The sequence below is a fragment of the Pelophylax lessonae genome, assembly GCF_965119305.1.
Source record: "Pelophylax lessonae genome assembly, chromosome: 2".
Lineage (NCBI taxonomy): Eukaryota > Metazoa > Chordata > Amphibia > Anura > Ranidae > Pelophylax > Pelophylax lessonae.
In genome coordinates, this window is record NC_138769.1 from 685,470,589 (window position 1) to 685,592,484 (window position 121,896).

The following is a 121,896-nucleotide window of genomic DNA, read 5'->3' on the forward strand; positions in this document are numbered from 1 at the left end:
CAACCCCCTCTTTCTTCTTTGCCTATATATATATATATATATATATATATATATATATATATATATATATATATATATATATCCCAAGCTTTGAACATCTCATGGAGCACTGGTCAATCCATCATCCAAAAATGTAAATAGTATGGCAAAGCTGCAAATTTACCAAGACATGGCCGTCCACCTAAACCAGCCTTTCTCAACCTTTTAAACACAGAGGAACCCTTAAAAAATAAATTTCTGGTCTCGGGGAACCCCTGCTAAAAATTAAAAATCTAGAACTCATGACACATTAGTGTGACAGTCAGTGGGAAGAATGCTCCTTACTCTTGTCATCATTGGGAAGAATTACCCCCTTACAGATAGCTAAAAGGAACAATGGTGTCATTGTAAACTTATCTGAGAGGCAGAAATTCCCCATTTCTCAAGGAACCCCTAGCAAGCAACCTTAAGAGGAACCCTAGGGTTCCACGGAACTCTAGAAACCCCAATCTAAACTGACAGGCCGGGCAAAGAGAGCATTAATCACAGAAGCAGCCAAGAGGCCCATGGTAACTCTGGAGGGGCTGCAGAGATCCACACCTCAGGTGTTAGAATCTTTCCACAGGACAATTATTAGTTGTGCACTCCACAAATCTGGCCTTTATGGAAGAGGGGCAAAAAGAAAGCCATAAAAAGTCCTGTTTGCAGTTTGTGAGAAGCCATGTGGGGGACACAGCAAACATGTGGAAGAAGATGCTCTGGTCAGATGAGACCAAAATTCATTTTTTAGCCTAAAAGCAAAATGCTATGTGTGGCGGAAAACTAACATTGCACATCACCCTGAGCACACCATCCCCACCGTGAAACACGGTGGTGGCAGCATCATGTTGTGGGGATGCTTTTCTTCAGCAGGGACAAGGAAGCTGGTCAGAGTTGATGGGAAGATGGACGGAGCCAAATACAGGGCAATCTGAGAAGAAAACCTGTTAAGAGTCTGCAAAAGACTTGGGACCGGGGTGGAGGTTCACCTTCCAGCATGACAATGACCTTAAACACACAACCAGAGCTACAATGGAAAGGTTTAGATCAAATCATATTCATGTGTTAGAATAGCCCAGTCCAAATCCAGACATAAATCCTATTGAGAATCTGTGGCAAGACTTGAAAATTGCTGTTCACAGACGCTCTTCATCCAATCTTACAGAGCTTGAGCTATTTTGCAAAGAAGAATGGACAAAAATGTCACTCTCTAGATGTGCAAAGCTGGTAGGGGCATCCCCAAAAAGACTGCAGCTGTAATTGCAGGGAGAGGTTGTTCTACAAAGCATTGACTCGGGGGGCTGAATACAAATGCACACCATACTTTTTACATATTTAGTTGTAAAAAAGTTTGAAAAACATTTATCAAATTTTCCTTTTACTTCACAATTTGTGCCACTTTGTGTTGGTCTATCACATAAAATCCCAATAAAATACAATTACGTTTTTGGTTGACAAAATGTAGAACATTTCAAGGGGTATGAGTTATTTTCATTGTAATGTATGATCAGTTAGAATAATGACGACAGGCATGTCCCATTGCTACCAAAGCCACCTTTGTTCCACTCAATCTCATGGACAAGCTGGGTGCCAAAGCCCAAAAAGCCCCCTCTCGCTCCACTCATCACTCAAACTGTAGAAGATGGAATGAACACCGACGGCCTTTCAAACTTCGAAATGGTTTTATTAGACAAGTAGATAGACTGCTCGCAAAACCTTCTACCTCCAGCCACACCCTTGCCAGAGTTTAATCTTGGAGACCATGAAGATCTTCTAGAGTTTGAGAATCTATGATCAAAATTTAAAACATTATATTCATTTCAACATCGCAGTTCCATTATTTCTATCCTTCTCCTATTAAAGTAGTTGCAAATGTAATTAATTTTTGTTAAATAAACAGGTTTATACTTATTTTCTCTGTGCAATGGAAACCCCAAACCTCTTCTTCTTGGGTCCCCCGTTGGCACTCGTGTCTCCTCCCCTCCACTGAATGCCCCCATAGAAAGCTGCTTTCTATGGGGGGCGCTTGTGCAGGCTCGCTCCTCGGTCTTGCTGTCTGTGTCTATTGACAGAACTTGGCCCTGCCCCCTCATCATTGACTTTGATCAGCAAAGCCAGTGAGACCAGAAAGTGAAGGGAGAGAAGAGCTGCAGACGTGCACAGCGGTGGATCGAATGAGGCCTAAGGTAAGAGTAAGGGGGAGGGGGGAAATGCTGATGCCTAAACATTTTTTACCTTAATGCAAGGAATGGTAAAAAAATGTTTTGGCTTTATAATCACTTTACTTTGAAAAATTGTTGAAGTTTGTGAACTTACATAGTGAAGATCCCTACACATTTACTTCCTTGAATTATGCGACACGTAGTCACTATGCCCTGTGGGTAGGCACTGCTGTGCCACACATTTCACAGAGCCTGCCTTCTGAACTACAGAGGTGGTGATGGGAGAATTTTCAGGAGGCGGAGTCAGTGCAGCAATCACTGCTTGCATGCAGACTAATGACATAATCTTAACCTCTTGCCGACCGCCGCAAGTAAATTTACTGCGGCGGTCAGCACCGGCCAGGCAGAGTGACGTTAATTAATGTCACTAGCCTGAGCCGCTCTGGTGCGCGCGCGCGCGCTCCCGAGGTCCCGCCGATGACTCGATTGGGGTCAGAACCGATCAGTCATCAGGTCCAGGCCAATCATTTTTGGTCTGGACCTGTTGATCGGTCCTGCCCAATCAGATCACCCTCTAAGCCTGTGAAATGTAAACACAGGCTTAGAGGAGATGTGCCCTCCCTCACAACGGTCTTTTTGGATCCAGCGTGAGAGGAGAGCACATCTAATTGTAAGTACAGCACAAAGCACGTACATACACACTTAGATAGGCACATTTCACCCCCGATCGCCCCCCCGATTAACCCCTACAGTCCCTGACACAACACACACTGTATACAGCATATAGCATTTACCTATATACCTGTATACGTGTGATTTGTGGTCAGGTGTAGCGCTTGCGACCCCCCCTTTTCCACTCAAATTACCCCCCCTAATAAAGATTTAACCCACTGATCCCCCCTGCCCCCCCCTGATCACCGCCGTTAACCCCTACACTCTCTGTCACATCAGCACTAATACAAACGCAATATACGGTGTTTTTGTATTTTTGTATTAGTGTCATTGTGATCAGAATTAGCGCAGGCGACTAAGTTTCTGTCCCAAGAAGGTTTAGGGTCCCCCCCACCCGCCCAATAAAGATTTAAGCCCCTGACCCCCCCCTGATCACCCCTACACCCCCTGCCATAACACACACCGTATACAGTATATAGCATTTTGCTATATACCCGTATAAGTGTGATTTGTGGTCAGGTGTAGCGCTTGCGACCCCCCCTTTTCCACTTAAATTACCCGCCACCCCCCCCAAATAAAGATTTAAACCCCTGATCCCCCCTGACCCCCACCTGATCACCGCTAGTTAACCCCTACACCCTCTGTCACATCAGCACTAATACAAACGTAATATACAGTGTTTTTGTATTTTTGTATTAGTGTCATTGTGATCAGAATTAGCGCAGGCGACTAAGTTTGTGTCCCAAGGAGGTTTAGGGTCCCCCCCACCCGCCCAATAAAGATTTAACCCCTGATCCCCCCCTGATCACCCCTACACCCCCTGCCACAACACACTGTATATAGTATATAGCATTTTCTATATACCCATATAAGTGTGACTTGTGACCAGGTTTAGCGCTTGCCACCGTTCCTTTTATCCTTAGGATACCCGCCAGCCCCTTCCAATAAAGATTTAAACCCCTGATCCCCCCCCTGATCACATCCCGTTAACCCCTACACCCTCTGTCACATTGCACACTAATACACACATAATATACTGTTTTTACTGTATTTTGTATTAGTGTCATTGTGACTTGAGGTTGCGCTCGCGAGTTAGTTTCTTTCCCAAAGGGGGTTTAGGGTCCCCGCCACCCCCCCCCCAGATCCCCGGAGCATAGTTAGAAGTAACCCCTTGATTACCACACACACACGCACGCACGCACATACACTTCCATTACTAGTATAGTGTTTGAACAGATCAATATCTGATCTGATCAGAACTATACTAGCGCCCCCATAGTTTAGGGTTCCCAAAACGCGGTGTTTGCACGATCAGTACTGATTCCGGCCAGCACCTGCGTTTAACCCTTTCACCCAGGTAAGTGTAGTAATCAATAGATTACTGTCACTTACAAAAAACACAAGACACAAAACCGCTGTGTTAGCAGAGTCAGGCCTGATCCCTGCTAGCATTAGCAGTTTTTTTTTGTAGCGCTTGAAATAATCTTCGACAACCAGGTGCTTTTATTACCTGTGAGTCGCATCACTGTACGGGTAAATTTAGTTACCAAAATGTCTAAACGTTCGTACAATGATGAAGAGCTTATCAGTTATATGCTGACCGAGTCATCTGATAGCGAAGGGGAAGCTACAATGACCGAATTAGTGTCAGTATATGAACCTGATGACGGCAGCGGCTCCCTGACAGATAGCTCCGACGACAGATGGGTCCCTGTTAGACCCAGGCGTACCCGACCCCATTCTGAAGTTGTTGAGATGCAGGAATCGCAGGGTGCTCGTATGGAGCAGAGTGTGGGTACTAGTGCCGCTCATTTTTCTGGCGACCTGGCAAGCGCCAGCGGCCTAGTAGACCCTGGACCTAGTACAACCAGCACTGCAGTAGCACCTGGTGACGTGACGAGTCCCCTAAGTGCAGTTGAAGTTGGTGCGGTGGCTAGCACAAGTAGTGGCCCGCAGCCACCGCGTATTCGAAGACAGGCCCGTAGAGCCCATAGTGCCCTCCCTGATGTGCTGGCATATCCCAATTGGCAACCCACTGATTCTACAGCGCCAGTACTTCCCCCATTCACCGCCCAACCTGGAATCCACGTGGAGACAGCTGGTTTTACGCCCCTGAACTTTTTTGAGCTGTTCTTCACGGAAGATCTTTACAGATCTATTGTGGATCAATCAAATTTATATGCTCAACAATTTATCGCCGCCAACCCAAATTCGCACCTTGCCAGACCATTCGGCTGGAATCCTATAACGGTTTCCGAATTTAAGATCTTTCTGGGCCTTTCCCTCCACATGGGCATAACTAAACAGAGTGAATTGCGGCTATATTGGTCCACTAGCCCAGCTCACCATATGCGCATGTACTCTGCCTCCATGTCCAGGGGGAGATACGAGCAAATTCTGCGATTTATGCATTTCAGCGACAATGAACTCTGTCGTCCTCGGGGAGACCCTGAATACGATCGTCTCCACAAAATTCGGCCCCTCATAGACCACTTCAATCAGCGGTTTGCAGCCTTGTTTACCCCCGAACAAGTTGTCTGCGTTGACGAGTCCCTGATTAAATTTACTGGCCGCCTTGCTATGAAACAGTACCTCCCCAGCAAGCGTGCCAAGTACGGGGTCAAGCTGTACAAGCTCTGTGACAGGGCCACAGGCTATACAGTTAGTTTCCGGGTCTATGAGGGAAAAGATAGCTGTGTGGAGCCCCCCAACTGCCCAGACTACATAGGGAGCAGCGGTAAGATCGTTTGGGACTTGGTGTCACCCTTATCCGGAAAGGGGTACCATTTGTACGTGGACAACTTTTATACAAGCGTGCCACTATTTAGTCACCTGCTCGAATTACAAATTGGCGCATGTGGCACCGTGCGACGTAATCGCCGGGGCTTCCCCCAACGGCTTGTAAATTCCCGTCTTAGTCGGGGGGCGAGAGCCTGCTTGAAAACGGACAAATTGCTTGCGGTGAAGTGGAAGGATACACGGGATGTTTATGTTCTGACCTCCCTTCACGCAGACACGACAGTCCAAATCCCTACGGCAACTGGCGTTGTGGAGAAACCCCTCTGTGTCCACGAATATAACCTTAACATGGGAGGGGTGGACCTTAACGACCAGCTTTTGGCGCCGTATTTAGTTGCCCGTAAAGCCAGACGCTGGTACAAAAAAGTGTCTGTTTATCTTTACCAATTGGCTATGCTGAACGCCTTTGTCCTATACAGGGCGTCAGGACGAACTGGATCCTTCCAGGAATTCCAGGAAGCGGTCATCCTTGCCTACCTGTACCCAGGAGGCATGCCTGCCCAACTTCCCCTTCCAGATGCAGTGAGCCGGCTGCATGAGAGGCATTTTCCTTATGCCATCCCGTGTACCCCTACCCAAAGATACCCCCAAAAAAGATGTCGTGTCTGTAGCAAGCACGGAGGTAGGAGTGACACCCGCTATTATTGTCCCAAATATTCTGACCAACCTGGTCTCTGCATCGGGGAATGTTTCGAGCGCTACCATACACTAGTGGAGTATTAGCGTAGGGTACAGCACGACACAGTGTAGGGCACACAAACACAGGGTCTCGAAGGATGTTGGATGTCCATCGACATTTTGAGAGACCCAAGCTGGAAGAGAAGATCGCAGAAGATCGCAGTCCCAAATCAAGAAACAGAAAGAAAAATAAAAGGATCCAAAAACTGTTGTTGTCAGTCATTTTATATGTCCTTCTACTCCTTCCTACTATACTTTTTTCAATGTCCTTTGTTTGTTTTTTCATTCTTTTGTGACCTGTTTCTCTTGCAGGTACTCGTCGGCTACCACGCATTGATTTTATATATTCTGACACAAACAGTGTTTGCGCTCAGCATATATGGATACCTTTGCTGATAGCAGCTGTGGTGATTTTCTGATTTCAGCACTGCAGTTAAAATCTTATTTTGGTATACGTGGATAGTGCCGTGTATACCCATCATTAAATTCAGTGGGTGGTTGTTTGGGCGGTTAATGATGAGAATCCAAAAACTTTTGTTGTGTCAGTCATTTTATATGTCCTACTCTTCCTAATGTACTTTTTTTAATGTACTTTTTTTTTCATTCTTTTGTGACCTGTTTCTCTTGCAGGTACTCGTCGGCTACCACGCATTGATTTTATATATTCTGACACAAACAGCGTTTGCGCTCAGCATATATGGATACCTTTGCTGATAGCAGCTGTGGTGATTTTCTGATTTCAGCACTGCAGTTAAAATCCTATTTTGGTATACGTGGATAGTGTCGTGTATACCCATCATTAAATTCAGTGGGTGGTTGTTTGGGCGGTTAATGATGAGTAATACTACGCATTATTCCTGTGCTGATTTCTGATAGGTTCTCTTTTTTTCCGTTCAGCCCACAGGCTGCATGAAAAAAAAAAAACCTATATGCCAAACAAGGACCAGCAATGTACTCGTACGTTGCTGGACTTTGAGTGGTTATACCAGGATGATGCCTGCAGATTTAGGCATCATCTTGGTATCGTTTTTTACAGCCAGCGGTCGGCTTACATGTAAAAGCAATCCTAGCAGGTAATTGGCCGCTAGACTGCTTTTACATGCAGTGGGAGGAGCCTCCCCCCCCCCCCACCGCCGCCTTCTGCAGCCTTCCGTGGTTTTTCTCGGGCTCTCCTGTCCCACCGGTTAACCCGAGAGTGCAGCCGGGGGTTCAATTGTCTAACCATAGAGCTAATTGGAGATGAGAATGGCTCCAATCATCTCTATGGCCTAAGATGCCGGAGGCTACGAGCATTTTATGACTTCTGTTTCGCCAGAAATAAGCAGGGCCATTGGGAAATTGGGAAAGTATTTTATCACACCAATTTTGGTGTGGTCAGATGCGTTAAGGTCAGAGGAGAGATCTGGAGTCTAAAAGACCCCAATTTTTTTAAAAAAGAGTACCTGTCACCACAGATTGCTATCATAGGGGATATTTAAATTCACTGTGATAACAATAAAAATGATTTAAAAAAAAAAATTAAAGGAAAGGTGTCAAAATAACATAAAAAAGCAAAAGAAAAAAAAAAAAAATTGAGCCCCCCCCTTTCCCCCGGTGCTTGCGCGCAATGGCGCACTCAAGCGGTGGTCTAGTGTCATATGTAAACCGCAATTGCAGCATGCATGTGAGGTATCGCCGCGATCGCCAGATCGAGTGCAGTAATTCTTGCAGTAGACCTCCTCTGTAAGTCTAAAGTGGTAACCTGTAGAGACTTTTAAAGGTTTTTAAAAATTGTACGTATGTTTTTGCCGCTGCGCAGGCATGCGCAATTTTTAAAGCATGTCATGTTAGGTGTCTATGAACTCGGCATAAGATCATCTTTTATATTTTACCAAAAAAATTGGAATTATATAGAGTATTTGTGCAATAAATTAAAAAAAATGTATTTTTTTTGCAAAAATTGCGTTTGGAAAATCTGTGCGCAAATACCGTGTGACAAAAAAATTTGCAACATCCACCATTTTATTCTATAGGGCCTCTGCTTTAAAAAAATATATAATGTTTGGGGGTTCAAAATATTTTTTCATGTAAACAAAAACTCACAGAAAAGGCTTGGTTTTCAAGTGGTTAGAAGAGTGGATGATGTGTGGCTAAGATTGAGCATAAAATGCCGGGACAGTTCAAACACCCCCCAAATGACCCCTTTTTGAAAAGTAGACACCCAAAGCTTTTTTCTGAGAGGCATGGTGAGTCCATGGAGTATTTTATATTTTGCCACAATTTTCGGGAAAATTATTGTTTTTTTTTTTTTTTTTGTTTTTTTACAGAAAGTTGTCACTAAATGATATATTGCTCATGCATGCCATGGGAATATGTGAAATGACACCCCAAAATACATTCTTTTGCTTCTCCTGAGTACAGGGATACCACATGTGTGAGACTTTTTGGGAGCCTAGCTGTGTACGCGACCCCGACAACCAGTCCACATCTTCAGGTTTTCTAATGGCGTAAATTGCTGATTTTACCCCTGACTACCTGTCACAGTTTCAGAGGCCCTGAAATTTCAAGATAGCACAAACCCCCCCCAAATGACCCCATTTTGCAAAGTAGACACTCCAAGCTACTGGCTGAGAAGCATGGCGAGTCCACAGAATAGTTTATATTTTGCCACAAGTTTCGGGAAAAAAATTTTTTTTTTTTTTTTTTTTTACACAAAGTTGTCAGTAAATGATATATTGCTCACACATGCCATGGGTATATGTGAAATGACACCCCAAAATACATTCTGCTGCTTCTCCTGAGTACAATGATACCCCATGTGTGAGACTTTTTGCCAGTCTAGCCGCGTACAGGACCCGGAAAACCAATGCGCACCTTTTGGCTTTCCAAGGGCGTAAATTGTTGATCTCACTCCTTACTACCTATCACACTTTTGAAGTCCATAAAAAGCCAAGATGGCACAAAACCCCCCCCCCAAATTACCCCATTTTGCAAAGTAGACACTCCAATCTATTTGCTGAGAGGCATGGTGAGTATTTTGCAGCTCTCATTTTTTTTGGAAAATGAAGAAAAAACAGGAAAATGCATTTTTTTCCCTCTTTTTTCAATTTCCAAAGCTTTGTGACAAAAAGTGAGATCTGCAAAACACTCAACATGCCTCTCTGCAAATAGCTCAGGGTGTCTACTTTCCGAAAAGGGGTCATTTGGGGGGGGGGGGGGGGGTTGTGCTGTCTTGGCATTTCATGGCCTCCAAAACTGTGATAGGTAGCCAGGAGTGAAATCAACAATTTACGCCCTTGGAAAGCCTGAAAGTGGGGACTGGTTTTCGGGGTCCTGTACTCGGCTAGACTGCAAAAAAGTCTCACACATGGGGTATCCCTGTACTCAGGAGAAGCAGCAGAATATATTTTGGGGTGTCAGTTCACATATACCCATGGCATGTGTGAGCAATATATCATTTAATGACAACTTTGTGTAAAAAAAAAAATATATATATATATATATATATTTCCCGGAACTTGTGGCAAAATATAAAATATTCCATGGACTCACCATGCCTCTCAGCAAATATCTTGGTGTGTCTACTTTCCAAAATGGGGTAATTTGGGGGGGTTTTGTGCTATCTTGGAATTTTAGGGCCTCCGAAACTGTGATAGGTAGTCAGGAGTGAAATCAACAATTTACGCCCTTGGAAAGCCTGAAAGCGGGGACTGGTTTTCGGGGACCTGTACTCGGCTAGACTGCAAAAAAGTCTCACACATGGGGTATCCCTGTACTCAGGAGAAGCAGCAGAATGTATTTTTGGGTGTCAGTTCACATATACCCATGGCATGTGTGAGCAATATATCATTTACTGACAACTTTGTGTAAAATATATATATATAAATATATATATATATTTCCCGGAACTTGTGGCAAAATATAAAATATTCCATGGACTCACCATGCCTCTCAGCAAATAGCTTGGGGTGTCTACTTTCCAAAATGGGGTCATTTGGGGGGGTTTTGTGCTATCTTGGAATTTTAGGGCCTCCGAAATTGTGACAGGTAGTGCAGAGATGACATGAACAATTTACGCCATTAGAAAACCTGAGAGTGTTGATTGGCTTTTGCGGTCCTGTACACAGCTAGGCTCCCAAAAAGTCTCACACATGGGGTATCCCCATACTCAGGAGAAGCAGCAGAATGTATTTTGGGGTGTCATTCCACATATACCCATGTCATGTGTGAGAAATTTATCTTTTAGTGACAACGTTGTGTAAAAAAAAATAATTAAAAAAAAAAATTGTAATTTTCCCAAAACTTGTGGCAAAATATAAAATATTCCATGGACTCACCATGCCTCTCAGCAAACAGCTTGGGGTGTCTACTTTCCAAAATGGGGTTATTTGGGGGGGGTTTTGTGGTATCTTGACATTTCAGGGCCTCCTAAACCGTTAGAGGTAGTGAGAAAATGCAATGAAAAATGTACGCCCTTTGAAATTCTGATGGTGGTGATTTGTTTTTGGGGACCCCTACACAGCTAGGCTCCCAAGAAGTCCCACATATGTGGTATCCCTGTACTCAGGAGAAGCAGCAGAATATATTTTGGGATGTAATTACACATATACCCATGGCATGTGTGAGCAATATATCATTTCATTGACAACTTTGTGTAAAAAAAAAAAATATTTTTTTTTTAGTCATTTTTCAAACACCTGTGACAAAAAAATGAAATATTCAATGAGCTCAACATGCCTGTCAGGACATTCCTTAGGATGTCTACTTTCCAAAAAGTGGTAGTTTGGGGGGGTTTTGTACTGCCCCGTCATTTTAGCACTTCATGAAATGAGATAGGCAGTCAGAAATTAAAGCTGCGTAAATTTCACTATTTACACCATAGTTTGTAGACGCTATAACTTTTGCGCAAACCAATAAAAATACGCTCATTGATTTTTTTTTTGTCAAAGACATGTAGCTAAATATATTTTGGCAAAAAAAAATGACATGAATTGAGTATATTGGATATTTTTTAAAAGACAAATTTGAAAATGTCATTTTTTTGCAAAATTTTCGCTCTTTTTTTATTAATATCGCAAAAAATAAAAAGCGCAGAGGCGATCAAATACCACCAAAAGAAAGCTCTGTTTGTGGGAAAAAAAGGACGTAAATTTCGTTTAGGTACAGCATTGCATGACCGAGCAATTATCAGTTAAAGTCACGAAGTGCCAAGTTGAAAAAAGGGGTCTGGTCTTTAAGCTGCAAAATCCTCCGGTAGGAAAGTGGTTAACCTAGACAAATTCTTGCCTGAAACCTAAAGATTGCCTTTTTAAAGAGCATATAAAGGGTGTCCAAAAATGCAGTGTTTTAACCACTTTAAGACCGGAAGGACTTGCCCTCTTAATGACCAGGCCACTTTTTTAACTTCGCACTGCGTGAATTTAACTGATGATTGCTCGGTCGTGCGACGCTGTACCCAAACAAAATTGATGTCCTTTTTTCCCACAAATAGAGCTTTCTTTTGGTGGTATTTGATCACCTGTGCGATTTTTATTTTTTGCTCTATAAACAAAAAAATAGCGACAACTCTGAAAAAAAATCAATATTTTTCACATTCTGCTATATAACATTACCAAAAAAAATTAAAAATCTAATTTTTTAACATTTTAGGCCAATTTGTTTTCAGCTACATATTTTTGGTAAAAAAAAATTGCAATATACATATTTTGATTGGTTTGCGCCAAAGTTATCGCGTCTACTAACTACGGGAAAGATTTATGTCATTTTTATTGTTTTTTTTTTTTACTACTAATGGCGGCGATTTGCGATTTTTTGCAGGACTGCGACATTGCGGCAGACAGATAGGACCCCTAACTGACATTTCTGACACTTTTGGGGGGGACCAGTGACATTACTACAGTAATCAGTGCTAAAAATATGCTCTGTTACTGTAATAACACTGGCAGGGAAGGGGTTAACATTGTGGGTGATCAAGGTGTTAAATGTGAGCCTAGGGGAGTGATTCTAACTGTATGGGGGCGTGGCTTGTGAAATGACCATAGAGACCTGTGTTCCTATATAGAAGGATCACAGAGGCTCTATGATCATTCCAGGGAGAAGAACGGTCAGCTGTGTTTACAACAGCTGACCATTCTCTCTCAGTGGGGAACGATTGCGGGTGTCAGGTGGCAATCGGAGCCGCCTGCCCGCTGCATCGGCTTCCCTGCTGAAGAGTGGGGGCGGAAGCGGGCCGAAGGCGGCGCATGCTCGTCCCCTAGCCTCCTGCTCGCGACCAACGTACAGTTACGGCAGGCGGTCGTAAAGCAGTTAAGGAAAAAAACAAAAACGTATTTTGGAACCTGACTTCCAATGCTTTTATCAACAGAAAAGCATAGAATCTACCACCACTGACTATTTCTGAGAGAATGCATAGTGCCTAGCTATATTGAATGTCCTGTTTCCAGTATGAACTCTAAAGGGATATTTCTTCCTCCATATCTGGTTATTTGATATGGAGCATTGATAAGCAGCACATATCACGGAAATTTATGTCCTAAAGTTTTTTTCTTTTTTCAGTTATGCAATCTCAACAGACTGGAAATTCCGGCTTTTCTTAATTATCTTCATCCTATTTCTATATTGACACACAGGGAGAAAATAATCTGCCATCTTACTTCTTAAAAGGTGGCACATACAGTAGTAGAGATAATAGAAGTTCTGTACCAAATGAAAAAATTCACCCTTGAGCAGGCACAGCCACACACTGATTAAAATCTGGCTGATCCCCGCAGAACTGGTCACATTTCAAACAGTGTATGATTAGCTTTATTCTAGGGGCAGAGGATTAAGGAGTAAACACTTACAGTACTTCTCAGTCCAATAGGGTGTCCCACGGCTGCTCTGTAAACTGCAACCGTCTCCATTACACTCTGGTAGGGATGACTGAATACGATAGGTCCATGACCTATGAAACTTGGGCTTCAACAGCAAAGCCATTATTCAGTGACTGAAGCAGGATAATTCTCCAGCTGATCCAGAAGGGCCAATGGAGAATATGCCTGGAGTTTGTTTAAAGTGGTTCTATGTGCAGATTTTTTACCTTCATGCATTCTATGCATGAAGGTAAAAAAACCTTCTGCGCGTAGTAGCCTCCCTAATACTAACCTGAGCCCCATTGCGATCCAGCGATGTCCCTCATTGGCTGAGAGATCAGCGGGCGCCATTGGCACCCACTGCTGTCAAATACAGCCAGTGAGCCTATGAGCAAAGAGAATGAAGAGCGAACCTGCATGGATGCCCCCATAACAACCAATTTGGAGTGGCCAGGAGCTCCAGCGGGGGGAACCAAGAAGAGGAGAATTGGGGCTGCTCTGTGCAAAACCACTGCACAGAACAGGTAAGTATAACATGTTTGTTATTTTTAGAAAAAAAACCCTTGCCTTTAATATCACTTTAAATATTTTGCCCTCCTGAGTGAGTTTGATGCAATAAAAATCACCAGAATGCCCACCATCTTGATCCTGTGGAGCAGATGATGGAAAAGCTGGAAAGGCATTATTCAGGTGGAACTGATTCCACCGAGTCACCAGAGTGTCCTCTGTGAAGGCCTGAGGGTCCCTGGAACTGGAAATATACCCGTCCAATTTTTTGTTGAATTTGGATGCCAGAGGTGCCATGTCCACTATCCCCTTTCTGTATCAAAGGGCTTGGAACAGTTCTAGATGGAGAGCCCATTCCTCTGGATCCAGACACTGACTAATGAGAAAGTCCACCTGCCAAATTTCCACCTATAGCACATGGATGATATCAATGTACAAATACTGTACTGGCGACCCTAGCATAAGGAACAAACTATTCAGAGCAAGGAGATACAATAAGACACGTGGCCACTCACTAAAACTTGAGGAAAGGCGGTTTAACCTTAAAGTGCGTAAGGGGTTCTTCACTGTAAGAGCGGTAAGGATGTGGAATTCTCTTCCGCAAGCAGTCGTATCAGCGGGGAGCATTGATAGTTTCAAAAAACTATTGGATGGACACCTTAAAGACCACAACATACAGGGGTATACAATGTACGGTTAAAAGCAAACACACACACACACATCATAGGTTGAACTGGATGGACTGATGTCTTTTTTCAGCCTCACTAACTATGTAACTATGTAACTATGATGCTAATCCGGGCTGGAACATGAAAATCTGCCCAAGAGGGGAATCAAGCTCAGTTTCTTTTGAGTGGCATGACTAGTGCAAGTCATAGATGCACCTTTGTCTGACTGGATTTTAGACAGGTGACTAGTGATGTCGCGAACCTAAAAGAACATCGGCAAATGTCCGCGAACCGGCGAACCGGGCGAACCGCCATAGACTTTAATAGGCAGGCGAATTTTAAAACCCACAGGGACTCTTTCTGGCCACAATAGTAATGCAAAAGTTGTTTCAAGGGGACAAACACCTGGACTGTGGCATGCCGGAGAGGGATCACACAAAAAAAAGTTCTTAAAAATTGTAATTTTTTGATAGAGAGCCAATTATTGGAAAAATTTAAAAAAAAATAAAAATAAGAAAATTCTTTGGATTTAGCATCTGGGGGGGGGTCTAAAAAGTGTACCTGTGAAGTTTCAGCTCTGTAGCATGTCCAGAACCAGAAAAAAAAATAGAATTAGGGTTAGGGCTAGGGTTAGGGTTAGGGCTAGGGTTAGGTTTAGGGCTAGGGTTAGGTTTAGGGTTTGGGTTATTTTTATGGCTAGGCTTAGAGGGTTAGGGTTAAGGTTAGAGGGTTAGGGTTATGGTTAGAGGGTTAGGGTTAGGTTTAGTGTTAGGGGCTAGGGTTAGGGTTACGGTGAGATACTTAGGGTTAGAGTTAGTAGCCCTACCCCTAACCCTAATTCTATTTTTTTTCTGGTTCTGGACATGCTACAGAGCTGAAACTTCACAGGTACACTTTTTAGACCCCCCAGACAATAAATCCAAAGAAATTTTTTTTTTTTTTTTTTTTTTCAATAATTGGCTCTCTATCAAAAATGACAATTTTTAAGAACTTTTTTTGTGTGAAGTTTCAGCTCTGTAGCATGTCCAGAACCAGAAACAAAAGATAATTTTTCAGTAGAGCAGGGACACCTGGACTGTGGCATGCTGGAGGGGGATCCATGGCAAAACGCCCATGGAAAATTACGTAGTTGACGCAGAGTCGGGTTTTGATCCATAAAGGGCATAAATCACCTAACATTCCTAAATTGTTTGGAATAACGTGCTTTAAAACATCCAGTGTGTGAATACGATCAGGTATGATGTTTTATCGGTCAAGTAGTGTAAGGGTTACGCCCGCTTCACAGTGACAGACCAAACTCTGACAGACCAAACTCCCCGTTTAACAACAGTCAGTCAGTCAGTCCATTTGCACAACCGCAAACTCCACATTTGCACAAGGTTGGATACCAAGCTAGCCATGTCCCGTTCCTTGTCCTCACTGACATTATTGAAGGTCTCTTCCTCCACCCAGCCACGTACAACACCAAGGGTCCCCGAAAGGTGACAACAAGCCCCCTGGGACGCCTGCTGTGGCTGGTATTCCACCTCCTCAAAGCCACCTTCCTCCTCTGACTTCTCTTCTTCAGACTCCTCTCTCTGCGTTGCCACAGGTCCAGCAATTGACAATGACAAGGCTGCTTCTGGTGGTGATGGGGACCACAACTCTTCCTCTTCATGCTCATCTACAGCCTGATCCAGTACTCTTCGCAGGGCACGCTCCAGAAAAAACGCATATGGGATGAGGTCGATGATGTTGCCTTGGGTTCGACTGACCACCAGGGTTGTCACCTCCGCAAAAGGACGCATGAGCCTACAGCCATTGTTCATGAGCATTCAGTAACGCGGCCAAAAAATACCCAGCTCCGCAGAAAGAATGAAAGAAAATGAATGTTTTTTCTATGAAAAATTATCCTGCGGATCGCTTTTGGTCTGTACACAATGAAGCAACGACCTTATCATCTGGGGTGTGCCAACACAATCCTAGAGGTGATCGCTTCATTGTGATACGCAAGCCCCTTCACCACGACAAGGTAACGATCACGAAGGGGAATTGACACATGTATGTGCCTTTTTTTTTGTTTTTTGTTTTTTTGCAGCCACAGTGTAGCACCAGAGGCCAGAAAAATTAGGCATGTACACAGGCATGAAAAAGCAGGTATTGTTGCAGCCGCTGCTGTAGCAGCGGCCTGAAAAATTGAGGTTTTAAGGCAGAAAGTGCACTAAAACATTGCGGCTTGAACCGTAGTTGGTGGCGGAGACGTCACGTAAGTCATCCGGCATGCAGAGAATGATTATATACAGCAGCGTGTGGATCATTTTTAGGCCAAGGCATCTCAGTCATCACTAGGCCTTTTTTAGTCAAATGCATCCCCCACTGTCAGTCCCTTCGGGATCCATGCCTCATTCATCTTAATAAACGTGAGGTAATCAAGACTTTTTTGACCTAGGCGACTTCTCTTCTCAGTGACAATACCTCCTGCTGCGCTGAAGTGTCTGACAGCACACTTGAAGCGGGGCAGGCCAGAAGTTCAATGGCAAATTGGGATAGCTCAGGCCACAGGTCAAGCCTGCACACCCAGTAGTCAAGGGGTTCATCGCTCCTCAGAGTGTCGATATCTGCAGTTAAGGCAAGGTAGTCTGCTACCTGTCGGTCGAGTCGTTCTCTGAGGGTGGACCCCGAAGGGCTGTGGCGATGGATAGGACTAAAAAAGCTCCGCATGTCCTCCATCAACAAGACGTCTCTAAAGCGTCCTGTCCTTGCCGGCGTGGTTGTGGTGGTAGGAGGAGGATTACTTTCACCTCTTCCCCTGTTGGATTCCCCTTGTGCTGTGACATCACCCTTATATGCTGTGTAAAGCATACTTTTTAACTTATTTTGTAGCTGCTGCATCCTTTGCGACTGCCGGTAATTGGGTAACATATCACAGACTTTCTGCTTATACCGGGGGTCTAGTAGCGTGGCCACCCAGTACAGGTCGTTCTCCTTCAGCCTTTTTATACGAGGGTCCCTCAACAGGCATGACAGCATGAAAGACCCCATTTGCACAAGGTTGGATGCCGAGCTACTCATGTCCAATTCCTCGTCCTCACTGATGTCATTGAAGGTGTGTTCTTCCCCCCAGCCACGTACAACACCACGGGTACCAGATAGGTGACAACAAGCACCCTGGGATGCCTGCTGTGGTTGGTGTTCCTCCTCCTCAAAGCCACATTCCTCCTCTGACTCCTCTTCCTCACACTCCTCTTCCAGTGTTGCCGCAGGTCCAGCAATCGATGGTAAGGCTGTTTCTGGTGGTGGTGATGGTGACCACAACTCTTCCTCTTCCTCTTCACGCTCATCTACGGCCTGATCCAGCACTCTTCGCAGGGCACGCTCCAGGAAAAAAACATATGGGATGATGTCGCTGATGGTGCCTTCGGTGCCACTCACTAGGTTTGTCACCTCCTCAAAAGGACGCATGAGCCTACAGGCATTGCGCATGAGCGTCCAGTAACGTGGCAAAAAAATACCCAGCTCCGCAGAGGCTGTCCTAGCACCCCGGTCATACAAATACTCGTTGACCGCTTTTTCTTGTTGGAGCAGGCGGTCGAACATTAGCAGTGTTGAATTCCAACGTGTCGGGCTGTCGCAAATCAAGCGCCTCACTGGCATGTTGTTTCGCCGCTGAATATCTGCAAAGTGCGCCATGGCCGTGTAGGAACGCCTGAAATGGCCACACACCTTCCTGGCCTGCTTGAGGACGTCCTGTAAGCCTGGGTACTTCTGCACAAAACGTTGCACAATCAGATTCAACACATGTGCCATGCACGGCACATGTGTCAACTTGCCCAAATTCAATGCCGCCAACAAATTGCTGCCGTTGTCACACACCACTTTGCCGATCTCCAGTTGGTGCGGGGTCAGCCACTGATCCACCTGTGCGTTCAGGGCGGACAGTAGTGCTGGTCTGGTGTGACTCTCTGCTTTCAGGCAAGTAAACCCCAAGACAGCGTGACACTGTCGTATCCGGCATTCCATGCTTGGCAGCCGCCAGCAGGTTTACCCAATGCGCAGTGTAAGTTATATACCTGCCCTGACCGTGCTTTGCAGACCAGCTATCAGTGGTCAGATGGACCCTTGCCCCAACATTGTGTGCCAGACGGGACATGATTTCCTTTTCCACAATAGAGTACAGGTTGGGGATTGCCTTTTGTGAAAAATAATTTCGGCCGGGTACCTTCCACTGCGGTGTCCCAATAGCGAAAAATTTTGTGAAGGCCTCAGACTCCACCAGCTTGTATGGTAAAAGCTGGCGGGCTAAGAGTTCCGACAAGCCAGCTGTCAGACGCCGGGCAAGGGAGTGACTCTGTGAGATTGGCTTCTTACGCTCAAACATTTCCTTGACAGACACCTGACTGTGGGCAGGTGAGCAGGAACTGCTGAAGGTGAGAGGCGGAGGGGCGGGTTGTTGATAGGGGGCATGGAGGACAGCAGTGGTTGACGTGGCTGAAGATGCTGGACCAGGAGGAGGATGGTGGCTTTCAGTTTGTGTGCTGCTTTTACTCATGTGTTGATCCCATAGGCGTTTGTGATGTGAGATCATGTGCCTTCGCAAAGCAGTTGTACCTAGGTGGGTGTTGGACTTCCCACGACTCAGTTTCTTTTGGCACAGGTTACAAATGGCATCGCTGATATCAGAGGCAGACACACAAAAAAAATGCCACACTGCTGAGCTTTGCAAGGACGGCATTCTGGTGGTGGCAACAGCTTGCGTTGATTGGCGTGCTGTCTGGCTGACCCCGGGTGCCGAATCTACATGCTGTCTGACTGCACCACTAGCTCCTTGTGATGACCTCCCCCTGCTTCCAACTCGTCTCCTCCTCCTCTCTGTCTCCCCATCTGAACTTTCCCCCTCTTCTTCTGCTCTTCGAGCAGGCACCCAGGTGACATCCACAGACACATCGTCATCATCAGCCGCTTCACTTGACAACTCAGCAAAGGCAGCAGCAGCAGGTACAACATCATCATCATCACAATGTACGTCCATGTGTATAATGCTGCCTGACTGAGACATATCCCCGTTATCTACATCCTCTGGCACTAATAGTTGCGCATCACTTATTTCTTCCAACTGATGTGAAAATAACTCCTCTGATGGATCAAGTGAAGCGGCTGTGGTGCTAGTGTTGGTGGTGGTGCCGGCGGGCTGGCGAGTGGTAAATTGAGAGGTGCCCGAAGCTGAGCTGGAGGAGGATGGTACATTAAGGTTCCGAGCGGAAGCTGTAGACGATTGGGTGTCCTGTGTAAGCCAGTCAACTATGGCCTCAGAATTTTTTGAGTTCAGGGTCTGTGGTGGCCTCTGAACACTGGGCATTATTCTAGGGCCTAAGGAAATCACAGCACCACGACCACGACGGCCCTTGCGGGGTGGCCTGCCTCTGCCTGTCATTTTTTTTAATGTGTTGTTACTGTTGTACTATGAGTGCAAGCTGCTGTGCCACCTTATATATCAGTGGTGGGTGGGCAGTGGCACAGTACACTCTCTGTGGACCTGACAGCAGTCACTGGCACCCAGGCAACTGCAATTTAAAAAATATATATATATTTTTTTACTTTGCAAGCTGCTGTGCCACCTTATATATCAGTGGTGGGTGGGTGGGCAGTGGCACAGTACACTCTGTGTGGACCTGACAGCAGTCACTGGCACCCAGACAACTGCAATTTAAAAAAATATATATATATTTTTACTTTGCAAGCTGCTGTGCCACCTTATATATCAGTGGTGGGTGGGCAGTGGCACAGTACACTCTCTGTGGACCTGACAGCAGTCACTGGCACCCAGGCAACTGCAATTTAAAAAAAAATATATATTTTTTTTTACTTTGCAAGCTGCTGTGCCACCTTATATATCAGTGGTGGGTGGGCACACAGTGGCACTGCAGTGGGCACAGTACACTCTGTGGACCTGACAGTCACTGGCAGCCCAGGCAACTGCAATAATAAAAAAATATTTTTTTTTTTTTCAATTTATTGCAACAAGATGCTGTGCCACCGTATATATATCAGTGGTGGGCAGTGCACTGCAGTGGGTACAGTGCACTCTGTGGACCTGACACAGCACTCACTGCAATTATGACAGAGGAAAAAAATATATATTTTTTAAAATGCCAGGTACTGTGCCTGTGCCACCCGAAATGAGTGTGGTGTGCACACAGTACAGTCTGTGGTAGGTCTGTGGCCTCTCACACACAGCGGGCAGGCAACTGCAGTCACAGTGTACAATATATATATATATACATATATATATATATATATATATATAGAAAAAACTCTATTACCTTACCAGCCCTTAAAAGGGCTTTTGGGGACGCTAAATATATATATATGTATATATATAAATAAAAAAAAAAAAACCTCAATTACCAGCCCTTAAAAGGGCTTTTGGGGACACTAGATAGATATATATATATATATATATATATATATATATATATATATATATACAAGAAGAAACAACTCAATTACCAGCCCTTAAAAGGGCTTTTGGGGACGCTAGATATATATATATATATATATATATATATATAAAAAATTACACAAATACCAGCCCTTAGAAGGGCTTTTTGGGGTGCTGTCCTTACAGCAGTAGTGGACCAAGAACACTGCAAGACCAGGAACACTGACTAACTGTCCCTAGCCTAACAGCAGCAGCAGCAGCTCTCTCCCTACTCTCACTACACACACTGCTTCAGAATGATCTAAGATGGATGCTGCCCTTGCTTATTTATAGGAGGTGGGAGGGTGTGGGAGGGAGGTATGCTGATTGGCTGGAAATGTGTCTGCTGACTGTGAGGTTCAGGGTCAAAGTTTGCCTCAATGATGTATTATGGGGGGCGGACCGAACATCGCATATGTTCGCCCGCAGCAGCGAACGCGAACATGCGAAGTTCGCCGGCGAACAGTTCTATACATCTCTACAGGTGACCCAGAAAATAGGGGGTCCAGCGCTGAAGGAACGACTGAAATGCTCTGAGCTCCAGGATGTTGATGGACATCCACCTGTAGAACTTTAAAAAGGTATGGACCGAGGACCAGGTGGCAGCCTTACAGAGCTGGGCAACAGAGGCTTGATGTGGGCATGCCAAAGAAACACCCACCGAGCCAACAGAGTGAGCATACAAAAGCGCAGGACAAAAGTTGTCCTTTAGACTGTAAGCTCTGGAGAGAAGTTGTCTTATCCATCTAGCGATGACGGACTTTGAAATAGGATGTCCCTTGCAAGATCCACATGGTAGAATGAATAGGGGTGTTTTTCTTTTATGGTAGAGGCTGTAGTTTTGAATTAGACTTTGATAGCTCAGACTACATCCAGGCAGTAAAGAGCACTTTTTTTTTTTTTTTTTTTTTTGGTGCTTTGGACCAGGGCACAAAGTGTGAAGGACTATTTCTTCATTAAGGTGCAAGACGAGAGGATGACCTTGGATGGTAAAACCACACTGTCCTTGTAAAGAATGAGGAATGGCTCCTTAAAAGAGAGAGCCACGACTTCACATAAACACTCGACAGACATTCTAGCAAACAAGGCCACTTTGCAGGAGAGATAATCTAAGGGGATTTCCCTGATGGATTCAAAGGGTGACTTCTGCAGGGCACAAAGAACGAGATTAGTACCTAAAGAAGCACACGATGCTGTAAGGAAAGCCTGATCTGAGAAACACAATGCATGGTCTTTAGAAGGTAGAGTGAGGCCAGTAAGTGTAGCTCCTAACTTCATTTTTTGTTAACTTCAGAGCCTCTTTAAAACAAATTTCTTTCTCACTGGAGTGTGGACAACTGAGAACCCTAGAGTGTTTTTCTATCCCTGAAATTATCAGCTTTACTTACTTCAAGGCTGCATAACTCTTTGAAACACCTTGGTGACTAAGGTAGTCCACAGCCATGTCTTTTTGCACCCTGATCTTGTCTCCAAGAGGCAATAACTTACCTTGCAAAATTTTGGAATTGAAAGTTATTTGTTTAGGGATGTTGTTAGGTTCAGGATGAATACCCATTTTGTTGGAACCACTGACTCATCCAGAGGTACTGGCTCAACTACTCCCTAGGACAACAGATGGTTCAAGGCATTCTGCAAAGCTGACTGTCCTAAGAAAGATGAGATAATCTGTGACTCAGAGGCAGGCAAACTGTAACAGGCATTCCCCCCACTCTTAGGGGGCCCCTTCATTAGGAAGAAGTCTTTGGAGAACACTTGGTGAGTATTGTGGATTAAAAACCAAAAATAAGATTGAGTGTTGTGTGACCATTCAACAAAACAAACATTTTGCTTGAACTCTTGCCGCAGCTCCCTTTCACTTGGTTTCTGTCGTTATTACAGCTCAGGGTATTGCCCTACAGAGTAGGGACGGAAATGGGGTAAGTATGTCAGAGATAGATTACACAGCAACCCAGGTGCAGACCATCCTGTAGAGAAGTCTTTGTGGCAAAAGGACATTTTGAAATGCATTAGTGCCTTAAAAGGGTCTAGGAGGAAGTGGCAGTAAAGTGTGCGACCCGTAGTGTGATGCAACACCTTGTCATCCACCTACAACTAAGCTCTAAAGCCCCGTACACACGTACCGATCGTCGGCATACAAATGTTCGTCTTTTCTCCCCGGGATGTCGGTGTCTGTTGAAAAGTGCAAAGACAGCACAAGGACAGCACAAGAATTTTGTCTGCAGACTTCAGCTGACTGCAGAAGTGATGTCATGTAATGGTTAACTTTCCCTGTGTTTTTAATTTTCTGAGCATGCCCAGTCTTGCAAATCTGCGGTCTGTCGGCCGAATTCTGTACTGACAGGCGAACAATCGTCCGTTCTGGTGTCCGCAGACAAAAATTTTCATGTTTGCACGAAAGACTTTTGTCCGCGGATTGTGCGCAGACATCTGTCGGAGGCACCATACTAACACGCGTACAATCGGCAGATCTTTCGTCCGCCGACGTTTGTATGCCGACGATCGGTACGTGTGTACGGGCCTTTAGTGGTTGAATTTTAGCACCAAGTTTTAAGAGGTTACAGAGTAAACAAGAGTCCTGGTTGCCTGACAGTTATGGGGATGGGCAAATCATATCGGCCGGCTTTTAGCATATGCATTTGCCGGGCTAGTGCGTCTTACCTGCAGCAGGGTTTACTTTATTTTCAGCTGGTGATTCTCTGATCACTAAAAGCTATCTGAGCAGCTGATAAGCCACTGGATTGCTTCTAGAAGCAGCGGGAGATCACTTTTAGAAGCAGCACCCCCCTCTCTTTTTTTTTTTTTTTTTAATTATTTATCAATATTTTAATTATTACAAAATTCAATAAAAACCTTGAATAGTACACACTCCATGCTTCTGTATAATACGGAAAAAAAAACAAGTACAATTAATTTTCCAAAATTCCTTTTCTTCCCTCCCCCCCCCTTCATCTCTTAATTTTCTTTTTCTCCTTCATTCCTTTTAGTGTATTCTCTAGTTTTTTTTTAACTCATTCCAGCATTCCCATAAGGTTTCCCATTTCTTCCTGTCCTCCTCTCCCTCTATACACAAAAATTCCATATTTTTAGTAGAATTTTTTTAAACCATATTTCTATTTTTGGAGGATATTCTTTCTGCCAGTATAAGGGTATCAAACTTTTGGCGGCGTTCATGAGATGTGGAATCAGAGAGCTTTTGTATTTTTTAATCAAGCATTTTATCCCATGAAACAGACAAAACCACGGATCAAAAGGTATCTCTAAATTTGTAATCTTTTTTGTTAGTGTGGCTACCTCCTTCCAGTATTTCTTAATTTTCAGGCAGGTCCACCATAAATGTGCCATGGTGCCCTCTACTTCACACCCCCTCCAACACTTTTTAGAATTCCCCGTCTGAAATTTAGCTATTTTATCTGGGATATTATACCTAGAAATACATTTATAGTTCATTTCTACTGTATTGGTATCTGTTGCAGAACTATGCAGGGGCGTAACTACAGGGGTTGCAATCGCAACCGGGCAACATGCTCAAGGGGGCCCATGTGGCTCCCCTGTACACCTGAATAGGAGGGGCGGGGGGGGGGGGGGCAGCATGTAGAGAAATCACTGTCCTCCTTTTTCCTTCTGTAGCTGCAGGAGGAAAATGGAGGAGATTAGTTCCTCTGTACGCTGCCCTTTGTACACTTCTTCTATCCAGTATACTTGTGTTCTGCTGTCTCTGGTGTCTCTGGGCCCGTGTACTCCCCTGGTCCCCCCCCTTCAGAATTCTCCCTTCCCTCACCGTAATAAAGGGCCCCGCAACTAGAGTAAAGGGCGCCAGGGGTCCATTCATGGTTTCTTGCACCGGGGCCCTGAAGTTTCTAGTTACGCCTCTGGAACTATGGATTAATTTCATGCTTTTTTCTAAGTGAAAATCTATCCCTTGTGGCCCTAATTCTTTTTTCCATCTCCCACTGAAAGGTGCTGTTGTCTGTTCCATCCCCTTTGCTAATATTTTATATATATTTGATATTTTGTTCCCATGTCCCTCTGATACACATATTTGCTCAAAGGGTAGAAGCTCTTTTTCTGATCTTATTGGTTGTGGTAGTGTCATTACGAAGTGCTTTAGCTTGCTATATCGCCATTCATCTATTTTCCCAAATCTTTTTTTAAATCTACAATAGTGTGCATTTTGCCTTTCTCCACTATATCCTTTAACCGTGTGTCTTCCCTCCCCAACCAATTCCCTTGGATATTGTCCATTCCTGGTGGAAAAAAATAAAGTGTTTATTATAGCTATCAATGGTGAATTAAATTTCATTTTTTCTTTTTTACAAATAAAATCCAAAATTCTAAGTGCATGCCGTGTTATAATGTGTATTTTATTATTTCATTTTCTGTATTGTGGTGGTATCCCATAGGATTTTTCCTAATTGTGTGTTACTCATAGTGTTTTCCATATTAACCCAACTTTTTTCAGTTTTTATCTTTCCCCATTCCATCACCCGTGCTAATATTGAAGCATAATATTTTTTGAAATCCGATACTGCTAGACCCCCATTTGTCTTACTTCTAGTTAGTACTTCATATTGTATCCTAGGCTTTTTGTTTTTCCATATAAATCCTGTCATTAGGGTTTTTAGAGTCCTAAAATATATCTGAGGTATTGGTAATGGTAACATTTGATATTTGTACATCACTTTTGGTAGGATGGTCATCTTGATGATATTTATCCTTCCAATCCACGAAAGGACCCTAGGTGCTAGTTTATTAATTTCTGCTCTGATTTCATTTAAGAAAGGGATATAGTTTATCTTGTATAAATGTTCAGGGGATGGAGTCAATTTAATTCCTAGATAATTTAGAGCCGAAGCACCCCCCTCTCTTAACAACGAGACCCAGAAACCATCGAGGTTAGGAGGCCCCCAAAATGTCTCTCCTCACCCCTATGATCTAGAAGGCCTGGAGCCACGTCATGACATCACTTCCAGTTTAGGGCAGATGTAAACAAATTTGATACTTCTTGTGGAGAGCAATAAGAGTGATAAAAAAAAAAAAATAAAAAAAAAAGGGATAGCGTAAAATATATATTTTTCTATAAAATAAATGATTAAAAAAAAGCACCCCCGCACACACATATGTAAATAGTGTCTGCACAATGCGGGAGGCATTGCTGCAAGCGCTATAGTGAGAGTAATAATTCAAGCTCTAGACCTCCTCTAGAACTCTAACCTAATAACCTGTAAAAAAAATATGAAAGCGTTACCTAGGGAAATTTTTAAGTATGGTAGTTTGTCACTATTCCACGAGCGTGCGCAATTTTGAAGTGTGACATCAGTTTACGAAGCATAATCTTTTACATTTTACCAAAAAATTGGGTTATAGATTGTGGTTTATGCATTAAAATTCAATAAAGTGTATTTTTTCCAAAAAAATTGCGCTTGAAAAACTGCTAGGGTCTCTGCTAAAAAATATATATATATATATATATAAATATATGTTTAGGGGTTCTAAGTAATTTTCTAGCAAAATACTGATTTGAACAAAGTGTCAAGAGGGGAAAAAAGACACCCAGCGATTAATAAAAATGCGGGCCTAAATTGCAAAGGATATGCTAACATCTCTGGATCTGGAAAGCACTGAAGCGAAAAGTTGCTACTTAAAAAAGGTAGATTAAATATTAAATTAGGGGAGCTGAGAAAAGACATCCACCCTCCTGGTACACTGAGGAATAATGGCAGAAGGAGGGATTAACCCAATGTTGGATATATTTCCATCTAAAAAATGAACTGCATGTTTACACATGTTGCAGATCACATGTGGAGCCTTATGAAAACCTTATTTCCATGGGACCAGCTCCCTTCCCCATCTCACTACTTGGGCGGAGCGACGCACTGACGTCACTGATTCAGAGTCCCAAAAGGATGGGTTAATGTGTGTGCCAGCCTACGCGCACACAATTTTAGGCGTTCAACGTCTATATTGTAAGTGCAATTTATTATTTTTATCTGAACAATAAAAAGTTTACAAGTTACACTATGTGCCACTTTCTGTATTTTGGGTAAACATCCATGAAACTGAGCTGAGGAGTGTGATGAGTCGTGTTGGAAGACCCTTGTTGACCTTTTGTAATGAGAGGTCCATAAGATCCGGTAAGGGAGTTTTTCATTCATTGGTGGCAGTGTTCACATACAGGATCACGCTTCAAGGTGGGGGGTGGTGGTGACTTGCCTGGAATATATCACATTTGCCGGACTTGTATGTTAGAAACACTTTATTTGCTTTGCATTTTTATGTATGATTTAGCGCAACCTAAATAATGGGATTTTTGACTTACTGTAAAATCCATTTTCTCTTTAGTTCATGATGGACACAGCGCCTGATATGTATAACCATTGGGATGTCCCAAAGCAGTGTTAAACATGAGGGGTGGGAACAATGAAAAAAAACTTCCTAAGGCTAAACATTAGCCAACCAGGCAACAGGAGCTCAAACAACTGGAGCCCAACTGAAAAAAAAACAATATACCCCAAATAGGATCAGGTGCTCTTAAACAGTCGCCTGCAAAACCTTGCGGCCAAAGGAAGGATCCGCAGATGCCAACACATGCACTTTATAAAACTTTGTAAAAGTGTGCACCGATGACCAGGTGGCCACCTTGCAAACCTGCATCACTGATGTCTAATGACTGAAGGCCCAGGAGGCACCAAGCGCCCTAGTAGAGTGCGCCTTGACAGGGAAAGGAGGAACCTGACCCCTGATGGAAAAGACCTGAACCGTCTGTCTGATCCATTTGGAAATGGTCGCAGAGGAAGCGGACAACTCTTTTCGAGGTCCGTCCGTGAGCACAAATAAGAGTCTGACTTCCTGAAAGACTCTGTAGCTGCTAGGTACACCCTAGTTGCCCAGACCGCATCCAAGGCATGCAAGGAAATTTCCTTCAGATGTTTAGACCTGGGACACAGGGAAGGGAAAACAAGGTCTTCATTCAAATGAAAGTCAGAGAGAACCTTTGGAAGGAAAGACAGAAAGGGGCAAAGAACCACCTTTTCCCTGTGAATCACCAAGATAGGGTGAACGACAGGATAACGCCGCCAGTTGCAACACCCTGCGTGCAGAGGTGATATCCACCAAAAAGGGCACCTTCTGGGACAGTGTAAGCTGGGGAATCTCCTGAACATTTTCAAAGGGAGACTTCTATGGAGCTGAACGCACCAAATTGAGATCCCAAGGCGGCAACGGAGGCCGCACTGGAGGGATTAAATGTCAGACACCCTGTCCACACTGGAGGGACCAAATGTCCACACCGGATGGACCAAATGTCGGACACCCTGAAGAAAGGTACGCACCAGAGAGTGTGTGGCCAAAGGTCGTTGGAAAAAGACCACCAAAGCAGACATCTGGCCCTTGGTGGTACTCAGGACCAACTTCTGTTCAACCCCCTGTTGAAGGAAGGTTAAGATCCGAGCTTGCGAGGAGGAGCAAGGTTGAACCCCAAGAGACTCACACCACGCAGTGTACGTCTTCCACGTACGATGGTAGATCTTCCTAGAAGTAGATTTCCTACCTTTTAACAGTGTAGGAATCAACCAATCAGATAAACCTATATCCTTCAGCACCTGGCGTTCAACAGCCAAGCCGTCAAAGCCAGCGACTGTAAAGCAGGTTTGAGTAAAAAAAAACCCTTAAAAAAACATTCCGAAGTTGAAACCGCGACAATCACCCCTTAAAGGAACAGGACTTGTACCGCCCCAAACAGGCTCTGTAAGCAGTCTGGGCACAGGCACAAGTTGGAGTGAAAAAACCTTGTCGGGGGAACAACAGTGAAACTCGATCTTGTAGCCAGACTGAATGACTTTGTGGACCCACTTGTCTCGAACCAGGGAAGTCCACAGGTCCGGAAACAAGTGAAGACGTCCCCACCCCCAATATGGGTGAGGGCGCACCTTCATGCTGAAGGAGCCTTATCCACGGGTCTGGAGAAGCATGATCTTGGCTTGCCAGACCACGTTCATTTGGATCCTCCTGAAGAGGCCGTGAAAGGCTTCGAGCCCTTGTCAGTCGACCCTGAGGAAAGAAAAAACTTCTTATGGAGCTGAGAAGGAAGTCCAAAGCCTACGACGAGATTCCTTGCTCTTATTAGCCTGTGGAAGGGAATGCTCTCCCCCCCGTGAGACTTTTAAGGATATCATCCAGGGTATTCCCAAACAGTCGATCTCCTTGGAAAGGAGAATCAGTCAAGGCCTTTTTTGAAGTCTGATCTGCAGACCAGCACTTGAGCCAAAAGAGACGCCGAAGGACCACTGCCAAAACAAAGAGGCGAGCCATCAGGGGAGCCGCATCCAAGGAGGCATCACAGATAAACTGAAGCCCCTGGATAGGCTGGTCCGCCAGCTCCGCAAAGGCAGGTGGGAGCTGTTCCCCCTCCAGGTCATGGCGTAAGAGCTTAGCCCACTCGGTCAGCATTTGCGACACTAGGGAAATTATGACTAATGGCCTCACTGCCGAACCAGCCAGAATGTACATATTGCGGGCCACAGCCTCTGCCTTCCGGTCAGCCGGATCCTTAAAGGCAGGGGACTCTTCAACTGGGATCATGGTTGCCTTGTTCAATCTGGAAACCAGAGGGTCCACCACCGGGGCACAGTCCACTTCTTAAGAAGGGACTTCTCATAGGGGTAACATCTAGCAAAGCGCTAAGGAACCCCATGGGGATGCTTCGTTCATCCCCACTCTTCTGCGACAATTCTGTCAAAATCAGCAGGGAAAGGAAACACCTTTACCGCTCTGGATGGCTTGTGTGTGCCAAAGGGTACCTGCGCCTCAGTTGCAGCTTCACCTGTGTCCTCCATCTTTAGGGTCCTCATCAGAGATGGAGAGCACCCCACCAGACTCACCACCCGCAGAAAAAAGCGCCTGCAGCCACCAGGATAATGCATTACACATGCAGCGATCAGAAAGTAAAATCATCCAGGAGTCAGCACCAGGGGATGAGGAGGGGCTCCTATCCCCATAATCCCCGCTCAAAGGGCTCCACTGTCATAGCCGCCACTATTCATCATGGCAAACCACAAGAAAATGGCAGCCGGATTACACATACATGGCCGAAGTGCATAGGAATACACAGGCTACAACAAAACGGCGGCCCTGCACAGCAACACGAGGCATACAGGCACACAGGAGGGAGACCAGGCCTCAGGGACAGATCCAGGTAGGATGGGGGGGCCCTGGCAGGTGTCCCCACCAGGTACAAATCCCCCCACACAGTTGATCGTCCAGTCACCAGCGGCGCACCCCCGGCCCCCATCGCTAGTAAGCGCCCTGCCCCCACCCCAGGAAAAAAGTGGCCAGACCACCCAAACAGCCCCAACATATGCGGAAGGGGGGTGGGCAGGTGAGGGACTCGACAAGGGGGGGTGCCTGTGGGAAGGAGGGAAACCCGGGGGTTTAAATATCCCAAGGAGGGGCCCACATCCACCCCAAAACCCTCCAGGGGGAGAGGGGGGGGGCAACTACTTACCATACCAGGAACCAGACGGGCACTGCTCCAGACAGAACCCTTCTCCATCTAAATGGGGGGCTGTCGGCCAGGAGGAACCCCGCAACTCGGGCCGAGACCTGGTCGTATATGCGACCTCGCGAGGCATTTAACTTGCAGTCCAGCCCCCGTCCAGTGGGGCTATGTCGCAGCCGACCTAGCGAGAAGCTGAGGTCTGCGTGCGCTCGCTGGCCAGGGTGGGGTGACCACTGGATCTAGATTATCCAGCCCATCACCCAGTCGGGCAGTTGATTGTAGATCTCACAGGAAAAATCCAGGAGAAAAAATTTCTATCTAAAAAGAAAAAAATTTGCCAGGACCAAAGATCCCAGCAAGGAACTAGGTCCTTACCCCTGACTAGGCAGAAAAAAAAAAAAAAAAAAAAACCTGAGTGGTTTTAACAGAGAGAGAGGGGGAGTATACCCCCTGGGACTGCCCATGGGGGTAGCCAGAATTATTTTCTGCCTAGTGCCCTACACCTGCAGGGGGCAGTATAACTCAATGTTTATGAATACCAGGAACTGTGTCCGTCAATGAACGAAAGAGAAAAGTATTTTTGCATTTGAACGGTGACGATATTACACAGATTAGTTGCAGCTTGCACTTTTTGTTTACCTCTGTTTATCACATTTAGTGGGTTTTTTTCTTGTTTGATCCATCTCACTACTGGTCTGAGTTAGAAAATCCATATGGGCTAATCTTCATACCCACAAAAAGTGAAAAGGGGTGGGCCTGAGCAAACAGACGTTGGTCCAAATTTGCAAAAAAGAGTTCCCCATGTGTCTGGGCTCCTAGGTCACTCTACATACTATAACTATCAACATCTGTTTGGTGTGGGGGGGGGGGGGGGGGGGGGGGAAGAGGGGGGGTGCACATACAAAAAATAACAAAAAAACAGGCAGGTGATGAAAACACCCCCCACCATCAGCTAAAGAGCAGCAGCTGACAGAACACACAACTTTACAAGACAGCAAAAGTTCAAAAACCTCTAGATTTGTTAATCTTCATGTAAAAATAAGATCCACGTGCTAAAATCATTACACAAACACGCAAAGTAGTAAAATATAGAAAAAAATATACACGTTTATTTGAAATAAACAATGCAGAAAACCGGTTTGTTGTTTTCTAGAAATAAGAGTTCATGCAACCCCACTGGTGTCCATGTTTGGGAAGGTTCTAACAAGGTATCAGGGCTGCCATTAGCAATTCCATCTTATAGACAAAATTCCGGCCTTCCATTTTGTTCCATTGAACTTCTTTAAAAGGTCCACGTAGGTGCTGCCACTTGTTATCCTGTAACACATCACTCTTCGAGAGCTCCTTACACTGACAGCGGGGAAACTGAACCATCACCTTGCAGCCACTCTCAGGCCCATTTCTCACTGTGTGGAGAGTACACAAAGCAGTCAGAGATGACATATCCACGTGTGTTTAAAAAGTACATTTCAACTAAAATAATGTAATCAGCCATTTTGCTTATTTAGGCATTGTTCTTGCATAAAAAAACCCTATAAATCTGCAGGATTAAAATACGGTCACTCCCTTGCTGTAGTCTACCACTTGCTGCTCTACACAATCCCTCTGAAATTTCCTGACACTTTTCTCTGTTCCTTGTTATATGGAATCTTATTGTGAAGATGCCCCAACAGTTATCTGCTTTACAGAATCTACTGTGGAAATGTCCTGACACTTTCCAACCCTCACTGCTCTACAGAATCCTCTGGGGTCTGTCCTTCCACACACAATTCAACAAAAGTCTGGAGCCACTTAGCCCTTCCAAAGTATAAAATCAACTTTACTGTTCAGTACAAACAGGATAAGGGGGTAAAGTGTCGTGATTGTGCTTAACAATCAAACAGGATTTTTTACTTACCTGAAATAACCTTTTGAGTACATCACAAGACACAGGTATAGATTATTTCTTGAACCACGAGTTATGTTCCACCCTCTAAGTGAATGGACACTGGCAAATTGCAAAGATGAAATCCAGCCCTGCGTAGCCCATCCTATGGCTAAATAACCTCAGTTTTGTAGGCAAGCAACATAGGAGTGCACATAAACATACAGGGAAAGGTCCTGTAATATGATACAATAAAAGGGTTCTACAGGTAAGCCAAAACCCCTGCTTTATTTTTAATCACAGGGGAAAAAAATAGTTTAATTCTAAGATCAGGGCATTCAAAAGTAATCCCATGGCTCAAGAAAAAAGCCCCAAACAAGGCAAGAAAAGGCCCATTTACATGACTGCCTGGAGGACCTTTGGATCAAAATCGGTGCCTGCCAAAGCCTGAACATCCACCTCAAGACTTGTCAAATATGTGAAAAAAACAGGTGGCAGGCTATAGACCTAGAAAATTGAGGTCTGATGCTAAAAAGCCAAAGAAGAGCCAACACTTCTAGTAGAGTATGCTTTCACAGGAAAAGGAGGAACCTTCCCCTTCAGGTTGTAAGCCTCAATGCTGAGTTTCTGAATGCACCTAGCAATGGTGGAACGGGAACCAGCCTGCCCTTAGCAAAAACCATCAGGTAGCACAAACAGGCAAAGAGAGTGACTAATAAAAGCTTTAGCCATGAGGTAGACTTGCACAGCCCTAGCCACATCCAAGGTGTAGAATGCAATCTCCTTAAGATGCCTAGGAGCAGGACAAAAGGATGTCAAAACCATGTCTTGGTTATAGTTGAAGGCCTAGACCACCTTGGGTAAGGAAGAGGCTCTAGACTTCAAAAACTATTTTGGCCTTTAGAAGTAAAGGAAAGGTTTCTCACAGGATAAAGCCATCAACTCGAAAACCCTTCTAATCATGGTAATGGCCACAAGACAGGTAACCTCATGAGAAAGCAAGAAAGATTCAAATGGCAGTCTATTGAAGGTCAGACAAAACTAGACTGAGGTCACACAAAGTCAACTGAGAATGTATAGCTGGCACACATTTTGGATCATAGCTCACACCAAAAAATGGGCAAGCAACTTCTAAAAAGAGTACAGCCAAAACCAAAAATCTTGTTTTGGCATGCCCAGACCTCAGAGCATCCTCTCTGTATAAGGCTCTATCATAAAGGACCAGGCTTGTTTTGAAGCTTTCCAAGACGCTGAACTGGTTACCTTTGGCAGCAACAATTTAAAATGTTTGCAGGCCATCTCGGAGAATTCTCAATTTAGTCTTCCAGGCCTGGCAGAGATCTTAGCATCTTCATGTGAGGGCATCCAAATCTATCCAAAGCAGATGACACTGCCTCCCCTGACTGTTCTTTTTAAGCTTCTTCCTCTGAACAGTGAAGGGGCAGTAGAAGAAAGTCACAGAATTCCTGCAGAGGTGGTGTCCTGGAGTGTTTGTGTCCTCCTTGCCTCATATCCTTCTGTATAAGTGCCAACTGTTAAAAAATAGTGGATATGGCAGAGGAAGCTTCCTCCTTAGACATTAGGAGGTAGGTGCTACTGATAGAATATGGAAGATCCCTGAAACAGACTTGGACACCAAGCCATGTTGGAGACCCACACTGGCTGAGCTTGTGGAAGGAGGCCCATCCCCGATGCCAGGAATACTCAACGCTCCTCAAACCCATGAAGCTCATCCCCCATTTGTAATGTCGATAACTGCAAGCTGTCCAATGGGTACACCATCTGTTTAGGACTAATACTGGAAGCAGCGGTGAGGGAGAGGCCTCACGATTTTCCACCACCTGACAAACTTAGGTCCCAAGGCACGCATTAGCTGCCTGTGCTGGTATGTGGAGGGAGCTCTCCTAAGTATGTCCAATGGGGCCAGAATCTTAAAATAGAAAGAATGATCCTGGGAAGGCATTGCATGAGCAATGCAGCCTGGAGGCAGACCACACACACAGAGAGTATGGGACCGCTCATGAAGGGACAGAGATCCCACAGGCAAAAAGGCACCGATGTCAATTTGAGGGTGGAACCCAACCGCTCAGCTCCTCCCCAGTAGAAGAGGGGGACCACCCACACTTGCCACTCCCCTATGCCTGTTCAGTGCACAGCACATAGGGACCCAACATGAGGGCAAGCTACAATGCAGGGTTACCCACATGGGTCAGAAGAAACAGGGCTCAAGCGCAATGAACCACAATCCAGGTAAACATCTTCCAGCAAGAGAGATCCATCGCCTACAGACAAAAGCAATATGCAGAGGCATGCTGGGTGTGGGAGAGTTTATGCAGGGCTGGGTGCCAAATCACCAGGAGGTGGAGCATAACCCAACGATTAAAGAAATAACCAATTCCTGTGTCCTGTGATGTAGGATGAGTTTGGTTTTACCCTTAGGATGTGGCCTGTGGTTCAAGAACTTTGCTCTACAAAATCCTACTTTGAAGATGCTCTGACACATTCCTTTCCTCTACAGAATTCTATTGTGAAGATGCCCCAGCACTTTTCACCCACTGCTCTACAGAATCCTTCTGTGAATATGCCCTGACGCCACATTATTCTTCTACATAATCCTACTGTGAAGGACTACTCTACAAAATGCTGCTGTACACTTCCGGACCATTTCCTTCCCTCACTGCTCTATGCAATCCTTCCCTAGAGTTCCTGACACTTTCTTCCCTTTGCTTATCCCTTTGTACCTCCATATATTATGTTTGTCAGACAGACTAAAGAGAAGGAAATCAATAGAAGAACTTCACAGTGGTAGTGGTAATGTGTTCGATATGACTAGAGATCCTTTATCCACAACTAGAACAGTACTTGATTTTTAAATACTTACCACTGCTACTATACTGTAGTTCTAGCCACAATTTAAAATAGAAAAAGATAGCACAATTTGTTACAAGGCGGCAGTAAATCAATGACAGCAACTCTCCTGGTTCCTACACCCTGACCCGTAATAGGGAAGTCAAGCGACCGGCCCATCGTGGGATTAGAGGGGCAATGCTGTTGTGCAAAGCAGTTTCAAATTGTAAAATCTGCACCTAAACAATAAGGGTAAAAAAGCATGAAGGCTAAGCACCTTTTTGCACTGAAGTTAAAAAAAGCTGAGCACTGCGCTAATACAAATCATTATGGGATGCCACTCAGCCATTCTACTTTAGCACTGTCGAAATGCTTATTTAGTAGACTCAGCATTAGATAAATGTGTATCTGTATCCTGATAATGCACAAGCACTCTGGATTTCCCTGGAGATTAGGCAGTCTGATCAGTTCCTGAATCTCCTTTATTTGTACAGAACAGGATTCAGTCAGATAATACTGAACTGCACAGCATTCTAATACCGGCCCCCGTCCACATAAACTGCTCAGCTACAAGGAATTCTTTTCTGTACAAAAACAACGGAAAGCAGCCAAGTACTCTAGTTTAACCATTTGACCATCGGAAAGGCTTTACCTCCTTCATGACCAGGGAATTTTTTGCACTATTATTTTAACTGGCAATTGCTTCGTAATGCAACACTATACGTAAAATTATATTATTTTTTTTTTTCAGACAAATAGAACTTTCTTTTGGTGGTATTTCACTGTTTTTTTTAATTTTTATTATTATTATTATATAAACGGAAAAAAAAAAAACCTGATATATTCTGTTATCGGTTATAAAACATATCCAATAAAATCTAATTTCTAGATAAATGTAGGCCAAAATGTATTCTGCTACATGTCTTTGGAAAAAAAAAAAAAAAACTGTGTTTTTTTCTGGACACTAGTATAGTTCTGATTGTGATCAAGATACTGATCCATACAGACACTATTACTAGTAATGGCGGAGATCAGCTACTTATAGTGTGACTGTGATAGTGTGGCAGGCAATCTGGCACTAACACTGGCTGGGATGGACACTGACATCGCTAGTGACACCAATAGTGATAATACTGTACTATTATTATACAGGATTTATATAGCGCCAACAGTTTATGCAGCGCTTTACAACTTGGGGGTAGACAGTACAAATACAATACACCTTAATATAGGAGGAATCAGAAGGCTCTGGTCATTAGAGCTTACAATCTAAGAATATATAATATTACTGTACACTGACACTGTACTAATGGGACTAGCTGGATGACCAGAGTGATCAGGAGAGCAATCAAGGCGTTAACAGTGTGCCTAAAAAGTGTATGCAAGTGTATGTGTGCTGCTTTTACTTACAAATAATCTGGCTGGAGTCTGTCCTTGCTTTCTGTTCTCAACAGTAACTGGAAGCAGAGAAAAATCCAGCCAGATCTGTGTGTGGTGTTTACCAACACAAAGATTTCTGTGCTGTGATTGGCCACAGCTGATCAGCAGGTATACAGCCAAAATGACTGGCTGTAACCTGCTGGCAAACTTGTGGTGTGTCAATTTACAGCACAGGTCAGCAGGGGGCCAGGAAGTACACTGCCATGTACAGGTACGTCGCAGTGCCTGTGGTTGCCGCCCACCAGCAGTAAAATGTATTGCTGGGGGTCGGCAAGTGGTTAAAATTCTGCAGCAGCATGGCCAGTTTGATGTATGAACTATATAGAACATATTTTGCTTCATATAGCTTTTTTGTTCATGACTCCTCCAAAATTAGTCCAGTTTGGCTAAAGGTAGGTAGGTGGTTAGGTCTGAACTTTTTTTTCTACTGGATAGAGCTTGGCAATGATTTTCGGAGGTGTGAACATTTTTTCCCAGATTGAGCCAATCATGAAATCGCCCATTCTATTTATTCATGAACAGGGAAGTCTTTTTGTACCCAAAAGGGCCCTGGCAAGACAGCGGAGATTCAATTGCAACAATGCAGAGGCTAAACATTACCAAAACAGCCCTAAAATTCATATTTCTGTTTTAGGTGGACATATATTCCGTGACTAACATCCTATATCTTTTGTGACTTTACATTTAAAATCTATGCACCTAATATTCCAGCTACATATACTAAAAAAAAAAATGGGTTACAACCCACTATATTTTTCCTATACCCTAATTTCACATCTCTGCGTTTTTGCGGCCCACGTTTGTGCAGGCACGTCAGCCTACTCACTTGAATAAGCTACCGTGCCTGCATTGTTCATAGAAAAAAGCTGCATGCACCTTTTTTAAAACGAGGCCTGCAGGCAAATCGAATGGTTCCCGCAAACGCGCTGGGTTTTTACATGTGTGGGGGTGCCCGCTGCAACTCCTGCACCCGCAGTCACACACATAGATGTGAACCTAGCCTGAAGCAAAGCTTGGTGTAGTTAAACATAAAAACAGTTAGTGAATATTGATATACCTGAAACAGAGTAGTCGCCATTAGGTGAGGCCACTGTTATAGATGAGGCATTCCCAATGCTCTCTACTGGCCCCAGACCTACGTGGTTACTAAAGCTTAGCACATGCCATCCCATTACTTTGGCCAGCTGCTGGACAGCAAGGACCTGGTGCTGAGACATCTGAAACAACAGAAGCATACCATGTTAGACCTGTTACCTGTTCTCTCAAAACATTCTCTACCTGCAGCATTGAAGACCTGTCCTACAGCATTAAAGTACATCTTTTTTACCTGAAGCAATATGAAGTAGAATTTTTTTTAAACCTAAAATACAGGGACAAAATAAAATCCTTACCCCAGCAGTGGGTCCCTCAATCCAAGTGTTAACTTATCTCTTTGCCTAGATGGTGATGGATAAGATGATATACTCCCCTTATTCCTCGTTCTTTGGGCAGTCGGTGCTCTCCTCAGTTGTCCGATGCCCCAGAATCTGGGTGGGTCCTTTGTGTCCTCCTGTACAACACAGGACTAATGGTCTTGCATTGTGCAGGGCGACGACCGATAGCTGTGACTGGTTTGGAAGTGAAATGAAGAGGCTTTGGAGGACTGGTCGCACAAAGAGGAAAAAAAACCTGCGGGAGCCCGGAGTAAGGCAAGTATATGACCCTATTCATCATCTCTTAGACAAAATGAGAAGTTAACCCTTGCAGTGGAGAGGGGGACCTACTGCAAAAGTAACACTTTTTGTATCTCTGGAGTTCAGCTTTAAAAACAGCAGCAGAAACTGGTACCATGGTTTTTCTGCTTGACTTATGTCAAGTTAAACAATAATTCATGCTCTGCATTCATACCATGAACCAAAAATGTAGGTGCACCTATATTTAATTGCCAACTTAAAACCCCTTTATTTTCCAGGCATCACAATGTGCTGCACCAATGTTGGAGTTTCACTGCTGCATCAATCCCCTTGCCCTCTTCCAACATCTTCAGAAATCTCCTACAGAGTTTTTGACGATTTCGGTCAGGTATTTGAAACGATTTCTGTTATTTTAACTTAAAAGCTTCTTAAGCAAGGGCAGGTTATCAGGTTAACATTCAAGTATATATTCCCTTGAACCATTAGGCAAGACCAAATGTGTTCTTCCAGCTGGAATGGACTTTTCAATCCTATAAAATGTATTCTGGAGCTCTAATACACAATAAATAGTTTGAGTCAATATTTACTAAATAAAAAACAAAAAAAAGGATCCAACTCTAGCTAGTCCTCCCACCCCTTTATCCCTTTATGTATACCAAGTTGTCCTCTACAGTCCGGTCACATGACACCAGTGGTCCTCTTATCCAGTAGTGGGTGGCCCTAAATGCTGCAGAGAACAGGGGGGTGGGGGTACATAATTTATCCCCGATCACTACAGAATTCTCTTGGGAGTCAAAGGTGGTCTTTAATGCCGTGAGTGCATGGCAAGTGGGTTGAATGGCACTTTGGAAAAGTCTGTGTGCAAGAGCACAGAGAGGAGTCAAATATTATAGTGGGAGAGGTTTTGTTTATTTAGGCAATGATTGGGCTTTTTTTTTTTTATAAAAGCTGAAGTTGTGCTTTAACCATGACTATCCCAAGTCATTCATTCATTTGGAATATCAACAAGTAGCACCTGTGAGAGGAGGAAGTCTTGCAGCTCTTGTTCCTGATGAGACAGCGTGATGACCCTTCCATCTCTGTGTACAACTCTGATCTGATCCACCCCAATATTGAGCTGCAACTGAATGGACCTGAAGGAAAAATCATATTGAAAAAGAATTTAGCCATCATGAAATTAAACCAAATAAACCATTTTATAATCATCGTCCATGACATAATATAGATGAATGGAACAGCTTGTGGTCATTTTTTACTTCTTGCATACACAATGCATATACATAGAACTTTAGATATACTTGGTAAGATTAAAAAGGGAACAGGTAATTTGTTTTGCACTTTGCATAGGATATCAGCAAGACGGAGTGCATGATCTTCAGTCAATTGACACGTGTTTGACTTACCCGTAAAATCCTTTTCTTGGAGTACATCACAGGACGGGGGGCGGAGCCAAGCACGGCATGTGAGAAGACACGCTTCTCTGAGCTCCCGTGACTGATCCACACACCGATCCTCTCCCCAGAGCCCACTGCACTGAAATACCCACCGCACACATCACTATACTGTAAGGATGACAAGATCCAAGGAGGATGATGGAGTGGCCCCAGACTCCCAACATGGTGCCGCCGCCTTGCCACCGCGGACACCACGTGGGGCGGACAAGCACAAGGAGATGGAAGCTGGCGCTTCTAAATACAAGGGAGCCAAGACAGCAGGTAGAGATGGCCCCAGAGACATGCTTTACTATGCTCAAAAGCTGCCTTTGTCCTGTGTCCACTCTGATAGCCTGGAAGATGAGGCTGCTCAGTACATCACAGAACAGTGGATTGGCTCATTCTAAGACTAATGGATTATACTGTACCTTTGAGTAATTGCACACTAGCAAAGCACAGCTGAAAACCAATCCCTGTACAACCCTTCTCAAGTGACTCCGTGACGAAATGCATAGGGGTGGGGCGACGTAACGGCGCTACACAGCGGTAACTGTATACTGAGAGCAGATTAACAATGGGAGTTTGCACTGTCATAATACTGTGAATATATGCTTTGGGCCATGGAGCACCTGTGAAATAGGGAGTGTGGTTTTATAAAGCTGCAGAATGGAATGTGGAGATTGGAGAGTGAATTTTAAAGATCAAGTGTGTTTATGGGCAGGAGGAAGGTGTAATTTAAAGGAGACGGTGACATCATGGACAATATCAGGAGTGGTGACACCAAGTGGCCTGATCTGAGGGACAAAAAGCATATGTTGACCCTACATACGGTAGTAATGTTATTAAAACCAGGTGAGAGCACAACTAGTGGAGGCGACTCATTGCATACAGCATGATTGGTGGAGAATATTGAAAGAAGAGGTTTAATGCTAAAAAGGGAAACTAGCAGAAAAATCTGAAGGTATTCTGGGAAAGGTAAGGGTTTTCAGCTTTGCCTGTGTCTGATTACCTGGAGGTGCAACAAAACCCACTGATCCAAGAAATAGCCAATCCTGTACCCGGTGATGTATGATTAAAAAAAAAAAGCACAACCACTGGGAAAGATTTACTAAAACTGAAGTGTGTAAAATCTGGTGCAGCTGTGCATAGAAACCAATCCGCTTCCAGGTTTTATTGACAAAGCTTAACTAAACAAGCTGAAGTTAGAAGCGGATTGGCTACCATGCACAGCGGCACCAGATTTTGGACTCTCCAGTTTTAGTAAATCAACCCCCAGCTGTGGCCAAAAGTTTTGAGAATGACACAAATATTTTTCACAAAGTCTGCTGCTTCAGTGTTTTTAGATCTTTTTGTCAGATGTTACTAGTGCATGCCAGAGCACAAACCAAGCCATGAAGTCCAAGAAATTATCTGTCTACCTCCGAGACAGTATTGTATTGAGTTACAGATCTGGGGAAGGGTACAGAGAAATGTCTGCAGCATTAAAAGGTCACGATGAGGACAGTGGCCTCCATCATCCGTAAATGGAAGAAGTTTGGAACCACCAGGACTATTCCTTGAGCAGACCGCCCAGCCAAACCGAGTGATCAGGGAGGTGACCAAGAACCTGATAGTCACTCTGACAGAGCTCCAGCATTTCTCTGTGGAGAGGGGAGAACCTTTAAGAAAAACCATCATCTCTGCATCACTCCACCAATCAGGCCTATATGGACAGGAGCCACTCCTCAGTAAAAGATACATGACAGACCACCTGGAATTTGCCAAAAGGCACAAGGAGGACTCTCAGACCATGAGAAACAAAATTCTCTGGTCTGAGGAAACAAAGATTGAACTTTTTGTCCTGAATGGCAAGCGTCATGTGTGGATGAAACAAAGCACCGCTCATCACCCGGCCAAAACCATCCGTACAGTGAAGCATGGTGGCAGCGTCATGCTGTGGGGATGTTTTTCAGCCGCAGGAACTGGAAGACTAGTCAGGATCGAGGAAAAGATGAATGCAGCAATGTACAGAGACATCCTTGTTGAAAACCTGCTCCAGAGCACTCTGGACCTCAGACTGGGGCAAAGGTTAATCTTCCAAAAGGGCAACAACCATAAGCACACCAAGATAACAAAGGAGTGGCTACGGGACAACTGTGAATGTCCTCGAGTGGCCCAGCCAGAGCACAGACTTGAATGCGATTGAACATCTCTGGAGAGATCTGATAACGGCTGTGCACTGACGCTTCCCATCCAACCTGATGGAGCTTGAGAGGTCCCGCAAAGAATGAGAGAAACTGCCCAAAAATAGGTGTGCCGAGCTTGTAGCATCATACTCAAAAAGACTTGAGGCTGTAATTGGTGCCAAATGTGCTTCCATAAAGTGTTAGGCAAAGGCTGTGAATACTTATGTACAGTGCCTTGCGAAAGTATTCGGCCCCCTTGAACTTTGCGACCTTTTGCCAAATTTCAGGCTTCAAACAAAGATATAAAAATAATTTTTTGTGAAGAACCAACAACAAGAGGGACACAATCATGACGTGGAACGAAATTTATTGGATATTTCAAACTTTGTTAAATAAAAAACTGAAAAATTGGGAGTGCAAAATTATTCAGCCCCTTTACTTTCAGTGCAGCAAACTCTCTCCAGAAGTTCAGTGAGGATCTCTGAATGATCCAATGTTGACCTAAATGACTAATGATGATAAATAGAATCCACCTGTGTGTAATCAAGTCTCCGTATAAATGCACCTGCACTGTGATAGTCTCAGAGGTCCGTTTAAAGCGCAGAGAGCATCACGAAGAACAAGGAACACACCAGGCAGGTCCGATATACTGTTGTGTTGAAGTTTAAAGCCGGATTTGGATACAAAAAGATTTCCCAAGCTTTAAACATCCCAAGGAGCACTGTGCAAGCGATAATATTGAAATGGAAGGAGTATCAGACCACTGCAAATCTACGCAGACCTGGCCATCCCTCTAAACTTTCAGCTCATACAAGGAGAAGACTGATCAGAGATGCAGCCAAGAGGCCCATGATCACTCTGGATAAACTGCAGAGATCTACAGCTGAGGTGGGAGACTGTCCATAGGACAACAATCAGTCGTATACTGCACAAATCTAGCCTTTATGGAAGAGTGGCAAGAAGAAATCCATTTCTTAAAGATATCCATAAAAAGTGTTGTTTAACGTTTGCCATAAGCCACCTGGGAGACACACCAAACATGTGGAAGAAGGTGCTCTGGTCAGAGGAAACCAAAATCGAACATTTTGGCAACAATGCAAAACATTATGTTTGGTGTAAAAGCAGCACAGCTCATCACCCTGAACACACCATCCCCACTGTCAAACATGGTGGTGGCAGCATCATGGTTTGGGCCTGCTTTTCTTCAGCAGGGACAGGGAAGATGGTTAAAATTGATGGGAAGATGGATGGAGCCAAATACAGGACCATTCTGGAAGAAAACCTGATGGAGTCTGCAAAAGACCTGAGACTGGGACGGAGATTTGTCTTCCAACAAGACAATGATCCAAAACATAAAGCAAAATCTACAATGGAATGGTTCACAAATAAACATATCCAGGTGTTTGACTTGGCCATTCTAAGTCCAGACCTGAATCCAATCGAGAATCTGTGGAAAGAACTGAAAACTGCTGTTCACAAACGCTCTCCATCCAACCTCACTGAGCTCGAGTTGTTTTGCAAGGAGGAATGGGCAAAAATGTCAGTCTCTTGATGTGCAAAACTGATAGAGACATACCCCAAGCGACTTACAGCTGTATTCGCAGCAAAAGTTGGCGCTACAAAGTATTAACTTAAGGGGGCTGATAATAATTTTGCACGCCCAATTTTTCAGTTTTTTTATTTGTTAAAAAAGTTTGAAACATCCAATAAATTTCGTTCCACTTCATGATTGTGTCCCACTTCTTGTTGATTCTTCACAAAAAATTAGTTTTATATCTTTATGTTTGAAGCCTGAAATGTGGCAAAAGGTTGCAAAGTTCAAGGGGGCCAAAAACTTTCACAAGGCACTGCATATGGGATTTTTTTTTTGATTTTTTGTTTAATACATTTGCAAAGATTTAAAAAAAACTTCTTTCACGTGGTCATTATGGGGAATGGCTTTTAGAATCTTGAGGAAAATAATACATTTTATCCATTTTGGAATAATGTTTTAACTTAACAAAAATGTGGAAAAAGTGGAGCGCTGTGAATACTTTCCGGATGCACTGTATATGGTCTCTGAAAGCTTTACTGTTGGCATTACACAGGACTGAGGGTAGCCCTCACCTTTTCATCTTCAGGCAAGGTTTTTTCTGGATGTCCCAATCAAAAAGGGGATTTGGCAGAGGAAATTACGTTACGGCAGTCCTCCGCAGTCCAATCCCTGTACCTTTTGCAACATATGAGTCTGTTCCTGTTTTTCCTGGAGAGAAGTGGCTTCTTTGCTGCCCTTCTTGACACTAGGCCATCCTCCAAAAGTCTTCTCCTCACTGTGCATGCAGATGTACTCACACCTGTCTGCTGACATTCCTGAGCAAGCTCTGCACTGGCGGTGCTCCGATCCCGCAGCTGAACCAACTGTAGGAGACGGTCCTGGCGCTTGCTGGACTTTCATGGGCGCACTGAAGCCTTCTTCACAAATGCCATGGAAATGCTTTTTATGGGATTAAGTTCCTTTTTGTGGCAAAGAGGGACTTTGCAATTCATTGCAATTCATCTGATCACTCTTCATAACATTCTGGAGTATATGCAAATTGCAATCATAACCCCTGAGGCAGCAGACTTTGTGAAAATGAATATTTGTGTCATTCCCAAAACTTTTGGCCACGGCTGTAGTGCTGCACAGAAGAGGGTTTTCAGGGTACTGAGGAAACATTGCTGCCCCCGTGTGCACCCTCTGCATAATTACAAGTTAAACACACAACCTCATTGAACAAGTTCATCATGGTACTACTATTAAGGATCCTGTCATTTTGTAGTTTTGCCTTCTTTGTTTTTTTTATTACCCGTTTTACCCCAGCTCCAGCAGCCAATTTGAAAATGTTCTCTGTATTTCCTCAAAACTTATTTTTCAACCTAGAATGTGCAGTTCGAAATTCTGCAAATACAAGAGCAAGGGCCTATGTTGGAGACCGTGCATTACTTTATCACGACAAAGCACTCTAAAGATCACACCAGGAGCAGTGTGAATATAGGATAAATGGTGCATGTGCAGGTGATAACCACAAAAGAAAAAAAAAAAGAAAAAATGGGCAGAATCCCAGGAACAGAACAGCTTTGAGAGAGTAAAAAGGTATATAGAAAGGGTAAGTGCAGAATTCATACAGATGAGACCAAGTGCATAAAGATCAAATTTCAATCTAGAAGAGAGCCCATATACTGCATTCTGCTCCTTACCAATCTAAAGGGAAAGACTGTTCTGCGCCCTACAAGAACTCAATCACAGATCTTAGGAGAGCAAATTTTTCTCTGTATGCGACATTTCATGGTCAGGTGATGAATAAAGGGCTACAACCCAGAGCCAGGTCATCTAAAAGCCAATCTAAGGAGAATCCTCGGCCCAACAGAAGTCCCAAGGGCCCCTGCTACAATCTTAGCTCTTACAGCAAACCAGGGATAGCACAACTAGTCAAGGCTCTGCAACTCACTTCACAAAAGCAGGGGTTTATGGCGGCATCCAAGTCAAACTTTTGGGACTTTTAATTTCACAGATACAAAAAGGGACGCTAGCGTGGTGGTGGTACACGCAATAATAAGTGGCAAGTGTGTTCTATTATTGATAGGTGGCGCACATGTAATCACTAATTATTTTTGTGCCCTTCTGGCGCAGCACGTTTTTTGATTTTCATGTCGCAGGCCAGTCCAGAGACCGTTAATCAAGATGGCAGACAACAGAGTTAGTGCATGCATGTAACAGCGTGTGGTGATGAAGTTTCTTGTGAACGAAAAATTTGGAACAATTGTGTCTGCAGGTAACTTAAAAGCAAGCGTTTTCTGGGACAAACATGGCGTTATTCATTTGGATTTTGTACGCTGTGGTGCTATGTCAACAGTCAATATTACTGTCGCGTTCTAAATGATGTGCGATGCGTCTTAGGAAAAAAAGACCTTGTTTGATCACTGAGGACGTCCTGTTTCTCCAAGACAACGCACAAGCTCATACGGCTCATCGCTCTGTGTGCACATTACATCAACTTGGCTGGAAGGTATCGCCACATCCCCCTTACAGCCTACACCTCACTCCAAGTAATTTCCACCTGTTTGGACACCTAAAAGAGTTCCTCGGAGGTCAGCATTTTAGCACAGATGACTAAGTGAAGCAGGCTGACCTAGGATGGTTCAGGCATACTGACAAATCTTTTTATGTCAAAGCTTTTCAGCCATTAAACGCTGATATAAGTGTAAAAATGTAGCAGCGGAATATGTTGAAAAATAAATGCAGTTTCCACACCTTGAAAATTGTTCTTTTATTATATAAACTCAAACCTCCTGGTTTGACTTAAACGCCTATCGTACTTGTAGGCAGTTAGTATCTGATGGCAGTACAGAGTGCAAATGAGGTGGCTCCTATTGCAACTCTCATCAATGTCAAAGAAAAAAAAGGATTCCCAATGTTTAGGGCAGAGATCTTCAAACTACGGCCCTCCAGCTGTTGCGGAACTACACACCCCATGAGGCATTGTAAAACTCTGACTAGGCATGATGGGAATTATAGTTCCTAAACAACTGGAGGGCCATAGTTTGAAGACCCCTGGCTTAGGGGAACAACAACTAACATTGGTTCTAACCTTTACCCAATCTGTTCAAAACTGATAGAAAACGTTTGGGCTGGAGTTGTGCTTTAATCAAAAACTGCTAATGCTGTGTGAAGCTCTGAACCTAGCAAAAGATTTGTTTTCTTTTCGCAAGTTTTAGTATGCAGTGGCAGAACTGGCTACTCATAATGAAATCTTAGTCTGTCAGCAAATTTGTTCACTTGTAATTGGCACATTCAGTGAATTAGGCCAGGATTCAATCAGTCTCCTGGCTCAGGTTTCCAAGCTTCTATAGGCTCCTTGGGGAATAATGCATTCATGAAAGTATCACTGAATTTGAAGCTTACTGTCACTAAAATAAAAACTCACTTGCATATCTGTTCATAACCTTGGGATGTTATCAGGACTTTCACACTGGACTCGTACACATCGTTTATACTTGACCAGTGAGCTTGTATCTGGGGGTCTTCAATCCTGCTGGCCAGGCTGTCAATGGTGCGTGCAGTTCTAGAAACAAAGATGAGAATTTCAAAAAGGATAACAATTCACATAATACTTTGTCTTTAATTAGGTCAAGAAATAAGCTTTTAGTTGGCGCAGCTGTATCATTGCATGTCCCTCCACAATTTCAATTAAACACCTACATTCTCACACTTAAAGTGGTTCTATAAGCAGAAGGTTGTTTTATCTTAATGCATTATATCAATTAAGACAGGGGTAGGCAACTTGCAGCCCGCAGGTCGCACCCGGCCTGCCACCGCTAAATGTCTGGCCCGTCAGTGCCGGATGAATGTGATGAATTCACATAAACCTGGCCCGAGGACATTTTCGCCGCTCTCCTCTTCATTGGACAGCGGCTGGTATCACTGGGCAGGATGGGGCGGGAACTTCTGGAGTTAACTTTTCACATTAAACAGCAGGTGATTGTTTGCTGGGCGATCCTAGCAACCAATCACCAGCCTGTTAATATGAAAGGTTAACTCCAGCAGTTCCTGCCCCATTCAGCCCTGTGATACCTGTGTAAGGTAGGAGAGTTCAACCTACACAGTGTGTGTGTGGGGTAAGGTGCAGAGGACACTACAGTGGGGGGCAGGTCTAGGGGACAGAGGACACTGCTTTGGGGGGGGCACAGGAAACTGCTACGGGGGGGGGGGGGGCAGAGGACACTATGGGAGTGATGTGAAGTGGGCCGGAGGATACTGCTATGAGGGGACAGAGGACACTGCAATGGGGGGGGGGCACCCTATAAGGGACACCATCACCCCTGGGTAAGGGGACCCCTTCTCACCTGGGGACAGGGACCCCATCACCCCTTGGGAACAAGGAGACCCACCTCCCCTGGGGATGGGAACCCCATCTCCAGACCATGCTGGCTGGCAGGGCTGGCGTTAGCCATCCATGGATTCCAGGATGGGGGCAGTAAAATCTGAATCCCCAGCCACATGCTCCCTCAGGGTGAACTGGCTTTGTATTAGTGAAGCACCTTAAAGTGAGGTAAGCCTGTACTGTTATTTCTATGTTAGGATTATCACCATCTTCATTTAAAACAGGTGAATGCATTCACATACATACACTGAATCTGACCCTGAACTGTAAAAAGGATGCTGACCCCTGCCTTAAAATATATAAAAAAAAAAACAAAAAAAAAAAACCTGTGTGCAGCAGTCCCCCTCATACCTATCTGAGCCCATCTTGATCCAGCGATCTTGCAAAAGAGACTCGACTGTCCAGGACTCTCCCTCATTGGCTGACACACACAGCGGGGGCCATTGGCTCCTGCCAATCAAAGACCGCGAGCCAATGAGAAGAGGGGATGGGGCCAAACCGGCTCCGTGCCTGAATGGACACAGAGCGGCAGTAAGGCTTGGGTGCCCCCATAGCAAGCTGCTTGCTGTGGGGCACTCGGCAGGAGGGAGGGGCCAGGAGCGCTGAAGAGGAGGATCTGAGCTGCTCTTTGCAAAACCAAAGTTCTTACTCACATTTATGTGGGTTTGGTTTATTTTGTCCTGGTATTCTTTGTTGTTTTTACATTCTACTTAAATATGTTTCCATTGTGAACAAAAGAAACAATAAAGATAATATTTTTATGATACTCTCCCGCACCCTTTTTGCCAAAACAACCTTTTTTTCCTGTGCTCACACAGGAAACATTTTTTGCATTATGTTTTAAATTGTATTATGTGTACAATGTGCAGCAAGTGAGAGAAAATACCCAATGCCCTTTCCAGACATCCAGTGAATACCTAACTTCATGTGCTGCACTGAAATCTTAAGCAGTCTTATCAGTCCTGCAAAATTCACCATTGAACTACAAACCTCTCCAACCCAAGTTATTTAGAGGAGGAGAGTGGGAGGTGTTCTGTAGTTCCATGTCCAAGGACAACAAAGCTGCTCTCCCAGTATAGTGAATGCTATCACCCTAGGACAGGGAGTGCGATACTGCCATACTTATACCAAGTGAAAACGAAGGATTAAAAAAAAAAAAAAAAATCATCATAAAAAACAAACAAACAATAAATGCAGCCACCACATCTGATTGGTAAGCCACAATATGCTATATTTTTGTTCCTGGGTTTAGATTCACTTTAAATCTACCAAATAAAAATTATTAATAAATATTCTAGTTAACACCAGTGAGCCTCGTTTTGAAAATGCTACTTGAGGTCCTGCAACAAACAAGCCCCTAAAACAGAGGTCTGCAATGTGAGCACACCTTTCTTTCCTGTAAGCACAGGTTTCCCTCCCAGTAATGCTCAGTGTGCGTTTTTCTGATGATTTCATTCATGTAAGCTTCCCTGCCACTATACTAGCATGCAACCAAGGAATCAAAGAATGGCAGCATCTAAGACTTTTCATGCAGGTATTTTTGCTTTGCAATAGATCTAGAAGTATATCTGGACCCAAATCTTTATTTTAAGTTAGTAACAGGGTTTTATTCAATTGCTAGCTTATACAAAATAAAAAAATAAATAAAAAGGTTTTGGCACTAGCTATATACACTTTAACCACCTTAATACTGGGCGCTTTTACCCCCTTCCTGCCCAGGCCAATTTTCAGCTTTCAGCACTGTCGCACTTTGAATGACAATTGCGCAGTCATGCTACACTGTACCCATATAAACATTTTTGTATTTTTTTCACACAAATAGAGCTTTCTTTTGGTAGGTTTTAATCACTTCTTTTTTTATTTTTTGCTAAATAAACAAAAGACCACCGAAAAAAGGTTTTTCTTACTTTGTCAGAATATTTTTTAAATACATTTTTCTCCTTCACTGATGTGCGCTGATGAGGTGGCACTGAAGGACAATAATGAGGCGGTACTTATGGGCACTGATATGCCGCACTAATGGGCACTGAAAGGCAGCATTGACTGGCATTTACTTATTTATTTCAGGTACTTATATAGCGCTGTCAATTTACGCAGCGCTTTACATGTACATTGCACATTCACATCAGTCCCTGCCCTCAAGGAGCTTACAATCTAAGGTCTCTAACTCACATTCATACATACATACATAGTATGGCCAATTTTTATACAGGATCCAATTAACCTACCAGCATGTCTTTGGAGTGTGGGAGGAAACCGGAGTGCCCGGAGGAAACCCACGCAGGCACAGGGAGAACATGCAAACTCCAGGCAGGTAGTGTCGTGGGTTGGGATTCGAACCAGTGATCCTGCTAGGTGAAAGTGCTAACCACTACACCACTGTGCCGCCAGGCATTACTAATGGGCACAGATTGGCATCACTGATGGTCACTGGTGGGGCTGCACAGACAAGCAGGGCACTGATTATCTGTACAGGTCTCCCCTGCAAGGAGATGCCGCTGATTCACTCTCTGCTGCTTGGCTCTCTTGTCAGTGTGAGGTGAGGAGAGCTAATTAACAGCACTTCCATGTGTACAGGTGATCAGCTGTGATTAGACACAGCCAATCACATGGGTAAAGAGCCTCGTCATCGACTCTTTACTGAGATTGGGGGTCGCACCGTGTCCCAGGGACACAGCGAGCCTGCGATCACCGCTCTGAGCATGCCCGCAGGTGCGCGATAGCGGTCTGACTGGGCAACGTCATCCCAGAATGAGAGGTCATTTTACTATACAGCAGGAAGGAGGCGATTAAAAGGCCAAAAACATGACTTGCTCCATTATTAGAGTAACCACTAACCTGCGTCTGAGGAAAATGTGTTTGGCTTGTTTGATTATTTTCTCCAGCAGTCCCTCGCTCTGCTGCATGAGGCTTATTTCATTCTTATCGAAGGCTTGGGGACCAGCAAGACGCATCCTCTTGTGTCCAAATGGAGCGCTGGCCGGATGTGGCATCACAATATTACTTAAAGTTTGTTTGTGGAACTGAAAAATGAAAGAAAATGAAAAATGGTATGGTATGTCTCCTCCTTTTACCACCTGCCAGAATATTCAATGCACTGCTATATACAGGAAAAGGAGACTTTAGCCAATGCTGCCTGGGTAAGGTTGCAAAAAACTTCCCAGCTGGAGAAATGACTTCTGGGTAAATATCATTTTAGCAGGCTTGTAAGTAAATTGCTTCTGCAGCTGATACCATTTAAACCAGGTAAACAGGACCTGTACAGGCTGGTCCATTCAACACCGGGTGTTACCGGAAATCTGGGGTGGCATTATAATACCGAGCTAAAACTTATAATTATTCCGAAGCTGTACCTTGTGACCATAAAAAAAAAACGGAATTTTTGTAAAATCTTACCTGTAAAATTCCTTTCTCTGAGTCCTCCGACAGTCGCCGCCTCTTCATATTCGTCACATATGGGGTATTAGACTTTGCTCCGAAGGAGTAGCTAGGCAACAGAATATTTTAACAATAAAGCTTTAACATATCCCACCCTCAAGGGGTGGTCCCCTCAGTCAATACCCTCCTACTTCCTGCAACCATATCTCAGTTTTAGTGGAATAGCAGTAGAGTATACATTCAAACCCCAAAAGAGGGGCGGGGGCGGCGACTGTCGGAGGACTCAGAGAAAGGAATTTTACAGGTAAGATTTTACAAAAATTCCGTTTTCTCTTACGTCCTCCGACAGTCGCCGCCTCTTCATATTCGTCACATATGGGGACGTCCCAAAGCAGTGCAAACATGAGGGGTGGGAAACGCATCCGCGCCGAAAGGCAACGCAGTCTCCACATCAAAGAAAGGAACCTTACCAAAGGAAGGAAACCAGCTGGGCAACAGCAAAAATAAGTGCCCAACAGGAGCAACAACCCAGGAAAAGACAAAAAAAACAGGGGATACAAAAAACTATCCCAACAGTCAGGAGTCCCCAACAAGGGACCCTATGGAACAGCCGCACTAAGAACCTTGCGGCCAAAGGAAGCATCCGCCGATGCCTGAACATCTACTTTGTAGAATTTTGTGAAAGTGTGCACGGTCGACCAAGTCGCCGCCTTACACACCTGGGCTACAGAAGCCCCATGACGGCAGGCCCAAGACGTACTCAGTGATCTAGTAGAGTGCGCCTTCACAGGCACAGGGGGAACCTTCCCCTGCAAGGCATAGGCCTGTTCAATGGTCTGCCTGATCCATTTGGCGATGGTAGAGGCCGAAGCCGCCATGCCCTTCCGAGGACCCTCTGGAAGAACAAACAAGGAGTCCGTCCTACGAAAAGACTCAGTCGATTTAAGGTAAACCCTTATCGCCCGAACAACATCCAGAGAGTGCAATCTCACCTCCTTTGGATGTTTAGGCTTCGTGCACAACGAAGGCAAAACAATATCCTCGTTAAGATGGAATTCCGAAACTCGTTTCGGTAGAAAAGAAGGATTAGGTCGCAAGACCACCTTATCCAAATGAACAACCAGGTACGGAGACTTGCAGGACAAAGCCGCCAGTTCCGACACTCTGCGAGCCGAAGTGATCGCCACCAAAAAGGCGACCTTTTTGGACAACATAGACAACGAGATCTCCCTGATCTGTTCAAAAGGAGCACGTTGTAACACAGATAGAACGAGATTCAAGTCCCAAGGAGGCAAAGGATCCCTCCTAGGAGGAACCAGATGCCGCACACCCTGAATAAAAGTGCCAACCAAGGAGTTGGAAGCCACGGGACGTTGAAACAGAACGGCCAGCGCAGACACCTGACCCTTTATCGTAGCCAGCGCCAAACGCTGATCGACACCCGTCTGAAGGAAAGACAGCACACGGGAAACCGAGTACGTGCGGGGTGAAAACCCCCTGGACTCACACCAGGCAAAATAGGCCTTCCAAGTACGGTAATAAACCTTCCCCGAGGAAGACTTCCTCGCGTTGATCAAAGTATGAACGACCTCTGGAGAGAGACCCTTCTCCTTCAGGACCTCGGTCTCAACAGCCAGGCCGTCAAAGCCAGCGACTGTAAAGCAGGATGGTAAATCGGTCCTTGAGACAGTAGATCGTCTCGAAGAGGCAGACGCCAAGGGGCGTCGACCGCCAGATTCACGAGGTCTGCGTACCAGGACCGGCGAGGCCAGTCCGGTGCCACAAGAATCACCGTGCTGCGTTCCGAGTGTAACCTGCGAAGGAACCTGGACAGCAACTGAATCGGTGGAAACGCGTACATCAGCCTGTACTGATGCCACGGGGCCACTAACGCGTCCGACGCGTCTGCCCGAGGGTCGCGCGTCCTTGCCACGAACCTCTTCACCTTGTAGTTGAGGCGAGACGCGAACAGGTCCACATCTGGAAGACCCCACTTCGCGCACAACATCTGGAAGACAGCCGGGTGGAGAGACCATTCCCCCTGATCCAGGGTCTGGCGACTCAGATAGTCCGCCTGCCAGTTCTCCACTCCCGGAATGTGAACCGCCGTTATCGCCGGGACATGAGTCTCGGCCCAAGACAGAATGTCGGCCACTTCTCGAGCCCCTCGGGCACTCCTGGTGCCCCCTTGGTGGTTGATGTAGGCCACCGCCGTGGCATTGTCCGTCTGCACCCGAACCGGGCAGCCCTGCAGCCGGTCCGTCCAGCGATGAAGACAGAGCCTTATCGCACGCAATTCCAGAATGTTGATCGGGAGGGAAGACTCCCCCTCCGACCAGGTCCCCTGGGCGGACAGAACGCCCAGAACACCACCCCAGCCCGACAGGCTGGCATCCGTGGTGATTATCGTCCACGAGATCGGACGAAACGACTTGCCCCCGGACACCAACGGGGACTGGAGCCACCACAGAAGGTTTTCCCTGGTGCGATGACTCAACGAGATCTGAAGATCCAGAGATTGAGGTCGCCCGTCCCACTTGGACAGGATCTCCGCTTGGAGACCCCGCGTGTGAAACTGCGCGAAAGGAATCGCCTCGAAGGCCGAGACCATCAATCCCAGACATCTCATACACGTCCGCAGAGACGAGTGTGGAACGTCCCTGAGGGACCTGACTTCCTCCTGAAGAGTCCTGAGTTTGTCTTCCGGCAGGAAGACCTTCGCCTGCACCGAGTCCAGTATCATTCCCAGATAGGGGAGACGAACCGACGGACTCAGTGTCGACTTTGGAACATTTATCGTCCAACCAAACTCCTGCAGAGTTTGCATTGTGACAGACAGGTCCTTCTCCAGACCCTGTCTGGTCGCAGACCGAACCAGAATGTCGTCCAGATACCCCAGGACAGAAATGCCCTGGGCCCTCAATAATGCCAGAACCGGTGCAAGCACCTTGGTGAAGACCCGCGGAGCCGAGGCGAGACCAAAGGGCAACGCCACGAACTGGTAGTGATCCTCCGCAATGGCAAATCGAAGGTATCTCTGATGACCCTCGAATATGGGGATGTGAAGGTACGCATCCTTCAAATCGATGGAGGCCATGAATTCCCCCGGAACCAGGGCAGCCACCACCGAGCGCAGGGATTCCATGCGGAACTTGCGAACCCGCACAGAGCGGTTCAGAGCCTTCAAGTCCAGAATCGGACGAACCTTGCCCTCCTTCCTGGGCACGGTGAACAGATTGGAATAAAACCCCCGAAATCTGTCCCGACGAGGCACCGGAACCACCACTCCCTGAGCCCTCAGGTCCCGCACCGCCAGGTGCAGATCCCGCAGGCGCTCTGGAGACAGTTGAAGATTTGAGGGAAAAAATCTGCTCTCCGGCCGAGAGAGAAACTCGATCTTGTAACCAGATCGAACGATTTCCAGAACCCATCTGTCCCGCACACGGGCCAACCAGGGCTGAAGAAAACCGAGCAAGCGTCCCCCCACCCCAAAACTGGGTGAGGGCGCCCCTTCAGGCCGAACTGTTATGGGCAGCCGGTCCGGATTGGCCGGACTTCTGTTTCCCAGACCAGGGCTTCTTCTGAGAGCCTTGGCCTTTGAACGGTTTGCCCTTGTAGTGCGGCCGAAAGGCACGAAAGGACCCCTGAGGGGGCCGAAAATTTGCATGCTTCTTCCCAGAAGCCCCCTTAGCCTTGGGGAAATGGGGCAAGAGAGTGCTCTTACCCCCGGTGATCCCCTTAATCAACACATCCAGGGACTCCCCAAAAAGGCGAGACCCATCATAAGGTAGATTGGCTAAGGTCTTACGTGAAGATTGGTCCACCGACCAACATTTCAACCAAACCAGGCGGCGAGACAACACCGCCACGCTGTGCACACGTGCAGCCAACGGAATCAGGTCCAGGTCCGCATCACACAGATACATGACACCCTGGTGGATCTGATCCACCATATCCAGGGTCGCCGCCGAGGCCGAATCGGCCACTAGGACGCGCCTAAGCATCTGCGTCCAACTTGCGATCGCCTGGGCCGCCATGAGAGAAGCAAACAGAGCCTTAAGCATAGAGCCCGTAACAGAATAAGTATGACGGGCAAGAGACTCCAGTCTCCTATCCGTGGCATCACGGAAAACAGGGGAACCCTCTGCAGGAATCGCAGTGGCTTTGTTCAAAACCGCAATTGCATGATCCACTGGCGGAGGCACACACCACCGTTCATCAGTGGCAGGCGAGAAAGGATAACGCAGCTTGAATTTACTTGGTACCGCAAAAGGCTTGCGCAGATCGCGCCATTGATCCTTAACAGCGCGCTGAAAATCAGCATTGCAGGGAAAAACCTGCGGCGTCCTGCATTTTCTCTGCGTCCCATAAGCCGCCAAAGCAGCGGGGGGACACACTTCGTCCTGCAAACGTAGCGTCTGCTTAATGGAAGCAATCAACTCATCCATGATTGCAAGCTCTTCAGGCGAGCCAGGGGGAGAATTATCAACCCCCTCAACTTCAGCCTCTACCTCAGACCCCACTAGATCAAGAGAGGAGCGGGACCCCGATAGGGGGGTCCCTGCCAGAACAGCCCCATCACCTTCACCCTCAGAATCAGAGGACAGAGCAACTCTGGGCCGTTTAGTAGATTGAGCAGCCACCAGCATTTGCACCTGGGCAGCAAGGCCAGCCACAATAGTGGCTAAATCCCCCCCTGGGGGGGAAACAGCGGTCCCCTGGCTTTCCACCAATACTGTAGGAAACTTGCCCTCCTGAGAATCCATTGCCCCTGTAATGCCAGACAACCAAGGGTTAACTGCCCCCTTTTAGCAAGCGCGGCAAGCGCAGCCCACCGCACCACACTCAGGCACAATGAGACCCCCCCAGGGAATATACAAACTGAGTACAGGCAATGGATAACAAGAACAGAAGGATAAAACCTGAGGAGACCCCGCTGCTGCTGCTGCCTCGATCGGTGTTCCAGGAGAGAGGAAGTGATGCTGCCAGGGCGCTCTATGTAAGCCTATGGAGGCTACAAGAAAATGGCCGCCGTGCATGTAAACCATGCGGCCGGAGCGGGCGCCGGTAAAATGGCGTCGTTTGGCGCCGAAAACGCCGCTCCACAGTGCATAACAAAAAACACACACATTACATCCCAATATAAGGATACATGTTAGATCGCCGCAGCGATCGCTGTATATGCCCAAACATGCCAAGAAAAAACATGCCCCACAGCACACAGCTCCTCACACTGCCCAGCCTGACACACACAGTGTCATACAGCTCCCCCCCCCCCTTGCAGCCCACAGCATGCAGCCGAGAGATAGGGAGACAAGCAGTGTGATTAAAGGCAGGTTACACAGTCCCAGACTGAGACCCCCCCAGACAGACAGGTCCCCACATAAATACACTTACCTCACATGGCGTGGGGAACCCGTACAGGCGAACAAGCCGCTGCACATGAGGCAGGGAGAGTCGCAATTCAAGACGCACATAATGGAGGTTAAGAAACCGCACAGCGTCCGGTGAGGTAGCCACCTCACCAATCATCCCTGCACCGAACAGGGATGGGTCGTTCACTGTGCCAGGAGCGTTACCTGGCTGAACGCTCGATGGCAGACTGGGAAGCCACTGACCCACGACCTGCGACCAGGGGGATCAGCCCGAGACCCAGTCCGCATGATCCTCTTCGTCCGAAGAACTAACTAATGCTGACAAAAATAACAGCTAAGTAAAGGTAGAGAGAAAACTCAAACAAAATATTAAAAAGAAGAAAGAGTCTGGGACAGAAAGTCCCAGCACAGAGAGAGCCAGCCACTCCTGACAAGCTAGACATTAAAACTGAGATATGGTTGCAGGAAGTAGGAGGGTATTGACTGAGGGGACCACCCCTTGAGGGTGGGATATGTTAAAGCTTTATTGTTAACATATTCTGTTGCCTAGCTACTCCTTCGGAGCAAAGTCTAATACCCCATATGTGACGAATATGAAGAGGCGGCGACTGTCGGAGGACGTAAGAGAAAAGGGATTTTTGACACTGTAAAATCAGTTTCTCTGATGTTTGACGGACACAGCTCCTGAGAATCATGAACAGTGGGTTAGACTGCCCCCTACAGGAGAAGGACAATAGGCAGGAAAAAAAAAGACAACTACGCCTATGGGCAGTCCCAGGAGGTATACTCCCGCTCTCTGCTACAGGTACTCCGTTTCATTACAAGCAGTATCAGAAGTATTACAACTCCAGAGGGATGGGTGCGGTGTCCGTCAAACATCAGAGAAATGGATTTTACGTTAAGTCAAAAATCCCATTTTCTCTTTCGTTCATTGATGGACACAGCTCCTGAGAATCTCAACCAGTGGGAAGACGGGCCCATGGGACAACAGAACCTCCCTGAGAGGTAGTCTCCATAGGATGTCCGATACCAGCTGAACCAGGTCAGCGTAACAAGACCGTTGAGGCCAGTCCAGGACTACTAGAATAACTGGAATCCCTTCTGCCTCGATCCAGCGCAAAAGTCTCCGCAGAAGCTTGAGAGGGAAGGCGTAAATCGGACGATATTAGCCCCATGGGGTCAACAGCGCGTCTGTAGCATCCGCCAGAGGATACAGTGACCATGCCAAAAACCTCTGAACCTCTCTGTTGAGCAGAGATGCCAACAGATCCACCTCGGGGGGTGCCCCACCGGAGACATATCTGATGAAATACATCCGGAAGAAGGGACCACTTACCTTGGTGCAAAGCCCGCCGACTGAGATAATCCGCCTGCAAGTTTTCCACCGCTGGAATGTGGGGGGGGGGGGCTGTTGGCCAGGAGGAATGCTGCAAGGCAGGCCGAGACCTGGTTATATGCGACCTCGCGAGGCATTTAACTCGCAGGCCACCCCTCATGGTGGGGCTATGTCGCGGCCGACCTAGCACACAGCTGTAGTCTGTCCCCCAGTCCGGCCCGTCCCCGTCTGGCATTTTATTGTACATCTTACAGGAGAAAACAGCTATCTAATAATAAAAAAAAAACTGCCAGGACCAGAGATCCAAGCAAGGGACTAGGTGCTTACTCCTGACTAGGCATAAAAAAACTGGACTACCTATAGCAGAGTGGGGAAGTATACCTCTTTGGACTACCCATAGGCGTAGTCAAGTCTTTTTTTTCTGCCTAGTGTCCTACTCCTGTAGGGGGCAGTATAAACCCACTGGTCAAGATTCTCAGGAGCTATGTCCATCAATGAACAAGAGAGAAAAATCTTTTTTTTTTTTCTTTTTTTTTTGTACAGGCAAAATATAGAGTGTTTATGTCAGTTGGCTCACCTCTCTAACGAGCTGGTGCAGGTTGTGTTCCAGGACATAAAGGTGATCTTCAGGGCTTGACTTTTCAGAAGACAATTTCTGAGACTTCTTGTCATTTGTTGAGTGGCAGAAGGAGATGGACAGCTGGAGTCCTGTAGGAAGAAGACAGTCAAATGACCAATGAGAATACAAACACTATTCGGCAGTTTGGTGCTACGATTTACATTTTATAATGGTAGATTTACCAAAATAAACTTTTAAAGCTCTCTCCAAAGCTCTCTAAACTCTCTACAAAGATGAGTAGCTGAGAGTCCAGTAATGGACAGGAACTGCTTTTAACTAGGAAGGCCTTTAGTGAAGAGTAGCACAGCATGAGGCCAGGCTCACAGAGTGGTGACAAACCTACTATGGAACACCAGACTACAATGGAGTGCTCACACACCATACCCTACATCACAGGTGTCAAACACAAGGCCCGCGGGCCGAATGCGGCCTCCCAGGCCATTTCATGTGGCCCTCGCACCTCTCATGCAGCTGTGGCAGCCCCCTTGTCTCTGCCCCCACCTTGTCTCTGTAGTCAGCAGCAGAGAGGACAGAACTCCTTTGCCATATCCTGCAGTACTCTGTGCAGCTGCAGAAAGGCTCATCTTTGCCCCCCCTCCTGCTCAGCAGTCCGCATCAGAGAGGAGGCAGAACACCTCCTACAGATCCTACACCTCTCTGTGCAGTCGCAACACCACCTTGTCTCTGCCTTCCTTGGTCTCAGCATTCAGCAGACTCTGGAAGGTGACTCCAGCCCTTCTCTGGTTCTCCTTCAGACCCTGCACTGCTTCCCAGATCCACCCTCTGGTAAGGGGGTGCATTGTGATGTAAGGTTGTAAGGGGGTGTGGGGTGCTCTGGACATCTAATCTTACAGATATAACCGGCCCTTTGAGGGAAACCATAATGCTGATGCGGCCCGCGATGGAAGTTGAGTTTGACACCCCTGCCCTACATGTACACAGCTGTGGAGGGATGGTATAACCAGCAGCAAGAATTTCCAGGGAAAGAAGCTTTATTACATGAAGAAAATTAAAAATATTACACAAGATGTGGAACTTTACTTGGAAAAAACACAATCAAATTGAGGTAAACAGATTGTTTTTTGTGGCAAATCCTCCGCTTTAAACCAACAACACTATACAAAAAAAAAAAAAAAAAAAAAAATCCATGTAAAAGAAAAAGTACAATACTTGCCTATTCTGCCAACCGTGCCTGGGATCTAGGCCAGCTTCCAAGAGTGTCAGATGTTTAGTTCCCCACTGTGTGTTGTGGTTCAGTCCAATGACTGCTATGTCACTACTGTTTTCTTATAGTAATGTAGCGAATAGTGGATGGAACCACAAGACACAGCAGGGAACAGTTACCTGATAATCCCATCTGTGTAGGGTGATGAAGATTTTTTTTAAGTTTTTTAAATCATCAGTGTTAGCTTAACACATTGAGAGCATCATAAAAACATTCCCCAGTAAACTTTTTGTTAAAATGTTTAACTCAGCACTTGCATTTTACAATTTTCAATGCTGCTGTCTCCTGCTCACTCAGTGCTGCTTCCCTGAGCATCCAGTCTTCACAGGAAAGTGTTAACAGTAGACAGGGCACTATCCAAAGGAGGAGGAAGGGAGTGCCTTGCTATCCTAGTCTACAGCGCAGTGTGTTTCTATTGATGCACACATTGTGACAACTCTATTCCCTTCAAACAAGGGTGGCTCCACAGGCTGCTGTTTACCTCTAACTTTACAGGGTTTTTTTTTTTTTTTTTTTGCAAGTTTCGCTTTAAAATGTTACTATACCCAGGACTCTGCATTCACTATATCTGGTCTCCCACAGTACACAGAACATTGAATTGCAGACGTTTTAGTAAATATAAACTGGGGATTGACCGATTATTGGTGGCCGATATGCACTTTCCCCGATATAGGGCGGCACAGTGGTGTAGTGGTTAGCACTTTCACCTAGCAGCAAGAGGGTCGGTGGTTCGAATCCCAACCACGACACAACCTGCCTGGAGTTTGCATGTTCTCCCTGTGCCTGCGTGGGTTTCCTCCGGGTACTCAAGTTTCCTCCCACACTCCAAAAGACATGCTGGTAGGTTAATTGGATCCTGTATAAAATTGGCCCTACTATGTATGCATGAATGTAAGTTAGGGACTTCAGATTGTAAGCTCCTTGAGGGCAGGGACTGATGTGAATGTGTAATGTATATGTAAAAGTGCAGCGTAAATTGACAGCACTATATAAGTACCTGAAATAAATAAATATATCAGAATAGGCCACCAAGGTGACTGATATTGCCGATATTTCAGAGTGATACCTGCAGCTAGAGGCATCAGGTACCGGCGTCCATAGCCGACGGTCGGCTGTCTTGTAATGACAACTGATGCGGCTGCATGACTGTCATTACAAGGAGCGGGAGGGGCCGTCCCCCCACCTCCTGCCGCCTTCTCTCGTCCCACCGGGAGACCCGGGCATCCTACCAGCATGGCCGCCGAAGAGAAGACCAATCAAAGCCCAAAGCCGCATTCGGCTCTGATCGGGTCTCCATGTAAAAACCTGGAAGTGATGTTGTGATATCACTTCTGGGTATTCGGCACCAAATTCAAAAAGTTTACAGCATTCAAAACAGCCAAACTTGGCGTTTTGAATGCTTTTAAGTGCAGAGGAGGGGCTTGGGGTCTTTTAGACCCCCAGATCCCTCCACAAGAGTACCTGTCAAAAAAAAAAAAAAAAACGGCCGATACCGATATGCATTGACCAAAATATCTGTATCTGTAATAAAAAAACGATATTGGTCGATCACTAACAAACAGCTAAAAATGGATTTTTGTAAAATCTTACCGTAAAATCCTTTTCTCTTAGCTCATCGACAGACGTAGTCCTCGGTGATACACCACCTTCGGGTTATGTTACCTCCGCAGGAGCAGGACTAGACAGGAAATTAAAAAGCTCTGGCCACACCCTAGGGGCAGTCCCAGAGGGTATATCCTCTCTCTCTCTGCCTCAGCAAATCAGTTATGTGAAAAAGCAGTGCTTAGAGAATTTAACCCAACCCAACTCCAAAAACAGAGGGGCGGGGACTACGTCTGTCGATGAGCTAAGAGAAAAGGATTTTACGGTAAGATTTTACAAAAATCCATTTTTCTCTAGCGCTCATCGACAGACGTAGTCCTCGGTGATACACCACCTTCGGGACGTCCCAGAGCAGTATCACAACTGAGGGGTGGGAAAATGGAAATCAAATCCCAATCTAGAAGGCCCAACCGGTGCCAACTAGAAGTTTACCATGCTCATCCTTAAATGATGAGACTCAACAAAAAAAATTTTTCAAACAGAAAAAAACCCTCGAGGTAGACCACCGGTCTCCTCAAATTGCGGCCTGCAAAACCTTGCGGCCAAATGAGGCATCCGCCGATGCCGTCACATCAATTTTATAGAATTTAGTAAAGGTATGTACCGACGACCAAGTGGCCGCCTTACATACCTGAACCACTGACGCCTGATGGCGAAAGGCCCAGGAAGTACTGAGCGCTCGAGTGGAGTGCGCCCTAACAGGGAACGGAGGACTCTGACCCTTAATAGAATAAGCCTGTACCACCGTTTGTCTAATCCATTTGGCAATGGTCGCGGCAGATGCAGGCAAACCCTTTCTGGGGCCATCCGTGATCACAAAAAGTGAATCCGTCTTACGGAATGATTCCGTAGCTTTCAGGTATACCCTGATTGCCCGAACCACATCCAAGGAATGCAACGCATGTTCCCGATGATGCTTGGGCTGAGGACACAAGGAAGGTAGTACAATATCTTCATTCAGATGAAAATCTGAAACCACCTTAGGAAGAAAAGATGGCTTAGGATGAAGTACTACCTTATCCCTATGAATCACTAGGTATGGGGACTGGCATGATAATGCAGCCAGTTCTGACACCCTGCGAGCAGAAGTAATAGCCACCAAGAAGACCACCTTCTGGGATAAAGTAAGCAAGGGAATCTCCCTGATGTTTTCAAAGGGAGGTTTCTGTAGAACCGACAAAACCAAATTAAGATCCCAGGGCGGTAAGGGCGCGCGGACTGGAGGAGCCAGGTGCCGCACCCCCTGGATGAAATTCCGCACCAAGGATTTGGTAGCTAAAGGTTTCTGAAAGAAGATTGCTAATGCTGAAACTTGACCCTTGATGGTGCTCAAGGCTAGCTTCTGCTCAACCCCTTGTTGCAAAAAGGCCAATATTCGAGACACCGAATAGGTACGTGGAGGAAATCCTAAAGATTCGCACCACGCAATATAAGTCTTCCATGTGTGATAATAGACTTTGCTGGAAGTCGCTTTCCTTGCTTTAATAAGGGTAGGAATGACAGAAGTAGACAAACCTCTGTCCTTCAGTACTTGGGTCTCAATGGCCAGGCCATTAAAACCAGCGACTGTAAAGCACGAAGGTAAATAGGTCCTTGAGACTACAGACACTCCCTGAGACGAAGTTCCCACGGAACGTCTGCGACTAACCTGTCCAAGTCGGCCAGGCCGGCTTGAAGAGGCCAGCCTAGAATTTCTAGGACCACTGGCGCTGATTGGATCTGAACCAGGCGTCCCTAGAGGTATCTGGCCCCGACCATCCGAGAAAGTCTGGTCGTTTTCTGTTCCCACACATTTATCAGATACCTGATAGTTATCAGGCAAGGTGATCTTTTCTGGTTGAAGCCTATCTGGTCAATCAGATCCGATTCCTGTGAGGTATCGGGACTAATCTTAGGAAAAGGTAAAGGAAAAGATCTATACAGGGAACGGTAACTACCGCTTCCTGTACTTAAATGTTGGAAGGGAAGAATCGCACCGGTAGTAGTGGTTGATGCTCGATCTAATGTCCTGAATACCGGTGAAAACGTCCCCCCACCCTGAAATTGGGTGGGGGCGCACCTTCAGGCTGTGTACTCCTTTACTTCGGGTTTGGCTGGGTTGGTCCTCTGCTTGTCCGACCAGCCCTTCTTGAACCCTCCTGGAGGAGTCTTGCCTTTCCCGGAAGTACCAGCCGGGCGTCCTTTATGGGCGGTAAAGAAAGGTCCTCGCTTGTTGCGAGGTTCCTTAGCTTTTGCAGCCTGTGGCAAAAAAGTACTCTTGCCCCCGGTGGCATCCTTAATGATTTCATCTAGGTTGGCTCCAAATAGACGATTCCCCTGGAAAGGGAGATTGGTCAAAGTCTTTTTGGAACCTAGGTCAGCTGACCAGCATTTTAACCACAGCACACGTCTGAGGATCACTGCTAACTTAGATGCATGCCCTAACAAGGGAGTAGTGTCCAAGGCTGCGTCACAGATAAACCGTAGCCCTTGTATGATCTGTTCTATCAAATCAGATGTCTCCTGGGGAATATCTTTTCCCCTAAGATCTTGGCGTACCATCTTCGCCCATTCTGTAAGTGTCTGGGAAACTAGACCAATAACAATTACTGGTCTAAATGCTGACCCTATCAGAGAAAAGATAGTGCGGGACTCCGCTTCTATCTTTCGATCCACCGGATCCTTAAAAGGACGAAGTGTCCTCCACTGGAATAACCGTGGCTTTATTCAGCCTGGAAATAGGCGGATCCACGACTGGTGGTACCGTCCATTTCTTAATGATGGATTCCTCAAACGGATAGCGTCTAGCAATACGCTTGGAAATAGTAAAGGTACGTTTAGAATGTTCCCATTCTCCTTTAATCTGATTTCCAAAACATTTAGGTACAGGAAAAGCCTTCGCCGTCTTGATGGGCTTATTAGTCCCAAAAGGCCTCTCTGTTTCAGTTGCCTCTGCCGGTAAAGCCTCAAGTTTTAAGGTTTCTTGCACTGCCACAACTAGTGCGTCCACCAATGCTTCTTCCTGAATTATAGCAGGAGAAGAAGCGTCCTCCTCACTGTCTGAGGGGGCTTTACCTGGGATAGCAGCCCTTGCAGAGGAACCTGCAACTGCAGTGACCATCTCTGAATCAGAGTCAGAGGTGTCAGATAGTATAGGGGTAGGCGGGGGTCGCTTCCTTGACCCCCGTCCCTGACAGGCCGCCTCCACCCGAGCCACCATAGACTCCAAAATTGCTGTAAATGACTCTATACTCTGTACACCGGCGGGTCCCGAGGCCCCCTCGAGGGAAACAGGTGGGGGAATCTGTGTGGAAGGGTCCATAATAACTCCAGTTACTTCCTGGATGATATAATTCAAAGTAAAGAAAAAACTTTTTTTTTTTTTTTTTTTGACCCTCAGCGTCACAAAAAACCCCTTAGTGTTACCTGCTAGGGATCCCTATCGATCGAGAGAGAGAGAGATAGACCCCCAGGCTCACCACTTGATGTTCAGAGTTGAACTGCAACAGCTTACAGCGCTGTCTTAGACAAACAGGAAGTCTTTTGGCTGGCTGCCCAGGAAGAAAGGAGGCGGCTCCGCCCCTCTGTACGCCTTCCGGCGCCTCCCCCAAGCTCCACGAGGTGTAGAATCACCTAAAACATGGCCGCCCCCATGCTGGAGACACGAGGCTACGCCAAAATGGCGGCTCGTGCGATCCAGCAAAAAAAATGGCGGCGGCCTGTGCTGACTAGCGGCAGCACACAACACTCTCTCTGCATGGGGATATGGCGTGTTTGGCGGTACCGGCCCTGGCGGACCGCATGGCCGTTCGGGAGGCCTGCTATTAGCTGGAGATCTGACTTGGAAGGCAGTCTACATGTCCATGGCTTCTGACTGGTAGGTAGTTTATACTTAACCCATAAGATTCCCAGAATGCCACAGATTACATCTTTAAAACATGTATACAATAGATTGTTAGCTCCCAAACCAAGCCTCCTGGCTTTTGCACACATAAAATCACACTCAAAGTAGGAGGATTTGTGACATGTTATAGGATAGAAAGAAACTCTTTCTTACCATACAGAGAGGGGCCCGCGTTCACCACAAAACCCGTCAGGGAAAACAGGGGGAACATACTACTCACCATACCGGAACCAGGCGGGCACCAACTCCTGACAGTACCCCTCTCCACCGGGGCGGGAGGGCTGTCGACCGATACAGACGCCGTGACTCATGGTCTTTGGCGTTTCAGCGAGACGTTTAACTCGCGGGTTCAGTCCTTTAATGGGACTTTGTCGCGGCCGACTCAGCGCGGAGCTATGGCCTGCACGCGCTCGTAGGCTGAACTGGGGTGACCACCGGATCTCAACATCCAGCCCGTCGCCCAGTTCAGCTTTCTTGCTTGAAGATCTCACAGGAACACTGGAGAAAAAAAGCTGTCCAAAAATCCTTTTAGAAAAAAATTTCTTGCCAGGACCTAAGATCCCAGCAAGGTATCTAGGTCCTTACTCCTAACTAGACAGAAAATAACTGATTTGCTGAGGCAGAGAGAGAGAGGATATACCCTCTGGGACTGCCCCTAGGGTGTGGCCAGAGCTTTTTAATTTCCTGTCTAGTCCTGCTCCTGCGGAGGTAACATAACCCGAAGGTGGTGTATCACCGAGGACTACGTCTGTCGATGAGCGCTAGAGAAATACCTTTTCTCGTCAGCAGTTAGAGCAGTCTTGTGACTTCTATCAGGGTCTTGTTAAAGCTTGTAGTAGTAGTTTTCATTTTCCACCGACTGTCTTATGAGGCTGCAGGACCCCTGACCCTCTGCCTTGACAATGCTGATTGGCCCTTGGCTGATCACATGCATCCTCCCAAGAAATATAAAAACCCTCTAGTAATACAAACCAAACTGAGCATGTTCAACTTGTCCCCAAGGCCTGTTCTATCAGGAGATGCGTTGGGGACAGTGGAAGAAGGGGAGGTTAAGTGAAGACAGGATTAAACAGCCTTTTTACACAATGCAGAGGATTAACCTCTTAGGTTCTGCAGTGAGCATAACAGGCATGCTTTACTGCATATACACACTGATTTTACGACTATGGATTTATTAACACTTTAAGGCTCCATTCCCATTAGCGCGTATCCAAAGTTGCGCGACTGGTGCAATTTTGATCTGACTTTACATTCTTTAAATCAAAGCCACATCAAAAGTCACACCAAAGTAGTGCAAGCACCTTTTCAAAGTCACTGCAACTTTAAAGTCGCACTGATTTCAATGGGTGCCATTGAAAAGAATGGGGTGTGATTTGTCAAATCACACAAGTGACTGAAGACAATGTATATGTTACAGGCCTATTTTAATGAATACACTAATGGCAGATTGACTGATAATGGTTTTTGGAAGGGCATCATAAGTACGTAGTGTACATCTACCCTCAACAGAAACCGAACACAACTCGCACTTTACAAACACATGCTGCATACAAAATCAAGCCTCAGTCACATGCTAGCAGCATAGAGCTGCAAAGAACAGGCTGTGCACATTGGAAGATAGATGGGAGAACTCTACAAAAGATACCAAGGAAACGGCATAATGGGGGAAGGCCACTAACTGTGCCACTGTCTATGCCAGGGAACTTCCAAAGAACCAGTTCTATTAAATATGAAGACTTTAGCTTTATACACAAAACCTGCACCATGGGGGACAGAACATTTTACATTTGTAAAAGAACAAAGGACGTCGTGTTTAACAAGGTAAGAAAGACGTTTTATAAGACTGTAGCTAACGCCATCAGCCATTTTGTTGGTAAATATAAAGCTTTATTCCAGGCACAAAATATTATATATATATATACACATATATACATACACACACACACACACACACACACACACACACACATATATATATATACATACACATACATATACACATACATATATACATACATACATGCTACAATGCAAAAGTTTTAGGCAAGTGTGAAAAAAAAAAAATGAATGCTGCTCTCAGAAATAGAAGTGGTAATTGTTTATTTTTTATCAATTAACAAAATGGAAGGTTAACAGAACAGAAATCCAAATCCAATCAATATTTGGTTTGACCACCCTTTGCCTTCAAACCCATATCAATTCTTCTAGGTACACTTGTACACAGTTTTTGAAGGAACTTGGCAGGTAGGTTGTTCCAAACATCTTGGAGAACCAACCACAGATCTTCTGGGGATGAAGGCTGCCTCATATCCTTCTGTGTCCATGTAATTCCAGACAGACTATGTTGAGATGGAGGGTCTATGGGCGCCAAACCATCACTTCCAAAACTCCTTGTTCTTTATCCTGAAGTTCATTCTCGATCCTGAAGACCATTCTCGATCCTGAAGTTCATTCTCGATCCTGAAGACCATTCTCGATCCTGAAGATCATTCTTGATGACATTGGCTGTATGTTTGGGGTTATTGTCCTGCTGTAGAATTAATTTAGGGCCAATCACTCGCTTCCTTGGTGGGATAAAATGATGGATAGGTATCTGCCTGTGTTTCTCAGCATTGAGGACAGTGTTGATCCTGACTAAATCTCCAACTCTATTGGCAGAAATGCAACCCCAAACTTGAAAGGAACATCCAATATGCTTTACAGTTGCCTGCAGACACTCCCTATCGTACCGCCCTCCAACCCTTTGGTGAACAGACTGCCTCCTGCTACAGCCAAATATTTACCACTTTGACTCATCAATCCAGAGCACCTGCTGCCATTTTTTCTGCACTCCAGTTCCTATGTTTTCGTGCAGAGTTGAATCGATTAGCCTAGTTTACAAGTCAGAGGTATTTTTTTTTTTTTGGCAGAAATTCTTCCATGAAAACCATTTCTGGCCAGACTTCTCTGGACAGTAAATGGGTGTACCTGGGTCCCACATCTTCCAATGTGAAAGGGACGTAAGCACGATGTGTCTTTCATCTGCTGCATTAGGTTCCTTGGTCGACCATTGCATCTAAGGTCCTCAACGTTGCCTGTTTCTTTGTGCTTCTTCAAAAGAGCTTGAACAGCACATCTTGAAACCCCAGTTCGCGTTGAAATCTTTGCCAGAGAGAGACCTTGATGATGCAGTATAACTACCTTGTGTCTTGTTGTTGTGCTAAGTCTTGCCATGGTGTATGACCTGTGGCATTAAACGGTCTTCCCCAACCTCATCTTAGTAGCAGAGTTTGGCTGTTCAGCTCACTGTTTTAAGCCTGTTTGTTTCAGTTATTGATTGTTTTAACCTACATATGAAATTGATGATCATTAGAACCTGCTTGGTATAATTGGTTAATCATACACCTGACTCTGAATCTTACAAAATGCCTGATGCTGGTTTGAAGCCAATAAGGGTAGCCACACCAAATATAGGTTTGATTAAAATCTTTCTTCTGTTCACTCACTTTGCATACCTGCCTAAAACGTCTGCACAGTATGTATCTATCAGTAGTGTTCTCACCCTAGGACCAGAAGTGATATGACTATAGGACACCACCCAATCTATAAAACCTGGAGAGAGGTGTTCTATCTATGTTGGAGAGGAAGAACGGCAGTCTGCCAATGTAAACAAGGCCGATTCATGTTCTGACAGGAGGAAAGGGATGGAGTTTGTGTTTCTGCAAGGCAAAGATATGGATCCAGGTCTTCCCCTAGTAAAAGCACACCCCACACAGTAGTAAAACACAAGCTAGGCACACAGTTAACCTTTTGATCGCCCCTGATGTTAACCCGCTCCCAGCCATTGTCATTAGTACAGTGACAGTGCATATATTTAGCACCGATCACTGTATTAGTGTCACTGGTTCCCCGAAAAAGTGTCAGCGTCCGATTTTCCGTCACAATATTGCTGATAGCTGCCATTACTAGTAAAAAAAAATTTAATAAAATTCTATAAATATATCCCATCGTTTGTAGACACTATAACTTTTGCGCAAACCAATCAATATAGCTTATTGGGATTTTTTTCAACCAATATGTAGCAGAATACATATCGGCTTTTCATTCGATAGGTTTTACAGAAGTAAAAAATGTTTTTTTTTTTTTTTTTCCAAATGGTCAATCTTTTTTTGGTTTACAGCACAAAAAAAAAAATGCAGAGGTGATATAAAACCACCTAAAGAAAGCTCTATTTGTTGGGAGAAATAGATTTTGGGTAGTTTTGCACGACCGCACTATTGTCAGTAAAGGTAACCCAGTGTTGTATCGCAAAAAAATGGCCTACTAATGAAGGGGGGTAAATCTTCCGGAGTTGAAGTGGATAAAGCATCCTGGTCCTGCTTATCCACAAGCTTCCCAGTACTTCCCAGCCTTCATTTACTATGCAGCAAATTAAGTTGAATATCCTGATCTGCATACTTGTTCCTGGTCCTGGAAGATGGTTTTGAACCAGTTTAAAAGTAGGTCAGCAATGGCAGCTTACACATTTCTCTAATGATAAGCTTCCTTTATCCCTTTTTTTTAGTTCTCAAATGCTGAATGAAGGAAGTTTCCTGAAAAAAAAGGCTACACAGATCTACTCCATACACAGTGTTCGGTAATAAATACCATTTCTAGCTAAATGACAGACTAAATGGATCTCTAAAGTAATCTCCTCCTACAGTCATAAAACATACATTTCTTACCAGGAAATGGCTGAGAGATAATTTGGTTCTTGACGACAATGTGAGGGATTTGGGATTTGATTTGAACGGCTTCGCGAGACAACTGTGCAAATATTTCTTTACAAAGCAGAACATTCTGTGCGGCTTCCAGCTTCGTCTGCCAATGTGGAGTGCCTGGAAACGAGAAAGGCAGAGGGTTTTACATGGAGTGCAGCTAACCAATTGCAAACAGATGGCAATGAGAGACTGGCTGAAAACATGTAACAGACCAAGCAATGAATACAAGGTGCAGAGGTGGAGGAACACCAGATAATCTGGAATACAAATTCAATCATACACACAAAACACTTAACATCATAAGGACAGCAATGCGTATATATATGTTGCAGTTTTGAAGTGGTTTACCGGGGCTATGGCTGCAGCCATAACCCCAGTATAGTTTTTTGCAGCCGGGAGGGGTTGTCCTCCCCACCTTTGCAGCTTCCAGTGTTTCTCGGGCTTACCGTTACCAATGGCTAGCCCAGGAAACGATTCGGCAGTTTGTGCGACTGGCCAGAGAGGCGAGGAGAGACCAGATAGTCTCTGCTCGCCTCTTATGATCTAGGACAATGGTCTCCAAACTATGACCCTCCAGTTGTTCAGGAACTACAATTCTCCCCCCTCCCGCGGCTCGCCCTGTGTTCCCGTCCCATCGGGAGACCCAGGCTTCCTACCTCCACCACCGCTGAAGAGAAAACCCAGCTGAAGAGAAGACACGATCAAAGCCGCATTCGGCTCTGATCGGGTCTCTTTGTAAAAAACCCGGAAGTGATGTCATGACCGAGTGCTCAGCGCCGAATTAAAAAAACTGACAACATTCAAACCAGCCAAACTTGGTGTTTTGAATGCTTTTCAGTGCCGAGGAGGGGTTTGGGGTCTTTTAGACCCCCAGATCCCTCCACAAGGAGTACCTAAAAAAAAAATTTTAATGTCGTAAAATATCGGCCGATACCGATATCCGATGATCAAAATATCGGTATCAGCATTAAAAAAACAATATTGGTCGATCACTAGTTTGGAGATCCCCGATCCAAAAGGCCCAGAGGGACGTCATGACATCACTTCTGGTGTAGGGCGGCAGTAAACTTTTTTTTTCCCTTTTTTTTTTATCATCTGATAATTTCAAGGGTAGAGGAGAGATCCTCCATAAAAAGAGGACCTGTCATGCTTTATTATCACAAGGGATGTTTACATTTGTGTTAGCAATAAAAGTGATCCAAAATAAAATTTAAAGTGAGAGTGTATAAATAAAAAATGAATAAGTGCCTCCGTCCTTGAGCGCAGGGGCGAAAGCATACATAGTTTGCGCACACATATGCTAACCTATTGTCACAAACATTACAGTGAGAGCAATGATTCTAGTGCTAGACCTCCTCTAACTCTAAACTGATAACATGTAAAAAATGTTAAAGCTTCACTTAATTAGATTTTTAAGGAATTGTAGTTTGTCGCCATTCCACAAGCGTGCACAATTTTAAAGTGTGACAAGAAAAATGCTGACTACTACCCTAAGAATACCATCCCTACAGTTAAGCACAGAGGTGGAAACGTGATGCTGTGGGGCTGCTTCTCTGTTAAAGGTACAGGCCAACTTTGCTGCATTGAGGGGCCAATGGACGGGCCATGTATTGTAAAATCTTGGATGAGAACTAGAGCTGCATGATTAATCGTAACAGAATCGAGATCGCGATTCACTCCCCCTGACGATCTTAACATGACACTTGCTCGATTCTTTACATAGCTATGAGGGAGCAGCTGTCAAAAAAAAAAAAAAGGCTCCCGCAAAAGCCTATCAGCATTAGTCTCCCACTGAACTGTAAACACAAATGATTACATTCTATCTTTTCTTTCCCTCTGCCGGAGGAAGGAAGTTTAACCTCTTAAAGACTAAACCTTTTTCCTACACTCGTTGCTTGCAAGTTAAATCAGTTTATTTTTCCTAGAAAAGTAGTTAGAACCCCCAAATATTTATATATTTTTTTTTTTTAGCAGAGACCCTGCAGAATAAAATGGTGATTGTTGTAAATTTTTATGTCACACTGTATTTGCGCAGCAGTCTTTCAAACGCAATTAATACACTTTAATGAATAAAAAAAATAAAACAAAACCGTAAAGTTATTCCAATTTATTTTATAATGTAAAAGATGTTACACAGAGAATCGTGATCTTTATTACAAGCAAAAAAATTGTGATTCTCATTTTGGCCAGAATCGTGCAGCTCTAATGAGAACCTTCTTTCCTCAGCCAGAGTACTGAAGACTGGTTGTGGATGGGTCTTCCAGCATGACAATGACCCAAAACATACCGCCAAGGCAACAAAGGAGAGGCTCAAGAAAAAGCACATTAAGGTCATTGAGTGGCCTAGCCAGTCTCCAGACCTTAATCCTATAAAAAATAAAAATGTATGGAGGGAGCTCAAACTTCGAGTTTCCAATTTGTAAAAGGAGAGTGGACCAAAATCCGTCCTGAGATGTGTGCAAACCTGGTAACCAACTAAAAGCAACGTTTTACCTCTGTGCTTGCCAACAAGGGTTTCTCCAAGGACGAAGTCATGTTTTGCATGGGAATCAAATACTTCTATTACTCACTGAACTGCAATTTAATTTATCACATTTGTTTTGTGTGTTTTTTCTGGATTTTTGATTGATATTCTGTCTCCATCATTTAAAGCACACCTCTGATCAAAATTATAGACCCTTCATTTCTTTCTAAATGGGCAAACTTACAAAATCTGCAGGAGATCAAATAATTTTCCCCACTGTACACACACATACAGTAATTTTTTGTTTTACACTAATCAATAGCCTTTAAATGTCAAATTGAAGACAGACTCTGTAAATTGATTTAAATTAATTAGAATGAAAAATCATATAATAAATAATTTCATAGGTTTATGCCCGCTTTTCTAGTATATTTTCTTAAAACAAAGATAGGAATTTATACAAAATAGGATTTTTGCACTCAAAGTAAATTTTTTTCTTGGGGGCAATTGCGGGACACAAAGTCTCTTACTTTCAGGTTGTAGTGCAGCCTAGAAGGTAGCTACGGTAGGACACTGCCAAAAGAAAAAAAAAAAGTAGTTGTAGGACAACCCCAGATAACCCCTCCTACTCCCAGCATGCCTCAGTTTTGCAGCAAAACATGCTCACACAGCATGATCATAGGACATACAGAGGGTGGGACCTTAGAGGAAATAAAGAGCAGTATCCTTGTTGAGGTGAAAGGCTGAACATACGTTCAGTAGGAAGGAAGCTCTGGGACACGCCACCACCTTGTCCTTGTGTGAGACTAGAAAGGATTTTGTACAGATAAGGTCACTAGGTCAGACATTCACCTTACAGGGCAGAAGGCAACAAGAAACACAACTTTGCGTGAGAGTGGAAAAGGGAATACCCATGACAGGATAAAATACGGATTTTAAATTGCTGAGGGAAACTAATTCAGATACCATGGAGTTAAAGGGGGATAAGCCAGGGAAGCCACATGGTAGATGCCATATGCTCAAAGGTCTCGATCAAAGAATATCAAACAAGGGTAAACCCATCTCCAACAACTGATGACCAAGACTAGCCAATTGATTCACTGTACAGGCTTCTGACCTAAATAGGTGAAGGTTGGGAATCCGGTTACTAGGGACGGGCTCAGTGAAATAACTTGATGGAACTTTGTTGTGGGAGGAGGAATCTCATTCTCCTATATCGAATGACGACATTACTTCTGAAATTATGGTTTGAAAAGGTGCACTTCAGGTTGGTTTCAGCCCTGTTCTATGGTGTTGGGGCCGTTGCTGTCTTCTATGTTTTGTAGTTGTGAGTAGATGGTTACGTTTTGTTTTGCTTAAGCCGGGGTATGCCCCAATTGGCTATGTTCTGTTTCCTGGAAAAAATTGCAATACAAAAAAAAAAAAACACAACAAATTTTCTGGGGGGATATCCTTTCACCTTGAAGCAAGCAGTGCAGTGGTGGACCTTGAGAGAAGCAGGCTTCCTAGCTTTTGGCACCATGGGAGTCGCTGATTAAGGCCTCATTCACATTATGGTGCACAGACATCAGTTTTTCTGCATGCATTCTGCAAGGGATCAAAGAAAAACGATGGTTCTCTATGTGCCCTGTTCACACCACAATGTGTTGATTTTTTTTTTCTGCGCAGGAATCTGCAATGTGTATGCAGTTTTCTGCACAAAAGAAAAAAACAACTGACATCAAATCAACATTGGTGTGAACAGGGCACATAAGTAATGCGTATGAAAACTGATGTCAATGTACATAAAAACTTACTGAAACGAGCATTAAAACTGATATTAACTGATGTCTCTGCAAGTGAAATCTGCATAGCTTTCCCATCAGTTTTCACACATTAGTGTGAACAAGCCCTCAGAGAAGCCATGTCTCTTAGGGCATGCCATTAAAGCCAGAAAGAGGATACAAGGTGGTAAATTGTTTGTTCAGACAAAAGATTTAGGCAATTTGGAAGAGTGCTTGGAGCATCTTTCCAGGAGTCTAAGCAGGTAGGAGTACCACATATGGCTGGGCACGTCCGGGACTATGAGGATCACCAAGAATCCCCTACATCTTATTCCTACACCGCAGACAAGGAAGACGTTTCAGGAATGGAAAGATCAGGATGTACTGATTCCACAAAGCCACCAGAGTATCTGTTTCTGCTAGAGGATACCTGTACCTGGAGAAATCTGTCTAATCTGTTGTTCAATCTGAAGGCCAGGAGGTCCACATCTGGTGATCCCCACCAATTACTAAAGGTTCTGGAACACCTCTGGGTCTAGAGACCACTTCCATAGGTCTAGGTGCTGTCAGTTGAAAAAGTCTGCCTGCCAATAGTCCATTCCAGGGATGTAGACAGCAGGCAAGCTCAGTTCTGCCCATGACAGCATCCGCTCTACATCTGCTGCCACTGCAAGTTTTCTAGTTCCTCCCTTATGGTTGATATACATCGCTGCCGTGGCATTGCCAATCTGAATCCAGATTGTATGACCCCTCCCGCTGAGAGGTCCAATGTTGCAGGGACATCGCCATTGCCTGAGGTTCCAGAATAACAACTGAGAGATGGGATTTAGCTGACATCCAATCCCTTTTGCACGATAAGGTGCCAAAGACTCCTACCCAACCCATCAGGCTGTCATCAGTCACAAGGCTCTTCCAGAAGACAGAAATAAAAGGACCAATTTTAAAAAGTATATAAAAATATAAGCGCTTGCCTAAAAACATAAATGTGTGCAACAAATTCATTCAATATGCCACAAAAAGTGCATCTGTGCTACAAAATCCATAAATGTGTATTGATAATAAATATCTTCAAGTGCCAAAAAATTCAATAGTCTACGAGAAAAGTGCTTCAGTGCTGCAAAAGGTATATAATCGTGCCAAAGAAGGTGCCAAAGTGCTTAAGAGACTCAGCCGATGCGGGGTGCTCAACTTCCCTTTCGTGTCCCCCACTCAATAAAAGGCTCCCATCTAAAAATATGCAAAACGGCGTTCCCGGAGGAATTGTACACCTTACGGCTGGCTTGTGCTCTTTCATCTTGTAAGTTTCCTTACCTTTTGCGCATTATTAATGTTTCTGCATATTTCATGATGGAAGCCTTTTGTGTTTTTGAGCCTTTAAAAGATTTTAACACCGGTGGAGAACAGAGTGCCATATCTGCTAGGAGGACTGGTGATACACATCTACTACTCTTTAAGCTGTTGTGACCCCAGACTTAAACAGCCGTGGGGTCCAATACTTCCGGTGAGTGGGGACACGAAAGAGGAGTTGAGCACCCTGCACCGGCTGAGTCTCTTAAGCACTTTGGCATGGTTATACACCTTTTTCAGAACTGAAGCACTTTTCTTGTGGACTATTTATTTATTACCAATACACATTTATGGACTTTTGTAGCACAGATGCACTTTTTGTGGAATATTGAATGAATTTATTGCACATTTGTATTTATTATTTCGTTTTTATACCATATTTATATATATATATATATATATATATATCTATATTTTTAGGCAAGCGTCTATATTTTTATATACTATTTATGATTCTGAGCCCACTCAGTGTATAGCAGCTGTCTATGAGTGATTTATTTAATTTATAGCACTTGTTAGTTGGTGCACAAATTATTTGGCTGATCTATATGCAAGCGCTGTTTTTTGTCAATCTAAAGGACCAATTTTGTCTCAAGACAACAGGATTCTGTGTTGTAGGGGTCTGGAGTAGATCTGGGCAAATGGAAAACTGCCTCAGGAGTGCAACAGGGCAAATGGAAAACTGCCTCAAAAAGGAGGCTACCATCAGCTTCAGGACTCTCATGCAGAAGCAAAAAGTCAGGTAATTCTTGGACTGAAAAAGTTTGGAAGCATAGAATTTGAAGTTTCTTCTGAGAAAGAAAAGAACTGACTTGAGCTGTGTCCCAAGAGACCCAGATAATCCAAGCGAGTCACTTCCAGTGTCAATCTCACAAGGTTACAGCTGAACCTCTCCAAGGTTTTGACTAATGGCACATGTTAAAATAAGTATTTCTTTTTTTTTTGCTAGAAAATTACTTAGAACCACCAGACATTATATATATATTTTTTAGCAAAGACTCTGGAGAATAAAATGCCAAAAAAAATTTCTGTCATGCGGTATTTGCGCAGCGGTCTTTCAAATGCAATTTATTTGGAAAAAATACACTTCACTGAAGTGTAAAAAAAAAAACTAAACAGTAAAGTTAGCCAAATTTTTTTGTATATTGTGAAAGATGATGTCACACCAAGTAAATAGATACCAAACATGTTCTAGTTTAAAATTGTGCACTTTCGTGGAATGGCGACAAACTACGGTACTTAAAAATCTCCATAGGCGACACATTAAAAAAGTTTACCGGTTACCAGTTTAGAGTTACAGAGAAGGTCTTTTGCTCTCTTATTATTGCTCTCACTCTAACGATCGCGGTGATACCTCACGTGTGATTTGAACACTGTTTACATTTGATTGCGCAACTTATGTATGTATCTTCTTTGGTGCGCTAGCTCACGGGGACGCTTTAAAAAAAAAAAAAAAAAAAAACATTTTTCTATTTATTTTATTTTTAACACTGTTCGTTGAAAAAAAAAAAAAAGATCAAAATCTGATCACTTTTATTGCTGTCACAAGGAATGTAAACACCCCTTGTGACAGTGATAGGCAGTGACAGGTACTCTTTATAGAGGGATTTGGGGGTCTAAAAAACCCCCTCCACTGCACTTCAAAGTATTCAAAACGCTGAAATCTGCATTTTTTGAAAATTTTGACAGTTTTTTTTTTTTTAAATCGGCGCCGTTGGCAGCCGAGTAAACCAGCAGGGACGTTGCGATTTTGCTTCCGGGTTACATGATCGGAGACCAGATCGAAGCCGAATCCGGCTGTGGACGTGGCAGCTGTTTGCCCGGGTCTCCCGATGGGACAGGTGACCCAGGCAGAGTGGCAGAAGGGGGACGTCACTGGGATAATGGCTGAGCAGCTGCTGAGAAAGTATCTCCAGAAAGTCAACTGTCAGCTCTAAAAAACAGACCTGGGGTGATGCCTGCAGCTGCAGGCATCACCCCGATACAACCACTTCTTTAGGCCAACGTACAGGTACATCAGTTTGCAGGAAGTGGTTAATTCAACAATCCTGCTATAGAATAATAAATACTGTAAACAAAATACTAAAAGAAAAATAAATACTCTATACAATAAAAATTTTGTGCAGTCTCAATCAAAGGTAATATATTTTACACAGCTATGCAATAATATAAATGTATATCCTAACATAGACCAAACCAGTAGTACTTCATAGTAGGGATTGACCGATTATCGGAAATACCGATATTGTGGGAAAGTGCTTGTACCGGAGTGATGCCTGCAGCTAGAGGCATCCCCCCAGTACCGGCGTCCATAGCCGACGGTCGGCTGTCTTGTAATGACAACCCATGCGGGGCTAAGAAGCCGCTCGGCTGTCATTACAAGGAGCGGGAGGGGACGTCTCCGCGGTTCACCCGGGTCTCCCTTCTCACCAGAAGACCCGGGGATCCTACCTGCATGGCCGCCGAAGAGAAGACCCGATCAAAGCCGCATTCGGCTGTGATCGGGTCTCCATGTAAAAAACCCGGAAGTGAGGTCATGACATCACTTCTGGGTACTCGGTGGCAAATTAAAAAAAAATGTGAGCATTCAAAAACAGCCAAACTTGGCGTTTTGAATGCTTTTAAGTGCATAGGAGGGGTTTGGGGTCTTTTAGACCCCCAGATCCTTCCACAATAGTACCTGTGAAAAATAAAAAAAGAAAATTTTTTTTAAATGTCGAAAATATCGGCCAATACCGATATCCGATGAACAAAATATCGGTATCAAAAAAAAAAAAAAAAAAAAAAGATATCGGTCGATCACTACTTCATAGTCACGGGTATTCCCATTTAGCAGACTGTGTTGTGTTCATACACCTAATACTGGAGGAATCTGATACTGAAGAGGTAACCATAGTGGGGAGCTCCAGAGACATGTATAAAGAAACAGAAAAAACAGCACAAAGCATCATTATGTAGTAGGTCTGTTGCAATGTTTTTTTTTTTTTTTTTGATTTAACTGAAAAGGAAGAAGAAGAATTTAGTTAAAATAAATGCAATCACAGGAGTTTGCAGACAGCCCTCCATTCACATGCTCTGTGCATTTAGGTTATAATAATACTTTTTTTTTTTGGTTTTATATATACTACACAACAATCCGTTGCGCAAGAAGGAAGTCTATGACAGATGTGATGGATTCCAATCAGAATTTATGGGCCTAATTAAAGGTATTTAAAACACTCAAAATTGGGCAGATGTATCATTTTGGCTTAAGAACTGTGAACAATTTGGAGTAGAAGCCCTGGAACTTATCCGTCTACCACAGGGACTGGGGCAAGGATTCTCTACTCCAGAAGACCTGGTAGGGCTGCATGGATATCTTATAATCTGTGCAGAGGCAAGCTGGCAGTAATGGAGGGGTCTGGGAGTGAAACTGTAGCATGTAGCCCCTGTAAACAATTTTCTGCACCCAAGCATCCGAGATGCAGGCTGTTCAAGTGCCTGCAATGGCTAACAGACATCCCCCACTTTCACCAGTGGGGGCACACCCTCACAGAGATTTCTCCAAGAGTTTGGGGGACTTGGAAGTCTAATATTTGCAGGTTGACTGGGTGCAAGACTTGAGCTTGGACCTGGAGTTTGAGGCTGTAGAGTAACGAAAAGGACTTTTCTTCAACTCCACCAAGGGGTGAGTCTTCCCAGACCTAACCCTAGGCTTTTTTATTACCAAGAAATTGGAGTGCTCTTGCCAACTGTGGCATCCTAAAGGAGGACTACTGGAAACAGAATCACACAGTGGGAATGTTTCTCTGCGGAAAGACCCAGTGGTTCTAAAGGCATTCTATGCAATACGGTAAAAAACCATCTATTACAATGGCAAAAAAGTATAGGGTTTACTGCTCTCAAACCCGGAAATTGGGTCATTCCCGCCCCACCATGGAATATCGGGTGCTGAATGCCAGCAAAGGCCTATCATAAGCAACACAGACTGCCATTGCTTCACCCACAAGGGTGGGACTAATTGTAGAGGTATCATTTTTACAAATACACCCAGCTTTGGGGTTGAATTCAATCAATGGAGGAAGTCCCAGACAGGGATTCCATTCCTGTTGTCCAGACGAGTGAAGTTACCATTGTTAGAATTTTTATTCTAGTGCAGCCAGGCTTTTCATTTAGGATTCGTGCAGCTACTGCATACTCATCTGAAGACTGTGTGCAATCATATATTTTAACATTTGTCCTCATTGCAATCAATTTATATAACTTCATCCCCCTTAGCAACCCTCAGAGAAGAGTGTACTGTATACTGGTGCCAAACACATTAGATGGTCTTCCAATCCTAGCAAATATAGCAGCATCGGGCAACTTTATATAGAGTATACTGCTTAATATCTGTCAAGCCCTAGTTTATATTCCGGCATTGTGTTTCATGTCAGTTTTATTTAAGCATTACATCTTTGAGCTCAGATACACTGAAGCTATGTAGCCAGTCCTGCTGTTGAGAACATGTCAAGCTCACATACATTTTAAAAATATACATTCAGCTGTTTTGATCCTCTTGAAATTTATACTAAATTAGAACTATAGGCAAAACATTTTTCATTTTGGATAGAGTAAGGCAAGGTTGTAACTCTGTCATTTTATTTTGTGCCATCTTAATCCCAGTGGGGAGATTTCTATTAATTTCCTGTCCCATAGCCAAACAGGAAGTGAGAGGAAATCCCTGCAAATTAAGGAAATTTTTCTGGGACCCCCCCGGTCACCTGAACTAGTGTCCCCATTTAAAGATTTCTCCTCAACTACTTTTCAGGGGTCAACCCAAAATGTGGGATATTCTTTTACTTTTGCTATCAATGATAATGGTAAACAGGAGAAATAGAGAGGGTGAATCTCCCTAACGGGAGCACAGACAACAATAAAACCTAACAGGTGCTCTAATCCCTCTCCACTATCCAAAATTATAACAAAAAAAAATGTTATTCCGGTTTCCTATTACACTGTACTCAGTAACAGATTCCCCAAATCTTTTGTTTGCTCTTATGTTGTGTCGTGCTAGGAATGTATTCCCATGCTGTCAAACAATATACATATGCACTAAAGGATAACAAAAATGTAACAGCACATGTACCTGGTTTTGCTTTAGGTACAGGACGTTTGAACAAATTCACTGTTCCTAGGTCACCAATATCTGGTGATTGCTTCTGAATGGAAACCTGCAAAAAACAAAAAAGGGCATTGAACGATTGAAGACCTTTTCTGGCACTTTTTGTTGACATGTAACAATCCTCTTTTGTTTGCTAGAAAATCACCTCCAAACATCATATATATTTTTTTTAAAGCAGAGGCCCTAGAGAATAAATTGGTGGGTTTTGCAATTTTTTTGTGTCACTCACGCAGCGTTTTTTCAAACACAATTTTTGGGGAAAACAAGTCCTAGCTGGTATGCATCCCTCTCTCTGCTGTAGGTCTTCAGTTTAGTAAAAAGCAGTATCAGAAGTATCAAAACTCCATAGAGGGGCGGGTGCTGTGTCCGTCAAACTCAGAGAAATAGATTTTACGGTTAGTACAACAAATACTATTTTCTCTTTCGTTCATTGACAGACACAGCGCTCCACATTCAGAACCATAAGATGTCCCCAAGCAGTGCCAAAAAACATGAAGGGTAGGACAAAAAACCAAAGGCTAAAAACAAGAAGTGAACCAGGTAACAGGAGCCCAACCTGAACAACACACCCCAAGAGGGAACAGGTCTCTAAACAGCAGCCTGCAAAAGACTTGCTCTGCTGAAGGGTCAGAGAATGAAGCCACCAGACCAGGGAACCCCTGGTTTCCCAGCTCAGATGAATCTGATTGTCCAGAGACTATGGACACTTGTCCCATTTTACCAGGATCTCCCTCTGAAGAAGATCAAGGCGGACTTCTGGTATTTCAGAAACCAACCAAATTCCTTCAAGGTCTAAATCAGGGGTGGGGAACCTACATCCCGAGGGCCGTATGCGGCCCTCGAAGTCATTTGGTCCGGCCCCCCGTGCAGCTGAGTCTGTGTCTCTCAGCTGATCTGTGAGAACGGAGCCAATGCTTCCTATATAGTTCCGGCTCCGTTCTGACGGTCTGAGTGAGTCACAGGCGGAGTTATATCATATGCACTCCGCCTGTGACCAATACAGGAAACATCTCCTCTTCCTCCAGCGCGGCACCGCTGCTAGCCAGCATTTCCCGTCAGCAGCACACACAGCAGTACCAGCCAGAGCCAGCAGTACTCACAGCAGTATAAGCCAGAGCCAGCAGTACCCACAGCAGTATAAGCCAGAGCCAGCAGTACCCACAGCAGTATAAGCCAGAGCCAGCAGTACCAGTCAGAGCCAGCAGTACCCACAGCAGTACCAACCAGAGTCAGCACTCGGCAGTACCCACAACAGTACCAGCCAGCAGTACCCACAGCAATACCAGCCAGCAGTACCAGCCTCAGCCAGCAGTACCAGTCAGAAGTACCCATAGCACAGTACCAGCCAGCAGTACCAGCCTGAGCCAGCAGTACCAGCCAGCAGTACCCACAGCACAGTACAAGCCAGCAGTACCAGCCTGAGCCAGCAGTACCCAAAGCAGTACCAGCCAGCTGTACCCACCAGCAGTACCAGCCAGCTATACCCACCAGCAGTTCTTTTCAAAACTTACCACCACAAAGTCGACTACGCTCCAGACTGACCGACGCAAACATGGAAAACCAGTTGCGAGTAGCAACATCATCAATACAAGCTAACATCACACACCTCACCAAAGAGAAGCAGTTGCATCCGTCACATTAGGGGTGAGTTAATTACATTTTTGACCAAATATAACAGGCACATTTTTAAGTTGATCATTTTGTACGGCCCCCCCGAATGATTTTATAAATACCCAAATGGCCCTTGGCAGAAAAAAGGTTCCCCACCCCTGGTCTAAATAGTGATTTCCACATCTTCCGTCAATGCAGACCAGGACTCTGCCCGCAAGAAGAGGTCGTCCAAGTAGCCCAGCACAGCAATCCCCCGCTGACGTAGCAACGCGAAGACAAGGGCAACACCAAAGGGTAATCCCACAAACTGATAGTGCTCCTCCCTCACATCAAACTGGAGGAAATGCTGGTGTCAGGCACATATTAGAATGTGCATATAAGCATCTTTGATGTTGATAGAGGCCAACATCAAAGATGTCGAATGGACTCTGTTCTGAATTTCTGTACCCGCACAAAACAGGTCAGGGCCTTGAGGTCCAGAATCGTACGAACCTTGCCCTCCTTCATTTTTGGGACCGTAAACAGGTTTGAATAAAAACTTAGAAACCGTTCTGATACCTGAAACGGGACAATCACTCCCTGAAGCAACAGGTCCTGCACTTTCCTGAAGAGAGCTTGCAGCCGGTCCGGGGACAGGCGCATATTGGAGGGAAAGAACCTTTCTGGAGGGCAAGAACAAAACTATCTTGTAACCAGACAGAATTACTTTGTGGATTTGTTGTTCACCAAGGAGGTCCACGGGACCGGAAACCAGCAAAGACATGCCCCCACCGCAGGCAGAGGTGAGGGCACACCTTCATTCTGAAAGGGGCCTTGTCAGCGGGTCTAGAGAAATCTGTTCTCAGCTTACCAGATCTGGGCCGCTTGGAACTTCCCGAGGAGAACTTTTCCCTTCCCAGAGTGCGGAATGAAAGTACTCTTCCCCCCTCATGAGACACTTAATGTCATCCAGGGTAGCCCCAAACAGGCAATCGCCTTGAAAAAGCAAATCAGTTAGACCTTTTTTTTTTTTTCCTTCTTTAGAAGTTTGGTCCACAGAACACTTAAGCCACAACACACGCTTAAGCACCCCTGCCGAAACATAGAGCTTAGAAATCAAGGAAGCCGCATCCAAAAGAGGCATCGCAGACAAATTGCAGCCTCTGGATCAACTTGTCCGCCAATTAAACAAAAGGCAGGGGGAAATCTGCTCACTCCCCAGACCATGACGTAAAAGTTTAGCCCACTCATTTAGAGTCTGCGACACCAGGGCAGTGGCCAGAACCAGCAAAGGTAAACATATTGCGGGACACAGACTACACTTTTCTGTCAGCCGGATCTTTAGAGGTTAGGGATTCCTCTTGGAATCATGGTTGCCTTGTTCAACCTGAAAAACAGAAGGATCCACCACTGGTGGGACAGTCCACTTCTTCACAAGTGATTCCTCAAAAGGATACCGCACTGTAAAACTTTTGGGGACCACAAAAGGGCGTTTTGGGAGCTCCCAATCTTTATTGACAAATTTATCAAAATAGGAGGGATAAGGAAACATCCTTGCTGTGTGATATGGTTTGTGGGTGCCAAAAGGACCGGCCACATCCGAAGTCGCCTTAGCTGCAGCCTCCATCTTTAAAGTCTCCCACACGGATGTAACCAGTGCATCTACATGCAACATCTCACTCGCCGCCGCAGCAGCTATGTAGAAATCATCCTCATTATCTGACGTATCAGAGAGCATGGTTTAAAACCACTGCGACCGAGCCAGAGTCAGGATCTGACGAGACAGATGAGAAAGGGGAGGGCAGAGGATGCTATATGCTAGCCCTCTGCCCAAAAGCCACTTCCACCTGGGAAACAAAGGACTCCAGGACCACCGTCAATGCATCAACAGAAGGCTGGGACCCTGAGGGACCTGCCGCCTCCGGGAGGGGATCAGGCAGGGAAACCTGCACCTGAGACTCCAAGACTAATGAGGGAGAACGCACCAGCAAACCCATTTGGCACCACTATGGGACTCGCATAACCAGAGCCTGCACCACTCCCCATTACCGAAGGGGTACTCCCGAGTCTGTGCACCCCGCTAACTGCAGGAGAGAGGGATCCCCACCAGGACTTCCCATCACCACCACAGCAGGAGTGCTGGTACCAAGCACCAGAGAAAACCAGTGATCCATGTGTGGCGTCCAGGGAAAAGGAGTCAATACCAGGGGAAAGAGGGTCCCCTACAACAATATTTACTGCCCTGAAGGCTGCAATATGGCTGCCACTCCTGTGGATGTCGGACCAACCAAATATGGCCGCCGGACCACAACAACATGGCCGCCAGGGGAGAAACAAACCCAGGCCCCAAGTGAAGGCCTATATCAGCAATGGGGATGTATACCAGCTAGGACTGTCCATAGTCGTAGCCAAGTTGTTTTTTTTCTGCCTAGTGTCCTACTCCTGTAGGGGACGATATAACCTGTGGTTCTGAATATGGAGCGCTGTGTCCGTCAATGAACAAAAGAGAAATACACTTTTCTGAATTATAATGCAAAAAAAAAAAAAAAAACACATAACCCATTTTTTTTTAAAACATTAAAGGCGATGCCATGCAGAGTAAATGGATACCAAACGTGTAATGCTTTCAAATTGTGCACACCTGTGCAACGGCAACAAATGACGTAAAAGCCATAGGCAACATTTTAAAAGCCTTTACAGGTCACCACTTTAGATTTACAGGAGGAGATCAAGTGCTAGAATTACTGCCCATGATCAGACATTCGCAGCGATACCTCACGTGTAGGACGATTGCTGTTTATGTGGGCGTGGAAATGATGCACACATTTAACTTTGTGCATGAGCATGGGGGGGCGAGCACTTTACATTTTTTTTCTTACCTATGAATCTACTTTTTAATTTTACATTGTTGCTTTAAACTCTTTTTTATCACTTTTATTGTTGTCACAAGGATTGTAGACATTCCTTTGACAGCAATAGACATGTGACATTTACTCTTTATGGAGGGATCTAGCAATTAAGAGGCTACGATTGCTATTACAAGGGAGCAACCTGCAGCTATCACCCCAGTACAACCCTTTGAAGTCACATGACATACTTGGTATGTGATTTGGCACCAAGTGGTTAATTATAACCAGTCTGTGGTAATGGAAAAGCAAATTCCAGTCAAACAAAACCAGAAGCAAAAACTTCCAGTTGTGCTAAAAAATTTGCATATTCTGGCAGAAATAGTGAAATGTTGGCACCGATATTGAAAAATTGGATTTTTGACTTACTGAAAAATCCATTTCTCTGATGTTCATTGACAGACACAGCTTCTGATATTCTTAACCATTGAGTTATACTGCCCCCTACAGGAGTAGGGCAATAGGAAAGAAGTTCAGGATCCGAGTCACGGAGAAGGAGCGAGGATGAACCCCAAGGGACTCACACCATGCGATGTACGTCTTCCCCATACGATGTTAGATCTTCCTAGGAGTAGATTTCCTAGCTTTTAACCGCGTCGGCTAAGCTGTCAAAGCCAGCGACTGTAAAGCAGGGTGGAAGATTGGCCCTTGGGACAGCAGATCCTCCCTGAGAGGAAGCTTCCAAGGAACGTTGGCAACCAGCCGCACCAGATCGGCGTACCAAGCCTGGCGAGGACAGTCCGGGGCCACTAAGATGATTGGAATCCCTCCTGACTCGATCCTGCGTAGAAGTCTTGGCAGAAGCTTGAGAGGAGGGAAGGCGTAAATCAGACTATACTGACCCCACGGGGCCAGAGGATTCCGTGACCGTGCCACAAACCTCTGTACTTTTCTGTTGAGCCGAGACACCAACCCAGGGGCCCCACCAGAGACACAACGGAAGAAACCCCTCTGGATGAAGAGACAATTCCCCTGGTCCAACGTCTGCAGACTGAGGTAATCCAACTGCCAGTTTTCAACTCCGGGAATGTTTGCGGCAGAAAAGGATGGAACGAATGAACGTTCTGCCCACCAGAGAATGCCGGCTACCTCCAGAGCCACCAGGACAATTCTTGGCGATGGACATAAGCCACGGCTGTGGCAGGGTCTGATTGAATGTGCATTGGACATCCTTGGAGATGATTCATGCAATGTTCAAGGCAGTCTGATCGCTCAGAGCTCCAGGATATTGATCGGTAGGTCTGGACTCTTCCAGGGTTCAGCCCCCCTGAGCAGAATTTCTGTTGCGAACATCTCCCCACCCCGACAAGCTGGCATCCGTGGTGACCACTGTCCAATACAGGGGGAGGAAGGATTTGCCCTGCCAGAGCACAAAGCCACCAGAACAGGGGCCCTTTTGCACCCTGGTTCAGAAGGATTTGGTTGTCCAGAGACTGCAGACTCTTGTGCCATTTGATCAGAATCTCCCTTGCAGGGACCTCGTATGGAACCCTGCAAAACGGGACCGCTGCAAAAGGTAGACACCATCAGGCCCAGCACTCGCATGCAAGTCCTAAGAAATGACCACCTGCAGGACAGCAGGAGGCAAATTTTAGCCTGCAGTTTCTGGCTAAGGCCGAGTCCAGAGTCAGACCCAGATAAACTAGGTTTCATGGAAGGAACCAAGGCAATCTTCTGAAGATTCAGAATTCAGCCAAACTTCCTCAGGGTTCGTATGGAGATCTCCAGGTTTTCCACCATTGCAGTAGGAGACTCTGCTCACAGAAGAAGGTCGTTCAAGTAGCCCAGGACTGCGATTCCCTGCTGACCTAAAAATGCTAGCACCGGGGCCAACACTTTCGTGAAGACCAGAGGAGCAAAGGCGAGACCAAAGGGTAACGCCACAGAGTGCTCCTCTCCCACAGCAAAGCGGAGGAAGCGCTGGTGACCAGCACATATTGGAATGGGGCGGTAAGCATCCTTGATGTCGATGAAGGCAAGAAAACCCCCCTGATGCAGGCAAGCCACCACCATGCGAACAGACTTCATTCTGAACTTGTGCACCTGGATTGGACGCACTTTGCCTTCCTTTCTGGGTAAAGTAAACAGGTTTGACTAAAACCCCTGAAAACGTTCTGAAGTCAGAACCGGGACAATCACCCATTGAAGTAAAAGGTCTTGCACCGTCCCAAAGAGAGCCTGTAAGCAGACCGGGAACAGTCGCATGTTGGAAGGAAAAAAATCTTTCCGGAAGGTAAGAACGAAACTTGATCTTGTGGCCAGACAGTATGACTTCATGGACCCACTTGTCTTGTAGCGGGGAAGTCTACGGGTCCGGGAACCAGCGAAGACATGCCCCCACCCCAGATACGGGTGAGGGTGCACCTGCAAGCTGAAGGGGCCTTGTCCTCGGGACTGGAGAAGCCCGCTCTTGACTTGCCAGACAAAGTTCGCTTGGATCCTCCAGACAAGGCCTTGAAGGGCTTTGATCAGTCAATCCTGAGGGACAAAAAAAAAAAAACCAAAATAAAACAAAAAAAACTTATGAGCTGAGGAGGGCCCACATCGAAGACGAGGGTCCTTGCCCTTAGTAGCCTGTGGAAGAAGGGTACTCTTCCCCCTGTGAGACCTTTAATGATGTAATCCAGGATAGCACCAAACAAGCAATCTCTGACTGAAAGGTCAGTCAAGACCTTCTAAGAAGTCTGGTCCGCAGACCAGCATTTGAGCCAAAAGACATGCTGAAGGACCACTGTAGAAAAAGAGAGCCTAACCACTAGGGAGCCACATTCAAAGAGGCATCACAGATAAACTGCAGCCCCTGGACCAGCTGAGCAAAGGCAGGGGGAGCTGTTCTCCCTCCAGGTCACGGTGTAAAAGCTTAGCCCACTCATCCAGAGTCCGCAACACAATGGTGAATATCGGCCTCAGTGCCGAACCAGCCAGGGTGTACATATTGGCTGATCGAAACGCGCCAGTGATCCCAGAATAGACACAGGCACGTTGGAAGCCACGGGTGAACTGTTTTTTTCACATGCTCGTTTTATCTTGAAAATTCTAAGTACTATTCTAATAAAATGGTCATCTTAACTTTACATACTGCACTTGAGATTCTTCTTTTTTTATATGTCTTTATATAATCGAATGGAAGGGGTTTTACCCGTTTGATCCTACATTGTTTGGAGAGTCTATGGGTCTTTTTGTGGCTGTAACCAGAGGAGGCATTTAGAATCACTACTGATGGTATGGTAAGCAGATTCGATTGTATCACAATGGCGTGGTGTGCTTCATTTGACACACAGACTGGTGGAGGACTTTCATTTCTTCCTTTTCAACTTTGGAGCGCTGCATATGGACGTTTATTATACATATTGTAGGCCATAGCCTCCGCCTCCACAGTTAACCTCAGGAGAAATAGAGGGTGCTTAGAAAAAAAAAAAAAAAAAAAAGGACAGTGAGGTTGTTTTTAAAAAAGCACAATACAACGATACTTGAACAAAAATGAGCTGCAAGGTCAAGCTGCCAGAAAGAAGCCTTTACTGCGCCAATGTCACAAAAAAAGGCGGTGAGACATGTTGGGCATATTGTAACCAGGCTTTTTTGTTGTGAAATTGGTGTGGTAAAGGCTTCTTTCTGGCAACTCGGTCATGCAGCTCATTTATGTTGAAGTATCGTCGTATTGTGCTCCTTTAAAACAACCACTGTCTTTTTTCAGAGCAGCCTGTATTTCTCCTGAGGTTACCTGTGGGCTTTTCTCTGTATCCCGAGCAATTCCTCTGGCAGTCGTGGCTGAAATCTCTCTTGGTCTACCTGACTGGTTTGGTATCAAGAGATCTAGACACATTAGTGCAATATCACCAATTAAAGCTAGATGGAGATCATCACAATGCACTTACCCTGTGCTTTCTCACCCTGCCTCTGTCTTCATAGACCCCACATACTTTATTCACTATCAAAGCTCAACTTCAGAAAACTTCACAATTCTCCCTGGCAGTTGGGCTGCGCAAGCACTGCAAAGGTTAACTCCTCATTCAGTCTAGGGGAAAGAAACAGCAATTTTACATACCCAATTTACACTCCTCCAGCAGACAGCAATCCCCAATGCTCCAGCTTTGGACTGTCCCTTCGTGTCCTCCAATGAAGGGCTACAGATACTGCGTCGTTCTTGACATCAGAACCTCTGACCATCAGAGAAAAGGCTGCATGGACTGGTTTAGCAGTGCTGAGGATTGGGTAAGTAAATATACTTTTTCATGGCACCTAGACCTAAATGAGTGGTGAGGTCTTGCAGTGCAGAGACAGCCCCACTACACGGGAGAATTTTCATGTTACCTGAAGATAAGAGTAAAATGAATTCTAGACAGTCATAAAAAAAATGCCCCCCTCCTCCCACACCACCCCTTTCCCTGGATAGCAAGGCTTAAATTCTTGTTTAGTCTACGGTAGGCTTTAAGTAGATAAATACCTTATTCCTCATTTCCCTTTCCCATGCAATATGTGCAAGACCTAGGCGTCCTCATGCATAAAGCTGGGCCACTGTAAATGATGTCACCTAGAAGGATGGTCACATGGCCAGTGAAGTGCCTTAATGGGTTTGATCCTTTTTGATCTGACTGTGACCAAGTAAATAATAATGACTTCAATTACAAAAGACTTTGCGCTTTTTAGGGACTGTCGTTACAAAGTGATCCCACCTCCAGTGGGGAACCTTTGAGTGTTGTATTGATGATGTAGATCTACTGTGGGCAGTCAAAGTGTCTAAGGTGACGAATCACAAATGTATTTGCTCATCACGATTTGAGAAACTTCTGAGAGTACAGCGTTACACAGACCTTTAAATAAGCAGAGCCTTCCAAGTCACTGGGGATATGGACATCCAGGGGGCAGTAGTCCTCAGGGATTTTCTTATCCAGATCAAGGTCCGTATTTTTTATGACTTCAAATGTTCCATGATGAGGAAAGAGGGAGCCTACATAAAAATAAATAAATAAATAAATAACGGCAAAATGAAAAGGGCATTGATAAATGAGCACAGAGAGGCGGAAACCTCAAAATGTTGCTGTGACTATTTGATAATTTTGGAAGCTAGGGGCTAACTAAACTAAAAAGTGAAGTGTATAGAAACAAGTTGACTGACTAAAAAATACTTTTCACAGCCAAGAGAGCATGTTTATGTATTTGCAGGCATTAATGGGAGCCTCTGACACCTGCTTGCCTAACATGTACAGTGGGCGGCGGGATTCACCAAAATAATGACAAACTGCATACCACTATCACTTTTCAAGGACGGGAGGATGCCTCTTGATGCAGCTGAAACCGGCTGACAATCATTTCACATCTCTCAGTGTTATCTAGTGGAGCCTAATAGAACAAAAATATGGGGAGTGCCATGGCAGACTTGCTTTAGAAGGTGCAACTGCAGGGCCATCACTCAACTATTTGCTTTCCTGTTAAATGAAATATAGCTACTGCAATTAAAATCTCTAGCAGTGTTGCTTATTTTTACCATGCAGATAATCGAGAAAAAGAAGTACGGGCTGTAGGAAAAAAAACAAAAAACATTCACCTCAGATCAATGCTGCATCTGTCCCCTGCCGGCTCTGCAGTGAGAACTGAGCGATCAAACACTGAAATCGCTCAGTTCTCCTCTCTGCTCTGAGCACAGAGCCGTGACTTTCAGTCAGTGGCTCTCTGTTCTGCCCCACCAGTGCTGGGCTGTGGAAAGGGCCAGAGGGGCTGGCTCAGGTTCTCGGGGGGGGGGGGGGGGGAAAAATCGCTGAAAGGCTAATCCAGGTGCCGATCCAGGCTTCTGGGTGGATCTCGACCATATGGTTAGGATCTTTTCAGAGCCCGGACCAGCTGAAAGCAGATCCGATTTTTTCTGATGTTCATTGATGGACACAGCTCCTATCATTCTTGACCATTGGGTTATACTGCCCCTACAGAAGTAGGACATTAGGCAGAAAAAAAAACTTCTGGCTACAGCCATGGGCAGTCCCAGAGAGTATACCTCTCCCTGCTATAGTAACTCAGTTTTGTTACAAGCAGTGTCAGGAGAACTATAACTCCACAGAGGGGTGGGTGCTGTATCCGTCAATGAGCTTTAGAGAAATGAATTTTACGGCAAGTCAAAAAATCCCATTTTCTCTTTCGTTCATTGGCGGACACAGGTCCTGTCATTCTTGACCATTGGGACACCCCCAAATCAGTGTTAAACATGAGGAGTGGGAAACAGCAAAAAATTCCCAAGACAAAACATTAGCCAACCAGGCAACGGGCACAACCAAAGCAACTGGAGCCCACCTGAAAAAACAATACACCCTAAAAAGGTCCTCAAACAGCAGCCTGCAAAACCTTGCGGCCAAAAGGAAGCATTCGCAGAGGCCAACACATCCACTTTATAAAAATTTGTAAAAGTGTGCACCTACGACCAGGTGGCTGCCATGAAAACCTGCGTCATTGACGCTTGATGATGGAAGGCCCACAAGACACTAAGCGCTCTAGTAGAGTGTGCCTTGACAGGGAAAGGAGGAACCTGACACCTGATGGAATAGGCCTGAACCACCGTCTGTCTCATCCATCTGGAAATGGTCACAGAGGAAGCGGACAACCCTTTGCAAGGTCTATCCGTGAGCAAAAATAGAGAACCTGACTTCCTGAAACTCTGTAGCTGCCAGGTACATCCTAATTGCCCGAACCATATCCAAGGCATGTGAGGCAATTTCCTTCGGATGTTTAGGCCTGTGACACAGGGAAGGCAACACAATGTCTTCATTCAAATGAAAGTCAGAGACCGCCTTAGGAAGGAAAGACGGACAGGGGCGAAGCACCACTTTATCCTTGTGAATCACCAGAAAAGGCGATAGTCAGGATAACGCCGCCAGTTCCGACATCCTGTGCACAGAGGTGATGGCCACCTTCTGGGACAGCGTAAGCAGGGGAATCTCCCAAATATTTTCAAAGGGAGGATTCTGTAGAGCTGAAAGCACCAAATTAAGACGCCACTGGAGGAACCAAATGTCGGACACCGTGAAGAAAAGTACACACCAGGTGGTGTGGGGCCAAAGATAGTTGGAAAAAGGCCGCCAAGGCCGCGACCTGGCCCTTGATGGTACTCAAGACCCCCCCCCCGTTGAAGGAAGGTTAAGATCCGAGCCACTAAGATGACCAGAATCTCTTCTGCCTCAATCCTGCATAGGAGTCTGGGCAGAAGCTTGAGAGGAGGGACAGCGTAGATCAGACGATACTGACTCCATGGGCCGCTCAGCAGGTCCCACCCACTACAGGCTGCCTCCAGAGAACTACAGGAGGAGGTGGAGACAAGACCAGTCACCCTGTAGAGGGAGAGAGAGCAGGAGTGACTGGTCTTTATTACAGGAAGCTCCTGTACAGAAACCAGTTTACACTGGATTACTGCACATATATGGAAGAAATACACAAAGCACACCAAGAACACACAACTCTTGTATTTAGAAAATATTTACTTCGTTTGCCTGACTATTTCTTAACTGTTTCCCGAAGACTGGACAAATGAGCACATAGATAGATATTTGGGAGAAATCAGAAGGCATTCTAGGGAATCATCATATTCTATTCTTCCTGAACTGTGACCCATCACAATCCACTTCCGTATTCTTTGCCCCTAGTTAATCTCCAAGGAATGTCAGAATATAAAACACAAAGTCATCTGATGGAGATAGTTTATCCACTTGCCTTTCGAAAGATTTTACCTCCTTCGTGACCAGGGCATTTTTTGCTATTGGGCACTGTGCTACTCTAACGGACAATTGCACGGTCATACAACGATGTACATAAATTATATTTGTGTAAATTGTATTCACACAAATGCAGCTTTCTTTTGCTGGTATTTGATCACCACTGGATTTTTTATTTTTCATTATATAATCGAAAAAGACTGGAAAAAAAAAAAAAAAAAAAAAAAACACTGTTTTACTTTCGGCTGTAAAACCTGTCCAGATAAAATAATTAAAAAAACAATCAAATTTCATCATAAATTTAGGCCAACATGTATTCTGCTAGGTCTTTGGTTAAAAATCACAATAAGTATTATTATTTGGCTTGCGTAAAAGTTATAGCGTCTACAAACTAATTATATATATATATATATATATATATATATATATATATATATATATATATATATATATATACATACATATACATATACATATACACACACACACACAGGAATTATTTTATTTATTTTACTAGTATTGGCGCTGATCAGTGACTTCTAGTGGGACTGTGATAGTGTAGCAGCCAATGTGACACTAACAGCCACTGGGGGAAAGTACACTAACTGACACCAATAGTAACACTAATAAAGTGATCAGTGTTAATACTATACACTGTCATTGTACTAATGACACTGGCTGGGAAGGAGTCAACATCAAGGGGTTAACGGTTTGCCTAACAACTTGTAATGTGTGCATTATGTGCTGCTTTGACTAAGTGGTCTTGTAGTTTTTTCCCTGTTTTGTCAGACAGATCTCTGTGTTGTTTACCAACACAGAGCTCTCTTCCCTAAATAACGCAGCCGACCAGCGGGCCCCAGAGAATCATTTGCCGGGGGCCTACTGATTGGCTTGTGCTGTAACAAATTACAGCACAGCTGGGGCAGCACACACCCTACCCAGAAGCGCTGATTACATAGCAAATACTTGCCCGCCCTGCTGCAGTGTATGTATGTGGTGGGGCGAGTCTGGGGGGACTAGACTGTCCACAACGCTACTAATGAAAATGGAAGCAGTGCCATGGGTAAAGGTGCTACAGACACCCAGTCATTTATTTTGAATGTTACCTGCACTCCTGAAGCTCAGGTCTCCCAGGATTTTGTCTCCCAGCTTCCTCAGCTTCCAATGCTGCCGCAACCTCAGCAGTTCAGAGTTAAAGTCTCGCTGACGCTTGTTCTCCTGGTTCTCTGCTACAGACTTTGACAGTCTCTCGGCTCCTTTACTGAGAATCTGTGCTGCCCCGAAGAGGGATTTTCTCTTGGAAACCAGTAAGAGGCTTTGCTGATTCTGAAAAGACAAATGACCCCTGTTCATTCATTTATGATCCACCACAACTGAAACTCCTTGAAATGTGTTGGTGGAACCTACCAGTACATCAACAAAAAATAATCTTAAAGGGAACCTATCATGAGAGAAATATGGGGGCGGTTGTTAACATCCTTCTCTGGCAGTCATGTTGACCCTTTGGCTTCAAAACTTTAACTCACTGACTGGGAACAGGTATGCAGATAACCGATAGTCTGACTTTTCTCTGACTTTCCTGACCTACACACTCATACTGAAGGAGGAGGAGCTGAACTCTGTAAGCTTGGTAAAAAAAGTCAGGCAGAAGGCCACAGACTAGTCACCAGGATTGCCGGGAATCCACTACGACTCATCTTTTCCTCTTTAATATCTTACCATGTCTTGTTCTGTACTGGGTCTCTATGCGAAGGTGGAGGCAGGGTTGTGCTTCCTTATGTCTAAACCTCCAGCAAGAACAGTGAACAGCACAGCAATGACATCACCAAATCTCACTCCAAATCTCCTGACACTAGCAGTCAAGGAAAGCAGTGCCTTAGATCTCACACTGCTGATATACAGCTATGAGGCTGCAGGCACTGGACTGCCTAGGTACTCTTACCAGGAAGTGCACTGCGACTTTTCAGGAGGAAAATCGAGACAACATGTACATTTTCAGGTTACTGTTCAGGCATAATTAACAATTCTAAATCTTCTCTACAACAAACCTGGACTTTTTGAGTTTAGCTCTACTTTAAAGTGGAACTTCAGACAGAAAATGAAGTCCTACTGGAAGTCTATACTGTATAAAATCCGGTAATACACGCTCTCACCCTGCTTTGTACATGCTCAGATGCCCTCCATTTTTAGGCACTGCTGAGTTTGTAGAGGCCAATCTGCTGGCAGCCTTAAAGCGGAATTAAACCCTCCTATCCTTTACAGCCAATGAAGGTGCTTCTGTTTGATCTGTAACTGCCATGTTACTGCACGTGATCAGTTATGACACCAGCCATTTGATTGTTTGACAGTCTGGTTGCGGAAAGAAGCAAAGTGACAGCATTCCCGGCATTCCAGGATTTTAACAGTTTAAAACTGTTAAAATCGATGGGTTCAGTTTCCGCTGTATGATTTACTGCTATTCAGGGCTTACCGCAAATCCATTTCTCTGATGTTCATTGACAAACACAACTCCTGATCTTCATAACCATTGGGTTATACTGCCCCCTACAGGAGTAGGACACTAGGCAGAAAGAGAGTCTGGCTACGTCTATCTAGGGGCAGTCCCAGGGGTATACTCCCTCTCTCTGCTATAGGTACTCAGTTTAGTTACAAGCAGTGCCAGAAGAATTACAACTCCACAGAGTGGTGAGTCCTGTGTCCGTCAATGAACATCAGAGAAATTGATTTTATGGTAAGTCCCAAAGCAGTGTTAAACATGAGGGGTGGGAACAGCAAAAAAAATCCCCGGGCTAAACAGTAACCAACCAGGCAACAGCAGCTCAACCAAAACAACTGGAGCCCACCTGAAAAAACAATACACCCTCAAAGATGATCAAGTCCTCTTATAAACAGCAGCCTGCAAAACCTTGCGGCCAAAATAAGCATCTGCAGATACCAACACATCCACTTCAAAGAACTTTGTGAAAGTGGACGCAGACGACCAGGTGGCCGCCTTGCAAACCTGCGTCACCGACACCTGATGACGGAGGGCACAGGAGGCACCAAGTGCCCGAGTAGAGTGCGCCTTGACAGGGAAGTGAGGAACCTGACCCCTAATGGAATAGGCCTGAATAACTGTCTGTCTGATCCATCTGGAAATGGTCGCAGAGGAAGCGGACAACCCCTTCCGAGGCCCCTCTGTGAGCACAAATAGTGAGTCTGACTTCCTAAAAGACTCCATATTTAAATGAAAAACAGAGGCAACCTTTGGGAGGAATGATGGACAGGAGACCACCTCATCTCCGACAAACTGCGCACGGAGGTGATAGCCACCAAAAAAGCCACCTTCTGAGACAGCGTAAACAAGGTAATCTCCCGAAGATTCTCAAAGGGAGCCTTCTGGAGGACCGAAAGCAGCAAATAGAGGTCCCAAGGTGGCAATGGAGGCCGCACTGGAGGAACCAAATGTCAAAATCCTGAATAAATGTACTCACCAGGGAGTGTGTTGGCAAGGGTCGTTGGAAGAAGACAGCCAAAGCCGACTGGTGGCCCTTGATGGTACTCAAGGCCAATTTCTGTTCAACCCCATCGGTGAAGGTGAAGGAAAAGTCAAGATCCGAGCCACCGAGAAGGAGCGAGGATGAACCTCAAGAGACTCACACCACACAAAATACGTCTTCCACGTATGATGACAGATCTTCCTAGAAGTAGATCTCCTAGCTTTTAACAGTGTTGGAACCACCGACCCAGATAAACCTCTATTCATCAGCACATGGCGTTCAACATCAAAGCCAGCGACTGTAAAGCAGGATGGAAGACTGGTCCTTGGGACAGCAGATCCTCCCTGAGAGGAAACTCCCAAGGAACGTCGGCGACCTGCCGCACCAGATCGGCGAGGCCAGACCGGAGCCACTAAGATGACGGGAAACCCTTCTGCCTCGAGTGTGTCTGTGGCGTCCTCAGAAGATCCCGTGACCGAGCCACAAACCTCTGCACCTTTCTGTTGAACCGAGATGCCAACAGATCCACCTTGGGGATGCCCCACTGGAGACACAACTGATAAAAACCCCTCCGGATGGAGGGACCACTCCAGAGCCACCAGGACACTTTATGTGCCCCCTTGGTGACTGACATAAGCACTGTCCGATTGAATGCCCGCTGGACATCCCTAAAGACGATCCGTCCAATGGTCAAGGAACAGTCTGATCATTCGGAGTTCCAAGACATTGATGGATAGTCTGTACTCTTCCGGTGTCCAGATCCCCTGAGTAGAAATTGTTGCCGAGGATGCCTCCCCAGCCTGACAGGCTGGTATTCAATTGAACAGACAAGGACTCACTGCTCAAGGTGGTGTGATTGCCTGATGACTCACACAGGTGCATGCCCCGGCTCTCCTCCGTGAATGATTTGTAATGATTAAGCACACAGTCAGTGTGTGAAACGCGTCTACCTTGTCACGATTGTCAAATTTGGATGTCCAGTCAATAAATCTAGATTTTGACTCAACCCGGAGTGCTGCCAATTCCTTTTCTTTTATCAAGGCTGGTATTCAAGGCGACCATTTTCCAATACATGGGGAGGAAGGATTTGCCCAGCCGATGCGCTGGAGAACAAAGCCACCATATCAGTGACTCTGTTCCCCGGCTCAGCCGGATCTGATTGTCCAGAGACTGCAGAGTCTTGTCCCATTTGGCCAAAATCACCCTTGCAGGGACCTCGTATGGAACTGAGCAAACGGAACCACCTTGAAGGTAGACACCATCAGGCCCAGCACCAGCATGAGTTTGTCCGAAGGGATGACCATCTTCTGGACAGCAGAAGACTAATTTCAGCCCGCAATTTCTGGAGTTTGTGCAGGAGGGAGAACTCAGGCTAAGGCCGAGTCCAGGATAAGACCCAGATAGTCCAGCTTTGTGGACAGAAGCAGAGCAGACTTCTGAAAATTCAGATCCAGCCAAACTCCCTCAGAGTTCGTATAGTGATTTCCAAATTTTCCACCAGAGCAGTAGGGGACTCCGCTCGCAGAAGGTGGTCGTTCAAGTAGCCCAGTACCGCAATCCCTCATTGGCGTAATAATGCTAGCATGGGGGCTAACACTTTTGTGAAGACACGAGGAGCAAACGCGAGACCAGAGGGTAATGCATCAAACTGATAATGATCCTCTCCCACGACAAAGCAGAAGAAGCGCTGGTGACCGGCACATATTGCAATGTGAATGTAAGCATCCTTGATGTCAACAGACGCAAAAGAGCCCCCCTGATGCAGGGATGCCACCATCGTGCGAATAGGGAGATCCAGGATTGGATGCACCTTGCATTCCTTCCTGGGAACTGTAAACAGGTTTGAGTAAAAACCCTGAAAACCTTCCGAAGTCGGAACCGGGACAATCACCCCTTGAAGCAGCTTGTACTGCCCCAAACAGACCCTATAAAGGGTTTGGGGACAGGCGCAAGTTGGAAGGAAAGAACCTTGCCGGGGGGACAAGAGCGAAACTCGATCTTCTAGCCAGACTGAATGAACGTGTACCGACAAATCTTGTACCAGGGAAGTCCACAGGTCCGGAAACCAAGGAAGACGTCCCCCCACCCCTGATAGGGGTGAAGACTCACCTTCATGCTGAAGGGGGCCTTGTCTGCGGATCTGGAGGAGCCTGCTCTTGGCTTGACAGACCAAGTTCATTTGGATCCTCCAGAGGAGGTCCTGAAAGGTCAGAGGACCCTGAGGGACGAAAAAAAACTTCTTATGAACTGAGGAGGGCCCACATCTACGACGATGTTCCTTGACCTTAGTAGCCTGTGGAAGAAAAAGTACTCTTTCTCCCCCATGAGACCTTTAATGATGTCATCCAGGGTAGTCCCAAACAGGTGATCCCTTTGAAAGAGGAGATTAGTCAAGGCCTTTTTAGAAGTCTGGTCAGCAGGTCAGCATTTAGACTAAAAGACACACCGAAGGACCACTGCCAAAGCAGAGCCAAGCCACTAGGGGAGCCTCATCCAAAGAGGCATCACAGATAAACTGCATTATTATGTTATATGTTATCACCTGATGACTCCTTAAATGGAACTAAATTAAATTAAAATGGAAGTGCAAGCTAGATCGAACCAAGCTTAGATTGGCTATCACCCCGTCTCCTAAATCCAGTGCCAAGTTCCCTGGTTGAAGGAAGACGCTAATACTTGCCTATTCTTAGGAAGCTTCAATCTGATCCTGTGATCGGCTCCCGACAGCCGACAGCCGACACGGATGCCCCATAGTAAGCATATAAGTGATGTCACCACCCAGGCATTCCAGCTGTTGTCGGTGCTCTCTCCCCTCTTCTAAAACCAGCTGCTGGGGAGATTACGTGATTGGACCAGAGCACTCTGACAATGGGTAAGAATAAGCTTCTGCCTTTCATATGATAGTTACAATGGGAGTTAGAAGGCGATGGGAGCAGTTTTAGGCTTAGTTAGATCTAGCCTGGAATTCCACTTTAACTGCTTCCCAAAACAGTTACATTCAAGGCATGCCATGGATGATAAATTTTTACAGTTGCTTGTGCCCTAACTAAACTGTCAAGCCACCAAACGGCTGGCGTCATAACAGATGACATGAGAAGCACCATGGCAACTGCATTACAGAGGCTAAGGCTGGCCATACATTATACAATTTACTTGTACATAGTTCCTTTACATTTACCAAAACCATATAATATGAGGTCAAACCTAAATACTTTAGTTAGTATAGAATAGCTGAAGGTAAATCTAAAGGAAATTGAACAAGAATATTGCATAATGTTTTTGCCAGTTTTAGATGACCGCTTCTTTTGCTGTACAGGACAGGAGGGTTTAGTTCCACTTTAAAGTTCTGGGAGGAAGGAACGGCAGTGACTATACTGTAGATAACCTCCTAATATGAAGGACGGGTTACTTTGCAGACAAGGGAAAACACTCTAACATCCAAATTAAAGTGAAAAAAGGAGAGACAATCCCTAGAAATGTGCCTGGTAATACCTGCTTAGGGGTGATAGCTTCCTGAGCGACCGGGTCCAGATGCATGTACCTCTTGTCCTTCACTATGGTCAGCACATCATGCAATACACACATCTCCGTCAGAGTTCCACGCAGATGGTTCCTCACAGAGTCCCAGGGCCAAAGTGATGGCTGGAATTTGATCAAACCTGCAACAGAAACAAGAAAATAACGATGAGAAATGTGCGTATGATGGATATTAATTTGGGGACTTTGCAAATAAAGAGATATAGGCAAGTGCACACTTGCGAAGGGGGCTGTTTGCTATTACATGCAGGAGACCAAGCAGGGTTTCCAGAAGATTAGCTGTGTGTAGCAGACCACCAAAGGAGAGTTATGGGCCATTCACACTATACAATGGTCTTTAGATTTTTTCCTTTAGATTTACCAAAACCATATAATAGGAGGTCAAATCTAAACACTTTCAATTTGTATGCAATCAGGCAGCCCTTATACTACATAGTTGAAGGTAAATCTAAAAGAAATCTAACAACAAAAGTTGTATAGTGTGTATCCAGCTTTAGGGGAACGCTTTGTGCAATATCATTCCAGGTAAGTATAGCATGTTTTTTATTTTCAAAAATAAAAAAAATGTGACTTAAACAGCACATTAATTACCTCCAGCTTTCTCATCTGTAAATTGAAAGTAATTAATAAAAGTGGTGCTATTAAGAACTGCCTGAAAGTGGAACTTTAGGCTCCTTTCACACAGTAAGTCCGTCAAACGGACTCCGCTTTTTTCAGCGGGGGATCGAGCCGCCGATCCCCCGCTGAGCAGGAGAATGACAGCTGTTCTCCGCACTGTGTGTGGAGACACAGCTCTCACAGCCCCAAAGATCTCTATGGGGGGATCGGATGAGAACGGACCGACGATCCGCTGGACGGATGGAAAATAGGGTTTGCATCCGTCCAGATTTGACGGATCAGATCGGGGTGTCAGCGGACATGTCTCCGCTGCCATCCGATGCCCCATAGAGATGCATGGGGGGACCGTTCCGATCCGCCAAAAAAACGGACAGGCGGATCTGAACGGTCCGCCTGTGTGAAAGGGGCCTTAGTTAGGAAATAAGGTCCTGATAGATTACTTCAGGCTGGCCCCTTTTGCAGGTATAGATATGCCTCACATTAACCACTGAAGGACTAGGCCTATTTCAAACATTTGTTGTTTACAAGTTAAAATCAGTATTTTTTGCTAGAAAATGACTTACAACCCCCCCCCCCCCCCCCAGATATTATATATATATTTTTTTTTTTTTTTAGCAGAGACCCTAGAGAATAAAATGGAGATCGTTGCAATACTTTGTCACACAGTATTTGCCCAGCAGTCTTACAAACGCAATTTTTTTTTGGAAAAAGTGCATAAATGTGAAAGATGATGTTACACAAAGTAAATTGATACCCAACATGTCATGTTTTAAAATTGTGCACGCTCGTGGAATGGCGACAAGCTACGGTTCCTTTTAAATCTCCATAGGCAACGCTCTAAAAATGTTTACAGGTTACCTCTTTAGAGAGTTACAGAGAAAGTCTAGTGCTAGAATTATTGCTCTCGCTTGAATGATCGCGGCGATACCTCAAGTGTGGTTTGAACGCCATCCATATATGTGGGCGCGAGGGAGGGACGGGATGCTTTAAAATATTTTTTATATTTACACTGTCCCTTTAAAAAAAATTTTTTGATCACTTTCATTCTTACTATAAGGAATGTAAACATCCCTTGTAATAGAGATAAGCAGGACAGGGCCTCTTTATTGCGAGATCTCACAAAAGTCCTCAGATCTCTCATTTACACTTATCAGCAAAAAAAAAAAAAAAAAAAAAAAAGTAATTTTACATTTACCTATAAAAAAAAAAAAAATTGGCCCTTTAAGGCCGTTAGGCGGAAGTGACGTCTGATGTCACTTTGGTCCTCCAAGGGCATAGAGTCGAGTGGGAGCCATCTTGCCCTCACTCGACTTCCTGCCCATCACTCAATGGGATGGGATTGGATTGTTTCCGCAGCTACCGACGGCTTCGGTAAGCCAGGGAAGCGACCGCGAAGCAGCGGGAGGGGGGACCTGTCCCGCTGCCCATAAAAGTGATCCCCTTGCTAATCTGCCACTGGGACTACTTTTATGTGACAGAGGATTGCCCGCTGTATAAAAAACTTCTGGGGTTTTGGCAGCTAGCTGATGCCATAACCACGGTATACAACGTCAAAATATTGACGTATATTTACAGAGGGCAGTCCAGAAATGGTTAAAAATTAGCAGCTATACTGTCAGGCCCTATGTAACCCTGCTCTGTAGTGTATTCCTGGCACTTTTCCAATAATCAGTGAGTCACTAGAGGCCAATCTGCTGGCAGCTTTAGGATTTACTGCTGTTGAGGGGGGGAGGAAACAACAGGAATAACACAGTGCCAATGGATGACAGATCAGGGAAGGAGAAGAGAAAAGAAAAGCAGGAGAGGCAACAGGATAAACTGCCAGGAAGACACAAAAGAGTTAAACTGGCCATCGACGGTGCGATTTTCTTTACTGAAAACACAGATTGCAGGAAAGAAAATTGCTCAATTCCCCCATCATTACAATCAGTGTTATTTTACAAGTCATGTGTCCACAGATAGCAGCCATCTTGGCCATGACGTATCCATTTAGGGTGTGCCCCTATCCTCAATTGACTAATTGACAGTTAAACTAATAACCAAATACTCCTCTCATGAAAAAGTATTGAGAGATATTCTTGAACGAAACTGGCATCTTCTCCGTGATGATCCGGTTATAAACAAATATGTTGGCAAACACCCCCAAATTGTATTTAGGAGAACAAGATCTCTAAGAGATCAATTAACAACAAGCCACTATCAACCCATCAGAAATAAAGTAACCACATGTAGGGGTACTTATAAGTGTCGCAAATGCGCCCTATGTCCTTGGATAGAGGAGAATACTCAATACACCCTACCTAATGGGGAAATATTTGTTCCAAAATTCCGGGCTGACTGTAGTACCCGTGGAGTGGTATACATGATGCATTGTGCCTGCGGCATGTTCTATATAGGTAAAACTATAAGAGAGCTCCGCCAAAGGATAAATGACCATGTGTACGTATCAGCAGGGGGAAGGATGATCACGCCCGTGAGCAGACACCTTGACCTATACCACAGGTTCAATCCCAGAAAGGCAAGATTTTATGTGCTTGAGGTTATTCCTCAAGATCCTCGAGGTGGCAACTGGGACAAAAAAATTCTCCAGAGAGAGACTCTCTGGATAGAGCGTCTCAGTGCCACATATAGACCTGGTTTGAACGAAACACAGTCGTACAAACCCTTTCTATGAAGGCCTTTTCATTTACCTAGTGCCAATAGATCTAATTGATCTTGAGTAGCATACTCTGGTTACGATAATGGCCCTTTGTGGGATATGTGGGTCAGGGTGTCTGCTTGGTTCTGGCGTGGTCATCCTCCCCCTGTATATTTAACTATTCCGATACCTCTTTACACTAACGAGGTTCTTTGGCACATATACCTCTCTTCTTTTCCTAATGTACAACAAATAGTCTTTTATGTTATAATCCCTTTCTCATCAATATTATGATCTTGAGGATTTGTGATAAGTCAAAAAATGCAACTTTTTTTTGGGGTTGGAAGTATGGAAGTGTTTCTAGTAGGGGGCAGTTCAGCCCCTGTTCTTCCATTAGGGCTATTACTATTGAACGCCCTTACTAGTGGTTAATGTCATAAAAAATAAACATGGTTACATAATAATTTTTGATAAACAAATACATTACCGATATATATCTCCTGGTTTATCAGGAACATTTTTATACCTTAGCGAAATATGCTTTTATATCTGTATTTTTAAGTATATAATTTCTGTCTTGTTGTGTTGTGTTTTTTCATTTCAGGCAATTAGAATTCTCATGCAATTGCGGACCGATCCTGTGGGGGCAGTGTGGGTAAGCATGGAGGTCGGCCTCATCAGTGAGATATGTGCGGCCAGATAGGCCGCAGGTTGGTTCCGCCCTTTCCGGGCGGAACTTCCTGTGGCACCAGAGCGGACTACGGAGGCATTTCCTGCCTCTGTGTGATCTGCACACACCTGTGACAGAGCCGAGAGCTTCGCTGGGGTGTCCCCGCGCTTGCTCTCGAGCGATGTCCGGTGGGAGTGGCCGGGGCGGTGACGTCTTCTGACGAACCGCCCGGGATCCACGCCATTTAAGGGCGCCAGTTACAAGCCCTGGTATGGTGGAGGTTCCCCATCCGGTGAGGACTGTGCGGAAGCTGGGAACAGCGTGGCTAGGGGTAAGCTATATATGGCTAGCAACAATACTTTAACATTACACTCTGTGATACCCGGGAATTTACTCCAATCTTACTGTGCTTAACAGCCGACATACAAGCAGAGGAGACATGCTCCCTACATTAAGCTCTGGTCCTTTCCAAGTTTGGTGAGCCGTGCTAAGGTGTCTGTTTATGTCTGGGATTCTTTTATTGCATAGGGATCTACTATACTGGGTGGTACTCCATATATCTACCTCTATATTTATTTCCTATGTCCATTTTAAGCACGCCTTGCATGTACTCATTTTGGACTCTATATGGCAACTGCCTGTGTATATGTAACCCTGGTCACTCTCCTACTATTATGGAGGAAGGTGGGCTGGATACCAAATTGACTACACACACATATTTACATATGTATATAAAAGCAAATCAATATACACGATATGTATTTTACTATAGGGGTAGCCCATAGACGAATGGGTAAACTCTGTATGTTGGTGTACAATCGTTTAGAAACGCATGGCATTTGCCCATTCTTACGGTCCAGAATAATTATGTGTCTATTCTTTAGCCCCTTTCGAGGCAGATAATCTATGGGCTCTATGGGTACTTATATACTCTTATAACATGCATGAGGCACACTGATTTTATCACTTTGGAACACTTGAGTTCATGGGTTTAGCACTCTTACGGGCTCTCCCTTAAAGCGATATCATAGAATAAAAATGCCCACTATTCTGAGAAATATTGTTCTTTTGCTCTCATCCATTTAGATAAGAGACATGGAGTGATTACCCTCACTACTATGTCACTATATATTGCCTATGTTTGAGCTTCCTAAAACGCACAGTCCTCCTCGTTAAAGAATTCTCTATGGAAATTGAGATATGTGCCTGATTACTATACGTACAGGTATGTATACATTTTTCGTCCGTATGCTAGGTATATAAACATGATATATATGCTGATACTATAACTACAGCATGGATCCCCACATATACTCACTATTGGCAGCCTCCATTGTTCCCCCTAAACCCCTTTAGTGTCTGAATGCAATCTAAGACCCAATGTTATATTGTGTTGATATTGTAAAAGTAGAAGGACTCATTTGAGATGTGTAATGCGATTGTATGTAATTAAAAGGAGAAATAAATGATATGTAATTGTAATTATAACATACTGAAAATGAGGTAACATATATATGTAATTTATCTAAACACTGTTATTTTTCACACAGACAAAAGAAATGATATGCTCCAGATGAAGCTTTTTTGTCTAAGAAAGCGAAACATGTCGAGCAAAGGTCATATGTTACATGGTGAATGTTAACTTATACTCTCAGTTGACCCCGCTGATCGGCACCATACTACTTGGGTGTCCGCCGGCGGTTCTCTTCTGATATCGAGTAACACGTTTCCAAGAATTATATGACTACTAATGATCTTGTACTCTGAACTGTATGTAAATTACTTTTATAAGTTCTATGTACTGAGATATTGTATAACATAGACCATTTATTGGTCTCACTGTGTCCTCAATACACAATTATTTGCCTGTATTTTTCCATGATTTTTAAAAATATATAGTTTTTTGTTGAATAAAAGAATTTTTTTTAAAAAAACTCTTGTGCCCGAAATCCCTGTTTCCCAATCCTTCCAAATGAATTACAATCAGTGTTGATGGGGGAAATCCCTCCCACGGAGCTATTGTCTTCTCCCAGCGGGGAAGGGGGGCGCAGGGAGCCAAACCCTGCTGGGAGGACACGCAGTAGTTATAGCTAGAAACTACAGCCACTGGAAAAAAACGTATTCAAAAAATCCAGCACCAGGTTGATCGATTGATCAGCTTGGGAACAATCAGCCTACCTATACATGGTTTGAATCTCAGTCACTGCTGAACTGGCTGAGATTAGAACCATATATGACCTGCTTTAGGCAGGCCATAGATTGTGCAATTTTCTTTCCTGCCACCACAGGTGGAAGGAAAATTGCATGATTACCCCAGCGCTATTGTGTTATACCGGTGGGAGCCTTCCCTGTCAACAAAACACAACGATTAGTGTTGTTGGCTATATCCAGCGGAACTATCCGTTTGGGGAAAAAAAACAACAGGCTGGTTGTAAACAAGTCGACTGATATGTGCAGGTATTAGGGTACCCATACATAGATCAAAATTCGGCTGGTCCCTGCTGAACTGGACAAATTTTGATCCTTTTACGGATGGCTTTAAACTTACAAGGATATTGTCTTATCTCCCTGATATTCTCTCCTTTTTCCTGGGTACTTGCAGCACAATGAACATCAGCACTGCAAAGTTTCTATTGGCCTTCCCCTCTAGCTGAGCCAAGGCCAATTTGGGAAAAAAACCAACAGGCTGGTTGTACACAAGTTGATCGATAAAGCCCCGTACACACGTACCTATCGTCGGCCGAACGATCGGCCGTCTTTTGTCCAGGGCTGTCCTGTCTGTTGAAAACTGCAAAAGACTGCACACGAATTTTGTAGGCCAAGAACAGCTGACTGCAGAAGTGATGTCATGTGACGGTTAACTTTCCGTGTGTTTTTTCTTCTCTGAGCATGCCCAGTCTTGCAAATCTGCTGTCTGTCGGGCGAAATCTGTACTGACTGGCGAACAATCGGCCGTTCTGGTGTCGGCATACAAAAATTTTAATGCTTGCACAACAGATTCTGTTCGGCCGAAAGTGCGCTGTCGGCAGCATCATACTAACAAGCCGAAAATCGGCCGATCGTTCGGCGGACGAACATTTTCGGCCGACAATCGGTACGTGTGTACGGGGCTTAAGTGTATAACCAAGGTGTCCACACATGGATCAAAATTCGACCGGTCCCTGCTGAACCAGCTAAATTTTGATCCATGTCCGGGTGGCTTTAAACTTACTAGCATAGTGTCTTATCTCCCTAATATTCTCTCCTTTTTCCCTGGGTAGTGGCAACACAATGAACGTTGCCACTGTAAGCTTCGATCAGCCTTCCCCTCAAGCTGAGCCAAGATACGCAAACAAGACTGGAAATTCACACATTTTAATAACAGAAAATGATGTATAGCTTTTGATCACCCGAACCTCCTGTGACTCCCTGCAGCTTCACAGCCAGCTTCCCACCGCGTTTGCGTAAGCTGCGCTTTGTGAATAGTCCCGCAGCCCTCTGGGACCTGCGACGTGTCCCAGAAGGTTGTGGGCTGGCGAAGAACTTCCAGTGGATCGCTGAGGCAAGCTGACTGGAAGTGGGAGCGGGTGGGGTACCCGTCTAACCCAAGCACCCGCTAACCACCTCCTCCCAAAAAAGGTGCCAAAATTAGAAGAGGAGGCAGAAGGGCATATAACAGATCTTCCCCTTTAAATTTATTAAAATGAGTGAACAGGCAGGATTTTTAATGCATGAAAATACATCTCTTCTGCATTAACCACTTCCCATGAATTGACGTACCTGTACGTTTGGCTCGGAGAAGTGGTTGTACCGGGACGATGCCTGGTATCGTTCTTTAGAGCTGGCAGTTGGCTTTCACATGTTAACAGCCAATGCGGCTCAGGAGCTGGTCCGCAGTAATCCCAGTGAGTGGGAGGGAGGGAGGGGACGCCCCCCACGCGCCTTGCCTCTGCCCAGGTCTCCTGTCCCACAAGGAGATCAGAGCAACCAGCCGGCACCTCCACCGGCTGGTTGGAGTGCCGAACAAAGCCGGATTCGGCTTTGATCGGGTCTGCGATGTATTAACCCGGAAGCAATGTCATGACGCAACTTCCGGTTTACTCGGCAGCTAACGGCCAGTATTCAAAAATGCCTACGCTTCAACTCTAAACTGGTAACTGTTAAAAAAAGTTTAAAGCATCACCTATGGAAAGTTTTAAGTACCGTAGTTTGTCACCATTGCGCAATTTTAAACCGTAACATGTTGGGTATTTACTCGGCGTGACATCTTTCACAATATACAAAAAAATTGGGCTAACTTGACTAGTTTTTTTTTTATGCAGTGAAATTTATTTTCCCCCCCCAAAAAAATTGCGTTTGAGACCACTGTGCAAATACCGCATGACAAAAAATATTTCAACGACCGCCATTTTATTCTCCAGAGTTTTTGATAAAAAAATATATATAATGTTTGGGGGTTCTAAGTCATTTTCTCACTAGAAATACAGATTTAACTTGTAAACATGTGTCAAAAATAGGCTTGGTCCTTATGCGGTTGTAACACAAAAAAAGAATAAAAAAAAAAAATACTCCAGTTCCTTTAAAACAAATCAATAGCATAGTGCTTGTGCTGTGTAATTTGTCCCTTTCTATATTGTGGAATACCCGGTTAATCTTGCCAGTTCCTGTGTCCCCCTATGTGTACTGACCATGGCAATCATGGCTGCTGATCCATGTGGTCAGTTTACATGCCTCCGTCATCACATTCTCTGCTGCAAGTCTCTTCTTCTCCCTCCCTGCCTGTCAGTTCCAGAAGTCTGTGTGTGAGAGCCGATCTCCTGCCTGCGCCCCCCCCCCCCCCCCCGCCTCTATTCCGCTGTACTAAATAACAATTACTTGTATCCGCTCTGTTTTAGCAAGCATTAAGTACAGTGGGTCCGTTTTTTAAAATTATAATGCTTAATACCTTCTTTCACAACGCCGTTGTGCAGTCTTGAGACCTCCCTCTGGTGGCTGGCATACGTCAAACGGGAGTCTCAGTCCCTCCCACTGCTCTCCTTAGATAAGGAAAGGAGAGCGGAGGGAGGTCACGTGACTGCACAGCGGAGCTGTGCAAGAAGGTATTTAGGATAAAAAAAACGAAAAAAAAAAAAACACACAAACTGCACTTTATATCTGATTAATCAGGAAGGATACAAATAATTGTGGTATGTGACCTTTCAACCACTTTAAAAAGTCACCCACCTGCTTGTCCGCTCCCTTGTACAGTGCAGACATTTGGCAATGCGGAAGCCAACTGCACTACCAGGCATGTGCAGGAGTGACATTTTATCAGCCCCGCCAATGAAAGCAGCTAGCAATTGATACCCGGAAGGTGGGCTGCTGTAAGATGTATATTGTGGGGGCTGTGTACCCAGGTACTGGGGTATATAGGTGAATATGTATACGGGGGCTGTACTGGGGGGTATATAGGTGAATAAATACAATGTATATGGGGGGGGGTGTACTGGGGGTATACAGCTGAATGAATACAATGTACTGTGTAGGGATGCATCGAAATGATAATTCTGGGCCGAAACCGAAAATGCAGGATGCCCTTGGCATTCTGGGCCGAAACCGAAAATGACTTTTTCCCCCAAATAATTTTAAATTAGATAGAAGAGGGGCATACACCAAAAACAGGCAGCGACGTACACCTGTCGCTGCCACCCTGTCACAGTATATGTACTGTGATGGGTTGGCAAGAGGTTAATTAGCAATAGTATTTGTATTATGCAGCATGATGGGGTTAATGTATTGTCACTGCTGGTCACTGATGCATTAGTGACCGACCAGTGCCAGTTAATTAACCCCTTTGTGCTGCATTAGTGCAACCAGTATCAGTGTTAATTAACACTGGTTGCACTGATACTGGTTGCACTAATGCAGCACAAAGGGGTTAATTAACTGCCACTGGTCGGTCACTAATGCATCAGTGACCAGCAGTGGCAATACATTAACCCCCTCATGCTGCATAATACTAATACCATTGGTAAGCTCGCCTCAGCTTTCCCCCCCCCCCCCACTGCCTCAGCATCCTTACTGTCCATGAATGAACTGACACACTGGGCGGGAGGGCGGGCGAGCGGCCGCTAATAACTATAACTATGTGAGTGCTTCACTTCCCTGTCAGCGGAGATATCCACATGACAGGGAAGTGAAGCGCTCACATAGTTATAGCTATTAGCGGCCGCTCGCCCGCCTTGCCGCCCGGTGTCAGGTAAGTTCATTCTTCATTCATACACATCGTAGTAGTAGGGACATCACAGTGAGGCGGGCGGCCGGCCAGAGGCGGGACTTTTAAAACCAGCGCTGCGCCCTCCTCCTTACTCACGGCGGCCATCAATTTTGGCATGTTTAACCCATTTTCATCCGAAATAGGATAGGCCCATTTTCGGCCAAAAATTTTGGTGCATCCCTAGTACAGTGCATTGCAAAAGTATTCGGCTCTCTTGAACTTTTCGACCTTTTGCCACATTTCAGGCTTCAAACAAAGATATAAAACTGTAATTTTTTGTGAAGAATCAACAAGTGGGACACAATCATGAAGTGGAACGAAATTTATTGGATATTTCAAACTTTGTTAAATAAAAAACTGAAAAATTGGGCGTGCAAAATTATTCAGCCCCTTTACTTTCAGTGCAGCAAACTCTCTCCAGAAGTTCAGTGAGGATCTCTGAATGATCCAATGTTGACCTAAATGACTAATGATGATAAATAGAATCCACCTGTGTGTAATCAAATCTCCATATAAATGCACCTACACTGTGATAGTCTCAGAGGTCCGTTTAAAGCGCAGAGAGCATCATGAAGAACAAGGAACACACCAGGCAGGTCCGAGATACTGTTGTGTAGAAGTTTAAAGCCGGATTTGGATATAAAAAGATTTCCCAAGCTTTAAACATCCCAAGGAGAACTGTGCAAGCGATAATATTGAAATGGAAGGAGTATCAGACCACTGCAAATCTACAAAGACCTGGCCGTCCCTCTAAACTTTCAGCTCATACAAGGGGAAGACTGATCAGAGATGCAGCCAAGAGGCCCATGATCACTCTGGATGAACTGCAGAGATCTACAGCGGAGGTGGGAGACTCTGTCCATAGGACAACAATCAGTCGTATTCTGCACAAATCTGGTCTTTATGGAAGAGTGGCAAAAAGAAAGCCATTTCTTAAAGATATCCATAAAAAGTGTCGTTTAAAGTTTGCCACAAGCCACCTGGGAGACACACCAAACATGTGGAAGAAGGTGCTCTGGTCAGATGAAACCAAAATCAAACTTTTTGGCAACAGTGCAAAACGTTATGTTTGGCGTAAAAGCAACAGAGCTCATCACCCTGAACACACCATCCCCACTGTCAAACATGGTGGTGGCAGCATCATGGTTTGGGCCTGCTTTTCTTCAGCAGGGACAGGGAAGATGGTTAAAATTGATGGGAAGATGGATGGAGCCAAATACAGGACCATTCTGGAAGAAAACCTGATGGAGTCTGCAAAAGACCTGAGACTGGGATGGAGATTTGTCTTCCAACAAGACAATGATCCAAAACATAAAGCAAAATCTACAATGGAATGGTTCACAAATAAACATATCCAGGTGTTAGAATGGCCAAGTCAAAGTCCAGACCTGAATCCAATCGAGAATCTGTGGAAAGAACTGAAAACTGCTGTTCACAAACGCTCTCCATCCAACCTCACTGAGCTTGAGCGTTTTGCAAAGCCTCGTACACACGCAACGATTGTTGGCCGTGAAGTTTCGGCCAACGTCCAATCGGCCGATTTTCGGCTTGTTAGTATGATGCTTCCGACAACCGACTCCAACTTTTTGGCTGAACAAAATCTGGTGTGCACGCTATAAAATTTTTGTTGGCCCTCAACAGAATGGCCGATTTTCCGTCAGTCAGTACAGATTTCGGCAGACAAAAATCTGATGAGCAAGACTGGGCATGCTCAGAGAAGAAAAAACACACGGAAAGTAAACCAGCACATGACATCACTTCTGAAGTTGGTTTTTGTTGGCCGAGAAAATTAGTGTGCAGTCTAGAGCACATTTCAACCAACACAACAACACTGGACAAAAGACAGCCGATCGGTCGGCCGATAATCGTTGCGTGTGTACGAGGCATTAAGGGGGCTGAATAATTTTGCACGCCCAATTTTTCAGTTTTTTATTTGTTAAAAAAGTTTGAAATATCCAATAAATTTCATTCCACTTCATGATTGTGTCCCACTTGTTGTTGATTCTTCACATAAAATTACAGTTTTATATCTTTATGTTTGAAGCTTGAAATGTGGCAAAAGGTTGAATACTTTTGCAATGCACTGTATATGGGGGGAGGGGGTAGTGTACTGAGGGTATATAGGTGAATGAACACAATGTATAATGCAGGGGTGTACTGGAGGTATATAGGTGAATTAATAAAACGTATATGGAGGGTGTGCTGGGGGTATATAAGTGAATTAATACAACGTATATGGGGCGTGTACTGGGTGTCTATAGGTGAATACAATATATATGGGGTGTGTACTGGGGGGTATATAAGTGAATGAATACAATGTATAGGGGGTATATAGGTGAATGAATACAATGTATACGGGGTGTGTACTGGGGGTATATAGGTGAATGATTACAATGTATATGGGGTGTGTACTGGGGGTATATAGGTGAATGAATACAATGTATACGGGGGTGTACTGGGGGTATATAAATGAATGAATACAATGTATATGGGGCGTACCAGGGGTAAATAAATGAATACAATGTATATTGGGGGAGTACCGGGGGTATATAGGTGAATAAATACAATGTATATGAGGTGGGGGTGTACCGTCGGTATATAGGCGAATGAATACAATGTATACAGGGTATGTCCTGGGGGTATATAGGTGAATGAATACAATGTATACGGCGGGTATATAGGTGAATACCATGTATTGGGGAGGGGGAGTGTACTGAGGGTATATAGGTGAATACCATGTATATGGGGGGGGGGGGAGAGTGCACTGAGGGTATATAGATGAATACAATGTATATGGGGGGGGGTGTACTGAGGGTATATAGGTGAATACAATGTATTGGGGGGAGTGTACTGAGGGTATATAGGTGAATACAATGTATATGGGGGGAGTGTACTAAGGGTATATAGGTGAATACCATGTATATGGGGGAGTGTACTGAGGGTATATAGGTGAATACAATGTATATGGGGGGAGTGTACTGAGGGTATATAGGTGAATACAATGTATATGGGGGAGTGTACCGAGGGTATATAGGTGAATATAATGTATATGGGGGGGGGTGTACTGAGGGTATATAGGTGAATATAATGTATATGGGGGTGTACTGAGGGTATATAGGTGAATATAATGTATATGGGGGGAGTGTACTGAGGGTATATAGGTGAATACCACGTATATGGGGGAGTGTACTGAGGGTATATAGGTGAATACAATGTATATGGGGGGGTGTACTGAGGGTATATAGGTGAATACAATGTATATGGGGGTGTACTGAGGGTATATAGGTGAATACCATGTATATGGGGGGGGAGTGTAGTGAGGGTATATAGGTGAATACAATGTATATGGGGGGGTGTACTGAGGGTATATAGGTGAATACAATGTATATGGGGGTGTACTGAGGGTATATAGGTGAATACCATGTATATGGGGGGGGGGGTGTACTGAGGGTATATAGGTGAATACAATGTATATGGGGGTGTACTGAGGGTATATAGGTGAATACAATGTATATGGGGGTGTACTGAGGGTATATAGGTGAATATAATGTATATGGGGGTGTACTGAGGGTATATAGGTGAATACCATGTATATGGGGGGGTGTACTGAGGGTATATAGGTGAATACAATGTATATGGGGGTGTACTGAGGGTGTATAGGTGAATACAATGTATATGGGGGGGTGTACTGAGGGTATATAGGTGAATACAATGTATTGGGGGGAGTGTACTGAGGGTATATAGGTGAATACAATGTATATGGGGGGAGTGTACTGAGGGTATATAGGTGAATACCATGTATATGGGGGAGTGTACTGAGGGTATATAGGTGAATACCATGTATATGGGGGAGTGTACTGAGGGTATATAGGTGAATACCATGTATATGGGGGGGTGTACTGAGGGTATATAGGTGAATACAATGTATATGGGGGAGTGTACTGAGGGTATATAGGTGAATACAATGTATATGGGGGAGTGTACTGAGGGTATATAGGTGAATATAATGTATATGGGGGGGGTGTACTGAGGGTATATAGGTGAATATAATGTATATGGGGGTGTACTGAGGGTATATAGGTGAATATAATGTATATGGGGGGAGTGTACTGAGGGTATATAGGTGAATACCATGTATATGGGGGGAGTGTACTGAGGGTATATAGGTGAATACCATGTATATGGGGGGAGTGTACTGAGGGTATATAGGTGAATACAATGTATATGGGGGGGTGTACTGAGGGTATATAGGTGAATACAATGTATATGGGGGGGTGTACTGAGGGTATATAGGTGAATACAATGTATATGGGGGGGAGTGTACTAAGGGTATATAGGTGAATACCATGTATATGGGGGAGTGTACTGAGAGTATATAGGTGAATACAATGTATATGGGGGGAGTGTACTGAGAGTATATAGGTGAATACAATGTATATGGGGGGGAGTGTACTGAGGGTATATAGGTGAATACAATATATATGGGGGGGAGTGTACTGAGAGTATATAGGTGAATACAATGTATATGGGGGGAGTGTACTGAGAGTATATAGGTGAATACAATGTATATGGGGGGAGTGTACTGAGGGTATATAGGTGAATACAATGTACATGGGGGAGTGTACTGAGGGTATATAGGTGAATATAATGTATATGGGGGGTGTACTGAGGGTATATAGGTGAATACAATATATTGGGGAGTGTACTGAGGGTATATAGGTGAATACCACGTATATGGGGGAGTGTACTGAGGGTATATAGGTGAATACAATGTATATGGGGGGGTGTACTGAGGGTATATAGGTGAATACAATGTATATGGGGGTGTACTGAGGGTATATAGGTGAATACAATGTATATGGGGGTGTACTGAGGGTATATAGGTGAATACCATGTATATGGGGGGGGGGAGTGTAGTGAGGGTATATAGGTGAATACAATGTATATGGGGGGGTGTACTGAGGGTATATAGGTGAATATAATGTATATGGGGGTGTACTGAGGGTATATAGGTGAATATAATGTATATGGGGGGAGTGTACTGAGGGTATATAGGTGAATACCATGTATATGGGGGGAGTGTACTGAGGGTATATAGGTGAATACAATGTATATGGGGGGGGTGTACTGAGGGTATATAGGTGAATACAATGTATTGGGGAGAGTGTACTGAGGGTATATAGGTGAATACAATGTATATGGGGGGGGGGGGTGTACTAAGGGTATATAGGTGAATACCATGTATATGGGGGAGTGTACTGAGAGTATATAGGTGAATACAATGTATATGGGGGGAGTGTACTGAGAGTATATAGGTGAATACAATGTATATGGGGGGAGTGTACTGAGGGTATATAGGTGAATACAATATATATGGGGGGGAGTGTACTGAGAGTATATAGGTGAATACAATGTATATGGGGGGAGTGTACTGAGAGTATATAGGTGAATACAATGTATATGGGGGGAGTGTACTGAGGGTATATAGGTGAATACAATGTACATGGGGGAGTGTACTGAGGGTATATAGGTGAATATAATGTATATGGGGGTGTACTGAGGGTATATAGGTGAATACAATATATTGGGGGAGTGTACTGAGGGTATATAGGTGAATACCACGTATATGGGGGAGTGTACTGAGGGTATATAGGTGAATACAATGTATATGGGGGGGTGTACTGAGGGTATATAGGTGAATACAATGTATATGGGGGTGTACTGAGGGTATATAGGTGAATACCATGTATATGGGGGGGGGAGTGTAGTGAGGGTATATAGGTGAATACAATGTATATGGGGGGGTGTACTGAGGGTATATAGGTGAATACAATGTATATGGGGGTGTACTGAGGGTATATAGGTGAATACCATGTATATGGGGGGGGTGTACTGAGGGTATATAGGTGAATACAATGTATATGGGGGTGTACTGAGGGTATATAGGTGAATACAATGTATATGGGGGTGTACTGAGGGTATATAGGTGAATATAATGTATATGGGGGTGTACTGAGGGTATATAGGTGAATACCATGTATATGGGGGGGTGTACTGAGGGTATATAGGTGAATACAATGTATATGGGGGTGTACTGAGGGTGTATAGGTGAATACAATGTATATGGGGGGGGTGTACTGAGGGTATATAGGTGAATACAATGTATATGGGGGTGTACTGAGGGTATATAGGTGAATACAATGTATATGGGGGTGTACTGAGGGTATATAGGTGAATACAATGTATATGGGGGTGTACTGAGGGTATATAGGTGAATACCATGTATATGGGGGGGGTGTACTGAGGGTATATAGGTGAATACCATGTATATGGGGGTGTACTGAGGGTATATAGGTGAATACAATGTATATGGGGGTGTAGAGGGTATATAGGTGAATACAATGTATATGGGGGGAGTGTACTGAGGGTATATAGGTGAATACCATGTATATGGGGGAGTGTACTGAGGGTATATAGGTGAATACCATGTATATGGGGGGGTGTACTAAGGGTATATAGGTGAATACAATATATAGGGGGGGGAGTGTACTAAGGGTATATAGGTGAATACCATGTATTGGGGGGGGGAGTGTACTGAGAGTATATAGGTGAATACAATGTATTGGGGGGGGGAGTGTACTGAGGGTATATAGGTGAATACCATGTATTGGGGGGGGGAGTGTACTGAGAGTATATAGGTGAATACAATGTATTTGGGGGTAGTCTATACACAGAAGGGGGTCGCAGGCTCCTCACCCTCCTCGTCCTCATGCTCCCCCCAGTCATTCTCCCGTGGTCCGGCCCCCTCTCCATCCTCCTCCTCGGACTCCTGCTGGAAGTCTATGCGCTGTGCTAGGCGGGCCAGGTTCTGGGACATGGACAGCGGCTGTACATAGGTCTCCGAGCCATCCAGGCCCACCTCCTGAACCTGCTTCTCTGCCGAGGACTCGATACTGATCTGCACCGGCGGACCCCCCGACATCTTCTTCCCGGTAATGCTGCACCGAGCACAGCAATGCCACTGCGCATGCGCGGCGCTCTACCACCGCTCCGAAATCCTAACTCGCATGCGCGGCCCCACTACATCCTCTATGGAAGCCCTATAGGGACAAACTAAGCTTACCTGCAGCTTCGCGGTAAACCTGTCATTGTAGCATAGTCCTTCAGATTACAGAGGTGGTACACTTTCTCCTTCGATGCTGGACGCTGGCGGTCCCTGTTCGGTGTGTTCTGTTAGAACCCTTTCACAAAAAAAAAAAACACCTGAAAAGCTCATGAAAACCTATTCCTAATAAAATCAATGAAGGATTTCACACTGGGGCGGTACGCTGGCGGGGCAATGAAAAATATCCTGCAGCAGCATCTTTGGAGCGCTAAAAAAAAATCAACTCAAAAACGCCCCTTTCCATTGAAATGAATGGTATACGCTTTAAAAGCGATTGAGATTCTTGAAGTCGTTTTTGAGTCAAGCGTCCTTAAAAAAAAAAAGCGCACCACTAGCGCCTCAAAAAGCGCTCATTTTTTTAGGGGCAGTTTTCAAACAGCTCAGTGTGAAAGGGTTCTTAAAGAGATAGTAAATTGGATTCCTCTTGGTCCCTCCATCAGCACCCCACTTCCAGTTTTTGTGTTTGAAACATAAATAATATGCCTTTTAACCACTTGAAGACAAGGTGATATTTGCGTTTTAGGAAAAAAATACACTTTGTCTTTCGTTCATTGACGGACACAGCTCCTGATCTTCCTAACCATTGGGTTATGCTGCCCCTTACAGTAGTAGGACACTAGGCAGAAAAAAAGCTTGACTACGCCTATGGGCAGTCCCAGGGGGTATATTCCCTCTCTCCGCTCTAGGTACTCAGTTTTATCTGCCTAGTCAGGAGTAAGGACCACGTTCCTTGCTGGGATCTTTGGTCCTGGCAATTTTTTCCTTTCCTAGTTAGATTTTTTCCTGTGAGATCTACAATCAACTGCTGGACTGGGTGACATGCTGGATATTCTAGATCCAGTGGTCACCTCAGTCTGGCTAGTTAGCGCGCACAAACCAGAGCTCCGTGCTGGGTCGGCCACAACAGGCCCCATCCTGGACCCAGTGAGTTACACGTCTCGCAGGGACACATTTGACCGGGCGCCGATAGTCCGCATCACAGTGTTACCCTGGTTGACAGCCCCCCACTTCGGTGGCAAGGAGGTCTGTCTTGGGAGTGTTACCCACACGCACGCTGGACAAGTATATGGCTCCTTCCCTCCTTCTGGACGGTGAGTGGGTTGCGGGTACACCCTGGGGTGGTTGGTCCCTCCAGGGTTCACCTCCAACCCCCCCCCCCCCCAGCATTGTACATGTATTGTGTCCCCCTGGCCTTCCCCCTCTACTCAGGGTTGGTTGTACTGGGGGGGGTCTCCCTTGGGCTATGTGTTAGGCCTAAAGAGCGGGTGATCAGGCTTCCACAGGTCTGCCCTCCACGTGGTCAGACCCGCCAGTAATTTAGGCTGTGGCTTTGCGGCCTGCTGGCCTGAGGGAGGGTGTGGTGGCTCTATTGAGAGCAGCTAAAGCTGCAGCTCTCTGCTCAGGCACCTGTCCTCCCCCCTCTGCTGCCTCGGTAGGTCCCGGTTCCTTTGGAGCCACACACTTGCGGCCGGGTGTCTGAAAATTTGTAGCCTACTAGCCGGATGCTCCGTGGGGCGACTCTAGTGCGGGCAGGCATCGGCCAGTCCCTTAGTTCTTTTGAATCCGCGCACTGCGGCCGTGCATCCGAAAATTTAGGCCGTGCTCCTTTTTCTGGACGGGCAGCGCGGTAGGGGTAGTCCTGGTCTCTGACAGTAGTAGCCGCCATTATGCTACCCTTCTCAGCGGCGCTGTGGGCCCTAGGGGGTTTGTGATTGCGGGACTACCTGCATCAGAGAGGCGATGGCGGCGGGTCCTCAGCGGTCGGTGCTCCCTATGCGGCCATGACCATCAAATCTTCAAGACACTGGTGAAAAAACAGAGTTACTTCCTGTATGGGGTGGGGGGGTTATATAGAGGGGGGGACTTCCTGTCTTTTATTTGGTATGCCCGTGTCCATTCACCTAGAAGTGGCATATAACCTAGATAGTAATTATTATGGCTGCTCTGTGACCCGTGATGTACGATAAAGTATATTTTTTTTTCCCCAAAAATTGCGTTTGGAAAAACTGTTGCACAAATACCATGACAAAAAATTGCAAGGATTGCCATTTCATTCTCTAGGCGGGTCTCTGCTCAAATATATATATATATAGTGCCTGCTGAAAGTATTCACAGCGCTTCGCTTTTCCCACATTTTGTTAGGTTACAGCCTTATTCCAAAATGGATTAATTTCAACATTTTCCTCAAAATTCTCCAAACAATACCACATAATGACGACGTGAAAGAAGTTTGTTTGAAATCTTTCCAAATTTAATAAAAATAAAAACAAAAAAAATCCTATGTACATATGTATTCACAGCCTTTTTCTCAATACTTTGTTGAAGCACCTTTGGCACCAATTACAGCCTCAAGTATTTCTGAGTATGATGCTACAAGCTTGGCACACCTATTTTTGGGCCGTTTCTCTCATTCTTCTTTGCAGGACCACCCACATCTCCATCACGTTGCATTGGGAGCATCGCTGCACAGCCATTTTTAGTTTTCTCTAGAGATGTTCAATAGGGTTCAAGTCTGGACTACTCAAGGACATTCACAGAGGTGTCCAGTAGCCACTCCTTTGTTATCTTGGCTGTGTGCTTAGGGTTGTTCTGTTGGAAGTGGAACATTCGCTCCCAGTCTGAGATCTAGAGCGCCCTGGCGCATGTTTTTATCAAGGATGACTCTATACACTGATACATTCATCTTTCTTCAATCCTGACTAATCTCCCAGTTCCTGCTGCTGAAAAACATCCCCACAGCATGATGCTGCCACCACCATGCTTCACTGTATGGTACTGTCCAGGTGATGAGCGGTGCCTGGTTTCCTCCAGACATGACGCTTATCATTCAGGCCAAAGAGTTCAAGCTTTGTTTCATCAGACCAGAGAATTTTGTTTCTCTTGGTCTGAGAGTCCTTCAGATGGGCTGTCATGTGCCTTTTACTGAGGAGTACCTTCCAGCTGACCACTACCATACAGATCTGATTGGTGGAGTGCTGCAGAGATGATTGTTCTTCTGAAGGTTCTCCCCTCTCCACAGAAAAACGCTGGAGCTCTGTCAAGAGTGACCATCGGGTTCATGATCACCTCCTCCCTGACTAAAGCCCTGTACATACGCACAGATTGTTGGCCATAAATTGTCAGCCAACGTCCAATCAGCCGATTGTAGGCTTGTTAGTATGATGCTTCCTACAACCAACTGCGAATTTTCGGCCGAAAAAAATCTGGTGTGCATGCTATAAAATTTTTGTTGGCCAACAACAGAACGGCTGATTGTTCCTCAGTCAGTACAGATTTCGGCAGACAAAAATCAGATGAGCAAGACTGGGCATGCTCAGAGAAGAAAAAATACAGGGAAAGTCAACCATCACATGACATCACTTCTGAAGTTGGTTTTTGTTGGCCAACAAAAGTCCAGTGCAAGTCTAGAGCACATTTCAACAAACAACACTGGACAAAAGACAGCCGATCGGTCGGCCAACAATCTGTGCGTGTGTACAGGGCTTAAGGCCCTTCTCCGCTGATTGCTTAATTTGGCCATTCAGCCCGCTCTAGGAAGAGTCCTTGTGGTTCCAAACTTTTTCCATTTACAGATGATGGAGGCCACTGTGCTCATTTGGACCTTCAATGTTGCAGAAATGTTTCCGTACCCCTTCCCCATCTCTGTGCCTCGATAAAATCCTCTCTCGGAGATCTACCGACAATTCCTTGGACTTCATGGCTTGGTTTGTGCTCTAACATACACTGTTAACTGTGGGAACTTATATAGACAGGTGTACATGTTTCCAAATCATGTCCAGATCAAACCATTTGGTCAGAATCTCTCTTTGCAGAGGTTTGGTGTGGAACTGCGCAAACGGAACCGCCTCAAAAGTGGAAACCATAAGACCCAGCACTTGCATGCAAGCTCCGAGTGATGACCGATGGTTGGACAACAGGAGCCGAACAGTATCTTGTAGCTTCAGAAGTTTCGTCTGAGGAAGAAACACCCGGGCTGATGCGGAGTCCAGCATCAGCCCCAAGTAGTCCAGCTTGGTGGATGGAGTCAGTGCCGATTTCCAAAAATTCAGTGTCCACCCGAACTCCTATAAAATTCACACAGTAATGTCCAAGTAGGCATCTAGAGCCGAGGAAGACTCTGCACGCAGAAGCAGATCTTCCTGGTAACACAGTACCGCAATCCCTTTTCGCCAAAGCAAGGCCAGAACTGGGGCCAAAACCTTTGTGAACACCTGAGGAGCAGAGGCGAGACCAAAAGGTAATGCCATGAATTGATAGTGCTCCTCGCCCACAGCAAAACAAAGAAAACTCTGATGCCCAACATATTGGAATAGGAGGGTAAGCATCCTTGAGATCGATAAAAGCCATAAGATCTCCTTGATAAAAGAAAGTTACTACCGTAAAGATGGACTCCGTCTGAAATTTCTGAACAAAGTGGTTCAAGAACCTTGAGATCCAAGATCGGACAAACCTTGCCTTCCTTCCTGAGAACTGTAAACAGGTTTGAATAAAAACGGTGAAACCATTCCAACTTTGGAACTTGAACAATAACTCCTTGTGCTAAATGGTCCTGCACTGCTTAGTAGAGGCCCTGTAGCTGCTCGTGAGACAGGCGTAAGCTGGAAGGAAAGAACTTTGCCGGAGGCAAGGACCGAAACTCGATCTTGTAAATCAGTTCGTGGACCCATTTGTTCTGAATGAGCAAGGTCCATGGATCCAGAAAAACATGAAGACGTCCCCCTACCCCAGAAGCGAATAAGGGCGCCCCTTCAGGCTGTGTTTTTTTGCAAAAGAACGGCCCACCTTAAAAAAACAATACACCCTAAAACAGGATCAAGTCCTCTTAAACAGCAGCCTGCAAAACCTTGCGGTCAAAAGAAGCATCCGCAAATGCCAACACATCCG

At 45.0% G+C, this 121,896-nt stretch overlaps 1 protein-coding gene across 1 annotated transcript; it reads right to left on the reverse strand.

Moving 5' to 3' along the window:
• Positions 1-31,402: 31,402 nt before the first annotated feature.
• MED17 (mediator complex subunit 17) lies at positions 31,403-116,846 on the reverse strand. The gene is made up of 12 exons (XM_082245862.1): positions 116,604-116,846; positions 99,642-99,808; positions 93,777-93,996; positions 89,788-89,924; positions 80,445-80,529; positions 69,728-69,880; positions 58,273-58,403; positions 50,445-50,629; positions 46,650-46,787; positions 39,124-39,241; positions 37,493-37,652; positions 31,403-31,690 (listed from the first exon to the last, which is right to left on the reverse strand). The coding sequence occupies exons 1-12, from the start codon at positions 116,827-116,829 to the stop codon at positions 31,485-31,487; spliced, it is 1,926 nt and encodes a 641-aa protein (XP_082101988.1). The 5' UTR covers positions 116,830-116,846; the 3' UTR covers positions 31,403-31,484.
• Between the last annotated feature and the right edge of the window lie 5,050 nt (positions 116,847-121,896).

What these genes read in the sequence shown, in the direction of transcription:
- MED17 (XM_082245862.1), bottom strand. Translation starts at nt 116,829, where the DNA reads ATGTCGGGGGGTCCGCCGGTGCAGATCAGTATCGAGTCCTCGGCAGAG. An exon ending in AAGCTATCACCCCTAAGCAG is followed by an intron (nt 93,997 to 99,641) that starts GTATTACCAGGC and finishes TTGTCTTTTCAG; the next exon opens with AATCAGCAAAGCCTCTTACT. An exon ending in TATCTCTCAGCCATTTCCTG is followed by an intron (nt 58,404 to 69,727) that starts GTAAGAAATGTA and finishes TTCTTCCTACAG; the next exon opens with GACTCCAGCTGTCCATCTCC.